Here is a 102565-nt window from a genome sequence, read left to right on the forward strand (position 1 = left end):
AACTTTGTCACGTATGCCTCTCCGGGAGGGAACAGTAGCATTTCTCGAAATCGCGTTGCTTTTATTCTGCAAAGATACCAGCGGTGAAGCTGCGAAACCTACTAGTGTTGTTTTTCGTTGTTCTGTAGATGAAAACAACGACTTTAAAAACAGCTTTTGATAAACTTAAAAACATGTTTTCATTATCGAACAATAGACCACCTGTCGGTCTTACATATTTGTTTAGCCTGCTTAATAAATGATGTTTAATTACTGCAGTGCTGTTTAGCGGTTTGAGCGCGCAATTTTGCGGAACGCTGCGAGTAAAATTGCCGAAAATATAACCGTCCAAATGAAGACATTTGACGAGTTCAAACTTTCATTTTTCAGCTGTTGTTTCCGAGAAAAATCCCCTTTGGAAATTCAAATTTAACAGCATGCGAAGAATTTATAGATATTATGCGACTATTTAATATGCGATTCGGTCGACTTGAGTAGCGCCTAATTTCAATTTCTAATTATTATGATGTTTTGCAAACGATTTTTTTTGCTGACGAAGTAACTTTGCTATTATAACGAAAATAAATGCTTTAAAAAATGTCAAATCTTATAGGAACAAAGTGAGGCACGAAAATGTTGGATTTACATGTAATTTTTGGCCGGTTCCGCAGTTCAAAAGCTTGCATTTTGTACATTTTTTTAAGGAGTGAATTTATACCAAGACAGACTTCTAAACTATCGTCCACACACAAAGGTGCAATGAGGCCTAAAAATTAACACAAACAAGTGTAAATTACCTACCTTGCTAAAAGGTTTTCTCTTTCGTTTGACCGCTAGCGGATACAGACATAGTTCACATTTGCTCATGACTGCTCTCTGTAACCAGTTCATTAAACAAGAGTGATGAACGAACTTAACCGAACCCGTGCACAAACACGGACTTATCAAAATCTCCACCTCCTCGCTGCAATGACATATGCGGCAAACGTCGCTTTCAAGGTCCGTGCTGTCGCCTTCAGAGAAATATAAAGTCGTTGTTGTATCCGAGGGCGACTTATCGCAACAGTTTTCGCTGTCATTGCGCTCTAACTCAGCCATATCGTCCATTTCGATACAAACATTTCCTGGTTGGTCGGCCATGTTTGAAGAAATAGTGGTTTTCAGTTCAAAGTCGAGTTCATCTGAAGCGGTAGCTGGAATTTCCAACGCAACACTTTCACACTCTTCGCCGTCACTTTCTATCCTCGGAGGGCTTTCCATTGCACAACCCCCCTTTCGGTCGCTCGTGGAAACCGGCTTTTGAATTATTTAACGGTTCAGCTCGATCCAAGGAAGCAGGAACAACATGCTCCGCTTCGCTTTCGTTGGTTTTTGCAGTGTCATTCTCTGTAGTACACTCATGTGTAATTGCTCGTTCTTCTACTGTTCCACTTTGATTCACATCATGTATCGCATTAGTTTCTTCGAGAACCTCATTCGGTATAAAGTCTGCGGAGTTTTTCACTTCGCTTTGTATTGTTACGATGGTTATTGCGTCTTCTCCGTCACTAGCGGGACACTTTGCCTCAGACATTTGTGCTCCCTTCGCCGATAACAGCTTCTGTGCTACCCTGTTATGAGAAAAGTAAAATAAAATAACTTGAATATTTTGTAGTAGGACAAAACACTTAATGGAATGACCACTCTTTCGCTGCCCGATGCGAGCCATAACTTTAGCCGTTAACAAGTTTGACAAACTTATCTTCAGTAAAAATGTGCCGTTTGCAGTCCACGTTGATAGCAGTAAATCTAGTAGAATCGCAAATTATTATTATTATAAAGTAAGAACAATATAAATATAATAGATGATTTTTCTATCAGGCTTTCAATGGAAAGCAGTTTAGTTTGGAAATTGTAAACAACATCACAGAGCTAGCAAAGTGCTGACTATTAAATTCCATTACATTGAAAACAGTTTATTCACGACTGAACGTCATTCGAGTTGTTGAAAAAATGTTCGTCTTCCCTCAAGTTAACGAATATTTGTACAATAATTTCACAGCGGTTTGTGGAATATGGGAAAGATCAATATTTCTATACTCCCCGTTCAATAACAGGAAATTGGCTAAGCCTTAAAATAGATCAAGCCATCATGTTAACACGGACTGCATAAATAAATGTGTCAAGACAGGTAGAGTTTACATGAAAATTTGAATACTAGGCAAACGGTCATAATTTACACTATACCCCTAGCGTCATCGGACAAATTATACTTCAGACATGCACTGAAACCATACCTTTCTTACTCTCCTTAGTTATAAAGCAAGGCATTCTCTTCTATACAACTCCTCACAAAAATAAACCGGTAGTTGCAGTACACCAGTGCGTAGAGAAGGCGACACCAATTGATGAACTAGACGCCGAACCCTCTCTTTCAAATCGCGTGTTTGCTACACAACTGAACATGAAAACGCAGGAATCATTTCCGAATGCATTGTATGGACTAATAAAGAGTCGTTAAACGCGCACAAAAGCGGAAAATATCTTAACACATAACTAATATCGATCGCGCCAAATGAGAGAAAACGTCAAGGTTCGATGGCTTGCCTTGTTCGAACTGACGTCATTTGAGTGACGTTTCGGAAAAGTGAAGTTTGTCAAGGGTTTGTTTCATAATCAGTGTTCTTATTTATAACGGTTCACTGAGTCAAATTCACACGCTTACGGTGGGAAAAACCAACACTAAAGTTTGCTTGCTTTCAAGAAATTTTCTTCACAAAACACGACATTTTAACTTTAGTTTGCAACTTCTTTGCATTTCAATGACTTCGTTTCCAAACATAACAAATACGAATTCTTCAGTGACATTCACTGCATTCAGTCCATTAAACTAAAGAATGATATATAGATATTTTTCATGAGTGACAATTCTCAGCTTTTCACTTATAGTACATAAAAAGGTTAAGAGCTATCCACGAAAGAACACGTCTAGCAGCCACTCGCATTGTTTTCAGACATAATAAAATTTGGCCACCTGCAATCATTTGCATTGTGGTGGCAGTTTCACATCGGCCAGCTTGGCGGGAAAAAAGCCCGCGTTAAAACGCTTGCTCAATCAACAGAACGAAATCTTTAAAATAATAATATAGAAAGAGTGCGAACCTTTTCCGAGTTTAATTGGACTCAAATGCTGTTTAAAGAACCAAATGCTGTTTAAATGCTGTTCAAAGTAGCAAGACAAATGAATACTTTTACTATAATAACGAAAACAGGAAAGTCAGTTGGTAACCGACTGATTTTGAGCCGAAACTATAAAGCACTTTCGCGTTACGTTTTTCGGACACTCACAACCTCAACTAAATGCATACAAAATATCATTATTCAAGGCGTATAAAGAAATCTCAAGTTAAAGACTTACTTAACACAATTTGCCTCCGTTTGATAGCCTCTGTTCTATACTTTTTCCGTGGTAAGAAAACCTAAAATCGCTTCGAACACGACAACTAAAATCGAACGCCACTTGACTTTTCTTTCCTGACAATATCGGTCGCTTGTATAGTGGGTTGCGTTTTCTTAGAAGATAACGCGCTTTCCCACGAACAATATAAGCAGTGCGTTTTGATGACCAGCAAACGGAATGTTGGCCGCTTATGAGAGAGAACACTTCCTTTTCAGTTAATCTTAATTGGCAATTGATAAATGGCAAAGAAACCGTTTATAAAGTCGTTATATCGGTAACACTTCGCGCGGGAAAACCCGTGGGAAAACCGCATGAGCACGATGTTGGCCGCAGTTGAGCCACTCTGCAGTGTTGTCTTCCACGTGTTACGTGCAGAAGCCTTTGAATCCTACTCGTTAATGAAGTCTTTTATGTTCAGCGTCAATAGAACAAGAACACAGAAAACCATTTTGGCCAAGAATAAGACCACCGGCAGAGACCTGGAAGAACAGGTCTTACAGGTCTTAATGTGGCATTTCGCTGCCAAGGCCGGGATTTGCACATGACAGCAAATTCTATAAAACCACCAGTCAGCTGAAGTTGAGCACGTTTTTTTTTTTCTTATTTCTTTTCATTTTCTTACCACGACGTTTATAAAATTAGGAGTCCTATAGAGTTGGGGCGACCAGGGAATTTATTCACTGTCAAAAGAGAAAAAAAACTGCTTTCTCATTGCATGGTCCACGTTTCTGTTTTGTTTTGTTGGTCTCCTTTTCTGGAAAATGAAAGTTGCTTCTTACAACAAACCGGATTACACACCTCTATTTCAACGGGAAAAAATACTTGTTTTGCGTCACAAAAATATATTTTTCCTATTGATTTATCCGTTGTGAATTTCAATGTGAGCCAATATTCCGATATCAAAGGCTGTATACATCACCCCACTTTCTGTGCTTGGACGTGATTGGTCGAGAAACTGCCCTTACGTGCAGAACAAGCCTAAGTATAATTTTAAATAGATTTTATTAAGGCACCCGTTTCTTTTCTCATTAAGAGAATACAGACAGCATGGAATAATTATTCGATCCTTTTTGTGTCATTTGTACTGTCAATAAATAAAATTGCCGAGGAAGCATTCTTAGACTTGACTAACGATTCAGGTTTTCGAAACGCTTTTAGCGACATTAGCATACATAGTTATAGTACTTACTTAAAAGGAGTACTGTATAGTCATCATCTAGCAAAGAGCTGGAATCCAAAATCTCTTAACTAGATAAGGACCTGTAGCAAAAAAGTTGAATTGTCTGAACGCTGAACTCAAAACGCCCTTATAAAAAATTCTTTTATTGCCAATTCGCTTGGTACATAACAATGTGTTCGTAAACCGTTACGTTGCCAACGCATGTTGTATGCCGCACAGTACAATAACTCAGATAGTATTTTGCAGGGAAAACACTGCAGAATTGACTTATTTACGTTTTCTTGTGATACCATGCGATGGTAAAGGCTTCAAGAAAGGACTGAATCATGCAGAATAAAATGGAACAAAGGAAATTTAATGGTAGAACCACGAATAGTCGAGTTCGTTAAAAAACGCGGGAAACTCTTTATCAGTGCAGTTCAGTCGATGCTAGACATGTTACCCGTTCGAACTAAGTGACATATCTCGAAACGCAGATGTGACCATGTAAGCTACGTCTAATTTTCCAAAAGACTTCAAGGTTTGTTTCACATTAAATTTCCACCTGAAGGTACAGAATTATGTGCCGAGCAACCTTGAGTTAAAATCAAGTCAGAATTCTAGCAGGTTTTGGTGCAAGCTTTGAAACTTTGAACTTGCTACGCCGTTAACAACGATTTAGTTCACTACATACAACGTATACAATGCAGGCACAAAAATACAATGTTTCACGAATTTGACAGCGAGCGCCAGCGGAAACAATGAACCGAAGCTGATACTTGAAGTAGTTTTCGATCATTATTAGGAAAACTATTCAAATCCGTCCGAATAATCGCCCAATGTCTGTTCATCAAAAAACTCGCCTTATACAACACGACATATATTTTCCAACTTGACAAAAGATTACTAGTCAATTCCATATCAAGAACGACTCAGCATATTCCTGAGTGAACATTTGTTTACACGCTCCCAGCGGCAACTTGAACATGCCTCGTTAGCAGGCATACCGCAAGAACCACAGTACAAACGATGTGACCTCACAGAACGGCGTGAATTAACACCGTAAAGTTTTCGCCACAATACTGAATCCTACCGACTGTAAAACAAGATTAAATCGTTTCTCTGGATTGATGTTTTCTCAGTAATGTAAGATTTCGAGCAGTTCAATTCCTTTTTTGTCAGAGAATTGTGATCGAAGCGAGAAAACTCGACACTAAGCCAGTTCATTCACTCCCTGTGTAAACTTTTACAAAAGCGTTTGCTTTAGAAAACAATTTCGATTTAAACTAAAGGAACATGATTTACTCATAAAATATCTGAATTTTACCTGGTATTACCGGCTTTAAACTGTTGCCAAGCTCAGTAGATTCTTAAGGTCTTGTCGCCGGATGCTACGCACAAAAACAAGCTTTTAAAGCTACAGAAATGTGTTTACATTACCTAGTTGGCGAAGTCCATTGTACATTTATGTTTCGCCGAACAACGTTTATCTAGCGCTACATAAATATTATCTTAAAGAATTTTCAAAAACAAGCAATGGGCCAATCTTTTTAGAACCTTCTACTGGTCCATATATAGCGCGAAATTTGCATTTGTTATGAAAATTTGCCCGCCCAGTTTAACCCAAAGGTCAGCTCAGTATTACATTCTCGACTGCATTTAACATCATCACAAGCTCGCAAAAAGACCACCAATAACGAAAGTACTGTAAATTGTTACTGAAGTAATAGCCGACTATACACTGCCTGTTGCCCTTAAACTTGGAATAAAACCCTTCAGCGCGCTAATAAAGATAACAACATTTGTTTTCGCTGTCGTTTGTGAATGCCGTCAGTACATATTTGTTTTAGCTAAATGGCGCCAAAAACTACCTTGACTCGCTAACGTTTGCCATTATATTGCCTGTCTACAACTACAACTGTAAATCTCTGCGACTACAGTTTAGTTTGATCAAATAAAAGTTCGCGGAAAGTTTTTCAGACTTATCAGGAAAACTGTAGTTTCGTATCTTTGACATTCACATAAAAATTCTGATAAATCGTTGGAATATATTATAACGGCCATGTTTGTGAACATAATAGGCAATGGAAAATTTCATGACGTCGGATTATGGTAGCCCCCCTCCCCCCTCCTACTAATATGGCGGAGGAAAACCGTCTATTATATATTTTAGGCTTAAATGGCGTCATGCTGATATTCTACTTGAAAATAATCCTAATCTCGTAATTTCAACTCCAGCTGCGTGCCTCTACGACCGAAATCTTATATATTCGCCTCAGTAACACGTCCTTCATACAAACTTAGACAACAACGCCAACTTGAACACCAAATTGAGACTGTTTCCGCTCGCGCCGGGCCATATTCACGTATTGTAGACTGAACTCTAGGTGAGGTCACCATTTTACTCAAGTGCCCATCAAATAAAACTGTTTTTAGAATATACAACCTTGCGTCTTCGAAGGGTGACGTCAATCTACCTCACAAAATAATATTTGTAGTTTGAATTCAAACCATCCCTCTCAAAAAATTTAACAATCCTTGTTTTATTATCACTTCTATGGCCTTGTCGTGACTTACGCAAAATATTAGAGCTGAAAGAATGTAAAATTTCCGGAATTATGTCTCAAACAAGCAGATTAAGTTATTCCTAAATTACTGTAATTTTATCTGTGTACTGCAGGTAGGAAATAAATGACATTCCCAGGCAGTGAATTTTCTGTGTTTTTGCTCATCATATAATCATTAGACGTTAATTTAAATCCGATAATGAAGAGCTATTAATTAAACTTTGACACTTCAGACCGGTGTAGTCTCTTCTCACTGACATTCTCGCACGTTGCTCAGTAATACACTGTAGTTCGCAGTAAATTGCTTCTAGCGTTTTCAGTAAGAATGAAACAAACGCAAAAGTTAACGGGCAAAAAATGAGTGCGCGAGCTTGCATGAATTCGATTCATGCGCTAAAAGAGACTGATTGACTGATTAATATAGAGAGTCTAGAGACAAACAGGGCGACATTTTGATATCCTTTCAGCACAACCACGTGGGCTTTCAGTTGGATATTTTGTCGCTCTGCTTTGCTACAATATATTTTCGTAACAACTGTCTTTAATACCAAATCAAAGCCTCAATCAATAAGGAGTACATACACGCGATCGCTGACCGCTTTGCGTATTCCGATTGTTCTGTGTAAAAAACCTGATGTCGTTTGATGCTAGTGTCCTCTGAGTATTAAAATTCCAGCGATTTTGCAAAACATCTTGTTCTCTGGTTTGCTGGGCAAAGTCTTCAAACAGCTGCGACTGAGGAAGACGCCGGAATTGAACACGACGACTAAACAAGAATTCTTTCAAGGGTACAGTGAAAGTTACTTGGAGGCGTCCTATGATGATCGCCACCTTAGCAATGGCTAGGTTCCCAGATTTGGCTGTTTCATTTACCGTCACCATACCAAGTCTATCCGGAGCCACTTCTCGTTTTCTTGAAAGCGAAAGAAAACATGTTCTACGCGCCAAATATAAAAACAAATATAAAAATCTGGATTTAGTTTTCAAATTTGCCAGCTCGAGTTTCCTCCTGATCATATGGACACCAGATTCAGTTTTCTGCGTTTCAACAGGTTTCCAGATCTATTAGCAGTAAAAATTCCTATATAACCCCACTCCTCAAAAGTAACACGATTTCTAAGTCAGTGTAAGTATGGTTTATGTCTATACAATTCCACTGTCTCTGATCTAAAGGGGAATGGAGATTCTGATAAATGTTTCCTAACCAAAAAAAAGCCAACTTGAATGAAAACTGAGTCCTGTAAAATCTGTTAGCGATATACAGGGACTATACAGGCCCGAACATGAATCTACGCATATGTTTTTTTGTGCACGAACACATTCGATGTTACTCTAAAAAAATACACAGTTAAACAGATAAAAAATTTTCAACGTCGCAAGAGGTATCGGCTAATTCTACTTTTCCACGTCCTGACGTGTCCAAAGAAATAATAACCGATAAAGAACTCCGAGGAAAACACTAACTTTTCAACTGAAACATCGGTTTATGGAACGGTTCGAAAATAGAATTCGTTTGGATAACTTCCAGCCTATTTACTATAGAAAAGTTAACTAATAACACAAGGAATACAAAAACTTGAAGAACTTCTGCTTACTTGTGCTCTCAAATAACATGCATGCAGGAAGTTTACTTTGGATATGCCATGCGCAAGGGAAAGGTTATCACGATTGAAAAAAAAAATAAACATCCTGCAACTTCTAAGGTTCGCATGCGCCATCTTGAAGAATTCACACTGCCAAAAATGTCTTTCAACAGAATCACAGCATTCGCGATAATACAAGCTGCACTTTCAAGTCACAAGTGTGCAAGAAAAAAATTCAGTTTACTTCTGCAGTATGTGATCCACATTGAATGACATGATCACCTCGCCTAAAACGCTTCAACAAAACTCCTTCAAGACAGAACAACACTTTCGTGTGCCTATACGCCCAGTTATTTACAATCATTCTTCTTTCTGGCTTTGATTCAAGTTATAAATTCAATTTAAGAAAAAAAAGTTTCATCTCATTTCTCATAACTTTTATTTTACATGTAATTCTCATGGTTCAGTGTAAAAAGCATCCATAATGTTTAGGCGGGAAATGCAGAACTTAAAAAAGTCAGTTGCCTTTCTCTATATAAAACTGAACTACCTTCGTTTACGAACATGTTAATTCACGTAATTTAACCATTTTGGAACGCAAAAAACGGACATGATTAAAGAAAACGCCACTTCGATCAAAGGTGCACTAAAATTTCAAAACATGTGCCAGTATAAAATCCAACGTACAGGGTACAAAGTCGAATACAACATTTCCTCTAAATAGGTAATCTGACGAAAAGTTTTAATTTTCATGGTTCTTCGAGCAAACCAAAATAAAGATATCAAATATATAAAACAAGTGGGCAAGCCGGAACCACACGCGTCATCAAAGTTTGCAAAAATAGATTAACCAAAATAGATCCATGCTGGCTTACTATAAACCTTTCAGTGGTATATATACTCCATTTGTAATAAAATAAATAGATTACTATGCATAGTAACAATTTATGAATGTAACGGCATGTTTCAATAACTACTTTTAATATTCGAATTTTGTCTGACCGAGAAAGGTTTCTTGCTCGAGACATCCCAGACGCGCGCCTTCATGTTTTGAATAAAGTTTAGACTGAAGTCGCGCGTTTATTTCGATATCTACATTGTATAGACCGCACAGCTAATATGAAGAACGAATTTTAAAAGCTTATATTACGACAGTCCAAAATAACTGAATACGTACACTGGTCGAAAATGAACAAGCTACTTTGCAGTTCAGTTCACGCAAATGTAACGAACAGTAATGTACTGTATACAGTTTACTGATAACATTTTCCCATTAAAAGCTATTTTACTAATTACTTTAACCATTTTCGGCTTAGGTAATTAGCCAGCTAAGCAAACCAGCGAAATCCTAAAAGATTATTTTCGTAGAGGCAGATCTTGGCATTTTAGCTCTTATCCGGTGTGTGGTCCAAACAAGATTTTCACCGAGAAGTTTTTAGAGATAACAATTTCCTTGCGTGCAACTCAAATAAAATCATTTTGGTCCAACTAAATCAACAAAGTTCCTTATACATATTACAGAAATCTCCAGACGAAAACATTTACCTATTGTGGGAAGAAGGGCTCGTTTGTAAAACAGCACTGAAAGCTTCTGCCACTCGATTCGACTTGACAGCTGAAACAGCTTATTGTGTTCGACAAACAAAATTCTCACATCTGCCGAAAATCTCTTCTCGTTTCCGAAGAATAACACTACAGATCCCACCCAAAACAAGATTGTTTTCTTACCTGTATGGTGAAGCGCTTCTAAAGTTTCCGCCAAAGTATTTTTTCCCACGGCCTTGTCGACGGTCGAAGCTAAACGCGTTTTGAATGAAGTGTTACAGATCCCGTCCTGAGTAAGCCGCGTGCTTCATGCGATAAGAGACCTGCGACTTGAACTCGCCTCGACTTGCCCTTAAAACAATTGACAGATTTGTGACAGTTCGTCAACAAACGTGCTTGAGCCAAATGTATTGTTCTTCGATTTCAACCATTGTTTTACGCGATGACCAAAAGGATGGAAATTTATTTTCGCCGTCACACGGTCAAACGAAATTTATACTTCGTTCTATCACGCACTGGAAATGCGGTATTTTTTCAGGGATTTTAGCATTTATTAAAGTGCAATTTAAAGCACGCCTTGGAGTTAATTTTAGGAACACAGGAGCCGTATGCAAATTCCACAACACGCTTTGAGACACAGCTGCTAAAGCGATCGGCACAACAAAGGCACATCTGCCACTCGCGACACCCATTGTTTTGTCGCTTCGATGCGTTGCGATCCCTAATTCAGCCGAAGCTACGCAAATGTATTGCGTACTTTTCCGGCAATTCGAACCGGGCTTTTAATTACAAACACGCAAACTGTTGGAATAGATCATCGCTTCGAACGATCCTACTGTTCAAAACCACCGCGACGCCAAGATTTTCACAGACGCGCCGCAGCAAAAACATTTTGTTGAGTGAAATGGCTGCGGGTCGCGACCCGTGTCCAAACATGCGAGAAATACAATAACACCACGTGGACTTAGCCAATCAGAGAGCCGCGTGAAAAGTAAGCCACTTAACTGGCGCATGTGGGGTTGATGTCCATTGTTTCTGTCAATACAGAAGAGTTTTATGTGAATTGAGCCTTTTAAAATCACGGAAACGTTTAAAGACGGCCACGCGGCGGTGAGGCCTATACGTTGGTAATATATTCTGTTCGGAAAATTCTACCTTGTTTTATTTTAAAAAAATGGAGGTTCACGATGTTCACCTGTCAAAGCTTATGTCTCTACTGCCTCTACAAGTTGTAAACAGGCCTGCTCAAGAGTTTGTTTTTAGTTGACGATCGGTTTATGGGCTCACGCAATCGTTTCTCATTACAATTTTTCGCCAACTGCTCACACCAATTTTTCCAGCAGTCTCTCGCGTTGGATTTAACATCGTTCCCGATTAAAGTCTTTTACTTTTTAACGAAGGAAATTTTTTGGCGGGTGCTATATACAGTCAACTCCCTCTATAACGGACACCTTCGGGACCACCATTTGGATCCTTGGTATCCGTAATACTGAGAAAGTTCGAAGTAGCGAGAGTTATTTTCAGTAATTCTTATTCGCCTGGACTTCAACTTCCATTCGCTATAACTGATAACGGGGTGTCCGTAATAGCGAGATATCCGCAAGGCGAGAGTTTACTGTATTGCCGCTGAAAAAAGTTTCAAGCCTGATCCTGACTTCTTTATATTTTTTTATTTTAGAATGACTAGGAGGAGAAATGTCGATCAGTTATGTTCAAAACTTGCATGGAATAGGCTAAGGCAAATCGCAAAGAACTTAAGACTTTGATATCTACTGCAGCCGAGGTAGAGCCGTGAAGGGAGATTCCCGGGGGCTGGGTGAGGGTGGAGCAAGAGAATGTACACGTCAAGGGGGGGGGGGGGGGGGGGCAGTGAGGTGACCATGAATCTCCACTACCTGACTAAATCCAGCCATTTCAAATCGACAAGCATGCTGAAGAATACAGTTCTTGTGGAATCCGATCCGAGGTCAGATTTCCGCTAATGTGATTTTCTGATTTAAGGTAGATAATCAAAGATTAAATTAGAAAGCTTTTACTTCTGTAGCTGTGATTAGTCTCAACACGCACGAACATTCTTCTTCTGTCTGTCTGCAATGTTTTTGCAGCGCTTGCAACATTGCAACAATGTTTTATCTTCTGCAGTTACTTTGAAAATGGCTGCGTGAGTTTTCTGTCATAAGCTTCCGAGAACGAAAGATATAGTGGATCAATTAATAAAATACTGAATAATCCGCACACAAATTCCTTAGTTAAGGCAAATTCCATGGATTTCAATCAGTTAAGGAGATGCACTGTAGAGCTCCGCCTTGACCTTATCAAAACGATCAAGTCGATCAAGACTGAAGTTAAGATTTATGGAAATTAAATCCACTTAAGGCAAACTTAGTGAATACCATTAGATCTTTCACGGTCAATGAAATATTTTCAACCAATATTCCCTACAATCAGAGTCGAGTTCTTTATGCATAAAACTTTGATGCATGACAAGAAACATTTTTACAGTTCAAGGCGATTAAAAGTAAAGTATGCACTAAAGTGTAACAGCAGAGCTCATGGGTAAGCCGGGGATATCGACCAATTTATCTCCCAGCGCGATGATCCTTTAGTAATGAGCACAATTTGAACATACAGATCTATGACTTTGCAGGAATTTTTTTTCACCAAGAACGTGGGCTAAACATAAAACAGTGATGTGCCAGATTCAGTTCATTGAAAAATTGCAGTAGCATAGCTTCCCCGGACTTTGCGGGATAATTCAGAATTGTACACAGCTAAGGGGTATGGTTTTGCCCGGAAATGGGGAAATCTTAGGAGTTAAAGCCCCTTGATTTAACAGAATCCCTTAATCCAGCTCATATACCCACGATTGTAGTTTCACGAGATACTGACAAACTTTCAATTCAAAGTACCTTTCTCCCATCGTAGAATACATCAGGCAAGGTCTAAAATTTTCAAGCGAAGACAAGTTCAAGTCTCAGTTCCCGGAGGGGAGAGGAAGGGTGCCACAGATAGACAGAAAAAAAAAACAGTAATAGCTCTGTAAATATTATCTAAAGAAAACTTCCCTGTTTTAGATTCTTAAAAAGCAACGTAGTACGTAGAGTATAAAGTTAGCATTCAATGCTGCCACTGATTTTGGCCTATAACTAAGTGAAACTGAATATAAGATGATTTTGTTTTTATAAGAAATATTTTCTGAGAATTAAACTAACATTAGTTAAACGGTTGTTTTTCTAGACATAAACAATGACGATAAAAGGGAAGCTATCAGGGTAGTGAAAACAGTCTTTTTCTCTCTCAATTGAGCGGAGATAACCCGACTTTTGATCTGAAAGACAAACTGCGATAAAAAAAAACTTTGCCGTTTCAGATTCTTATGATCTGAAGTAAAGATATTTAATACCGGAAATCTCGGTTTCGCTGGCGGTTTACGAAATACGGTTTGGTAAAGACGATGTATCAGCGAATTACACTTCATAATTTTGCTTGTGAATAAAAATTGGTCTGTTTTCATGGTAGTAAAATAAGCCAGACAGAATTAGTAGATTCTGACGCGAAGATAGTATTCTGCGACAATGAGACCTTTATAATTTTGGCTGGTGAAGACATGATGCGTCAGCGACTTCTATTGCTGCAGCTTATTTATTGTACTCCAATTTTAAAATTGGGTTCTGTTTCTTTTTGCAAGGCCCGTAGTTCATTAGCACGTTTTTGAGTCATAACAGCAAACACAAGCACGCAAAGCTAGGCCTAAACCGGCGTTGTTGTACGTTAAAGTTCACGATCTGTGTTAATACGACGCCGTTACAAAAGCCTAAGATGTTGAAAGGCCATGATTATAATGAAATGTTAGCATACAAGTTTTGAGTTCATTTCACAAGCTTCAATTCACTGTCACTTTTCACGATCTGTTATATACTGTACATGTTTGAATCATGGATATATATTACCTTAATTCATATTCAGAAATCAAACTTACTTGAACAACTGCAACGAAGCACTTTTTGTATTCTTTCAGTTTCCTTCGCTGGTCTGACGTGGTCGTGGCCAGGTTCGTACCAATTTCCCCGTTCGTTTTTAGGAAAAGGCCGCCTCAGTTCCAAAACAATCTATCCCTCACTCAGCTGCAGTCGAAATGAATCAAAATATTCCTCAAGACCATGAACTGTTAGGTTTGAAATGGGCGCGGATGCTTCGAATGAATAACTGCACTCTAGCTACAAGGGTTTGTCACATGTCACTGAATCCGGGCATTCCCCCGGTTTTGATCTAATCAGTTTTGATTTTATCGTATGTTTTATTTTTGTAACTTTTCGTGCAGCTCGATCGATTGGAAGAAGCTTAAACTTTTGCTTCATTAAAACATAGTTGCTTAACATTCCATATATCTATCAATAGCTTCTTTAAACATGGATTATGTTTTTAACAGAGCTATTGATGGTTCACGTCATGATGTATATTATTGTATGATTTTTGTAACGCGGATTTTAACTGAGTTTGAACGCGGTAGTTTTAGACATGAATCAGCGTTTCATTTGAATCATCAAAGAATAATCTTCAGTGCAACAGTAGCTAACAGTTTTTAAACATTTAGTTTCTCCTTACAATTGTCTTGCCTTAATGAATCACCAATTTCTCTGAACTAACATTAAAAGAAACATATGGCATTATGTAGGAAGAATTAATCTCTTGATCCCTATAAAGCACTGAAAGTGAAAATTTATGACTTACACCGCTTTCCTGTCTGATTTCGCTGCTTACTTTCTGGAGGAAATAAATGGCTTTGTTGAAAGATATACTATTTCAAAGCCACCGGATTCATTTAACAAATTTAAATGGATTAATCCTAAATGGTGTCAATTTTTATTGGATTAATTAAACGCACAGCAGGTAGATAACTTTGTAGGTGTTGCATGAAGGAAACATTTTCGACGGCCAAGAATCCATCTCGAGTGTTTTAGACTGTGCTAGCCGGGACACGCGTTTTCATTTTAATACGCTGTATTTTATTTCTCATGCGAGCGATAAAGGCACAGGATTGAGGGGGGAGGGAGAGGTGTCAGAGGGGTGGGGGGAGGGGTGATGGTGGGGGTGGCGCTTGTTTGAGTTGCGCAGGCTACTCGGCGTTCTTCGAATATTTGAGGAGTCCTTCACCAAATCTTTTTTTGGCTGGCTAGTCAGGCAATAAAGAAGGGTTAAAATATTTTCTAGACTCTCAGTTAACATCAAATTAAAGAAAGAGAGTTTCAGCCTTCCAGGGAAATATGCACAAGACCCGGGACAAGAGGAACGTAACGGCTAGCGCTTGCAGCAAAACGTTCACTATAAAGACAGAACGGGGCAAACATAAGGGTCACCCGTGCAGGATGGGTCAAGATATAATAAATGCAGCTGTCAGATACAATTTCAGGCCTTTTTTTATCTGTTATCAGTTACTGTGTTGGCCATCACGGCGCCAGAATAGTGCATTGCAAGTAGAAAGGCATCCTGAAAAGTTATCTGGTGTGAATAAAGGCGATGCCTCGAAATCTATGGAAGTTGGCGAGCGTTATCCCAACACCAAGGCACTTCAGAGTAAAAGTCTATCAAGTATGTCTAGTTTGTCAATCTCTTAAAACCTAAACTGGGGTCGTTCCGTCGACGAGCAGACACAGTCATCTCAAGTCACAATGATTACATTGATAACCTCGGGTCGGTGGGAAATATTCCAATCATTTTCACATTAACGTGCGATTATTAAAACAAAAATGCGAGCGAGATGAAGAGGGCATGCATGAGTGTTGACAAGAGCTCAAAATTTCCCTCAATTCAGCCTGAAGAGCTTTCGGGGACTCTCAGTGCGCTCTCATCAAGCTTGAACTTGTTAACTAGTCTTCCTTGAGATGGGTCGAGAGTTTTCTCTCGTGTTTTTCACGCTGAAGTGCGCTCTCGTGTAACACTCGTCGTAAACAATCTCGTCCCCAGAGATTCTTCTGGTCTGTGCCAGGGATCGGGACCACGCGGCTTGTCTGAGAGCCCACCAAATAGAAAGCCGAATCTGATTGGCCGTTTAAAACTTGTCCGTTTCACCTATTATCTCTGGCGCACGCGCACAATCAAACCGGAGAAGTATAATCTCGTCCCCAGAGGCCCGCGATCCTTTTGGTCTGCGCCAGGAATCGGGACCTCTGAGCTATTCTGAAAGCCCGCCACAAAGGTGTCTGAATCTGATTGGCTGTTGAAAACAAATTCGTTTCACCACAATCTCCGGTGCACGTGCACAATCACACCGGAACCAGGATTTCCTGGTAAAAAATTACTGGATTGGAATGAAATGATTGTTATCCACATATTTCTGGATCAGCTGGATTGTTAAATGAGATGATTTTTATGCACAAATTTAACTGGATTGTAATGACTGTAATGAGCTGAATGTTATCCATAAAATTACTGGATTGTAATGAAATGATTGTAATCCACAAATTACTGGATTGTAATGAGATGATTGTAATTCACAAATTACTGGATTGTAATGAAATGATTGTAATCCACAAATTACTGGATTGTAATGAAATGATTGTAATCCACAAATTACTGGATTGTAATGAGATGATTGTAATCCACAAAATTACTGGATTGTAATGAAATATTTAACAAATTCAATTTAAAGTAGATCCAAGTAGATAGTTCAAATTATGATTGTAATGAAATGATTGTAACCAAAATTATAGATTGTAATGAGATGATTGTACGTAATCCACAAATTACTGGGTTGTAATGAAATGATTGTAATCCACAAATTATTGGATTGTAATGAGATGATTGTACGTAATCCACAAATTACTGGGTTGTAATGAAATGATTGTAATCCACAAATTATTGGATTGTAATGAGATGATTGTAATCCACAAATTATTGGATTGTAATGAAATGATTGTAATCCACAAATTACTGGGTTGTAATGAAATTTTCCTATGGATGAGATATTGTTCCACAAATTACTGGATTGTAATGAGGTGATTGTAATCCACAAATTACTGGATTGTAATGAGATCAACTGGCCGCTTACTTCCAACAAGATGACGGTTTTCTCTAGGCTGCGTAGCTGGCGGTTTTGTTGAGATTTAAAGTGCGCCCAAGCAAGCAGAGAAGCCGCGACAACGGGGCTTGGGGAGGAGGGAGCCTCCTTCTTGTGCACTGTTTGTGTGCGCACTACGCAGGCTACGCAAGCGACAAGAGAAGAAGGCTAAATTCAGGTCAGCCCTGAGCGACCGAGCCGTGATAACTCCTGTAGCCAAGCATCTTGAACATAAATCCCCTTTACATCAACAATAGCATGTATGTAAGAAAACGACAGGAAGCCTAATTTTTTACAGGATCAAAATGAGCCAAAATTCGCTGACGGTTTTATGCGTGAACGTTTAATGCAATTATTTTTCAGCGCTCGCCGATCGCCGTGATAATAAATATGTGATCACCTGGTTTAAGACATTTAACCAAATCGCTTTTAAACGAGCTTAATTGCCTCAGTGTGAATCGGTTTAAACTGATTTAAACTGATAGAAACAGGTGGAAATCCTGACACCATGGGTAACCTTTTTTTCTTTTTTTGTGAGATTTCAAATTTTAAGAACAAAGACAAAAATTTTTAGCAAAAGTTGAATATTACCTTACTATCAGTTTACAAAAGAGCTAGCCGTGGGATAATCAATGTTAACACCTACTTGAAATTCTCGTGGGTTTTTTCTAATTATTTACCTAAAACAGGTGTCTAACACTGGTAGGGTTTCTGTTGTACACACGGAAAAACTAGTGGAAAATTGATTACGATATTAAAAATTTCATAGCTTAATTTATCCGAGTTCTGTGGTTTTAACAACTATAAACTAATACCACTCGTGTTTTCTGTATTTTTTTTTTAGATGGCTGCTCGGTTTTCTCCTAAACGAAGCGTAAACAGTAAGCGGCCACTGCCATTGGACCTATGCATATTTAAATAACCAAATAAACTTTTACTAACGTGTGGCGGTTGTTTTATATTCACTTGTACAAATATTGGAGTGGCGTCGTGTACTTTCGACGCGTGGTTAATTCGCGTGCGACACAAGCACTGACATCTTCGATTTTTCAAGGCGCGTTCTGTCTTAAAATTCTTTTTGTGGTCCTTTGTTATTTTAGCGCGTCGACAAGATTGTTTTGATTACCCGTTGTGGGTCGGCTAATCCTAAATACGACAATTATTGCACGACTTTTCTAGTGCTCTAGTCATTAACAGGTACGTATTTAGGTTTTTAACATTCCATATAATTTCTATGGCAGTCACGGAACATTTTTAAAAATTTATAAGGGGAATTTAACCATTACATACATTGCTGTAGAGTTTTTCACTGCCTCTAAATTGTTATTACCTCTCAACAAAAATAACTGTTTTCTTTGTTTGGTCGTAGAGTGATATGAGTTTTTAGTTTATATGTTATTGTTTAGTTAAGCTTCTTGTCACCGCAGATTAGACGTTAAAGGTTTAAAAGTTTACAAAGACTTACAAAGCTCCATTTTATGACTTTTACCTCAACTCTCTGTGGTAGTTATATTAAATAAAGCGATTAATCGAAATCGATGGATTTTACAACAATTAGTGCATAACAGGTAGAAAGGAATCATCTCCATGCATTAATACATTAAACCACAAATGATAGCTGCTCCTTCCAAAGCCAACGGTCTCATGAAAACAATATTTTAATTTGTTATCCAAAAATTGTTGTGCGCGAGTTTTTGGAATCGTGCACTTAATTTCGCGCCATTTCTACCGCGTCAATATCCCAACTTGCGCCATAAGAAAAAAAAAACTCTAATGATATTCTTTGTAAATAATAATTAACATGTTTCTCACGCGTGCATTCGTATTCACGCTGTCACTCACTTACTACGAGACCGCTAACCTTTGAATGGCTTTTGAAATTTTCGCCACGCTGATTGGCTGTTCATGCAGAACCCATTTAGCTGTGTCACCCAGAGGGCAAAACCGTGTTGAATTCATTAAATTTATTGTGCGTATCATGAATACAACGCGTTGTCTACAAACCATGAACTTATTTAAATTTTAACGGAATACCGAGCGAGTGTAATCGACTGTTGGACAAAATAATTTCTCGTGGCGGGATAATTGAACTTTTTCTTGCCCAATTTTTGAGTCACAGACTCGATTAAAGGTGGCGTGCGCGAGATACTGCGCAGGACAGGAAGGTTCGTTTACGTTCATGAAGTAGATTGAGGTAAATATTTGAAAATACGTTCATCAGCTGTTAAACAGTAAATTCGCTTTGTACTCTGTTTAGCATAGTGGAAAATTGACCTCGTCGAACAAGCAGAATGTCCGGCTCCGCGGATGAAGATTCTCGTTTAGTTTCGCCTGGAGCTATCCCAAACGGTCATTACACTGACGACTTTTCGCCGGATAAAGAAATTGCGAAACTTCAACAAGAAAACGGCAGGATAAAGGTACTGTAATAATAATAAAGTTTGACAGCTCTGGTCAGAGAACCCAAAACATTAATTGGAACTTGATAACAACAAGTCCAATCATTAATAAAACTAACGTTGAAGTTTCAGAAGCGGAATTTTCGCATGTGGGATCTAACTCATGCTTTGTTGGATGCGAAGTTGTAACCAACTTTTATTCTCGTAAATTAAAGTGTTTTATTTATTATCTCTTGAAGTATATTAGAAATTAGGCTTGCGGGTCTTAGGTCAGTTTAGTACAAGTTGAGACAGTTCTCAGAAGAGTAACCAGTCCCATGATTTCGTATCATTACAACAGGTTCCTCAATGTTTAGAGTTCTTTCATTTCATTAAATGAATATTTCTTTATACGCGGGACAATGACATTTCACATCTTCGTGGTTGATTTTCCTTTGCCCCCTAATTTGCTCACAACTACTTAATGTTTATGTAAAGTTTTCAATGTTTACTCTATAATCCAACTTGAAAGTTCATATAAATCATATGTCAACTTTGAAGGTATAATATTATATGAATTATGACTATAAGTAAGCGATAACTCTTCGTAAGGGATTAGGCCCAAAAACGGAATCTTGTTTCAATTGAATATAAAAATCCAAACGTCACTCGTTAGTGATTCGTCATTGAAGCTTTTAAGATTGCCGCTCTCTTTATTTTTCTTTTTTAAAACAAATTCAAGCTTTATGGACTCCTTTCAAGTGTAAACTCTTGTGTAATGGAAAACAAAGAAAACATAACAAAGCCTGGCTTTTAATTTGCATATCGCGCGAATAGTCATGCATGCATAACGGTTTCTGCCCTCGTGAAACGAATTGCTGAACCTTGAAATGGGTTCTTTGACGAATTTAACACTTGTGGTTAGTAATTTACAAAGTATGCAAAGAATTCGCTAACAACGTAAGGTGAGTGTAAAATCGAACTGTTCAAGAAGGGCATAAATCTTGTTAAGTTTTCAGACAGTTGGCTTGGCCCTTTTGTTTTCACCCAAGTGATTAAACTCCTGATGCGAAATTTTGAACTACGCGCGGAAAACGTTCAATGCTCTACTTTCAATAACTGACAATTCAATTTTTCCCTTGTTGGTAAAAGAAAACATTTTACCCAACACATATTTGATTACTTTGATTAAATCTTTTCTTTTTTTGCTCCAGACTTGACAGTTAGATGTCTTAATTACTATGCAAAGATATTTATTGAGCAATTCAGTTTGCACTGGTTCGCTCTATTACTGAATTCCTACCAAGCGAACGTTGAAAACGAAACGTTGCGAAGATATTCTGTTAGACGAGTCCGATGCCATTAGTATGTATAACCACAAAGCTAATGTCATCATTTTTATCCGCGACTTGCTGATATGCAAGTGAAATGATATGCACTTCAGGTTGTGTAGCTAGCACTCGTGATATTGTTGTAGTATTCAATAAGAGTGATCTCGTTCTTTTATTACACGGCGAACGGGCGTTTGAAAGCCGGACGGATCTTCCGAGTGCACTTTCTGCCACGCGAGATATCGTGGGTTTTTGAGACAGAACAAGGAATTGCGATTTGTTTGTAGGATTTTGTAATAGTCTGTTCTCAGAACGGTGAATATTTTTAATCGCCTAATCTATATTTACTTTTATGCAACTAATATCTTCCTTTTGTTATAGGAATATTCAAGACGACTCAGTGAAGAAAATATGAGGTGTGTATACTTTTTGCATGTTAAATGACGTACATAATGCGTATGAGTGCGCGCAAAATTTTCTTGTGACTTCGTTTAACAATAATGCATTGCAAGTTGAAAACCGCCAGTCCGGGTATTACCAGCTGTGTTGCATTAGTTGCAGCAACATGTTGCCCAAATTTATATTCATGCCGGCTTCGTGCAGGACGTCACCGCAGCTTGAAACTCTCGAAATAACGGGTTTAGTCCAGTCCTTGAACTCTCTCTTCCGCGCCCCATTATTATAGGCAATTGGGTTCAACCCCTATAAAGGGCGCGAGGAAGAGAGAGTTAAGGGACTGGACTATAACCTGTTTAACTTGCATTAGTTAACTAAAGGGGGACAATTTTCGCGTGCTTGCCATTCTGTTGCAATGGCGCCGTTCCTTCACTTGTTCCCCTCCTCAACACTTGTTCCCCTCCTCCTAACTCGTTTCAATACATTTACTATAGTGTCAGCTCGGAGAAAATAAATTATAGAGAATCAGTTTTTTACTGCATGACCTGGCTTTAAATCAGATGTTTTGAGAAGAAATTGTCGCTGAGCACTTTTCTGACTGCCTGACGACGTCAGGAACTCATAACGTCGTGCGTTGTGTATGCTACATATCGTTCAGTAGTAACAAAAATATGCTTTTCCTCTAATTTCAGTTCTCCAACGCATTATCAGAACGGAAACGGTGCGAAGGAACAGCTGTTAGAGGCGATAAAAAACCGTGACAATGCCGAACGAGAAATTAAAGCCCTCAAAATGCAGCTCAACATGGCGGAAGAAACGCGCGACAGCGTGCGCAGAGATCTCATGGACGCGCACCGAAAAATGCGAGAATGCGAAGAAGCCAAAGAAACGCAACGCAAAGAAAACTTAGCACTCAGAAGACAGATCAAAGACGAACAAATTGAAAAGGGTTCTCTTCAAAAAACTTGCGACGAGCTGCGAGAGAAAGTGAAACAGACAGAAGGTGAGAGAGCTGAGACGAGACGCGCTCTCGACGAGCTCGAAAACAAGTTCCGAGTGTGCGACGACAGCCGAACTAGTATCACCGGAGAGGCGAACGATCTTCGTAGCCGACTGAACGAACTTGAAGCGGAGCGCGCGGAGATCAGGCGTGAACTTCAAGAGGCACTGCGTCAGGTGAAGATACTTAGCAGCGAGTGTTTGCTTGGGAAAAGAGAAGTGTCAGATCTACAAGAAAGGTTAGCGCACGAAGAAGCTTTGCGCGAGGAGGCGAGGCACGAGGCGTACAACTTGAAACAGAGCATACTTCATGTTGTTAGCGAGAAGGAGGAAGCGAGACAAAATGGCGCCAAACTGCAACGAAGGTAAAAAATTTATCACGTGCGCACAAGTTAGTTTAATTAATACTGGTTAAAAATGGAAAATGTTTCAACCATGCACTTAAAATGTTTTTTTTTATCTACACCATTTTTAGCTTGCCAAAGTATCCAAATGACCTAGTATATATTGCGAGTACTAAATGCTTTATGTTTACATGTAATCCCATGTTTAATCCCAATGCATAATTCTTAACGCCCAAAAAACTAAAAAAGCCGCTTATAGAAATGCACATATATTAAGTTCTAAAAGCTTCAAAATTGGCAAACGCAATGTTGTTAGATAAGGACAAATATTGGGAAAAAATGGCTTGCTATGTTCCTTTTGGCTGTGATAGGCTCGCAAGAAATTGTGGTAAAATGTACAGTGGATTGTGTAGGACAGAAGTTTTTGTCAACCTGATGTCTTACAGATTCGGTGGGCATTCATTTTCGAGAGATTTACTAGTATAGGAACGTACTTTACATTTTTACATGCAGTATATATGCACAAAATTTAAGCTGCATTTTGTCTTTTAGTAAAAATGAACGTTTTTTATGGACATTCCGTACATACCAATAGAATTAAACGTTCGTTTATGATAAAATCTCCAATCCTTCCATGCCCTTATTTTTTTAAAATTTTGTGTTTTCTTTCAAAGGATCAAAGAAGCTGAAGATACCTTTGCCAGCCGAGAGAAAGATTATCAAGCTCAACTGGAGGAGTTCAAAGAATTCGAACAAAAAGCAAAAAACAAGATCAGAGAAATGGAGAATCTCCTGGAGCAAACCACATTTGATCGAGAAAATTACAAAGCTCAGTTGTCTGGAAACGATGGAAGGATCAGCGCTCTGGAATCTCAAATCGCTCGAATTGAGGCCGCGAAGAATGATTCAGAATTCAAGCTTTCAAGCCTTTACTCAATCCTTCGAAGATCGCTGGGCTTACGATCGCAGTCCCGACCTCCGTCTCCAAACGAAGGAAGCCCGAAGAAAAACCGACGGTCTTTCCGAGGGCGATCAAGATCGGGCTCAGGTAAACAAAGTTTACATTTTATGTACATGATTTTCTTGACTTTGGAGTCACCTTCACCTGTCCCCTGGCGCCAAGTTGGCGCATAGGGCCTCCACATGTGCTCTCCATCGATTCCTGTCTTGCGCTGCAGTGCGCACCTCTCTCCAGGACTGCCACCCTGCATTGGACCTCTCCTTTTCTACTGTGCGCCGCCAGGTTGTTTTTGGCCTGCCTCTCTTTCTCTTTCCCTCTGGGGTCCATGTCAGGGAGTATTTGGTACTTAACTCGATTACCTGGCAACATGTTAAAAGCAAGGGAGTTTATTGGTTTGCTTTTTGGACTTCAGACAGAGGTACAGGTTCTATCCCTTTGGGTCATTCTTATCCCCACCTTAAAACACTTGATTTGATTGGCTAGATTTTAAACTACCTATGTTAAAATCTAGCCAATCATATCTTGTCCCGCATAGCCACCTGAAACTCGTGCAAAGGCCCCGCCGGCTAAGACAGACTGGCGGCTCTGAGGACAAGCATGGTTCTGGGTAAGAAAGTTTTATGGGCGAATTTTAAGGGAAACCAACGTCCACCTCAGGGCCCGCCTTTCTTTGCTCAGCACTAGAAATGCGGACACTGGCCATGTCCGATTTTTTAAGCATGTGCAGAGAGTTCACTATTGATTGTCAGCCAATCAGTTTTGAGCGGAATGAACTCTGAGTATGCGCACAATGACCGGAAGTCTGTGAATCGAGGATTTTTAAATCGGAGTTGGTTAGTATCCGCGTTTATGGTACTGTCGAAAAGTACTAACAAATATGAATAGTAAAGCGGGATCTGAGAACGAAATTGTAGGGGTAAGCGGACTAAATAATAGGGGGAGACCTGCGATAAACTAGCATCCAGCCCCAGTGAATTAGCAAAACCTCATAACTTCGACCTGTTGAACCGATACTCTTTGGAAAATTCCGTTCACTTATAACTTTTTATATTTTTGTTGTTGTTGCAGATGACTCTTCGGACGACATAGATCCAGACACTGTAAAATCATCGTTATCTGAACTTTTGCAAAACCTGAAGGAATCTGAAAGGAAGAAGGAAGAGAGTTTAGTGAAGGTGGACAGTTTACAGAGTGCTGTGGCTCATCTGGAGGAAGAAAGAGCAGCTATGGACGGAAAACTACGAACCGTGCACCAGGAAATGAATGAGTTAAGAGATCAGAAAAGATTGCTGGAAGAAAGATTGAACAGTACGGAGACTGCGCTTACTCTACAGGTGAAAGGAGAATATTGTTACTTCTGTTTAAAGGGCGCTTTACATTTGTAAGAACTGGCCGGTCAACCGGTATATTCGAGAACAGAATTCCGTTGTTAGTCAGATTTGTTGTGTCAAATCGTCAATACATAAATATAGTAAATTGTTATGGTTGATTTGTGGAAAATTTTGTGGAAAAGGCCCATTTCACATTCAAAACCACTGAACCTGCCGACCAATTCTAACAAATGGAAAACGCCCTTAGCTGGGGAAAAAGTGCATGTATATTATGCTTACTATATTCCTCGAGATTCGTGTGTCCTCCTTTCTTCCTTTAACCCATAATTCAATGAACGCACGTTAAGAATTGGCTATTTAGTTTTACTGATGAGGCTGTTTCTCAGAACATAAATGTGCAAAGAGTGCGTTTCAAAGGTCCGATTCGATTCATAACTATTTGAATGAATTACGTTAGCCTAATGGTTATTGAGTCGGGCTTCAGAAGGCAGCGAATTCGAGTGTCCTCCTACTTGGCAAGATACTTATTCCTCACAGTGCCTCACCTTACTTAGATGCTTGTATAGATGGTGCCCAAGGCAAAACGATTTGAAAACCGGCGAAATGTCGTTTTGTAACAATATACAAAACGAAACTCAAAACCAATTTTTAATAATAACTTTGGTTGTTTATTTTCAGGAAGAGGCGATACAGAAGGTTGAACGAGAAAGAAATGGGTTGATTGAAAAATTACAAATGTTAGAGAGTACTTTGAGCCTGTCAGAGAATGAAAGAAAGCAACAACAAGAAAAGATAAAGGAACTTCAGGACACCGCAAAAAGAATGAAAGACGAAAAGTATGCATTGCGGACCCAACTGGAATCATCATCCGGGGAAATGACCAAGAATGAGCTGAGGCTTAAGTCTCTGGATGGCGAATTACAAAGGCAGAAACGTGCATTGAATGACATGGACACCGAAAATAAAGAATTGAGAGAAAGGTTGAGTGGTGCACTGAAGGCAAATCAAGAATTAGAAAACAATGTTGCTAGTTTAAACCTTGCAATGCAGAAGCTGAACGGCGCCGTGTCAAAAGGCGAGGCGGAAGAAGCAAGGTTGAAAGAAAAGCTCCAGGCTCTTTCGGTTTCTCTAAGTGAGAGCAACAGCAGCTCGCAGAATTTACAAGACCACATCAATCAACTTCAGCGGTCTCTGGAAAGCACAGAAGGCGACAAACGCTTACAACAAGAGAGAGTCGGGGCACTCCGTGAAACAGTTAAAGATTGTAAAAACGAAAATCGCGTTTTGGCTGAAAAGGTCGATTACTTAGAGAAAACCAGAGAGGACGCTGAACTTCGAATTAATGATTTTGAAAATCAAGTTAAACACGTGAAAAGTCTTCTGATTCAGCGGCAAGAACGCGAAGATGAACTTCTTAGCAAACTGCAAGATCTGGAGGACCAAAGTAACTTCCTTAAAAGCGAAAACAGTTCCTTACATAAAATCAATTCTTCATTTGAAGTTGAAAAGAGAGATTTAGAAAAGAGCAATTTGCGAATTGGCAAAGATGTCCAGGCGCTTAAAAAGACGCTGGATAGACTCCAGAGAGAACGTTTAGAGTTCGAAGAATCAGTCTTTGAGTCAACTCAAGAAAAAGAGGCTTTAAACAGAACGCTTGGCGAGGCAGCGAAGGAAAATATAGAGTTGAAGGAGAGAGTAGACTCTTTACAAAGAGCACTTCAAGAAGTCGAGGTCAAGCACACTGAAAGGTACGCTATGTGTCACTTAGTAGACTGAGTTAGTGAGCGAGTGAGTGAGTGAGTGAGTGATTCAGTCAGTCAGTCAGTCAGTCAGTCAGTCAGTCAGTCAGTCAGTCAGTCAGTCAGTCAGTCAGTCAGTCAGTCAGGCAGGCAGTCAGTCAGTCAGTCAGTCAGGCAGTCAGTCAGTCAGACTCTGAGTTAGTCAGACAGTCAGTCAGTCAGTCAGTTAGTCAACCGACAGCCAGCCAGCCAGCCAGCCAGCCAGCGAGTCAGTCAGTCAGTCAGTCAGTCAGTCATTCAGTCAGTTAGTCAACCGCCAGTCAGTCAGTCAGTCAGTCAGAACGCTAGCCAGCCAGCCAGCCAGCCAGCCAGACAGGCAGTTAGTTAGTCAGTCAGTCAGTCAGTCAGTCAGTCAATAAGTCCATCAGACAGTCAGACAGTCAGTAAGTCAAACTGTAATTTATTTGAAATATTATGCCATAAATCCAAAACTTAACTGCGCGTCACAGTGCAAATCAAGCCAACAAAGAGTGTAACACTACAAACCGATTCATATATTAGACTGTAAACTCATGAAATCACTTAAATCCAAAATATAAAACGTTTCCTTTGCCGTTACCTTCCTTTTTTTATAGTTTGCTTGAGATTACAGAAAAGCAACAGCAGGATTTGGAAAAAGAGGCGAAGAGATCACACTTGGCACTGGAAAAAACTCAAAAGACATCTGAGAAACGAGAGAGAGCTTACAAAGCAAAGCTGGAGGCTCTAGAAAAACAGGTAATCTGGTAATGACTTGGGTATATGTCGCTCAAAACAGTGATTCATGATCAGGTTTCTATTATTTCTATTTCTGGGGTTCTTGTAGCTGCAGGCATCACTTCACTGTATGAGAGGGGACAGGCTTTGAGTGAAACTTTATTCGATCAAATTCTGGAAGAATAAGCTACATGAATTGCTGCCACCACGTAACGAGTCCACTTACTGCATACAAACCCGGGGATACTTTGAGCTACCGATTTGTAAGACGCATAGGTTTAGAACACTTTCATTATGAACCATAGTTTTAATTACAAATAGCTTGTAATATTTTATCTTGTATAATATGATTATATCATTGTACAGTTGTAAAGTAGTTAGTAATTCAGCCGCTCCGGCGGCTGCAATGAGTTTACTAATAAAATCTATCTATCTATTAAGACCAATTAATTGATGTTTCAGGTTGCTGTCCTCAAAAGAGAGCTCCAGAATGAGAGAGAAGAGAAAGCAATGGAATCAAACAAAGCTGCAATCAAAAGTGACGAAATAAGAGAGGTTCGACAGTCTTTGGGAAAGTCACTTCAAGCAGTCGAGGAGGACGCGAACAACCTCCGAAGTATGCTCGGAAAGTCACTCCGAAAGATCGATCGGTATACCGAAGCTATCCGACGAAATGAGATTCCTCCTCCATCAACTGACACAGACGCATCAACAGTGGACGCGTATCCTCGCCAACAAATCGATCAGACATCGGAAGAGGCGAAGTATCTTCGGTCATCGAAGAGACGTACGCGGTCGGCTTCACACACGAACTTGAGAGAGCGGAGCAGGACTCATGGAGTGCCATCTTCGATCCGCACGCCATCGTCTGATGTTATTGGTAATAACTTGAAAGTGGATCACGAAGATTTGGCATTAGAATTAGCACCTGAACTACAATCCCCGCTCAGGAGATACAGAAGATCTAGGAAGTCGGTAAATTAATCAGGTGTTGAGATAATCTGCAATCAGGTAACATGCGATCAGGCGTTTCTTAAGTGATAAAAGGGAGGGAGGGCATGATCCCAAGTAAGCGATCAGGCGCACTTTCTCGCGCACTCACAAAAAGACCCAAAAAAAGATCACCTGATTGCAAGCTAGTGTGGAAATGGTATTACCAGTAGAATTAAAGAGTATAAGTTTCGAGCGTATTCGCTCTCAATAAATATAATGCACGAGGCAGTTTTAAAAAGCTGAAAAAGATTTTTAAAGATTCGTGGAAATCAGGTCCAAGTCAATATTCTTTAGAACTGAGAATTAGGAACGGACCATTATTTTTTTGGAGGGGGGGGGGGGGATGAAGAAATATTGAAAAAAATTGTTTATAGGGCCTGGAAAGACAAAATAAATTGTTTGCAAACACAATATGTATAACAAAAAATAGTACGAATTTCGAAAAAAATGCTTGCAGAGGTGCATAAACTAAAAAAAAAAGTTTGCAGAGGAAAATTTTTCATCCCCCCCCCCTCCAAGAAAATAATGGTCCGTCCCTTAGTGTGAGCTGCACGACGGCATGCGATGTTTTTTAGGACACTTGAGAACAGTTTATTGCAAAAATATTTTAGGGTTCTATCTTTCGCTTGAAGCTGCCAAAAGGTCGACCTAATTGCGCGCGTTAGGGATAGCAACCGCCATTTACAAAAGTAAACCTTTTTACTGCGCCTTTAAATAACATGCGAACTCTGCTCTAGTCAAGGGGCAGAATTTCACTTTAACTGTTCAATATATCGCGTCTGTCGATTGTGATTGGTAGATTTTATCATTTTGTGTTTCTGCTATTCAACGATCATTGGCTGTCGCCATATTAGGATTAACAATAGAGAAAAACACAGTCGTTAGTCTCTCTCCTCCGCAGAGGCCTCTTTTAATTTTCGAACAGATTGGGAAATGGGAGTGGGGAGAGGTGCCCCGCACTTCCCCTATTTTTTTCATGTTTTTTTTTTCGCATTTTTCCCTCCGCTGAAGGAGCCTCTGCAGAGGAGAGAGATCTTGTGCAGTAATGCGCAGTAAGTAGTTCAAGATTGATTAACGTCTAATTCTCCTTTCTATACATATCAAGTAAATTACAATCCATAGGATGAATTTACATGTTGAACTCGGCTCAACTTGACCGCAGGGCGCAAATTAAGCTATACCGTTAGACAAGTGTGTAAATACAGCCTGGTGTAAGTATTGTTCACAAACGTTGTAATATAATTAAGAGTGTCACAGTCTCAAGAACTGTTATTATATTTATGGATAAGAAAATGCAAAGTGAAATATCGACAGGTATACTTTTATGAAAATGCACGTTTTACAGAACTACGTAACGTAATTAGCGTAATTTAAGGACTCTTTTTATTACCCATATCAGATTTTCGCAGCGTCTTTTAGTTGTCTTAAGATTGTCGTTTTTAATAAGAAAAAGAAAAGCAAAATCCTAATTGACCGTATTCCATTGTTTGTGTCAACTTTAATGTTTTAAATTTCTAAATTTAATTGTACACATTTTTCCTGGCGTTTTGTTAAAGAAGTTCTAAATTTTTTTCTTTCATTTATTACTTTTCTGCTTTTTTTTTGGTGGGGGGGGGGGGGGGGGGGGGGGTTTGGTTATTATTTCAAATTTCAAATGTAATGCTTATTATAGAAGGGGCGACTCTGATCGACAATCCCGGCATTGTATAAACTGTAGTGTGCCAAAGATGTTTATAGTAAAATAAAGAGTTGAAATTCATATTTTCACGGAGCTCGTTAACCTTATTCCATACATACACTTTTTAAAACACCTACATCCTATTAGACATTTTACTGTGTAGTATCGCTGTATATTTTTACAAGTCTTGTTGTATATGAGCAAGCTCGATAGGGCAAGTCAAAATACAATAGAAGAGCAAAATGACATTCGCGTATCGCGCTTCGCGCTTTGCCTTAGCACGCTTAACCGCTACATAGCCTGTGAACAGGCTCTCCGGTCGTCTCCTAGTCCCTTTTCGGCTCGCTTCGCTCGCCGATCAGGTCGGGAACCTGCTCAGGCTAACCGCTACAGGACCCTACAAGCACAGTGGGACTACACAATAAACAGCACGCAAAGCATGCAAAAGCGCTGAAGGATAACAACCAAGTGCTCTTTTGTTTGCAGGCGACGTTCACACGTAGAACGCAAACGCAAGGAACGCAAGATACGCAGACGCAGTTGAAGTATTTTTTCAAGATGGCGGACGGGTCACTCTTTGCTTGCTTGCGTTTGCGCTAGCATTTGCTTTAGTCATGTTCACAGGCGAAGCAAGAGCAAATGCAAACGCGTGCCAGGTGCAAGGAAATGGACACATGCGTTTGTGTTCGCGTTCTGCTTGTGTTTTCCCTTGCATTTGAGTTGCACTTGTGAACCAGGCCATAGAGTTATCGTGCATCCCATCGTATTATATCTCCTTCATGGCCTGCCCATATAAGGCGAAAAATGACGTCAATGTCCTACATACTGCTAATGATAAGGGTAAAATGTTCATTTGTCACGTATGGGACAAGCGTCAGGAACTCGCGGATTTGTTTTCTTTGACTCACGCTCGTGACAAATGAACATTTTATTTTTATCATTTATTCATCAAGCTTAAAATTTGCCATCTTTCATAACCAATTTTAAGTTGTTTGGTCGAATCAGCCGTTAATCCCCTCTCCCAAATCTTATGGGGGCTCCCTAGCTTTTAAAGAAAAGAAAAGAAAAAAAAAAGAATAGTTTTTGGGGAGAGGGGAGGTCATTTCTAACAAGCTCAAGTTCTCAGAGTCCTCTATAATTCAGGTCAACAGCGGCTGTTCAGTGGGACGATATTGGCTTTTGGCAGGAGCCCATGACAAAATTGAGAAATCACGCGCGCAGTTTGCATTCGCGCGCATTCGTCACGGTAGCTTTTGTCAGAGGTTACAGAAATACGATAGATTGGTTTTCATATGTGTTTTCAGTTACCGTGGCTAGTTCTGTTTTTATTTCTATGTTTTCTTAATTTTGTTAAAACTTTAAAGCAGCTGCACTACGTAATTAGCAAACCATGTTGTCTTTTCGTTCTATTGAATTTCACTAGTTAATTATATTGACAAGCGATTTTCATAACCAAACATAACAAACATTTAATTTTCTGCGTCTTCGGTTGTCTTTGTTGTCAGCGTACAGCGTAGCTCCTAGGCAACTAGGCATCCCTGCAGGAATTTCATCAGATTACATGTACACTTTGAAGCCGCCATATTAGCGGTTGTGTTGTGAAGCAAACTTCAAGTTTAAACTGAATTTTAAAGTTGCTACACTAGCGAATTCACTTGGAACAAAAGCTGTAGTCACCAATGAATGAATTCGCGTGCTCGCCAAAACAACAGAAACAAAATGGCCGATATTGTTGTCAAAAATGGTTATAACGGCTTCGACAATAACAAGAAACACAACTTCAAGAGCCGAGGAAAACATGCTTCGTTAAACAACAGATTACCATCGTTAGGAAGCGACAAAACAGGCAAGGACAGTTTGTATTCTTACGGAGAAGGTTCACAATCTCCATTCTTTAAACAATCTTCGGTTTCGGATCACGACACAGCGGATATTGTAATCCTTCTCGATGATGAAGTGAAACGAATTCGCCAGTTGAGCATTAACCTGGGAATAAACCATCACTACGAAATAGCGCAATACAACAACCGATTTCACAGCCACAAACCGTGGCGTTTGCCCAAGATAGGAGAATTCGAGACATTGGAGACAGAGCCACAATTGGACTAAACGAATGGACGATATAGCGAGACTTGACCTTCGGAGAAATGTTACGAGTTTTGGTTTCGACGAAGCAGGAAAACTTAGTGTGGACTTGGAGAGTTTGCCGAAGGGTCGAAAGAAATTACTCGAGCCTGTTAATATACCAGCTTTAGGATGTTCATATAGATTGCCGGTGCTAAAAAAGGACAAGCACAAAACTGTCAGATGATATTGTCAGTTGGAATCACACTAATTTATGATCCATTTTGTCGCATATAAAATTATTATTCATGCTAAAATACAACATTGTATAAATAGTGTAATAGTGAAATAGTGTATTGTGTTACTTTACTTATTGAAAGACGTTGTATTGAAATGAATCAAATGATCATTGTTATTACGATAAATATGTAGTATTATATAATACATTTCGTACATGCAGCTTTGCGTCACTCCATTTATAAGCGTTATGTACGTTACTTGCATGCTGTTTTCAATAATAATATTAATTTATGCTTCAATGAAAAATGTGTTTCAATATCAATTAATTTAACATTTATTTGTGGTAAAAAAGTCTGTGACCGAGCCGAGTGGCCCATACAGCCGGAGCTTATCCCGGTTTCTGTAGCATTAAGCCACTAGGAGTATTGCTACTCCCCCCCCCCCCCCTGGATGGTACACGCAATATTTCTTTGGTTAATGTAGCTAGTGGATTTAAATGAGGTTTAAACACGAAATCAAGTTTAGCACGAGAGAGCTCGATCGTTGTGTGGATAGCTATAAAAGTCAAGTCTGGTATCGACTAGAGAAACAGCGCTACATACATACAACCATACATTCATACAACCTTTATTATGACTATGTCACGGGGATTTCACAGACTTTTTGGTATAAACTGTTCTGAATTAGTGGAGGCAACTTAACCTTAAATAAACATCTTTGAACATCTAAAGGAATATAACTATAATCTTAATTTGAAGATAGAAATCAAGCTACGGCTATAAAAATCAATATTTCGAAGGCGCATGGAAACAATTTGAAAACGTTTGCCTAACGTTTTCAAATTGCAATCCGTTTCCATCCGAGCCATTTTTTGGCAAAGATGCTCATTAACAGTTTCAGTGCACTAATATAGCAAATTTTAATAAAAAAGGACTATTATTTTTAGGTTTCCTGCGACACAAATATAAATTCTGGCGGTCCAAAAATCAGTTAAAATCGGTGACATAGTCTCTTAAAAAGCTACAAGCTTGTGGGGTGGTGTGTAAATGAAAAAAATAATAAAAAAATGTAAAAACTAAAATAAAAAGCTAAGGATCTAAGTATTGAGAATTAAAATTGATACAAATAAGGATAAAGGTTAAAAATATGTAAAAGTATTTAATCTATTGTTCATTGTTTGTGGAGCTAAAATTGAAATAAAAAGTGTAACAATCAGATACGTTGTTCAAAAAAGATTTCATGCTTTTGTTTTAAAAAAACGATCCCTGTGATCATCCTATAGTATTCCAGAGAACAGCACCTCGGAGTGGAGCTTTGCATATATTTTGTATCAAACCTCGTGCTATTAGCCTCGCACGCAGTCGTTCTAAGGGGCGATCGTGTTACACTCCTCCCCACGAAGAGGAGTGTAACACGATCGCCCCTTAGAACGACTGCATGGGAGGCTACGGTGCTATTAGCCCATGCTCTTGTCTCGAAGCAGACCTAATAACGGTGTGGTTTATCAGTTGTTCAGTTAGGGCACGTGGAAGTGAGCCACTGTATCCTCTACAAAAAAAGTTAAATTAATTAAAGCTAGTGTTGAAAATGTTTCCTTTAAAATTTCGGCGCGGAATTTAGCGGCGATTTTTGTTTTCTGTAAGGCTACGGCTACACATCTTACGTAATATCGCACTGTACGCCTGGCGAAAATCAGGCATCCTTAAAGAGTAAATCAGAAAGTTCATGGCGGAGTTTGACAAAGCCAAGGTCCTGATCCACATATGTGCAGCTCCTAGTGGCTTGACCAGAGGTTCACCAGTAGCGAACAAGGCGATCATCAGCGGAAACCAACAAGCGGTGAAGACGCCAATCACTATGGCCAGCGTACAGGCAACACGGATCTCAACGCGTGACTGATTGACATTCCTAGATGAGTTCACTCTGAGCTGGTATCTTTTTTTCTGATTTTTGACCAGAAATACCACAATTAGCGAGTAAGCCAAGATAATGATAGCGTACGTGAAGGCGAATGCCCCGACCGCCAAAAAAACTTTAGGAAAGGAGTCGGGAATGACAGCGCCTAAGATAGGAACGATGAGCGGGAATGCCCAAGAGACTATCAGCATAATTTTGAATCCACAGTTCCCCATGATGGTTTTGTAGCGTAAAGGAAACGCGACAGAGATAAAACGATCGACACTGATGGCCGCCATGTGGGCCACAGAGGCAAAACACGACACATTGGTTATTGTTCTGTAGGCTCGGTCCAGATTTGCAGCACAGTCATTGAAGAACGTCAGCTTGCTTAGGATTGCTACAACGAGAGGTTCACACACCATATTGACGATCAAATCAGCGATGGCCAAGCTGAACAGCTGGTAGTTTAATGAACGGCGAAGACGAGGATTTGTAAAAACTGCCACACAAACCAGTAAGTTGCCGAATGTTCCGAGCAGACCCACCGAAGCATTTGCTGTGATCAAAGCGACGCCATGTCCTACGGGAAGAGAACAACCTTCCTCAGAGAAGTTAGAACTGGGGTTGTTCAATGTGACATTCATGGCGGCGAGTCCACTCAAGACGCACTTGTTTAACAGTGAAGGCAAAAGCAGCAAGCGAGGAATGTCACACTCTGGGCCACTATTTCGAATTCGTGATACATGTAAGTGCTTAATTGCTGATTGAATAAAATATCATAGCAAGTGGGCAATTGATGTGTGGGCGAGTGGAACGGAAAATGCACCGTCACTCTACCAATATCCAGAGCCATTTGAACAGAAAATAAAGAAGGCAAGGCCGAGAAATGTAATCATTGTAAAAACCAAGTTTTGGTTTACTAGAAACTGATATAATAATTACAAAATTTCGGCTATCTTAACAGAGTCATAATCATTTAATGATCATTTCACAAGAGCAACTTATATTTAAATATGTAAGGCGTGTTAATATTACGTAATAGAGATAGAAAGCATTGGTAATCAGAGAAACGGGTCTTATTCTATAGAGGCTTTGAATCCTTCGTTAATGCTAGGCTTAAGATTCTTAGTTTTCAAAAAAAAAAAAAACGATAACTGAAAAATGAAGTTCACACACTTCTCTTGTATAATATTATTTCATTAAACTCATGTAATTTCAAAAATGTCTCAATATCAGAATATCAACTCATCAATTACTTGTAGTGCAATGTTTCTATATTAAGATTAAAGGAGGCTTTAATGGAGAAAATGGAAAACTGCGAATATATATATTAAAGTGCAGCGAAGAGTACAAAGTAATATCCCAGAAATTTCTTCAATCAGACACAAATGCGAATTTCATCATTTTATTACTGATACAACATTCCATATCTTTACATAGCATACGCCATTACCTACTTAATTAACAGTTTATAATTCAAGTTCATTTGCATGTGATATAATGTTTGACATCTATAGTTCATGATAACGAAGACAAAAGCGGCAACTGATCATGATCTACAAATAAATGGATCGATGTTATTAAAAAGGAACAAAATTTTTGAGTAAGTATTTACAAACTGAATAATAATTCATAAAGTTAAAACAAAGAAAATCATAACCGTGAAGGGGGGTTTTGATACCCGGTCTTTATTAGCATAGATTTGCTCGAATTATTTCTCTGTTTACTCTTTAGTTTTTGTTTCGATTGAGAAGATATATCAAACACTCGAGAAAGTGTTTTATCGGCAATCCAAATACCTCAAATTTCGTCAAAAAACACTCCGCTGCGCGTCGTTTTTTCAATTCTCTTGTCGGTGTTTGGATATCCCGATGAAACACTGCCTCTTGCGTCTGATATATCTTCTTAATCAAAACAAAAACTAAGGAGTAAACGGAGAACTAATTCGAAAAAATCTATGCTAATAAAGAGTATGATTTACATTACGTTTATGCAGTTTATGCAGTTTTGTGTCACTCTATTTACAATCGTAATGTACTTCTCTTACAGGCTTTTTCAATAATAACAATAATTTATGCTTCAGATAATGTTTCAATATATATCAATTATATTAATCATTTGTTTGCAGTATACATGTGCACAATATTTCTTTGGGTTATGTAGTGGATTTAAATGAAGAGTCACATGGTAAAATAGTAAGTCGCGATGCAAGTTTAGCGAGATGTTAAACTATCATCTCGGAACAGCAGCATTCTCAATCGCGTAGATACGAGTGCACGCGAGCGCGAGGGAGACGAGCTTACGCGCGAGTCCATTTCGCTAACCACCCGGGTTGTCTTAACTAGAGGCAAAACACGAAATCAAGTTTAGCATGAGAGCACTCAAAAGCTTGTGTGAAGCCGAAAAGTTACTGTAAAAATAGCTTTAGTGAAGCCTGGCAGCGTGAGGTTTTCTTTTTTCACTTTAAAGTGGCGTGGAATGACAATATTCAGTTTCGAGGACAAATTAGAAAACGTAAGCAAATGTTATTGGTTGCCTACTTGTTTTTGATTTCCCTCTTATTACTATAGGAATACTGCTCCTCAGTTATGGATTGAAAACGTTTCATAAAATTCTGAAAGGAATTTCCTGCTGCAAAAAAAGTAGGCGTAAAATCTCAAAGGAGTTTCACCCAAACTAGACGTCTCACTTTATAAGATGTGAATTTTTTTTTTTCCATCCTTTTTTTTTAGGTAAATATAAATAAAGAAAAAAAGAGAATTTTATCTACTTCCATCGACTATTTTATTTACAGCACCTCAAATATCAAGAGAATATGGAAAACATAGTATCATACTTCCCACCCCTTGCAACCCATTGGCTTCAGCTTCCCCCCCCCTTATCACCCCACCCTACCGAACGCACTCCCCTAATTTCCAATTATTACTAGTTTATAGCCGTCCTCATTTTCTATGTAAGGACTCTTGTCATTTTTCGAGTGCCAATTTGATCGTGCTGGAAAGCTGAATAAAAATCAGAGGAAAACAAATACGATAATAAGTGGTTCTGATTTGGCCAAGGGCAAAGGACTGAACATTGACCATTAACTAAGCTACATATATACTGAGAGTTTAACATAAACATTAAAATTTAACATAAACTTCCAGCTGGGATCGAGTTCATGACCCCTGAAACATTCCAACCTACAGTTTATTTTTTTCTTCCCTGGCAAAACCTGGAACGAGGTTCAGATTAAGCGGGGATTCTTGTTTTCTGTAAGGCTTTATTTCTGCACATCTTACGGAATATCTCACCATACGCCTGGCGAAAGTCGGGCATCCTTAACGAGTAAATCAGAAAGTTCATAGCGGAGTTTGACAAAGTCAGGGTCCTGATCCACATATGCGCCACTCCCTGCGGCTCGACCAGTGGTTCACCAGTAGCGAACAAGGCGATCATCAGCGGAAACCAACAGACGGTGAAGACGCCAATCACTATGGCCAGCGTACAGGCAACACGGATCTCAACGCTTGACTGATTGACATCCCTAGATGAGTTAACTCTGAGCTGGTTTCTTTTTTTCCGATTCTTGACTAGAAATGCCACGATTAGCCAGTAAAACACGATAATGACCACATACATTATGATGAACGAACCGACCGCCAGGAAGGCTTTAGGAAAGGAGTCAGGGATGGATTCGCTTAAAATAGGAATTGTGAGCGGGAATGCCCAAGATGCTATCAGCATAATCTTCAATCCATAGTTTTCCATGATGCTTTTGTAGCGTAGAGGGAACGCGACAGAGATAAAGCGATCAACACTGATCGCCGCCATGTGTGTCACAGAGACAGAACACGATACCCTGGATAATGTTTTATAGGCACGTTCCAGAGTTTCAGCACAGTCATTGAGGAATGCCATCTTTCCTAGGATGGCTACAACGAGAGGTTCACACACCATGGTGACGATCAAATCAGCGATGGCCAAGCTGAACAGAAGGTAGTTTAATGATCGGCGAAGACGATTATTTCTTACAACTGCTAAACAAACCAGTAGGTTGCCGAAGGTTCCTAACACACCCACTAAAGCATTTGTTGTGATAAGAGAAACGCCATGAGCTACGGGAAGAGACACATTCTTCTCCAGAGAAGGTAGAACTGGGGTTTTTCGACGTGTTATTCATGGCAGCGAGACGATTCAAAGACTGGCTTGTTCAACAGTGAAGGCAAGAAAAGCAAGACGAAATAGTCACCCTTTTGCTGGGTCACTCTCTTAATTGTCAACTGAGTAAAATATTCACAGGTGGTCAAATGGAAAAGTGTGGGCGAGTGAAAGGTAAGCTGCACAGTCATTCTGCAAATAATTGGCAATTTCGAACAGAAACGAAATTTTGTTAGAAACTTTCTTCTTTGTCCTTTTCTGTGGCTTTAGTCTAGAAAGCCGTTACAAACAACAACAACAACAACAACTGAAAAACAACTGAAGATCACGGTGTACTTCCCTTGCATGCTATTTTAAATAATAACTTCTGTTTTTTAAATGTTTCAATATCAGTTCATCCGTCATTTGTTTGTAGTGCAATATTTCTATGGTTTGAATGGCTTAGATTAAATGAGGTTGAAATGACGAAAACGCTAAGGAAAACTTGAATTAATTTTTAGATAAAAATACAAGCTAATATCCTATAAAGTTCTGCAATCCGACACCAATCTCATTGTTTTATTTCTGAACGCCAACACAATTATATGTAATTTAATTTCTACAGTGGAGTAAAATTTGCGGTTAAAAACAAACAAGCCCAACATACGTTAAATAGACCTTTTCCTTCTTTCTTTTCGCTTGGGGGGTTTGTTTTCCCATTACAGACCATGTGATGTTCTCTAGAGAATTTTCCTTTTATCCACATAAAATTTATTCATTCATATACACTCGACTATTTGGAAATTTGAAAGCAAGAATTCTCAAGAGTATCATCACATGGACTGTAATAGGGCAACAAAACGCCCAAGCGAATTCTTGACTTCTTGACCTGTTATGACGATGCCAAAACTTCGTCCAGTTTTTCCGTTATTATCTTGCTTGTTTGTACAGTAGATTCTAGCTTGTTGATCGTAAAACATACCGCAATAGAACCCGCAAAAAATTAGTATATGACACATACACATATACGAGGCTTTCACACGGCGTTCAGGGAAAAAGGGAACGTGACCAGCCATTAACTTTTTGGGATCATGGGAACGAAAGGACAATATACTAGGAACACGGAAACAAAAGCATATTTAAAGGAACAAAATCGAAGAAATACTTTTAGGGAACATGGGAACACAAGGAACATTTTGTATGGGAACAAGGAAACATTGATCCCCCTCTGGGAGGCGCCCATATACATATATCTTGTCTTAATATGGACAACGGACACTAAATCTCGAGAGAGAGGAAATTGGAAATTCATATAAACTTAACCTCTTTATAACGGACACTCCGGTGATCAGGTGAGGATATTTCATTATGTTATGAAATTTTACATTTGTGGTTACAAAAACAACAACACTTTATTCACCTTAAATAAACACTTTCAGAATTATGGTCAATTTTACTATTTCACATACAACATTGTGTTGACTTGTAGATCATTTCTTTTGAAACAGTGATTCGTACACAGTATACTTAGCTGAGATGTTCAATGTAGTACTCTACTGATAGACATTGTGTCTCGATACTGTTACTGTGGGCCACTTTAAGCTGTCAATGAAGTCATAAAAGTGACGTCATAGTGGTGACCTCTCTAACACGGACACCTTGATCTGTCCCTTCGGTGTCCGTATTAGCAAGGTTCAACTGTACTTCTTTTCCTACCCCGGCAAAACCTGAACAGGGTTGGTGCGATTCTTGTTCTCTCTACGACTGCACATGTTACGAAGTATCTCGCAATATGCCTTGCGAAAATCTGGCATCCTTAAAGTGTAAATCAGAAAGTTCATGGTGGAGTTTGAGAAGGCCAACGTTCGGATCCACATATGCGCAGCTCTTCTTCCAGTAGGGAACAAGGCGATCCATAGCGGAAACCAACAAGCGGTGAAGACGCCGATCACTATAGCCAGCGTAAAGGCTGCGCGGATTTCAACTCTTGACCGATTGACCTCCCTAGATGAGTTAACTCTGAGCTGGTTTCTTCTTTTCCGATGCTTGATCAGAAATGCCACAATTAGCAAGTAGGACACGATAATGATAGCATACATGAGGGCGAACGCAACGACCGCCAATAACGCTTTGGGCAAGCGGCCGGGAATGGCGGCGGTCAAGACAATAACCGTGACCGGGAATGCCCAAGTTGCTATCAGCATAATCTTTAATCCACCGTTCGGCATGATGCTTTTGTAGCGTAGAGGGTACACGACAGAGATAAAACGATCAACACTGATGGCCGCTATGTGTGCCACAGAAGCAAAACACGAAAACCTGGATAATGCTCGAGTGGGTCGTTCCAGATTTGCAATTGCATCACATTCATCGAGGAAAGTAATCTTGCTTAGGATGGCTACAAGAAGAGGCTCGCACACCATGGTGACAATCAAATCAGCAATCGCCAAGCTGAACAGAAGGTAGTTTAATGGTCTGCGAAGACGAGGAGTTGTAGCAACTGCTGCACAAACCATTAAGTTGCCAAATGTTCCGAGCAAACCCACCAAAGCATTTGTTGTGATTAAAGAAAGGCCATGAGCTACAGGAAGAGAGCAACCTTCTTCAGAGAAGTTAGAACTGGTGTTGTTCAATGTGTTGTTCATGGGGGCGACTCGACTGAAGACCAACTTGTTCAACAGTGAAGGAAATAACGGCAGGACGTTATAGCAACTCTCAATTGTTTGCCAAAAAGAATATTGATATGTGGCCAAATTTAGACTTTTTAAGTGTGGGCAAGTGTACCGGAATGGGCACAGTAATTAGACTCGACTAACGGCCGACACCCGTCTCATGCTTTCGGGCATGTTTTATTTTCGTACGAATGGTATTGAAGGTCACCTGTTTGGCTTACAACGGGTCACATAAAGAAGATTTATGGGATGGAGGGATTTAACTTCTTGTTTTTCTAGGAAGGGCTTTCTACTCACTCATTCTGTTTGTCTTACTTCTAGCTGAGATCCGTTGCTGGGATGAATTATATTCATGTCAAACATGTCTCAATATCAATTCATTGTACATTTGTAGTGCAATATTTCTACTGTTAACAAGTTAAATGAAATGAGGCTCAGAAAAACTGCGATACAGATAATAATTTAGCGAAAAATTCAAACTAATATTCCAGACAGTTCTACAATCAGACACTGAAGCAAATGTAAATGGCGATGAATGCGCATAACGGCGTCAAGGTTTTGAGAGTAGCGCAAAAGCAAGCCAAAAATAGCGCGTAGTACATAAGTGGATGACGCCGGTTATGTTGTCGTCAAGGGGTGTTTACCTTTTACAACAAATTACCGGAAATTCCGGTTGGGATTTAAATGGAACACGACTTTTTTGGTTCTTTCCAAGGGCTTCATCAAAGGCGAAGTACTCAGACTTCTCCGAACAAATTCCTCAAAAACAGAATTTGAAACTAAAATCTCACAATTCAAAGCAGATCTTATGGAAAGAGGATACCCAGAAACTCTGTTTTCGACAATCCTCTCAGAGATAAAGTATGAGGACAGAAAATTAAACTTGCCCTTCAAAAAAATGCAAACAAGACACGCGAATCCTGCCTTTCGTTACACAATACCGTCCAACGGTGCCTAACTTAAAACAAATACTCATGCAAAAATAGCATCTAATCCAACAACAACCACGACTAAACGAGATATCAAGGATCCTCCAATCGTTTAGTACAAAAGGAAGATTCACTCGTTCGAGCCAACCTCTAAACTGGCTGTCACACGTGGATAGAAGTTGTGTAGGCCTGTCACCCCCATTGTTACCACCCTTGTTCTTTCCATTGGAAAACTTACGAAATAAACGGAATTGCAAAAAAAAAAAAAAAGAAGTTAGTCCCGTTTACCTGGTGGAAACTTTCCTAATGGAAAATTGTATTCCTTTTACAGATTCAGTCCCAAGCCTCTCAGGGTCTTTTTCACAGCCGGGTTTCTCGGCTACTTGCTAAGCTTTAACTAACATGGCGGGTCAGTTTTATGTAAGTTCTTCACAGCCGAATTTTCAGGGTTTAAACGAGTGCTCTGTCTGTCACATACTTGCAGCAGATCTACAAAATTTACTGCATCACAATAAATGGTTGGTGGAATTTGTGCCCGAAGCCAAGCTTTCTTTGGGCAAGCATCGATCGAATATACCGCCAACAAGCGTTCAAAATAGCGCTGATTTCGGCGAAGGTCGCGTCTCACGCATGAAAGTTGTAGCCGCTGAAAGGATATTCATTTCACTATCATCCTCTAAATTTATCAGGCACTCTTTCAACGGAGAAATTAAAGATTTCATGTAGCATCGACATTTCCAACATGTTTCTCGGGAGATTCGAGCGGAGCAAGAGATACCGAATAGAGAGGAGCCTATGAACGAATGAGTTTTGTGTCTAAATGGAACTTTCTTTTCCCGAACGGAAATTTTTGTAAATGGTGAACACCCTTGATATCTGCTTTTGGAAATGTTAGTTCCGCGGATCAGAAAAAAGCAATTATCCAATCACTACGCAATCAATCACTCCAGGATTTGTTGATCGAAATCACGATCATCAGCGAATTGTACAGAACTCGGATTTGAATGAAACAATCTTCATGCGTTTTTATCTACTGACCGGAGATTCACTGCTCGCAGAAGAAAGAAGTGTCTTCGATATCAATTGATAAAGAATAAGTAAGGCGGAGACGAGCGTTTGAGCGTTTGTATTTCTTTTCTGTCGATCGCGCGCTATGCACGAAAAACTGAGCACTTGGCTAAATAAAGGGAAGTTATGAACTCCGCTTTTAAACGAATATACTCTCAGTCACAATTTAGGACCTAGGAGCATAGCATCCTGATCCTTTGTTTAGGGAAGTCTTGAAATCGAAATTAAACGCGATCTCGCAAACTGACGACTGGCAGTTTCTATTTTCCCGTTCTCTTATGAAATTGTACGATCGTAGTACTTGCTTAGATTTGGAACAAATATTACGAGCTCAGTCAAAAATGGCTTGTGGAAAAGTGCCATAGGATGATTGCTTTGAAGAAAATTCCCTCTGGCAAAAAAAAGTTGCGCCAAGTCTCAGAGAGGACTGTCACAAACTAAAAATGAGACTCGCGTGTTCCTGAAGTCTTCAATGCATGGCCACTACATCATACTCGGGGTATGTGTCTAATAGACCCGGGAATAGAAAAAAACAAAAAAACAAATCAAACTCACTCGAACACTAATCGTTCGGTGGGCTCGTTAATCAAGCAAAATCGCACATCTTTTTTGTTGTGAGTTCGATTATTAAGTTAATCAAACCAATCGAACAACATCGAACGCAATTGAACCTAATCGCACAATAGAACGTAAGTAATCGAACTAAATCGAACGTTCGATTGAGTTCGATCGTCGTCCGTTCGGTAATCGATCGTTCCATTGTGTTCGATATACCAAATTTTGTTGTGAGTTCGATTATGTTCGATTGTTGTTTGACTGGGTTCGATTGCCGAACGTTCCGGATTAAAAACCCCAGGATCATGTGAAGTACTTTAATCCTCAATTTTATCTACAGCAATCCTAATTTTCTATAAAAGAGGTCCTCTTATTTTTTGAGTGCTATTCTGATCATATTGTAAAAGTAAGTAATATAATTACAAGAGGTTCTTGTTAGGAGTTAACCATGTAACAAATGGAAAACGGCTTAAAACTAGTTTATTACTAAATTTTCCTAAATGAGCAACAATAAAATTTATTGATCATTTATGACGAAAAATACAGTGAGAAATAACAATGTTAGATAAATTTAAAAAAATCAAATGGAAGTTTTAAATATTGCATTTACTGAAATATTAAGATATTAAAATTACTTTTTACAACTTATTATATTACAAGAAAGAACACTTAGAGCCTGGGATTATAGAGATTGCCCATTAATTAGCACCTCTTGAAATAAATGACTGCTTGTGAAAGAGGCAGGTTTCGTGAACTCAGAAAAGCTAGGCTAAGAGCGCGATCTGAGATTATGAGTGTCTTCAGTTCCGCTGCCTTATTTGTGCTAAATCACCTACACGAATGTTATTCGGACTCGCTTGAACGCTTTCCTCGTCTTGTTTTTCTGCCTTTTCTCTAGTGACCCACAACAGTTCCTGTACCCAGGACTCAATATCTATCAAGTGACCTCATACATTTACACTGGTGGTTAGTAATTATATAAAATAGACTTTCCAATCCAGTCTTTTAATCATTGTTTTTGTCTTCTCCTCACTTTTCTTCTCCTCGCTGAGTCAGTTAGCGGCGATACTTCTTCCCTGCAAGATTGCACATCTTGCGGCATATCGCGCCATACGCATTGCGAAAATCTGGGATCCTCCAAGTGTAAATCAGAAAGTTCATGGCGGAATTTGACAAAGCCACGGTCCTAATCCACATGTGCGCGGTTCCTTGCGGCTCGACCAGAGGTTTACCAGTAGCAAACAGGGCGACTATCAGCGGAAACCAACAAGCGGTAAAAACGCCGATCACAATGGCTAACGTGAAGGCAACGCGCGTTTCAATGCGGGAATTGATTTGCACGGAGAACGATCGGGTTCTTTGTTTATTTCGTTTCTGTCTTTTCCTCTTTAGTTTGACCAGACATGCCACGATCAGCGAGTAAGACACGATAATGATTGCATAACTAAAAGCAAACGTTCCGAGGGCCAGGAATGCTTTGGGAAAGGAATCCGGGACAAATGCGCTCAGGATAGGAACCGTTACCGGGAAGGCCCAAGACACTATGAGCATAATCTTCAATCCGTACTTCCCCATGAAGATTTCATGGCGTAGAGGGTACACGACAGCCAGAAAGCGATCAACGCTTATGGCCGCCATGTGCACCACTGAGGCAGAACATGACAGCCTGGATAATATTTTGTATACATGTTCCAGATTTGCAGCACAGTCATTGTAGAATGTTACTTTGCCCAGGATTGCTACAACAAGGGGTTCACACACCATGGTGACGATCAAATCAGCGATGGCCAAGCTGAACAGAAGAAAGTTTGATGGTCGGCGAAGACGAGGATTTGTGGCAACGGCCACACAAACCAGTAAGTTGCCAAATGTTCCTAACACACCCACTAAAGCATTTGTTGTGATCAGAGAAATGCCGTGAGCTACTGGAAGAGAACAACCTTCTCCAGAGAGGTTCGAACTTGGGTTGCTCAATGTGTGATTCATGGCAAAGAGTTGGATCTAAGGCTTGTTCAACACTGAATGCAAGAACAGCAAGCCGGAATAGTCATTCTGTTTCGTTCTAACCAAGCACTTATGTCAGCTGAATGGAATATACACAGGTACTTAATTAAAAGTGTGGGCGAGTGGACCGGAAGATGCCCAATATTGTGAAACTCTAGGAGGTAACATTTACTCTCCGACAAACCAATAATTACCTGTTTTGAATAGGGACCTAGTTTATTCTGATTTTCAATAACTCCGATTGGAAATTTTACTTTTAAGCCCTTTTTGTACGCTTTATACTGAACGTTTTCAAACCCTGTTGGTAGATCACATCGCGTGAGCTGCCTTTGGTAATATTATTTCTTTTTAAAATCTTTGTTCTAAAATTTACTGAATCCTCAAAACTGTCCAATGAAATGTCCGTTTACATGGAGATCTTTCAATAACAACAACATTGGACCGTTGTCACGGGCAAATATGGCCTAATTTGTACTTTGTCGTTTATAAATAAATATGTTCTATTAATGTAATATTTTATTACATCTCTTCGCCGAGCCAATACGCAAGAATCGGCTCGTATTAATTTATGCTATTTAAATCGCCGACCCAATAAAAGTGAAGCTGTTTATTTTTCGTTCATGCTAGGCCTGGTTGACAACATAACGGCAAGGTCACGCAAATCCAAAAAAAGATAACGTTGATGTTTATTTCACCAGTGTGAACAACATAACATAACGACATAGTTGGAACATAATGACATAAGCATAACGACATAAGGAAAGAACTGAACTTTTCTTTTCTTTTCGCTAGTGTGAACCAGGCCTTATTTTATTATTGTTATTTTGACTTTTTTAGAAGAGTTTCCGGCAAGTATATAATAATATAAATACAGTGGAACCTCGATTTAACGAACCTCTATATAACAAGGTCCTCGATATAACGAACGATATTTTTCGCTCAAGTAATAGTTAAATATATGGAAAAGAACCTCGATATAACAAAACCTCGTTATAGCGAACACATTTTGCCAGTCTCATGGCCCTTCGTTATATCGAGGTTCCACTGTAACACTAAATAACAGCAATGTTCGTAGCTGACTTATAAACAATGAGCTGACTTCTATGTGTATATTTTAGTAATCGACTAGTTAGCTTTCTTCTGTCCCACATGTTCATCAAACATCCGGGTATTTTCTTTAAGCACCTGTTTTGGTAGCCTGAAGGGAGCCATGGCGGGAGCCTTTAGCCTTTTCACAGCACAACGCGACCACAGAATCCCTCCGTTATCAACACTTGGAAATCCGCTTTCTCTTTCTTCCTTATAATACTCCAAAACAATCGCTCTTTCGTCGCCGAAGTTGCCATGATGCGTTGAAGCTTTCGTTGGAAGCGGCAAAAGTTGAATTCTTTCTCCGGCGACAGATAAGCTATCCTTATTCTGAAACAGATTGTCTTTTTTGTAAATACAGTTTGAGGTAGCGGACTTTGCAGGACTTCTTTTTGGGGCAGTATTTGAGAAATGTTTCTTTGTTAAAGCGGCGAGCGTAATTTTCGACATAATTTTGCGACACAATATCGGCGGTGACATCCAAAACTAAAATGTTTAGTTACCGGTCAAAGTCCATAGGCCAGTTGATCCTTATACGGCCTCGCGAGCTGAAAATGATGGTTTGATAATTTAAAATTGCCTTCTCCCGATGAAGCTGGTGCCGACTAAAGCTAATCTGTATGCTAAAAACTGAGAAAAAGGTTTTTTTTTACCTAGTGTAAACTACATTTGCACTATATAAACAACGTATTTGTAATAATTATGTAGCGTAAATTGACAGTTTAATTTCATTCTGTTAACAACCTGTTTATAAGGCTCAAACGGTAGCATTTGTTGTCTTAAGAATGCCGGTCGCTAAGAATCCAACATTTCTTGGCAAGAGGATGGAACTTCGATTTCTTTCATACTTTTATGTTAGATAGGCTAGGGTATAACTTAAAACATGTATATTCTTTCGATGAATATCCTTTTATTTTAAAGAAAAATGCAAATAACAAAAATCCGTTAAAATCGTCATTTGAGGCGCTAAATTATTCATGATTTTTGCACGAGTTTGAGAGCCTCGCGTGCAAAAACAAATCACTCTACCGTCTTTTTAACACTCAAATCATAGTTAGCAATCTCTAAACATCTACTGAAATGATTTTGGAAATATTGCGTTGTTCTTTGTAGACAAAATAATTTTATTTCGAGCATACAATTCACTGCCGTAAAATACTTGGTAAATAAAATTAATTTTCACCATGTGGAAACCTTCAAATCGTTTAAGCTTCTGGTGGTTGAATGGTAGAAGAATGGTATATCCCTGTAAAAATTTCTCCGGGCAAATGATTAAAAGCGACGTAATTGAATCGGTTAAAATCAATTTTGACCTTCCGCGGTCAACTTTGAAGTTACGGGTCAGAAATAATTTTTGTTCCGTGTTCCAAGTCCTAACCCATTTAAGACCAAATTAAGCATATGAAAAAAATATTAATTTTCTAACCTTAATCTGCTGTAAAAGGTAGGTTCGAAGGCCATTTTAGCATGATTACGGCTCTTATCATTCGTCGCATCTGAGCTTCGTTTTCCTTCCGCGGTCAACTTTGAAGTTACGGGTCAGACAGAATGACATGAATATTTCAATCCGTGCACAAGTCTTAACCCATTTTGGGTCAAAATAATCACACACAAAAACATTATGAAATATTCTAACCTTAATCTGCTGTAAAAAGCAGGTCCGAAAGCCTTTTAAGCACGATTCCGGCTCTAAGCATCCGTAGTAATTTGAGCTTCGTTTGTGTAAGTATCCCGGGGGGGGGGGGTACTCGAAAAAGTTTTGTACGGGGAGGCTCCGCCCCGAGATCTAACCCCTTACCCTTTGATATACCATTTTGATAGAAAAGGTACCCCTTTTGTATACCTTTTATTGCAAAAAGACACCCCTTTCATATACCTACACGAATCACATACCTAAAACGGGATGTTTTTTTCATTTTTATGTAGCGCTTAATAAATTACGACGATACAGCCAAAAGTTGCGTCTGCTCGAAATATTTAATGTAAAGGCCTTTTAAAATATATTATGACAGATTTCCCTACCCTTTCATATACCTAAACCTGTGAAATCCCTACCCTTTTATATACCTGGAGCCTAAAAAAGGTACCCCTTTCGGGCGGAGCCTCCCCGTATAGGCCATTATAGGAGTACCCCCCGGGGTAAGTATTTAGTGGTCGAAATAATGTATATTTCGGCGCTTCTCGTCACCAGCATCTTCTTCGACGCGCGAACCGTAAATACAAAAAAAAATGTACGGATCGGCGTAAGTAGTTCAGTCCCATAATGGTGTAAATTAAATTTAGGGAGGAAAAAGTGAGAAAAGTATCGTTTTTGGGGGGGTGGGGAGTATTTTTTTTTCGTCGAATATTTTTTTCGCCTAGTAAACTGGGTGATTCGTTACGTCAACTTAAATGCGTTTATAATTGATAAATTTAAACGTCAACTGCTAAAAAGGAAAGCAAATTCTATGGCAATTCGGCGTGTGAAAAAATCGCCAAATTTAATTTAGTGGCTTCCTAAGTAAACAAAACCTTGGTCGTCTAGTTATTGCACCGTTTTTGCTTAAAGGCAGCGCGTGAACAATTTTTTCAAAGTTCATTTATTTCACTGGAAATGAAGGTTGATGTTTTTTAAGGCCCTTGTTCGTGAGTTTCGGTTTTGATTCTAAAGATCGAAAGCGTCACACTAAATCGTTCCTCTACTGTCGTGTGAGAAGGACATCAGCAGTCACAAGTCCCAGTATTATTTAGTTACTCTAACATGACTCTTTCCCGTGAAAAACCAAACTTCAGAAGCAATATTTTTTGTGTTATAAGGCAGCTCTTGAAAACAGTCTTAATATAGGAAAAATAAATGTTGAACCCAGTATCAGGTCGTGAAGTGTGATCGTCCGGGTGAGAGTTGCCGAACCTAACCGCGACAGGCCCCGCCGCGAGAAAAATACGCCTGACGCAGAAGAAAACTCCGGGATAGGGAATATTTTTTAGGTTCTCGTCCAAAGTAGTATTGAATTGTTCCGGTGATCCTTAGATAGGGTACCTAAACTATCAGCTAAAATAAACGCCCAGCTAAACGAAAAAAGGTTCTTAAAATGAACTTTTTGTTCAAGTACTAGTAAAGCGATTTTATAAAGATTTGTGTTTTGTCGTGTGCGGTTAGCCGTTATTTGTGTCGGCAAGGAACGCTTTTCCTCCCCTTGAATAGATTGTTATTTTTCGGTTTTGGGCCTTAAAAAGGGGTATCAATGTTCGCTTTCTTTACCCTTAAACCCTATTCGAAATTTATGAAAGTACCCCTCCAAATGTTTCGTGAGGGATTGCTGGGTGGGTGCGCTACTTATTTTTTTCAAAATAAGATAAGTGGAGGATGGAAGTGCGTATAAAATTTGAACCGAGACCACTGTTTCCAGTTTGCACCATAATGATTAGTTAATGTATTATATTTGAATAAAGGTATAACTGTTACTCAGAGATATCAGAATACGGGCTCCTTTTATACTTCAGTCGAAGCTCTCTTAACGGACACTCTCGTAAGCGGACAGCTCTACTTCCCGCTCTACTTACGGCCACCTTGTTAGAAACCCCGTTTTTACTCCCATACAAACTCTGTATTTTTACATTCTCGTAAGCGGACACGTAAGCGGACACGTAAGCGGCCGCGGACACTTTCCGAGATTACGACTTAGACTTTTTCTTTGTTTTTAAGCTCCCGTAAGCGGACACCGCAAAGAAAATCATATAAAAAACCTATGTATCTTGTATTAATCAATCAACTTCACATCGCCGTTCGTCACAATGATTTTTCTGTAATTACCGTACCAAATTTTAGTGTTTTTCGGTCGTCATCCACGTCCGGTTACATTTCGAAACACCACCAACATGCATATTACCATTATGTTAGCTGGGCAAGCTCCCGTAAGCGGCCATCTATCCCCTACACCTCTAGTGGCCGCTCACAAGAACCATTCTCGTAAGCGGCCAGCTCCAGTTGCGGACACTTTTTTCGCGTCCCGAGGGTGTCCGCTTATGAGAGCTTCGACTGTAATCTCCTCCGACGCGCTTCCCCCACCTCACTCCCCCTCTCCAACCAAAAAAGTAAAAATTACCAGTACTAAGTGTTGCCCATCACTTTAAATACAGTGCATTTTTTAACATTTCCGACTGTATTTACCAGTTAAGGTGAGTTGATCTTGCTCATCCCTTTAGCCACAAAGAGCACCGTATTCTGTTGGGCGCAGCACCTACCCGTAGAGAACTGAACTCCTACCAGCAGCAATTAGCACATAAGCCATGGTCAGCCATGCCTAGTCGATTAACCAATTATTGGCATGCTGTTATAACCTTGAACAAGCTTTTCAACTGTGGTGTTTGTTCTACGATTTTGGTAAGGCCCCGAAAAGCTCTTGTAACTAAGAATATTAAAAGCGTTAGCATGTAACCAGTGATAAATTCGCGGTTCAGGGTAAAGAATAGATAACGCAAGCAAAGAAAACCAAAACTATTCTAATACAGGTTTTCTTTTTCTAAATCAGTCCTGTATGTGTATTCCAAGGCTAGATTATGAACAGTTGAACCTTGATATAAGGGTTAAGGTTGTATATCGAATGTTAATTAAGAGACACGCAAAAATGTGTTCACTGTTACGAATCGAAGTTTTGTTATACCGAATTTCTTTTTTACGTATTTTATTATAACTGTAGCAAAGAGTATCGTTCATTTGACCTAGGAATTCGGTAATTCTAGTTTATAATAAAGGATCGTTCAGTCGAGCTTTTCACGACAAATGACGCCCTAATCCACCCTCCCTCCCCCCGCCACCTGCTAAATCCCCATGACTTGCGTGACGAACAAACAGATACGTGACTTCGTGCACTGCAAAGATAAGCGTCAACATTATTGTATCATTTTAGCAGCGATCAGATGTATTATATTTGTGGACTATAAACCAAACAATACTTAACAAATGACAAAGCCGTCGAAGAAGATGCACTAGTGACGATATGCGCCGAAAGTTGATGAGAGATTTTTGGTTTTAGACCACTGAGTATGTTGCGCGTTGACAGTTGGCTCGGTGCAGACTTAAAACGAAGCTCAAATTACTACGGATGCTTAGAGCCGGAATCGTGCTTAAAAGGCTTTCAGACCTGCTTTTTACAGCAGATTAAGGTTAGAATATTTCATAATGTTTTTGTGTGTGATTATTTTGACCCAAAATGGGTTAAGACTTGTGCACGGATTGAAATATTCATGTCATTCATGTCTGACCCGTAACTTCAAAGTTGACCGCGGAAGGAAAACGAAGCTCAGATGCGACGAATGATAAGAGCCGTAATCATGCTAAAATGGCCTTCGAACCTACCTTTTACAGCAGATTAAGGTTAGAAAATTACATATTTTTTTCATATGCTTAATTTGGTCTTAAATGGGTTAGGACTTGGAACACGGAACAAAAATTATTTCTGACCCGTAACTTCAAAGTTGACCGCGGAAGGTCAAATATTTGCATATTTAACCGAATTCGAAAAGATCTCACGTCGCTTTTAATCATTTGCCCGGAGAAATTTTTACAGGGATTTATACACCATTCTTCTACCATTCAACCACCAGAAGCTTAAACGATTTGAAGGTTTCCCACATGGTGAAAATTAATTTTATTTACCAAGTACTTTTACGGCAGTGAATTGTATGCCTTCGAAATAAAATTATTTTGTCTACAAAGAACAACGCAATATTTCCCAAAATCATTTCAGTAGATGTTTAGAGATTGCTAACTATGATTTGAGTGTTAAAAAGACGGTAGAGTGATTTGTTTTTGCACGCGAGGCTCTCAAACTCGTGCAAAAATCATGAATAATTTAGCGCCTCAAATGACGATTTTAACGGATTTTTGTTATTTGCATTTTTCTTTAAAATAAAAGGATATTCAATCGAAAGAACTATACAGTGTTTTAAGTTATACCCTAGCCTATCTAACATAAAAGTATGAAAGAAATCGAAGTTCCATCCTCTTGCCGAAAAATCGAGAAATTGTCTGATTCTTAGAGACCGGCATTCTTAAGTGACAAAAGTCTTGTTGCAAAGGTTCCTTGTAACAGGCAATCATTCAAAAGCTCTGTTGATGATTTAACTGCCCTTTTAATGGATCAAAAATTAGCACCTCAACGTAGATCTTTGATTGTATCAATATAAGCTGCGTTTTGTCAACAAAAAACTGTATCTTAATTTATTTGGAAGCTGGGGTGGGATTGAAACCATAAAGTGTACAGTTACCAGACAGATCGTATCTGAGCCGGCTCCGGTACTTTTATACCTATTATACTGCTGAAAAATCCGACTGACAGCTGACATCCAAGACCGTTGATTCCGCTTTGACTTCCGCTTTACAATATTGCCTTGTAGACAATTCGTTACACCTGTTGACATCGACATCGATGCAGACACTTGGGAACGAGGTTGTTAATCTATATGACGTCATCAACTAGCCTGAATATTTACAAGAAATTCGCGAGTGGACTTGATCAAAAGATCATCATCGAACGTTGCTTGTGGTATAAACGTTTTTTTTTCTCCTGACGGTACAGCGATCGCTAGTGCGATAATAGTACCGGAGCCGGCTCAGATACGATCTGTTAAAAAAATTGTCAGCTTGTCAGTATTGTGTATTCCGCACGTCTCGAAAAGTCACACAATGCACGTTAAAATTATTAGCATGACAGCTTAATAGCTACATCACCTGACTGGGTAAGAATAATCTGGATCATTCAAAACATTGATGAACAAATGACAAGCCCTTTTATATGCATCTCAAAAATAACTTAACATCATTCCGGTGGGAATCTGCTAATAAAAGCACTAGCGATCGCTGTACCGTCAGGAGAAAAAGAAACGTTTATACCACAAGCAACGTTCGATGATGATCTTTTGATCAAGTCCACTCGCGAATTTCTTGTAAATATTCAGGCTAGTTGATGACGTCATATAGATTAACAACCTCGTTCCCAAGTGTCTGCATCGATGAGTTCAAAAAGTTCCATGAGTAATATTATCTAGTCTTTTATGTAATGTTTAATAAATGAGCAGCAGTGTTTTATCAAGTTTAAGACACGAGGCGCAGCCGAGTGTTTTAGACTTGATAAAACACGAACTGCGAATTTATTGAACGGCTTAAAAAATCTTCTGATGTAGATCAACTCATTCTTGCACTAATATTTAGATTTGGGGTTATTTTGGCCGTAAAGTTTAGCCGTGTCTTTATCAGATATAAAGACACTCATTAAACATTAATTTCTTTTGTATTTTTTATGAATTATTAATGAGTTTTTTAAATATCAACAACATTAGTTTTCACTAGATTGCCATTAAAAAGTGTCAATTCGGCGATGGAAGCAAGGAAACAAGACGTATTCAGGCCACAAGAAACACAAGACAATTTTTTTCGACGTTACCTTGGTGGTTGAAGATGGCACAGAATTCAAAGCTCACAGAAAAGTTCTTTCAGAGGCAAATCCTGTTCATTGAGAGGTTATCGTATGTGGAAACAGGTCATCATGTGAGAAAATATCCTGGCGGATTTTAACAGATTTTTAACAGAACAGGCAAACGTTTATATTTGTGTCGTAGGAAACTTTAAAAAATGGTCCATTTTTATTAACAATTGCTATTTTAGAGAACTAAAACTGTTTTAAAGCGCGTTTGGCCGCGGATTGCACGGATGGAAATGGATTGCAATTTGAAAACGTTAGCCAGCGTTTTCAAGTTGTTTCCGCGCGCCTTCAAAAAAATTGATATTTGTAGCCGAAGTTTGATTTTTATCCCCAAATAAAGGTTATATCTTCAGTTAAATGTTCAAAGATAGTGCATTTCATGGGTAAAGTTGCTTCTACCTTCTTCAGAACAGTTTCGACCAAAAATTTGCGAAATCCCCGTGACATAGCCCCTTTAACATGAACACCACGTGTGAGGGTATGACGCAACTAAGTCACGTGACTTGTATCGGTTTTTGTTGGTGAAAAACAAAATTGTTATATAAATCCACACTATGGCAAACAAGAGTTAAGTTAACAACCAAGATTTCATTTGACTGAAAAAATCAAGAAAGCTCGGGAACAGATCAAAACTACACAAATTGTTCTGTAACTGTTTTATGATATGTTAAGGACGGTGCCTCCTAAAAACCAATTTTTTTTTTTTGCGCGGTTCATGACTATGCGGAAAAATAAGATCTTAGCAAGAGCTATACTGGAATCCAAAAAGAAAATCGGGGTAACCACGCATTTTTGGAGATAATTAACCTTGAATCTGGAACAAAACTGCCGACTCAGCAATGTTACTAAGAAACGAAAAAAACATATATTTTTTCACAGATTTCCTTAGGATTCGTCTTTACATACACAAAAGTTACACGTATTGGAAAATTTTTTTTAAATACAACAAAAAAGTAACTATGATTTTAATTTCAAAATTATCGCATCGGCGTCATTATCTCACTGACAGCTCCACACTTTGATGTCAAAAATTCATGATCAGTCTTGATAACGTTTGCACAATTAAAGGGACATGGTTAGCGTTCATGTTTTGAAAAAAGTCCACCTCAACCCTAAATCAAAAATACACGTAGAGAACCTTCAGAAATCTGCTTCAACCTTCTCGGTGTATTTTTTTCTCTAAATTTTCTTATTTAGTGAAACACTGAGAAGATTGCAGCAGATTTCTGAAGGTTCGTTTTAAAAAAAATTCCATCATGGACTATTTTCAAAACGTGAAAACTAACTATAGTGTCCAGGTCAGCGCGGTAAGAACGCTGACCATGTCCCTTTAATCCTTCTGGTCTGCGCCAGGGATCTGGCGCAGTCCAGAAGGATCGAGGGCTCTGGGGACGAGAATGGCTGTCAATCAGGATAATGAGCACCCTACGCATGCTGGTGGGTGGGGAGTGATTGATTAGAAGAATGTATACTGTATTGCAGCGGCAAGAACTGCAATGAATACTCCCTTGCACATTGGCTTAAAAAATGATCAGAAAAAAGATAGTCTATGTTGCTTCCAAGTCATTCTTCTATCATCTTCCCACCGATCGCTCATTGTTTCTTCTTTTGTTTTCTGTCGCCAGCCAGTTCTATTACTCCCATATCAAGACCTCTGGCCGGTGGAAGGTGCATTCTTGTGACTTTGCTTGCTTTTGTTGTAGTGCGGGTAAATAATTATATTTATTATATAAACATCAGTAAAATACCAGGAAATCTTTCGCGCGAAAAAATCATATCTTAACACGTGAAAATAACATGTTATTTTCACATGTGAAGATATCGATTTCGAAACATTTTCTAACAAGTTTGCCCTGTTTCAATGCTTACGACCTTCGGACAACATTTTGCAAATTTTCGGAAATCTTCGGAAAATGGTCAGCAATCTTCGGAAAATCGTCAAAAGCATCGTAATTAGTAGGTTTATATAATAAACAGAATATTACATGGTTGCTTGGAGATATGAAAGCTATCTTCTCGTGTTCGAAGATAAATTTCATATCTCCGCGCAACCATGTAATATCCTCTAACCTGCTAACAATGCCATTCTCGACTAGGCTCTTACCGATAGTGCTAGCACTTTTTTTTGGCATTATTTGGTTTCGCGTGTATTTTTTTTTACATTTTATCCCAAAAAGCACTGCTAGCATTATTTTGCATTTTCGACTGACTATTTGTATAATTTTGTGTAATAAAGCTCAATCTGACTTTATTTATGGCGTCCAAAGATGCATTATGCCCTCATTTTAGCGGAGCTCCACAGCGGCCCGCAAGGCCGCAGAGCGGAGCCCCATACCCATAGAAAATTCACAGAAATAGGAAAACCATGAACTTGAGTTTTCATGGTCATCATGGCTAGCGGCATGGCTCGCGGGCGCGTACGGCGTACGTACGGTGTTGCGCACTTCAGAAATAGATAAACACTCATCTATTTGTTACTGGGCATCCAAGTTATGGTCAATTGACAGCTGTCAATACAAGGTATCCGCTGACCAGTATCACGTGATCATATCGCGGGCTCAGGTGTATAACTCATCGAGGTAACGTGTTTTTATAAAGTTGACCGCTGACCGAAAAATGGTTTTCTATTGGATTGCGGGCTCATTAACTATTGTTTTATGCCTACGGTCAGTGAATTCAGATATTTTAATAAAGGGCAAAGTAAATTACCGGGGAGCTCCGCTTTTAGGCTTGGCTAAATCTATTTTAGTCAAAGTAGCCGAGGAGACCTGGGGAATAGGTTTGATACGTCAGTGGTTGCCTTCTAGAAACCCAGTCCATCACACTCGTTCCAAGATGACGTCATCCACGTTGTCATCGAGGAACAATGGAAGTCAGCCAGCCAAGGCAGAGATAGCTCGAGAGCGTACTCTGACATCAAACATTGATCGTTACATTTTATTGTTGAAAAATGTAACTGAAAATCTGAAAAATGTAATATTCTATGTTTAAAAAAATTGGAAAAAAGTGGGCATTTTTATGTAACCCACGAGCACTTTTTAAAAAAATTAGCATTATTTTAGCACTTTTTGGCAAAAAACGAGCACTTCTTTTAGCATTTAATGCTTTTTTTACGAGCACTTTCGGTAAGAGCCTATTCTCGACCTGTGCGCTCAACACAATTGAAAGAAAAATACTCTGCGGTTGGTAATATTCAGTTTTTCCGGGTTGTGATACTCTTTCGTTTCTATCACAAGCAAGGTATACAGAGAGCCGGTGGGAGGGGCTTCCTCGCTTTATATTTTTAAAAATGGCACAAGAAAACATTCCGCTCCATATTAAGCAATGTTTCCTGAACGTGTAATTATTAAAACTGAAACTTCGGTTTCTTAGTAGAGCTTAGTATAGACGCATCATATCGCCTCGGCGCCTAACATGTGAAGTGTTTGTAACAAACAGCCTGATATTGAAACGAATCACGACTCGTGCGAAGGAGCAACGTGACCAAAATATTAATTAAATAGAAATAAGTTTACGGTAGTGATATGAGCAGATCTAAATTAGTACAACTGAAAGGCTTTAGCACACAAGGGAGAATGACAGGGAAATTGGAATTCGAAGTTGTGCGGTTACACGTACGTGATTTTTTGTCACCCAGCCATATGATATAAAAATTTACAGTAAAAGTTAAAATCACATTTGGCTGTGAAACTGAAAATTGCTTCTGAAATTCCGGAAAACGAAATTTGAATAAAATTAAAAATAGTCTCCGCCTCGGAAATTTCTAAAACCACATTCACACGAGAAACTGACAAGAATAAAAATATTAGCACACAAAAGGCCCTTGAACCCATTTATTCTCGTTAAAGGTTTATTTGTTAACCAGTTTAGATCTTGCGAAGGAAAATCGACCTCGTGGAATGTAAACATTTATAGCTTTTTTAATGTTGAAAAAAAAAAAGCCACCAAACGTTCCTGGCCTGATTTTATCGAAAACACAAAGAAAATAATTAAGTATGACGTCATTGTTCACTAGTGGACTTTATGCATCCGTCGCATCAACATATTTTAACCTTCAGGGAACTTCTGGTAAATTTATGGTAAATTCTGAATTTTTTTATGTCTTTTTGGCAATATTTACTTTGATATTTATTAATATTAACATTTATTATATAAATATGTATTTTCCAGAAACTTTTAAACTCTTAGATCGCCCCAGTATCAGTATTAAGTAAAGGGCATTTTGCAAGGTTGTTTCGAGGACTCGTTAAAACGTCCATGTACGATTATTTGGAGGTTTCCACTAGTCCACATAGCTACTGGTATTGCATTCACCAGTGCGACCAACAAGTGTCTTCTCCATCGCCTTCGCCAAACAGCCATGACAGGCATATTTTGATAACGAGTCTCGATCGCAAGAGAGACGCTTGTGAAAAACCACTCAATCACCAGCGGAATTGAAGTGTGGATAGCAAAAGACTGTAGCAACTTTTGAAAAGAATCGTTTTGCAAGTAAATAAACTGATACAGGTATAAAAAGCCGTTGACAGACACTATAGCAGTTGATTCAAATAACATACTCATAATGGCGATATCAGCCATTAGTCTCTCACGGCGAGGAGTGCGAAAACTTCCCCAAGGAGCTGATTTTCGTTTCCAAACCTGATGACAAATGTGATCGATTACTACCATGGTACTGCGTTCTACAACTTCCGCCAAGCCGTGAAGTATTCCAAGAGTAGCAATAGATTCCAAACTGTCAAGATCGGCTTGTAACACTCGACACAAAACCGCTGAAGCAAAATACAGCGGCACCAGTAAGACGTATGAATATCCCGGATGAGTAATATTCCATAAACGCTGAACGCAAATCCGCGAGATCGCTTTGGCAATTAATGCAATGAGAGGAGCGAAGACTGCGATTAACAGTTTCCCTTGTTTGTTTTGTTTATTATACTTTGGGTATAAGAAAAACACTATAGCAAATGCGACAATGAACGTCAAACAGGATGGTATAGTCAGTTTACAGACCAAACTTGCCACTTTTCGTCTTGATCGCAGGCTAAAATTTTTTACAAGGTGGTAAAACTGCAGACACAGGCTGCTCGCAAAAAAGATATAAAGTGGAACTCTACATAATACAGGGCCCTTATAAAAGGGTTTTCCCACAACTTGAAGAACTACGCGATAAGATGCGTCCAAGCAATACAAAGCGCAGCAAATTAGAAACAGTTTTCGTTTCAAACCACGTAACTGATGCCGGCGAAAAAGAAGCAACATAGTACAGAAAGAGAAAACATAAAAGAAGCCGCAGGCAATCAAATCGGAAATTGTTATAGTCCACTGAACACGTAGTGGAATTAATTTCTGTGGGACATACGCACAGTTTCGGATAGTTTTATAACAAAGATAGGAGAACAACATGTATACTGCACCTATGAGGGCAGCGCTAAGAAGCGAAATCAAAGCTCCAATGTACATTGAGCTACAAACGGTCTGTATAAAGGGCGGTCTTAGTCGCTTCCAGGCCAGTGCTTGATCTTGTTCTTGCTGTTTGTCCTGTATGTCTTCCTGCTCCTCTGTAGAGCAGGCGTTTATAACTCTCACATTGAAACCTCTAGCCGCCAGATAACTCGAACTTGAGACCTCCGTGTCACCGTATTCCTGGTAAATAAGTTCATCAACTGGGTAATAATACCATTCTCGGCCTGTGCTTTCTACGGGGATGAAGCCAAAAGTCTCTGCCGTGATTTCAGGTTCTTCCGGGTTGTAATGTTCTGTCACATTGCGCGTGAAAGAGAACACTAATTGCCCGAAAATCTCTATCAGAGTACTGCCTGCCATGGAGAAAATAATTCCTTAAGACCTTGCGATAACTCGAATAGATGCCTCAAGGTTGTCCTAGTAAATCACACAACCTGTTTCACAAGTTAGTCGGCTCGTCACTTCAGTGGTTAAAATGGAAATGTGTGCCTACCAAACAAGAAGTATAGTAAAGCCTCGCTCGCATGATCTACGCTACGTCAGTAAGCTCAGAATAGTGCATTGAAGTAATCACCTCATAAATTAAATATTTTCAAAGTCCAAATAAGTGCAATCAGAAATCTTTATATCAGTTAGCAATCGTTTCCAAATACAAATAACCTGCTACTTCCTGATGGAGATGAATATGGTATATTTTAAGCCTGGTGATCAATATAAAGTGAAATATGATGTTTTTCAGTAAATGGCACATGCATACTCGGTGAAAGAAATTCTGAGTGCTTCCAAAAAGGGTACAACCTTGGACTCTCCGAGTAGCACTTCGGACGCTTTACTACTGAGCCATTCCTTTTCTCCTCCCTCAAACATTCTGCATACTGCTAGGATTTGAATGTCGATGGTCGTCGATGTGATGCTTTTGCGATGTGATGGGATGCAAATAAGGCTGGTGATTAAAGTGAAAGACGATGTTTTTAAATAAATGACACAAGCATTCTCGGAAAAGGAAATTCCGAGTGTTTCCAACAGGAGTCGAACCGATTAGTACTTCGGATGCTCTACCACATGCTGGGCTATAAGAGACTCGTGGTTGCTAGGCCACTTAACTACAACCCTCGTCAAAATGTTGGCACGATTTCCAAACTCATTCCTTTTGTCGCTTTTCAAACATCCTGCATACTGCTAGGATTTGAATGTCGATGTAATGCTTTTGCGAGGTGATGGAATGCAAATGAAGATGGTATATTTTAAGGCTGGTGATTAAAGTGAAAGACGATGTTGTTGATGATGTGGCTAGGCCACTTAACTACATGCACAACCCTTGTCAAATTGTTGGCACGATATCCAAATTCATTCCTTTTCTTCCGCCTCAAACATTCTGTAAACTGCTAGGATATAATTATCGATGTGATTCTTTTGCGTGGTGATGGAATGCTAATGAAGATGTTTACATTTTAAGGCTGGTGATTAAAGTGAAAGACGACAATTTAAGTAAATGGCACAAGCTTACTCGGAAAAAGAAATTCCGAGTGCTACCAACATTGAAGAGTCCAATCTATGACCTTCCGATTAGTACTTCGAATGTTCTACCATACGCTTGGCTCAGTGTAGGAGACTCGTGATGGCTTGGCCATTAAACTAAGTTCGAGAGTGATAAATGATCGTCGCAGTGAATTTCCAATTTAAACAATTGGAATAAAGAAGCCTGAAAAAAAATTCAGGGCTTCAACGGGATTCGAACCCGTGACCTCCGCGATGCCGGTGCGATGCTCTACCAACTGAGCTATTGAAGCCACACATTGGGAGCGAGGTCAATTGTGAGTTCATATTTTCCCGTGAGAGGAGTGAAATGATGTAATGTATATGAAATATTATATATGAACTGCGGATGTATATGAGAGTGATAAATGATCGTCGCAGTGAATTTCCAATTTAAACAATTGGAATAAAGAAGCCTGAAAAAAATTCAGGGCTTCAACGGGATTCGAACCCGTGACCTCCGCGATGCCGGTGCGATGCTCTACCAACTGAGCTATTGAAGCCACACATTGGGAGCGAGGTCAATTGTGAGTTCATATTTTCCCGTGAGAGGAGTGAAATGATGTAATGTATATGAAATGATTCATATATGAACTGCGGATGTATATGAGAGTGATAAATGATCGTCGCAGTGAATTTCCAATTTAAACAATTTGAATAAAGAAGCCTGAAAAAAATTCAGGGCTTCAACGGGATTCGAACCCGTGACCTCCGCGATGCCGGTGCGATGCTCTACCAACTGAGCTATTGAAGCCACACATTGGGAGCGAGGTCAATTGTGAGTTCATATTTTCCCGTGAGAGGAGTGAAATGATGTAATGTATATGAAATGATTCATATATGAACTGCGGATGTATATGAGAGTGATAAATGATCGTCGCAGTGAATTTCCAATTTAAACAATTGGAATAAAGAAGCCTGAAAAAAATTCAGGGCTTCAACGGGATTCGAACCCGTGACCTCCGCGATGCCGGTGCGATGCTCTACCAACTGAGCTATTGAAGCCACACATTGGGAGCGAGGTCAATTGTGAGTTCATATTTTCCCGTGAGAGGAGTGAAATGATGTAATGTATATGAAATGATTCATATATGAACTGCGGATGTATATGAGAGTGATAAATGATCGTCGCAGTGAATTTCCAATTTAAACAATTTGAATAAAGAAGCCTGAAAAAAATTCAGGGCTTCAACGGGATTCGAACCCGTGACCTCCGCGATGCCGGTGCGATGCTCTACCAACTGAGCTATTGAAGCCACACATTGGGAGCGAGGTCAATTGTGAGTTCATATTTTCCCGTGAGAGGAGTGAAATGATGTAATGTATATGAAATGATTCATATATGAACTGCGGATGTATATGAGAGTGATAAATGATCGTCGCAGTGAATTTCCAATTTAAACAATTTGAATAAAGAAGCCTGAAAAAAATTCAGGGCTTCAACGGGATTCGAACCCGTGACCTCCGCGATGCCGGTGCGATGCTCTACCAACTGAGCTATTGAAGCCACACATTGGGAGCGAGGTCAATTGTGAGTTAATATTTTCCCGTGAGAGGAGTGAAATGATGTAATGTATATGAAATGATTCATATATGAACTGCGGATGTATATGAGAGTAATAAATGATCGTCGCAGTAAATTTCCAATTTAAACAATTGGAATAAAGAAGCCTGAAAAAAATTCAGGGCTTCAACGGGATTCGAACCCGTGACCTCCGCGATGCCGGTGCGATGCTCTACCAACTGAGCTATTGAAGCCACACATTGGGAGCGAGGTCAATTGTGAGTTCATATTTTCCCGTGAGAGGAGTGAAATGATGTAATGTATATGAAATGATTCATATATGAACTGCGGATGTATATGAGAGTGATAAATGATCGTCGCAGTAAATTTCCAATTTAAACAATTGGAATAAAGAAGCCTGAAAAAAATTCAGGGCTTCAACGGGATTCGAACCCGTGACCTCCGCGATGCCGGTGCGATGCTCTACCAACTGAGCTATTGAAGCCACACATTGGGAGCGAGGTCAATTGTGAGTTCATATTTTCCCGTGAGAGGAGTGAAATGATGTAATGTATATGAAATGATTCATATATGAACTGCGGATGTATATGAGAGTGATAAATGATCGTCGCAGTGAATTTCCAATTTAAACAATTTGAATAAAGAAGCCTGAAAAAAATTCAGGGCTTCAACGGGATTCGAACCCGTGACCTCCGCGATGCCGGTGCGATGCTCTACCAACTGAGCTATTGAAGCCACACATTGGGAGCGAGGTCAATTGTGAGTTAATATTTTCCCGTGAGAGGAGTGAAATGATGTAATGTATATGAAATGATTCATATATGAACTGCGGATGTATATGAGAGTAATAAATGATCGTCGCAGTAAATTTCCAATTTAAACAATTGGAATAAAGAAGCCTGAAAAAAATTCAGGGCTTCAACGGGATTCGAACCCGTGACCTCCGCGATGCCGGTGCGATGCTCTACCAACTGAGCTATTGAAGCCACACATTGGGAGCGAGGTCAATTGTGAGTTCATATTTTCCCGTGAGAGGAGTGAAATGATGTAATGTATATGAAATGATTCATATATGAACTGCGGATGTATATGAGAGTGATAAATGATCGTCGCAGTAAATTTCCAATTTAAACAATTGGAATAAAGAAGCCTGAAAAAAATTCAGGGCTTCAACGGGATTCGAACCCGTGACCTCCGCGATGCCGGTGCGATGCTCTACCAACTGAGCTATTGAAGCCACACATTGGGAGCGAGGTCAATTGTGAGTTCATATTTTCCCGTGAGAGGAGTGAAATGATGTAATGTATATGAAATGATTCATATATGAACTGCGGATGTATATGAGAGTGATAAATGATCGTCGCAGTGAATTTCCAATTTAAACAATTTGAATAAAGAAGCCTGAAAAAATTCAGGGCTTCAACGGGATTCGAACCCGTGACCTCCGCGATGCCGGTGCGATGCTCTACCAACTGAGCTATTGAAGCCACACATTGGGAGCGAGGTCAATTGTGAGTTCATATTTTCCCGTGAGAGGAGTGAAATGATGTAATGTATATGAAATGATTCATATATGAACTGCGGATGTATATGAGAGTGATAAATGATCGTCGCAGTGAATTTCCAATTTAAACAATTTGAATAAAGAAGCCTGAAAAAAATTCAGGGCTTCAACGGGATTCGAACCCGTGACCTCCGCGATGCCGGTGCGATGCTCTACCAACTGAGCTATTGAAGCCACACATTGGGAGCGAGGTCAATTGTGAGTTCATATTTTCCCGTGAGAGGAGTGAAATGATGTAATGTATATGAAATGATTCATATATGAACTGCGGATGTATATGACACATGACTGACATATCAAAATTTCCGCAAGAGATGAATGAACAGCTACTGAAAGTTTCAGCATTGATTAAGAGTAAATCCTCTTTTCAAAGTTTTGAAAAAAACCTTATGGGGGGTTGGCATCCTCCCCCTCCCCCCCCCCTTTGTAAGTCCGAGGGTTAAAGTGAAAGATGATGTTTTTCAGTGACACAAGCATACTCGTGGAAAAAAAAATTCCGAGTGCTCCAAACAGGATTCGAACTTATGACCTCAAAACTATATATATCCAATAGCATCCGGTTAGCGCTGGTATGAACCTTTTTATTATGTACGTTGCTTCCGTGGAGCGATATCGCTTCAGTTCTAGTTTATATTTAGAAAGCTTAAACTGCACAAGCTTTAGCTTTCAGTACGAAACTGTCCCCTTATGATTTTCTGATGTGAATTTTACACTTTTTTTTGTGATTTGTCAGTTCTAATGTGGCCTGACTAAATGATATCACCATTATTTTAATTCTGGTAACAGTTTCTTCCTTTCGTTGTGGCCCTGAATTTGTCAACATTGACAAAGTTACAATACTGTAATTGTTACACCGGCCTGATTAACCTCGTTGTTTGTAAAGCCTCTAGAATCCTTTCCAATCTTAAACATCTCAGTCTGTCTTCTTAGTTTATCGTCTTTAGACTCAATAGCAACCAGTCCAGTCCGATATTTGCAGCTTTAATATTTCTAAATTTCAGATAAAGTTTATATAATGTCTCAACTCTGAATTTTCCTAATGGGCCAAGACCATTTTTTGTGAAACATCTCAGTCTATCCTCAAGTAAAGGGCATTTTGCAAGGTTGATTCGAGGACTCGTCAAAACGTCCATGTACCATTATTAGAAGGTTTCCACTAGTCCACATAGCTACTGGTATCGCATTCACCAGTGCCACTAATACTGAAGTGTCGTCTCCATCGCCTTCGTCAAACAGCCATGACAGGCATATTTTGATAACGAGTCTCGATCGCAAGAGAGACGCTTGTGAAAAACCACTCAATCACCAGCGGAATTGAAGTGTGGATGGCAAAAGACTGTAGCAACCTTAGAAAAGAATCGTTTTGCAAGTAAATAAACTGATACAGGTATAAAAAGCCGTTGACAGACACTATAGCGGTTGATTCAAATAACATACTCATAATGGCGATATCAGCCATAAGTCTCTCACGGCGAGGAGTGCGTAAACTTCTCCAAGGAGCTGATTTTCGTTTCCAAACCTGATGACAAATGTGATCGATTACTACCATGGTACTGCGTTCCACAACTTCCGCCAAACCGTGAAGTATTCCAAGAATTGCAATAGATTCCAAACTGTCAAGATCGGCTTGTAACACTCGACAAAAAACCGCTAAACTACAATACAAAGGCACCAGTAAGACATATGAATATCCCGGATGAGTAATAACGCAAATCCGCGAGATCGCTTTGGCAATTACTGCAACGACAGGAGTGAAGACTGCGATGAGAAGTTTCCCTTCTTTGTTTTGTCTATTGTACTTTGGGTAAATAAAAAAGATCATAGCAAAGCATCCAATGAACATTAAAAGGGATGGTATGGTCAGTTTACAGACTAGACTTGCCACTTTTTTTCTTGATTGCAGTCTAAAATTTCTTGCGAGATGATGAAACTGCAGGCACAGACTGCTCGCAAAAAAGATGTAAAGTGGAACTCTATATAATGCAGGCCCCTTATACAAGGGTTTTCCCACAGCTTGAAGAACTACGCGATAAGATGCGTCCAAGCAATACAAAGCGCAGCAAATTAGAAACAGTTTTCTTTTCAAACCTCGTAATTGATGCCGGCGAAAAAGAAGCAACATAGTACAGAATGAGAAAACATAAAAGAAGCCGCAGACAATCAAATCGGAAATTGTCATAGTCCACTGCACACGTAGTGGAATTATTTGTTTCGGGACATACGTACAGTTTCGGATAGTTTTATAACAAAAATAGCAGAACAACATGTATACTGCACCTATGAGGGCAGCGCTAAGAAGCGAAATCAAAGCCCCGATGTACATTGAGCTACAAACGGTTTGTAGAAAGAATGGTCTGAGTCGCTTCCAAGCTCTTGCGTTATCTTGTTCTTGCTGATTGTCCAGTATGTCTTCAGGTACCTCTGTAGCGCAGGCGTTTATAACTCTCACATTAAAACCTCTAGCTGCTAGATAACTCGAGCTTGAGACCGCTCTGTCACCGTATTCCTGGTAAATAAATTCATCGATTGGGTAATAATACCATTCTCGGCCTGTGCTTTTTACGGGGATGAGGCCAAAAGACTCTGCCGTGAATTCAGGTTCTTCCGGGTTGTAGTGCTCTGTCACATTGCGCGTGAAAGAGAACACTAATTGCCCGAAAATCTCTATCAGAGTACTGCCTGCCATGGAGAAAATAATTCCTTAAGACCTTGCGATAACTCGAATAGATGCCTCAAGGTTGTCCTAGTAAATCACACAACCTGTTTCACAAGTTAGTCGAATCGTCACTTCAGTGGTTAAAATGAAAATGTGCGTCTACCAAACAAGAAGTATACCAAAGCCTCGCTCGCGTGATCGACGCTACGTCAGTAAGCTCAGAATAATGCAGTGAAGTAATCACCCCATAAATTAAATATTTCCAAAAATAAGATAGACAGTTCCATATAAGTACAATCAGAAAGCTTTATATCAGTAAGTAATCGTTTCCAAAAGAAATAACATTGTACTTCCTGATTGAAATGAAGATGATATATTTTAAGCCTGGTGATTAATACAAAGTGAAATATGATGATTTTCAGTAAATGGCACATGCATACTCGATAAAAGAAATTCCGAGTGCTTCCGAAAAGAGAACAACCTATGACTTTCCGAGTAGCACTTTGGACGCTCTACCACTGAGCTGTACTATAGTCTACAACCCTCGACAAAATGTTCGCACGATTTCCAGATTCATTCCTTTTCTCCTCCCTCGAACATCCTGCATCCTGCTAGCATTTGAATGTCGATGGTCGTCGATGTGATGCTTTTGCGATGTGATGGAATGCAAATAAGGCTGGTGATTAAAGTGAAAGACGATTTTTTAAGTAAATGAAAGAAGCATTCTCGGAAAATGAAATTCCGAGTTTTCCAACAGAAGTCGAACCAATGACATCCGATTAGTACTTCGAATGCTCTACCACATGCTGAGCTATAAGAGACTCGTGGTTTCCAGGCCACTTAACTACAACCCTCGTCAAAATGTTGGCACGATTTCCAAACTCATTCCTTTTGTCGCTTTTCAAACATCCTGCATACTGCTAGGATTTGAATGTCGATGTAATGCTTTTGCGAGGTGATGGAATGCAAATGAAGATGGTATATTTTAAGGCTGGTGATTAAAGTGAAAGACGGTGTTGTTGATGATGTGGCTAGGCCACTTAACTACATGCACAACCCCCGTTAAAATGTTGGCATGATTTCCAAGTTCAGTCCTTTTCTCCTTCCTCAAACATCCTGTAAATTGCTAGGATTTGAATGTCGATGTAATGCCTTTCGCGAAGTGATGACATGCAAATGAAGATGGACTATATTTTAAGGCTGGTGATTAAAGTGAAAGATAATGTTTTCAAATAAATGGCATAAGCTTACTCAGTAAGAGAAATTCCGAGTGTTTCCAACTTTGAATTCCGATTAGTGCTTCGAGTACTCCACCCCATGCTGTGCTATAGGAATGGTGTACTGGCTTAAGTCTTAAACTAGGTTTGTGTGACAAACATCCTGCATGCTGCCAGGATTTGAATGTCGATGTGATGCTTTTGCTTGGTAGTGAAATGCAAATGAAGATGGTATATATTAAGCCTGCTGATTAAAGTGAAAGTTGATGTTTTTAAGTAAATGGCACAAGCAAACTCGGTAAAAGAATTTCCTAGTGCTTCCCATCCAACATTGAAGAGTCCAACCTATGACCTTCTGAGTAGCACTTTGGATGCTCTACTACTGAGCTGTAGTAGATTCGTGGTGCCAATGCAACTTAACTTCAACTCTCGTCAAAATGTTGGCATGATTTCCAAATTCAGTCCTTTTCTTCCCCTCAAACATTCTGTAAACTGCTAGGATTAAAATGTCGATGTGATGCGTTTTGCGAAGTGATGGAATGCAAATGAAGATGGTATATTTAAAGGCTGGTGATTAAAGTGAAAGATTGATGTTTTTAAGTAAATGGCACAAGCTTACTCAGTAAAAGAAATTCCGAGTGCTTCCAACATTGACGAGTCCAACTTATGATCTTCCGAATAGCACTTCGGATGCTTTACCACTGAGCTGTAGGAGACTCGTGGTGGCTAGGCCACTTAACTACATGTACAACCTTTGTCAAATAAAGATGGTTTATATTAAGCCTGTTGATTAAAGTAAAATTAAGATTGATGTTTTTAAGTAATTGGCACAAGCATACTCGGTAAAAAAAATTTCCGAGTGCTTCCCATCCAACATTGAATGGTCCAACCTATGACTTTCTGAGTAGCACTTTGGATGCTCTACTACTGAGCCTGGGAGACTCGTGGTGGCTAGGCCACTTAACTACAACCCCCGTCAAAATGTTGGCATGATTTCCAAATTCAGTCCTTTTCTCCTTCCTCAAACATCCTGTAAATTGCTAGGATTTGAATGTCGATGTAATGCTTTTGCGAGGTGATGGGATGGAAATGAAGATGGTATATATTAAGCCTGCGCCAGCAGGCAGTGCCTGCGGCATTAGTATTGTAATATGCGCGCGCATGTTTTCGCGCCACATGTTCTGTATGTGTTATATGTCAGCCATCTTGGTTGCATTAAAAACTGCTGTTGAAGTTCTTTCGTTGTGACGTGCGTTCTTGTCTCTTAAACATTGGCGTGGTGGCAGCGACGATTAATCCACGTCCTCAAGAGCCTGAGTGTCGTCTCGCTGGTCCAAGCAACAACGAGTCTACCTATTCTATGGTCGATTGAACTCTGAACAGCCGTCTCATCGTAAGGAAAGTATAACCTCACTGTTCCTTACTGTTACTGTGTTAAACATGCATTCAAATAGAGCCCCGAAACAGTGGTCCCTAACAAAGAATGAAAGTATCACATCATTTGAAGCCTGGCGCCAGAATCTTCAGTCTTCCCTGTCTTTAGACGCTAATTTCGCCCCGTTTTTAGCAGACAATTTTACATGGCAGAAAAAGTCGTCCACTGCCCCCAATAGAGGGCTCACTACCGATGGGGAAGACGTCCCATCAACTCGCCGACGTACCGCCGCACAGAAGAACGTACACCTTGAACTCATGTTAGGTCAGATAGCAAATTTTTGCCCCGTTATTTCACGCAATACCATTGTGAAGAATACCACTTCAGTCAAGTCCATTTGGCAAGCAATAAGGTCCCACTTTGGCTTTCAGTCCACGGGTGCTCATTTTCTAGATTTCTCTAACATTAAACTCGAAGTTGATGAACGCCCTGAAGACTTGTTTCAACGGTTAATGTCCTTCACTGAAGATAATTTGCTTGTTGCAAATGGCAACATAACCCACCATGGGGAAGTCATTACTGTTGATGAGGAACTGTCACCCACACTTGAGAATTTCGTGGTTTTAACCTGGCTAAGACTCATTCATAACGATCTACCTGCCCTTGTCAAGCAGCGCTACGGAACTGAGTTAAGATCAAGAACACTTGCTTCCTTAAAACCTGAAATCTCGCAGGCGCTAGACTCTCTTCTCGATGAGATTCGCTCCAACGCCGACACCAAAGTTCTCCGAACCACTGCTTCACGGTTCAGGCAGCCACCTCCTCGCCCCTCCGTTAAGTCTTCTGCACAACCATGGCCTCCGAGGCGACCGAGGTCCTGTCCTTTATGTAAACAAGCTGGTCGCAACGACCAGCACTTCTTAAGTGCATGCTCATATTTACCTCCGGAGGACCGTACTTACCTTTCTCGTTCTCGCCTTACCTCTACCCTTGACGACGAGGAACCTGACTACTCAGACTATGTGCCCTCAGCCTTCCCCGACGAGGACGACCCCCCTCCACACACTACAGCTCGTACAGTTTCACGCCGTGTCAGCACTAAACAGTCACCCCACTTTAAGGCTTTTTACAAACAGCATCCACTCCGACTGACCCTAGACACAGGTGCAGAGACTAGTATGATCAAGTCATCCGTGGCCCGTTCAATTGGTGCAACCATTGTAAAGTCTTCCCAGCAAGCTTTACAAGCCGACGGCATGACTCCCTTAGCTGTAGCCGGGGAAACTCACCTCATCTTATCCCGAGCAGACAAACAACTCGGTCTTGACGCCCTCGTTGTTGACGACTTAGACGTAGACGTCCTGGCTGGCACACCCTTCCTTATTGCTAACGACATCACCGTCCGTCCCGCTTTGTGCCAAGTACGTATTCAGGACTCTGAGGTCATACATTATGACCCCGATAGTGATTCAACTGGCTCTCATGCTGTGCGACGTGCACAAAGTTACGTCCTACGCGCTTCCTCCTCCGCAACCGTTGTTTGGCCTGGTGAATACTTGGAACTGGACGTCCCTTCCGACCTAGGTGTCGATTGCGTACTAGCACTTCAACCGCGCACAGACACCCCAATATCGAAACACACCAAACCCACCTGCATTTGGCCTGAACCTCAAGTTGTAGAAGCTGTCGGATCCAAAATCCGCTTAACCAACACTTCCAACGAGCCGAAAGCCATAGGTCGCCACGAGCACCTCAGCGAGATTCTACCCACAGCAGAAACACCGTCACCGACCCCCAACCCAGCATCCACCACTAAGTCAATTCCAGTGAAGCCACACAGTCTACCTCCCTTCTCGTCTTCCGTGTCCTTAGACCCCGACAAATTGCTGCCAGATGAAACCCGTCTCAAGTTTCAACAGCTGCTGCAGTCATACGACAGAGTCTTCAACCCCGACATAGCCGGTTACAATGGTGCTGCTGGTCCCATCCAAGCAACTGTGAATATAGGCCCCGTACAGCCTCCACAACGGAAAGGCCGCGTACCTCAGTACTCTCGCAACCAACTGGTAGAACTCCAAGCTAAGTTTGACGAGCTGGAACAGGCCCAGGTCTTCCGTCGCCCCGAGGATCTGGGCATAACCGTTGAGTATCTTAATCCTTCATTTCTTGTAAAAAAGCCTTCAGGTGGTCACCGACTCGTGACCGCATTTGCCGACGTAGCACGCTACAGTAAACCGCAGCCATCTCTAATGCCAGACGTCGACACAACCCTGCGCACTATCACACCATGGCGCTACATGATCCAAACTGATCTCACCCGAGCATTCTACCAGATACCTCTCTCCCAGTCTTCTCTAAAGTACTGTGGTGTAGCCACCCCCTTCCGTGGAATCCGTGTATACACAAGATCAGCAATGGGGATGCCTGGCTCCGAGACCGCACTCGAGGAAATGATGTGTCGTGTTCTGGGTGACTTAATTCAAGAAGGCTGCGTGGCTAAACTCGCAGACGACCTGTACTGTGGCGGCGATACACCCGAAACCCTCTTGACCAACTGGAGACGGGTACTGGAGGCGCTTGATCGTTGTAACCTCCGTTTGTCCCCTACGAAGACTGTCATCTGTCCAAAGTCTACCACCATCCTTGGCTGGATCTGGTCTCAAGGCCGTCTATCAGCCAGCCCTCATCGTATTGCCGTCTTGCAATCATGCCCTCCTCCCCAAAGTGTGAAAGGCCTACGTTCCTTCATTGGAGCCTATAAAGTCCTCAGTCGCGTACTCCCAAACTGCTCGGACATAGTGGACCCCCTCGAGAGCACCCTCACGGGCCTCCAGTCTAACGACAAGCTGCTTTGGGATGAGAACCTCACCTTCAGGTTCAAGCGTGCCCAGGAGTATCTGTCCAAACACAAATCCATAGTCCTACCACGTCCTTCTGACACTCTTTGGATAGTCACCGATGGCTCAGTCACCAAGAGAGGCCTTGGTGCTACATTGTATGTTACCCGTGAAAGTCATCTTTCCCTTGCTGGCTTCTACAGCGCCAAGTTGCGGAAACACCAAGTCACCTGGCTCCCCTGCGAGGTCGAAGCATTATCTATTGCTGCTGCTGTCAAACACTTCGCTCCATTCATCATTCAGTCGCAACAGCCTACAACTGTATTAACTGACAGCAAACCGTGCGTTCAAGCAATTGAAAAGTTATGTCGCGGTGAATTCTCGGCCAGCCCCCGAGTAACTTCCTTCCTCACGACTGTAAGCCGTTACCAAGTCAGTCTTCAACATTTGGCTGGTAAGGCCAACCTTCCGTCTGACTTCACCAGTCGCAATGCCCCCGACTGCAGTGAGCCTAAATGCCAAATTTGCACCTTCGTCCACGAAATGGAAGACTCAGTCGTGCGTAGCGTTTCGATTCAGGACATTCTCGACAAGAAGTCCAACCTCCCGTTCACCACAAGGTCAGCATGGCTACAGATCCAGAACGACTGCCCCGACCTCCGAAGGGTGCATGCCCACCTCAAACAAGGCACTCGCCCGTCAAAGAAGATCACCAATATTCGCGACGTTAAGCGGTATCTCAGCTGCACCTCCATTGCTCGTGACGGAGTCCTCGTAGTCAAACACTCCAAGCCATTCGTTCCTGTTTCCGAAGCAATTGTTGTGCCCCGTTCTGTACTGGATGGTCTTCTAACTGCCCTCCACATCAAACTAAACCATCCTTCCCGCCATCAGCTCCAAATGGTGTTCCAACGACAGTTCTTTGCCCTCGATATGAGCGACGCCATTTCCTGCGTTACATCTGCCTGCCACACGTGCGCTTCACTCCAGTCGTTTCCGAGCACCTTGGTATCCCAATCCTCTGATGACCCTCCCGAAGTGATAGGAATCTCCTTTGCCGCTGACGTAATCAAGCGCCACCGTCAGTTCATCCTTGTTCTTAGAGAATGCTCCACGTCACTTACTGCATCTTGCTTGATACCTGACGAAAAGCATGACACTCTACGCGATGCCCTCACAAAACTAATCGTCGGTTTACACCCTCTTGATGGTCCTAGAGCTGTTATACGTGTTGATCCTGCTCCCGGTTTTTCATCCCTGAGCAACAACGACTCGCTCGAACATTTAAACGTCTCAATCGATGTCGGCCGTATTAAGAATAAGAACCACAACCCTGTCGCCGAGAAGGCAGTCCGCGAACTTGAAGAAGAGCTCCTCCGACAAGAACCAGGTGGAGGACCAGTAGGCGAAGTTGGCCTCGCTCTGGCTACCGCACGTCTTAACTCCCGCCTTCGTTTCTCGGGTCTTTCTTCTCTCGAGTTGTGGACCCAACGCAACCAATTCACCCATGAGCAGTTGCCGTTGTCTGATTACCAACTCATACTCGATAGGCACAAACATCGCTCTACTAACCACGCCTATAGCGAGAAGTCCAAGAACCCCCGCGGTCTTGTCGCAAACACGCCACCTCTACAAGTTGGAGATATTGTCTACCTCTTCTCTGATAAGGACAAGTCACGCGCTCGTGATCGCTATGTCGTTGTCTCCATCGACACCCCTTGGTGTTTTGTAAAGAAGTTTCGTGGCTCACAACTCAGAGCCACTTCTTACAAAGTCAAGCTGTCCGAGTGCTATTCCGTTCCCTCTTCCATTATTGTGCCCAGCCTCCCAGGTCCTTCAGCCCCTCCAGACATGGACGTCGAGCCTCCAGTAACTCCTGCGGTGTCCCCAGCCCCGGTACATCCTGTGTTACCTCCCCCTGCACCTCCAGAACTCATCACCATTCCGTCTGACGAGGAACAAGTCCCGTCCTTCACCAGCGATGACACACCACTTGATACCATCAGTCGCTCACCTTCCCCAGTCGCTGTTCAAGACGAGTCAAGCACAAGTGTTGCAGTCACAGATCAACCATTGTTGTCTCCTCCCAACTTTCCTGATCACCCAGCTTCAAGACCTCAAAGGCAGCGCAGACCTCCTTCACACTTGCAGGACTATGTTAGATTTTAACCTGCGTGTGGTACCTTTAGATCCACAGTTTAGTTTTAGGTTTACACTTTCACAAGGTACTACTAGAGACTGAGACATTTGGTTAGTCTGTCTTAATTGACATGCAGTTTTCTTCGTTTAAGTTCATATTTTTATTGCCCATGTATTTCACGCCTGTGTACAACTACAGTTTGTCAGTTCGCTACCATTTAAAGGTGAGAAGAGGTTGCGCCAGCAGGCAGTGCCTGCGGCATTAGTATTGTAATATGCGCGCGCATGTTTTCGCGCCACATGTTCTGTATGTGTTATATGTCAGCCATCTTGGTTGCATTAAAAACTGCTGTTGAAGTTCTTTCGTTGTGACGTGCGTTCTTGTCTCTTAAACATTGGCGCTGCTGATTAAAGTGAAAGATGATGTTTTCAAGTAAATGGCACAAGCTTACTCAGTAAAAGAAATTCCGAGTGTTTCCAACTTTGAATTCCGATTAGTACTTCGGGTACTCCACCCAATGCTGAGCTATAGGAGTGGTGTACTGACTTAAATCTTTAACTAGAGTCATGTGCCAAACATACTGTAAACTGCTAGGATTTGAATGTCGATGTGATGCTTGTGCTTGGTAATGAAATGCAAATGAAGATGGTATATATTAAGCCTGCTGATTAAAGTGAAAGATTGATGTTTTTAAGTAGATGGTACAAGCTTACTCGGTAAAAGAAATTCCGAGTGCTTCCAACATTGAAGAGTCCAAGCTATGACCTTCCAGTAGCACTTCGGATGCTTTAACACTGTGCTGTAGGAGACTCGCGGTGGCTAGGCCACTTAACTACATGTACAACCCTCGTCAAAATGTTGACACGATATATAAATTCATCCCTTTTCTCCCCCTCAAACATACTGTAAACTGCTAGGATTTGAATGTCAATGTGATGCTTTTGCAAGGTGATGAGATGGAAATTAAATGAAGATGGTATATATTAAGCCTGCTGATTAAAGTGAAAGATGACGTTTTTAAGAAAATGGCACAAGCTTACTCGAAAAAAGAAATTCCGAGTGTTTTCAACAGGAGTCAAACCTATGACATCCATTAGTACTTCGAATGCTCTACCATATGCTGAGCTCATTGCAGGAGACTCGTGATGGCTAGGCCATTAAACTAAGTTCATGTGACAAACATCATGCATACTGCTAGGATTTAAATGTCGATGTGACGCTTTTGTGCGATGATGGAAATGGAGATGGTATAGTTTAAGGCTGGTGATTAAAGTGAAAGATGATGTTTTTCAGTAAATGACACAAACATTCTCGCGGAAAAGGGAATTCCGAGTGCTCCGAACAGGATTCGAACCTGCGACCTCCCGTTGTTTAAAACTATAGTACCGTATTTTCTCGATTAAACGCCGGACCCCGATTAAACGCCGGCCTCGTATAAACGCCGGGTCAAAATTGCTAGTTTTTAAATAAACGCCGGGGGCGTTTGTTCGAGGTCCCGGCGTTTATTTGAGGTCAAGCTAACAAGTAAATATATTCTGTTTGTCACAAATCTCGATTGCAACATAAACTATCCAATTCGTAATAGTGCACCTTTGGAAAACGATCACCTTTGGATACCCAGGGACACTTTTTCGGGGCAGAACGAAGAGAAAAATCGTCCCGCCTTGACAAACTGCCCCTTGGTCTTGAAGATCGGTAACAATAAATCAATCTGAAAAATTGGCAGAAAATTGCAGTCCGTTAATAAACGCCGGGCCCCGATTAAACGCCGGCTTCAAATAAACGCCGGGTTCACGAAGCCAAGTTTGAAATAAACGCCGGGGGCGTTTATTTGAGAAAATACGGTATATCCAGTAGCATCCGGTTAGCGCTGGTATGAACCTTTTTATTATGTATGTTGCTTCCGTGGAGCGATATCGCTTCAGTTCTAGTGTATATTTAGAAAGCTTAAACTGCACCAGCTTAAGCTTTCAGTACGAAAAACGCCCCCTTTGACTTCTTGATATGATTTTCTGATGTGAATTTTACACTATTTTTGTGATTTTTCAGTTCTAATGAGGCCTGACTAAATGATATCACCATAATTTTAATTCTGGTAACAGTTTCTTTCTTTTTTTGTGGCCCTGAATTTGTCAACATTGACAAAGTAACAATACTGTAATTGTTACACCGGCCTGATTAACCTCGTCGTTTGTAAAGCCTCTAGAATCCTTTCCAATCTTAAACATCTCTGTCTTCTTAGTTTATCGTTTTTAGACTCTATAGCTACCAGTCTAGTCCGATATCTGCAGCTTTAATATTTCTATATTTCAGATAAAAGTCTATATATTGTCTCATCTCTGAATTTCCCTAATGAGCAAAGACTATTTTTTCGTGAAACATCTCAGTCTGATCCTCAAGTAAAGGGCATTTTGCAAGGTTGATTCGAGGACTCGTCAAAACGTCCATGTACAATTACTAGAAGGTTTCCACTAGTCCACATAGCTAGTGGTATCGCATTCACCAGTGCCACTAATAAGTGCCTTTTCCATCGTCTTCGCCAAACAGCCATGAAAGGCATATTTTGATAACGAGTCTCGATCGCAAGAGAGACGCTTGTGAAGAACCACTCAATCACCAGCGGAATTGAAGTGTGGATGGCAAAAGACTGTAGCAACTTTAGAAAAGAATCATTTTGCAAGTAAATAAACTGATACAGGTATAAAAAGCCGTTGACAGACACTATAGCAGTTGATTCAAATAACATACTCATAATGGCGATATCAGCCATTAGTCTCTCACGACGAGGAGTGTGAAAACTGCCCCAAGGAGCTGATTTTCGTTTCCAAACCTGATGACAAATGTGATCGATTACTACCATGGTACTGCGTTCCACAACTTCGGCCAAACCGTGAAGTATTCCAAGAGTAGCAATAGATTCTAAACTGTCAAGTTCGGCTTGTAACACTCTACACAAAACCGCCGAACCGAAATACAGCGGCACCAGTAAGACATATGAATATCCTGGATGAGTAATATTCCATAAACGCTGCACGCAAATCCGCGAGATCGCTTTCGCAATCAATGCAATGAGAGGAGCGAAGACCGCGATTAACAGTTTCCCTTCTTTGTTTTGTTTATTATACTTTGGGTATAATAAAGATATCATAGCAAATGCGACGAAGAACGTCAAACAGGATGGTATAGTCAGTTTACAGACCAGACCTACAACTTTTCGTCTTGATTGCAGTGTAAAGTTTCTCGTGAGATGATAAAACTGAAGACACAGACTGCTCGAAAAGAAGACGTAAAGTGGAACTCTGTATTCAGCAGGTCCCTTGTAAAAGGGTTTTCCCACAACTTGAAGAATTACGCGATACATTGCGTCCAAGCAATACAAAACGAGGCAAATTAAAAATTAAAATCAGTTTACTTTTTAACCCTTGTAATTGATGCTGGCGAAAAAGTAGCAACATAGCAGTAAAGGAGTAAACATAAAAGAAGCCGCAAGCAATCAAATCAGAAATTGTTATAGTCCACTGCACACGTAGTGGAATTAATTTCTTTGGGACATACGCACAGTTTCGGATGGTTTTATAACAAAGATACGAGAACAACATGTATACTGCACCCATGAGGGCAGCGCTAACAAGCGAAATCAAAGCTCCAGTGTACATTGAGCTACAAACGGTCTGTAGAAAGGATGGTCTAAGTCGCTTCCAGGCCATTGCTGTATCTTGTTCTTGCTGATTGTCAAGCGTATCTTCCTGCTCGTCTGTAGAGCACGCGTTCATAACTCTCACATTGAAACCTCTAGCCGCCAGATAGCTCGAGCTTGAGACCTCTGTGTCACCGTATTCCTGGGAAATAAGTTCATCGACTGGGTAATAATACCATTCTCGGCCTGTGCTTTCGACGGGGATGAAGCCAAAAGACTCTGCCGTGAAATCGGGTTCTTCCGGGTTGTAATGCTCGGTCACATTGCGCGTGAAAGAGAACACTTATTGCCCGAAAATCTCTATCAGAGAACTGCCAGCCATGGAGAAAATAATTCCTTAAGACCTTTCGATAACTCGAATTAATCCCTCAAAGGTGTCCAAGTAAACCATTCAACTTGTTTGACGTTCAAGTCCACTTGTTACTTTATTGTTTGAAATAGCAACGTCTATCCAATGTATTATAAAGCCTCGCTCGTTCACGTGATCGTTGGTACGTTAGATCATTTCAGCAAGCTCAATACCTAATAATAGAAATTCAAACTGAGATACTTTCCAAAAATAAAAAAGACAGGTGGAAATGAAAGCTTTAGCGCATCAGCTGTTGGACTTTGAGGACGGAAGTTTATATCAGTTTTAAACCACAGAAACATTGTTTCCCAAAATAAATAACATGCTACTTCCTCATGGAAATGAAAATGGTATCTCGTGAATTAAGTGAAAGATGACGTTTTTCAGTAAGTGACATAAGCATACTCGGAAAAAGAAATTCCTAGTGCTCTCAAGAGAAGTCGAACCTTTGACTTCCGATTAGTGCTTCGGTAGAAAATTCTGAGTGCTGAACAGGAATCGAACCTATGACTTCCGATTAGTACTTTGCACGCTTTACCCCATGCTGAGCTATAGGAGAATCGTGTTGGCTTGGCCAACAGTTCTAAAAAAATGCATCTCTGGGATAGGGTAGGGATTTTCGGTGTATTGTCTAGTATAGGGTTGCAAAATCAGCTAAACATGGTCTGGTATAGGGTAAGGGTTTCAAATTCTCAGCCGCACGCCCCCACCCAAAAATATATAGGGTGCCCCCCCCCGGGTGACAAACACCCTGCGCATGCATACTGCTACGATTTGAATGTCGATTTGATGCTTCCAATCGATATGCTTCTAATCGATGATTGAAATAAAAATGGCATATTTTAAGCGTGGTTATTAAAGTAAAAGATGACGTTTTTGCAGTAAATGACACAAGCATACTCAGAAAACGAAATTCTGAGTGCTGTCAACTGGATACAAACCCGTTTTGACCTTCCGTTGTTCAACACTACATATATTTAGTAGTATCCGGTTAGCGCTGATATGAACTTGTTTACTATGTTCAACTCTGTACGTCGCTTCCGTGGAGCGATATCGCTTCAGTTCTTGTCAATATTTAGATATCTAAATTAAGCTTTCAGTACGAAACTATTCCCTTTGACTTTTTGATATGGTTTTCTGATGTGTATTTTACAGTTTTGTGCGTTTCTTTTTTTAGTTCTACGAAGGGCTAATTGATATCACTATGACTTTAATTATGGTAGCTTGCGAGCAGGCTCACCTTCGGGTCACGCGCGAAAGCAACGCGAGAGCGGCGATGCCGCGACAGCGAGCGGCGTCTCCTCTCCGCCCTATCGCTTCGCTCGCGAGTCGCGCGTGCCCCATTAAATTCGCGCGGTGCCCCAAGGTGAGCCTGCTAACAGTCCTTTTAGTGCTATGGTAACAGTCCTTTTTTTTTTTCGTTTACACCCGCTTTCAGTGTTACGTGCATCATCTTTCGACATCGTCTTTCGACATGCTGTTCGAAACGAGCCAATCAAAACCGATGTATACTGTTGTTCGTTAAATTCATGCAAATGACCCACAAGGTCAGAAGGTCATGCTAGTGGGCTGTGATTGGCGGATTTCGATCCGTGTTGTTTGTTAAGCACGTCGAAAGATGGATGTCGACAAAAAGCCGCTATGCACGTAACACTGAGAGCGGGTGTTAATTCTCGCCCTGTATTTGTCAACGTTGATATCAGTTTAAACTACAATAATGTAACTGTTACACCCGCCTGATTAACTTCGTCGTTTGAAATGCGTCCTCTCAATCATACCTAAACTTCAACATCTTTGTTTTGCTTTAGTTTATTTGTCTTGTTGCCGAAACGTGTCTGTCTTTGTACCTCAACCTGTTGAATTCTTTATACATGCTATGCCATTAAAGATGAATCATTATGTCATCCTATTCTACATGTCATACACTGGACTACACACTACTACTGGAGCGGTTTTAATTGAGTATCGAAAGTAATTTGCGTTTGCTTTAGTTTTTCATTGCAACGCTATGTGATTGGTTTAGGAAAACTCGCGTCATCATCTCAACCAATCAGAAGGAAACCAAAAACAATCGTGACTCGTTTACACCCGCGGTTCGCGCCGGCTACATGCGTTTACTTCAAGTTTTAATAAGTTTCGGCTGGGTTGTTTTTGTCTTTTGAGATTGGCCAGAGTAATCACTTTGGTTTTGGTCTCACGTAATCAAAAATTGCTCTTAAGTCCTTGATTACAACACTGAGAGTAGCTGGCCAATAATATAAAGCTTTTAGTTCAGTTTAATGACTGTTGACGCTGAATCACAGGCAAGTCTCGTAGTTTTTTCCAGGAGCGTAGTAGTTTTTCTCTTCTTGTCGCGGACGTACGCGCCGTACGCTCATCTCTTGGCCACTTTTAATCCCCGCGTAATTGAAGATCTTTCGGAAAATCTCGACGTACGCCTCGCCAAATTTGCGTATTCCTAAGCCATAGATAAGAAAGTTCATGGCAGAGTTCGACAGAGCCAGGGTTCTGATCCACATGTGTGCGGATCCATACAACTTGACCAGCGGTTCGTATGCACTAGCGGCGAAAACGATGAACAGCGGAAACCAAGAGGCAGTGAAAATAATGATCACAATCGCCAGAGTGAAGGTAACTCGCATCTCGAGACGCAAGTTAACAGTAGAAGAGCTTGTACTCATTTGCTTTCTCGTTTTGCTTTTGTTTACTAGATATATCACAATTGCCAAGTATGACACAAAAACAACAACATAGGAAAGCGTAAACACTGTCAGATTGAAGAGTAGTTTCATCGCTTGGGGAACGCGAAGGAATTTTCCCAAAATAAACACTGTTATGGTCAATATCCAGCTCACAGAAAGCATAATCTTCAATCTGAAACTTTCCATAATGCATTTGTGGCTTAGAGGGTATACAACGGCGAGAAGACGATCGATGCTGATTGCTGCCAAGTGCACCACGGACACAGTTGACGAAATACTGGAAATGAAGACAAAGACAAGCTCCAAGCTTGTTGCACAGTCATTTCGGAATATTCGCTTTCCGAGAAGGGTCACAAACACAGGCTCACACACCATGGTGACCATCAAATCAGCGATAGCCAAGCTGAACAGAAGGAATTTTGGTGATAGGCGAAGACGAGGATATTGTAACAACTGCTACACAAACCAGTAAGTTGCCTAATGTTCCAAACACACCCACCAAAGCATTCGTTGTGATTAGAGCAATGCCATGAGCTACTGGAAGAGAACAATCTTCAGCTGAGAGATTAGAAGTTGGATTATTTATGTTCTCCAGTGAGTAATTCATGGCAAAACATAGATGACCAAAAATGCACTAGCAAACAGCAAATCTTCCTCGTGCAATTCACGAACAACCTAAAGGAAACTGTTGCAATGTTTTGGAAACGTGTTGCATCTACATAGCCACACACAATCGGATGTTGTCCAATATACATGGGAACTCTCGCTATATAGGCACACCGACATGATCCACTTGAAAACTATATTCAAAGAGAATCGGGTGTTTTTTTCTGAGTTAACCTTAAAAATCAAACGAAAGCTGAGAAAGGTATCATGTTTTATAAAGTGTTGACAACGGTGTATCAAAGTTTGCAATAAAGCTTTAAATTGTACCTATAACAATTTCTGACTAGTCAGTCTTTAAACTGCCACTAATATATAATTATAAGTCGATAACATTATTCTAAAAATTAATTGTTTGTTTGAGTTTCTTTGCTGTTGAATTTTCAGTCGGAACGTAACAGTTTTTTCTTTAAGTGATTCATATATTATTTTTATCCCATTATGTAAATTCATTTGAATCATACAATATTTGACAGGGCGTGCCAGAAAAGTGGTTTGGCACTGCACCAGACAGTACAATGATGTTCAGTTTCTTGCGGCAAAGAGCCGTCGTATAAAGTGGCATATTTGGATCTATTTTGAGCACTGGGTACGCAGAAGAACAGTCCGTGACGTCATCATTTCCGAGTGATGTCAGTTCTTTCTCGTGTCACTATCCACCCTTTGAACAACTGGGCCCTGACTGCGCCAAGTGTCGATCGCGGCAAGTATGCTCTACTTTGAAACTCCACAAAAATTCAACAAGCTTTGTCGGAGTCCGGCGGAGTAAATTAAACCTGCTGAATTTTTGTTTTGCAATATCGTAAGGTAAAGCAAATTTACATACACAATTTAATTTACCTAGCTAAGTGTGGTTTAACTTTATTGTGCCATTTATCAATGCCAGTGGTAATAAACAAACAGTAAAAAAATACACCGCCGATCAATCAACTGAAAATGTTTCTTCTTTTTCGGTTTTTAAACACGCGCCAATATTTCGGTTATACGGTACAGTAAACACCCGCATATAAGAACAAATGGATTAAGAACACAGGCTGAAATTTGGCCAATAAAGCCCCATTTTTATAAGAACAAGATCAGCCTGAAAAATTCAGCATGTTCTTATAAAGTGGAAAAGGTGTCATAATTACATAAAAAACAAGTGATTTTATATGTCAGTCATGACTCTATCAGCTGTCAAGTGGTCGTATTTTTGTACTGAGTACTGTACTGATGTTTCTACAATGATGCAGTATTGATTGTGATCATTAAGATCAAAGAATGTTTATTAATTTATGCTAATTTTAGATCTTGGGGCGTTTTTGGGTAGTAACACTAATATAGAAATTTAAAAACATTTTAAGAACACTTTGAGGCTGATTTGTCACTAAGCACCAATTTAAATAAGAACCCGATCAGCCTGACCTCCGAAAACATGTTTTCTTATATGCGGGTGTTTACTGTATACAAAACTAAATGACAGACTGCACACAAACGAAAGTAAGTAACGGACCTGCAGCTGTTACTGTGAATATAGGCGCTATTGTTTTTTTTTTTTTAAAAAAATAAAAAAAAAAAAAAAAAAAAAAAAAAAAAAAATAATAAAATATGCGAAAGATTAAGTTCCATGGCGTTAAGTCACAACATACGGTCCAAGCATACGTCTCAAAAACAATATCCTTCTCTCGGCTAGCATTTCGGATGCTGTCTTTGTTTGAACTAGGGCGATGATTTTGTGCTCTCATTTTGAGTCAACGCCGGCATGCAGAGAGGTGGTCAGAAACAACAGTTGGTTTGTCGAGGGGTCCTATTTTTGTTTAGGGTGTTTCTAAATTGTACGGCTGTGTTTGCATAGACTAATACATCAGTATTGCTATAACCATATAGTTAAAATGTGGATGATCTGTTACATGCAAGTAGACATCTGACGTGTCGAGTGTTACCCTTCCACGGAGCACGTCGTCAGTTAGTCAAGCCTTGCGATGCACGACAGCCAGTTAGCGTTTTAGCTACTTCTGATCCTCGCAAGCCTGAGAATCTTTCGGAAAATCTCAACGTACGTCTCACTAAAATTACGGATTCTTGAACCATAGATCAAGAAGTTCATGGCAGAGTTTGACAAAGCCACGGTCCTGATCCACATGTGCGCAGTTCCTTGCAGCTTGACCAGCGGTTTGCCGGCTGCCGAGAAGACGACAAACAGCGGAAACCAACAAGCGGTGAAAACGACAATCACAATCGCCAGGGTAAAGGCAACGCGGATTTCACGGCGTGAATTGACATCAGGAGAGGAAGCATTCATCTGGCCAATCCTTTTCCTTTGCTTGATCAGAGATATTACAATCAGTGCGTATGACCCGAAAACAATGCCATAACATAAGACGAACACTGCTAGATTGATAAAAGCTTTTATTGAAATAGGCGCCTGAAGGAACCTGTCCACAATAAAGAAACTAACCGGTAATGTCCAACACACAACAAGCATAGCTTTCCATCCAGTGTTCGCCATGATGCTTTTGTGGCGTAGAGGGCACACAACAGCGAGAAGACGATCGATACTGATGGCTGACAAATGCGCAACAGAGGAAGATGCTGAGAAATTGGAGATGTAGTAATAGACACGCTCCACGCTTCGAGCACAAGCGTTTTGGAAAGTCCTCTTAGCAAGGATTGTGACAACAAGAGGTTCACACACCATGGTTATCATAAGATCAGCGATCGCCAAGCTGAACAGAAGGTAATTTGGGAATCGGCGAAGACGAGGATTTGTAACAACTGCCACGCAAACCAGTAAGTTGCCAAGTGTTCCTAAAACACCCACGAGAGCATTCGTTGTGATCAGAGCAATACCATGAGCTACGGGAAGAGAACAATCTTTTGTTGACAGGTTAGAAGAAGGGCTACTTAACGTGAAATTCATGGCACAAAAGTAACTCTCCAAAACAACTAACTTGATCCCTGTATCAATCTAACGTTCACCAACCTCTGTTCAGTTTGTCAAGACTCCTTTTAAACTATACTATCACTCCCCTTATATTAATGTAAATACTTTAGTAGTCTATCTTTAGACGGGCATTGCAAACAATTTAAAGGTATTGGATATGCCGGAAAGTAACCCGTATTAAAGACATCATGAGTCACGGAAGCCTACAGTTTTCTTTACAGTAAGAATATTGGGCTTTAACAAGGAAGTTCGTAGCAGCCACATCTGAACAAATAAGGACATTTAGTCGTCACATCAGAGGAAATCAAGGAAGTCAGCCGTATCATAATTCCTGCGGATACTGTGTTTAAATCAGAGGCTAATTTTAATCGAACAAGTTTATGTCCAAAACTGCCGTTAATCTAATTTTAGCCTTGCCAGTCTGGCTTTATAGTTCTAAATATTATTTTGCTTACATATATAGTGCGGTTTACATTCCAAATGTCAGACTCGAGAATTTTTTTGGTACAACATCACAATATACCTTATGCTAGTTGTCTGCTTCATAATAAACATCTATGTGACAGTAGGAAATATATGTTTTAAGGGATTCTCATTTTAACCAGGCGCGAGAAATCGCATGAAACATTGAAGTCAAGAGTGGTTTCTAAATCATCGTTTTATATTTTTATAATTAAATACCAATCGTGTTATTGATATATACACTTAATTTTAATTATAGATTGCAGATTTTAAAAATAACTCATTCGCGAGTAATGATAGCTTAGATCAGGCGGAGTGACGTCATAAAGCATGCGGTATTTATAGACCCATATATGGCCAATACTTCAAAACAATATCCGCGCCCTGTCCTTTGCCGGATAAGTTTATTATTTTTGCTTTATTTTCCTCGGCTTACCATGCTTAACAATCAGAAGATATTGTTAGAAAGATTAGATAATTATTAAGCACTCTTAATATTTTTAAAGGGTTTAAACAGATTAGAGATGTAAACTCTTTTTTATATATAAGAACGTCTAATTTTTTGGCTGAGGCCGAACGTTTTTAATTTTTTTCGAAGATTTGAGCCTGAAATGTTCTTAGAATGTTCTTATTTTTAAAACAATTAAAAAAGTGGTATTGCAGTAAATTCATTCCTAACCGATATCTACATTCTACATGTTCACGTCACCAATAAGTGATGACATGCAATATTGGTTACAAGACAGGATATGAATAAAGATTTATTCGTTTAGTACATAATTATATTTGTCTCTCGCAACAAACAGGAAAAAAAAAATTCGTACTTAACCAAATTTCAGCCTTGGGCACGTTCTTACGATGATCTTAAAATTTGGCTCCTTTTTTCAGCCTCGACGTTCTTGTAAAAAAGGTTCTTATATAAAAAGAGTTTAACTCTCTTTATTTATCAAGCAGTAGCTTGTGATAGCGCTCACTTCAGACACGAAATCTCGGTTTAAATGCAAGAAATGAAACGTAATTCGTCGATAATACAAGCTGCAAAGAAAGATTCTTCCTTGCTAAAACTAAGATGGTGGATCTCAGAGGTGAAAAACGTGCCTATCACAACATCTTCAGTGCATCGCCTCAAGGCATTAAGCAAAAAAGCAATTCTCCTTGATGCAAGCTGCAAAGAATGATTCTTCCTCCCTAAAACTAAGATGGCGGATCTCAGAGGGAAAAAATTGTGCCAATTTAGTTCCCAGTGCTCTTCGCTGGATTCAAGGGGATAACTAAGTGTGCAATCGATCGCATGATCGATCGAAACATCACTGCTCCATCGCCTCAAGGCATTAAGCGATGCCCATGACGTCATCGCTTAAAACGACAGCTGTTTTGGCTAAATAACTTTTCTGCTTATTTTAATAATCAGTGTTGCTAAATATGGACAACACGATCAACTGCTAACGAAGACGAAAATATATCATCTTTCAGGTAAAACTAAATAATTTTGTTTCCTTTCTTTCAACTACCGGTATTTAGTCATCATCGGCAGGCACTCACAAAACTACGCCTGGAAAAGCGAAAGAACCTTTGCGTAATCTTCATTTGAACTTTCTGTCTAAAGGCTTTATGTTAAAATGTTGCTACGTAAATGTAGGCAGGATAAGTGCAATGGCCTGGTGGAAAAAATGATCGTAGAAATCGTAGATAGGTTCGTTTGCTGAGCTGGAATCGTGAGAGCCAGAGAAATATTCTGTATTTGAAATTAAATTCAGTGAATAGCTTGACCTGCTGAGTAAATTGCTTGTGAACTAGTGTAAATAAAAATATCTAAAGCTCTGATCTTTTCATTTCAACTAACATTATTCAAATAAGCCTCACAAGGCTGACACCTTTTACCTTTAACAGTAATCCAAATGTTACTACAGAATCAACTTCACAGATCACGAAAAAAAAAAGTAAATGACAACCATGCCGGAAAAATTTGGACTTAACATTATGATAGTTTCCTGCATCGGGAGTACTGGAGTACTGTTCATGTATTTTCTATACAATACCGCATGATACTATTTAACCGTGTGCATAAATAGAGCCTCGTGCATGCTTCTCACTATCATTACGAATTAGCAAGAAAATTTGGTATTTATCGAAGTAGTGAAACGAAGAATAGTCTTTACCAGGATTTGCTCTTTGTTTCTTACACACACCCCTTTTTAAATGTTTTCTGTGAACAACTTATCACGTTTCGAGCTTCAGCTCTGCGATGGAACAAATTAAGAAGTTTGAGTTTAGGATTTGGACCAGGATTTACCTTTGGAAACTAGACAGACTAACAGTAGGGTTTGACTTAGTCAGTTTTTTAACGAATCATTTGTGTAGGTTAAATTGGCATAAGTTACTATGATTTTTATCTTTTATCTTTTTTATCTTATAATATATCATGTTTTATATTTTCATATTGTTATTTTTCTTTACACATGACCCCTTTGATAGCAGTACCCACGTACTGAAGAGTCATCGTGTATTGAATAGTTATTTTGAATTGAACTTTAACCGCTACACCACATGTCGTATCCGTAATAGAAATTCATTTACAGTTGTCATGCTCCTTTTCTAAGTTTATTGAAAAACGACAGCCTAAAAATGTATTTTTAAATACGTTTAAAAACGTTCTCTGGCTAAAAATTATTGCCCCCGCAGGGTTCCGGCCCAGAGGCCGGAACCCGAGGAGGCACCTTAGAAGTCCCCGCGTAGGTAGGTAAAATGTGTGCATTTAGTGAACGGTACTGGAAAAAATCTCGATTTTGGTCAAAGCGGCTCGCAAAGGATTGCCGGAACGCTTGCAAAGGAACAACGGAAGTCAGTGCCGCAAAGGATAAAAATAGCCGTCGCACTGTGATCACAAGAAACAACAGTTGCTTGAAAAAATAGCTGACAATGTGTACCTGAAATTGAAATGATACCGAAAATGACATGGAAGGCATAACAGGCGTATCATCCGGGGACAAAGAGTTTGTTATTTTAGTCAGCGACTGAACGTCGTGAAAACAAGTGGAACCGTATACATCTTACGACGAGTAATAAACAAAAGCGTGAACTTTGCCATGGCACGGTAATTCGTTTCGGTAACAAACTGTCAGTTTTTTTGATCCAAAGAGTGGTTGAATAAGGATCAAAAATTGTTTTTTCGAATCGTTGAATGTGCCATATTTTGTTACTCGTGGAATTGTTGGGCTTTTTTGCCTGAAAATTATTGCGGTAAGTTCGTTTTGAATAAGCTTGCGTGTTGTCACCACGAATAATGTGTTACCATGTGTTATTTCCGCTAGGTAATATATTCGACTTAATCTTGTGAATATATTAATTAGGACGCAACGGTGTCACACAACAAGAAATTCCGCAGCAAACAATAACGTGACGTAGATGGCACAGAAAAAAAAGAAGCCTAATTTATTGTGCAGTCCATCGGCATCAATAAATAAAGGCGACAAAAAGACTCCACAAATCTTATATTAGATTATTGCTGTAAAACAAATTATAAAAAGGCGGGGGCAGCTAGTGAGAACTATTACTAGTTATAAAAGAACTCGAGCTTTCGGCTGTACACGTCGGGCTAGTTGATGAATAAAATGGAATAAAAATGAATCTAAAATATATATAAAATGAGGTGAGACATCACAACAGAAACAATAAATGTAAAAAAAGTGTTAATTAAAGAAACTAATTAAGTTGACTATTTTTTTCAAAAAAAAAGAATAGCGCACTGATTAGGGAGCAGCTTAGAATCATTGTCCGCATGCTGGAAAGCAGAAATTTCCCATAATTCTAATTCAAATTGACAGCTGTTTGGTGCTTAATGTAGATGTTTCGCATAAGGCCACTCCATAATGCTAATGATCCACTATTTTGTGGATTTAGCAGAAATAATAAGACTAAATAGCTTTGTTTTCTCAGTTTCTTTAGCCGGTAACTACCGGTATTAAGTCATCATCGGCATTTGCAAAACTTCGCTTGGGAGAGCGAAAAGAACCTTGGCATAGTCTTCTTTTCAACATTCTGTTTAAGGTGTTTGTTAAAATGTTGCTACACTGTAGGCAGGATGAGTGAAGTGGTGAAAAAAATGAACGTACGACATTGATCTCTATAAAAAAGGGTAAAAAGGTTCGATTGCCAAACTGGAATCGTGAGATCTTATTTAACAACACATTCATGATTCAGTTAGCTTAGCTTGGCCTACTAAATAAATTGCTTGTGAACTAGTGTAACGAAAAATATCTAAAGCTCTTTGCATTTCAACTTACATTATTCAAATAAGCCTCACAAGGTTGACACCTTTTACCTTTAAAAGTGATCAACACCTATTTCCTCCAAATTTTAATGCAAAATCAACTTCACAGATCATGAAATAATGTGAATGACTGCCATGAGAATACTAACTTCACATTATAACCGGTTTCCTGCATTGGAAACCCATTTGGCAAATATTTACATCAGTTTATTGAGAATTTTTGATGTATTTTCTACACAATTAATACCGCATTATGTTATTTAACCGTGTGTATAGATAAAGCCTCGAGATTTAGAAATAGCGTGCTTCTGTCTTATCATTAAGATTAAGCAAGAGTATGTTTGAAAGAATCCGCATCAAAGGTCATCAAAGTAGTAAACTGAAACATGGTTTTCCCTTAAACAACGAACGAAAATAATAACGAAAATAGAGATTTTCAAATTGAACAGCTTGTTGCAAAATTGGATTTTTGACGCAAAAAGTGGGCGGAAGTTTGCTCGTATGTATGCTTACAGAGTCAAATTAGCTGTTATTAGTTTTTGCTTAAGTTGCAACTGCCAACAAACAGTAGATGTTGATATTGCTTAGGTTCGAGAAAACGGAAAATTTTAGGAGGAGTTAACAAATCTACAAACAAATAAATTAAGGGCAACAACTTTTCAAGTACTAAATGCTTATATCATATTTACAACAGGCTCGCAGGTAGCAGTGGCTTATCAAGGCGGACCAATCTTTCGTTAGATTTTGTAAAAAAAGAAAAAGGAAATAACTACTAATAATTGTAATACAGAAGAAGAAAATTTTAAGAGAAAAGTAAAAAACCAGAAAAAAGGAGTTCGTTAGTTGCAGTTAGTAATTTTAAATTTACTACGAGTTGGTTTGACTAATTATTTCAATTATCAATGGCGTTTCAATACAGTTTTTTTCGTTTAAAGTCAGACTTTTAACATAATAAACATATCCTAGGCTTTACGTGATATTCATTGACAAGCAAAGTAATTATATCATGTATATACTGCGAAAGCACATGCTAATTATGCAGACTCATAGCTTACAGTGGGGGGTGAATAAATATAAGCAAGCCCGCCGATCCACTCTATTCTTTTGGCAAAATGTAACAACAAATTCATTTTCCTGAAATGAAATCGAGTGATCAACATATAGCGGTTCCTATATCAATATCAATATATTTTAAAGCAAATTAAACAGGTGACGAGAATAAGGAAAATGATTACTACACAAAGGAGACAATGTCTTGATGAAGAACTTAATTCTCAGGGCTAATACTCAGCTGAAAAATGAATGCTTATCCATCAAACATTTAAGATATTTCAAACTTGGACCAAAAATAATATTTTTTTTTAAGTTAGTATGTAAAGAAACGAGATTCTTTATTCAAAAGCCAAGTTAAAGCTGCATTCTTTTAGACTTCCTCAGAAAGAAATATATATTCTTTTTACTGATTCAGTTTCGGTAAAACAAGCCGGTTTATTTTAGGTCGTTAATGAAAAATCTTTCTACATACATCTAACTTTACTGTCAAGTTAAGTAAACACCACATGTCACATACGTGATAGGAATTCATTTGGTTTTCGTGCTCCTTCTCTAAGTTTATTAGAACGCGACAGCTGTTTGGGGCTCAATAACTTTTCGGCGTTAATTCAGTACTAGTGTTGCCAGTTGGAAAACGCGATTAACTGCTTACGAAGACAAAAAGTTGTCATCTTTCAGGTAAAACTAGTTAGTTTTGTTTTCTTCCTTTTAACTACACGTATTTAGTTGTCATCGGTATTCACAAAACTACGCTTGGGAAAGCGTAAAGAGCTGTAGGCAGGGTGAGTGCAATGGTGAATTAAAATGAACGTAGAAACATTAATCTCTGAAAAAAGTTTAGAAAGGTTCGATGGCCGAACTGGAATCCTGAGAGGACGAGAAAGCTTCTGTTTTTGAAATGTGATATTATTTAACACTAACACAAACACAAAATACAAATACAGTACAAAAAATAAAGGACATTTATGGTTCAGTGAATAAACTGGCCCGCTGAATAAATTGCTCGTGAACTACAATAAATGAAATTCTCTAATGCTGTTTACATTTCAAGTTATATATTGTCTCATTTTAGCCTCACAAGGTTGACACCTTTCAACTTTAACATTTTTTTTTGCTCCTCCAAATATAACACTACGAAAAAAACTGCACAGATCTCAAGAATAGCGTAATTGATGACTATTGTCTTCATATAATAAAGAAATTCTTCCAACTGGTTCACTAAAGATGTGCAGAGACCTGTAAGGAGAAACTGTATTTTGAAAGCATGGTGTAAAAAGTATCGAACATTGAGACGGAAAAACCTTCCTGCGATTTATATTGACAAAGAATATAAAGATATCTTGTTGTCGCTTTCTAAGTATTCAAACAAAGACTAGGTGAACATTCAAATAGTAAGCTGTTTTATGACCTTCGCGACGGAGACCGCACTACTTTGAATCTTTCTTTGGTATAGTTTTCACAGCAATGCGCTGTATCAGTTTTCATTTTTTGACGCCGATTTTCGAGACGTTTCCAATCTTTGCTTGCTTCTACGAAAATTCAAATGTAACAAGGTCGACGGTTGTTCGAAATTACCTCCGAAAATCAAAAAACAGACGAAAGGTTACAAAACGCCGGCATACCGACATCTGTGATCCGAACTTCAAGGTATGCAGAGTCTAAAATCTGGGCAAAAGTTCTCAGTTAAGTGATCCTCAATCTAGCTTCAAAGGATACTTCCAAAAGTCGGAATAGATCTTTGGTTTTGAACTGGTCCGGGACGGATCCAAAAGGATCCAAAACTTGACCTGCTGTTTTGCAGGTCCACTTTTAAAGAGACACTGTCACGGGGATTTTAATGCTTTTTGGTAAAAAGTACTAAAATCGGCGAATAGGTCTTCCCGTACATGAAATGCATCTAGTACATCAAGATGGAGATATAAAGTAAACTGAAGAAGGGGGCCATAATAATTTCAGGTGTTTCCAGTCCACAAGGACAAAACTTGAAAAAATCAGGCCGGCGAACGGCAAAGAGAGGGAACCACGGAGCCGCGGAGCAAGCAAGCACTCGCACTCGACTCCCGCCAGCTACGCAGGCTATGTTTATCGCTTCAGTAGACTTGCATGGGGATTTTTAACAAAATTGGACCACTATTCGTAGCTTCCATATGTCTTTAGGCTCTTCAGTTTTTGAAGAGAAACTGGTGACAGTGTCCCTTTAATTTGGATCCGTACCGGAATGGTTACTTCCAAAAAAAAAAAAACAGTTAAGTACCAGGTGTTTACAAGGAACAGTTTACAAGGTTCAATTAACGAGACCTTATCTCCCGTAGTCTGCACAGAGCAGGCGTTTACCAGGCATTTAAATGTATTTTTTTATAATGTCCGGCGACCAATTCAAAACGACGTGACTAATTAAGGTACACAGAGCAGGAGTTTCTTGGTCACTTTAATTAATTTCGCAGTTAATAGAGCAGTTTTCAATTGAGTGTCGTAAAACCAAAACCAAACTAATCACTCTAGCCAATCACAAAGAACACAGTCAGTGCAGTCAACCAATCAAAACTCGAATCAAATACATGTAGCCGGCACGAAGCGCGGGAAAACGTGCGCGAGCGAGTCACGATTGGTTTTGGTTTTAGTTCTGATTGGCTGAAAAAGTGGCGCGAGAGTTTTAAACCAATCACTAAGCGTAGTAATGCAAAACCAAAGCAAACGCGAATTACTTTCGACACTCAAGCGAAAACCGCTATAATTGCGACTGAGAAACTACTGGCAGAATCCTTCTTGTTATATTGTAGCCTGCGTTGCAGACGAACGGGCTTTTAGCTCATCTGCATCGCTGGCTAGTTATATCCTTTTGAGAGGTGTTTCGTGCAGCCGTAATCTGAATCATGAACTAAATCGCTTGCCACGGGTGGCTGGATTTATCACACCAATGAAAATTGTTCCAACGGTTGCCGAAACAAAATAATTTTACCGCATTCAAACTTGAACACTAATTAATTATCTGCTCTGACCGAGAGACGTCGTAGTCTTGTTGGAAAATGAGAACTTAAAGCTGTCTGTGTACTCGCAGTAAACTTCATCAGTTTTCAAAATAAATAAGCGAGCGTCTTTGAAAAAGTTCCTTTCAAGATCGTCAAAAACGACAGCCGGTAAGCTTTCGTTTCTTTTCGTTTTGAATGTTTTATTCTTCTACCCTTTGCAAAACTCTTTAATCAGTATTTTTTTTATTCAGAATTCGGCTTCACTGCTAGTATTTGTAGACTTTTTAGCAGAGTGAAAATTATCAAGTTCCTAACTTGAGCAGTGATCGCAGGGTTGCTCTACATATGCTAGAAATTATGATTCAACAATTATACATTATAATGCAGAAATGATTGGAAATCGTTCAACTGGACGTACTTTAGTAAGACTAAATTGTGTAACCTAATTGTTTAGTAAAACAATTAGGTTGTTCGCTCTCAATTTCTATGAGGTGTTAATTAATGAGGTCGTCAATCTCTATAAGGTGATTTGCGGCCTCTTCTGACTATCACCTCGTATAAATTAAGAGCGAATAGTTTAATTGTTAATTAGTAATTTAAAACGTTACATGGCCTTCCCAATAAAATGTTTCGTTTCCCATCTTCTCGTCTCTTGTGATGGTGGGTCGGTCGGTCGGGAAAAAAAGAAATAAAACTTTAAGGGGTCTGGGTTCATTTAAGAAGCAAGAAGATGCAGAAACGAAAGATTTTGTTTCAGTCGATCTCGCTGAGAATGTTGGAACAATCGTTAATGCCCTTGGCACGAAACAGCCTTTGAAAAACTTAGTATCGATGTTAATTAAAGTTAAGGACATCACATCATACCAAGTGTTGTTAATAAAACAAGATCGTGTGCTTGCAAAGTAAAGTACTTGCCCCTTTGACTAGTGAATCTGGAATTGTTTTTTACATAACGAAAAAAATGGGTCGGTCGGGCGATGGGAAACGAAACATTTTATTGGGATGGGCCATGCTTGATTTTGGTGCGTTTATATGATGATGATGTTTGCTGCGAAAGCGGCAATTTTTTTTCTTTAAATTGGGGGTATGTAAGCCATTTTTATGGCACTATTCTGATCTCCCAGAGGAGAGCTAGGATAAAGAAGATGAAACCATTTTTATTTTTTTTCCTACATAATATTATTACGAGCATATTAGTTTGTTTTCTGGGTTACGCTATGGAACGTAATACTAACACAGATGACGTTTTTTCCCGATTTTTCAGTAGAAATTTGGGTCGCATCGGCATGGTTTATGCTTTTCATGGGTGAACGATTCTTCAATCAGTTGTATACAAAACACGTAAAAGTGAAATACAAGAATTAAAGCGCAATTAGTTTGATTTCTAAGATACATTTTTAAACTAGTAGAAGTAAAACACTTTTAAATTAAAAATATTCAAAAGCAGCCAAACAGGAAACTATAGCGAATAAGGCTCAAATTGTTTTTAAAGCAATTAAAAATATAACAGTTTGTTTTTTTCTCAAGCCTCTATTCAGCGGTCCTGAAGCCTAAAGCCTTGAATTTGATTGGCTAATTGCACGCGCTCCAGCGGTTCGGATTTTCCCATCTGTACCCGGCATACAGACCGCTCACCGTGCGAAATCATTTTGTTGAAGGAATCCCTTAACGTTTTGCTCATAAAAATCGAAATAGTTGCTCGCTAACCCTAACCCTTGTAAGTGTGAAAGGACACTGAAAAAAGTAGTGCAGGGGTTAAAGGCCTTGAAGTTCTCCAAAAGGCGAGTATTCATTCCTGTTTATCGACAAAATTAAGTTGTAATTTACTGTACGTAGTTTCTCGTTGTTTGTGCATTTTGGAATGGTAGACCTAATGGTTTTCACGCCATTTTGGTGAACTGCAGGTCGCCGGTTTTCAGATTCAGATTTGAGTTAAAATGCCACGCTTCAGTCTACCATTTTTTACCAAAACCAAACGCTATTTGCAATCATTCAACAAATGAGATTTTTTGATTAAAAACAGTCAAATGTTTAGACGTACGTTAACTCCGACACAACTAAAGTTACACAATTCATTAGCTTTACTTTCTCAAACTGTTTGTCAAAATAATTTTTATTTCTTCTGGGAATCAACATAGAGATCTTTAGTTCGTTGCATCCAAGTGTGTGTAGCTAGAGAAACTGGTTTTAAGTTAGAGAATGCTTTTCATTCGATAAAAAGGCTTAAAAGAGAAGCCTTCTCGGGATTATTTGAGCTCGCAAGCCGAAACAGCTGTCGAAATCGATTTAAAATTGTTTTGACTGATTTTAATGCTTGTTCCGTTGCTACATTTATTACTCAAGTTGCCTTTCTTGAAGTCTTCTTTGAATAGATTTAGTATGACGAACCTTTACAGTACAGTTTATTCGGCGAAGCCATTTTATTCAGATTTATATAGCCACAAGGCATTCTTCAATAATTATTGCCGAAGTTCACCCGCCGATCAAAATCCCGATGGGCTCAACATTGAATGCGCGCTTATACAAAAAATTTCAATTTTGCAACACAATCTTTCTACACTTCTTTACCTAACAAGTCAAAGTAGAAAAAATAAAAGGCGTTGTCTGTGCCTAAGCGTGTCCGAGGGCAAAGTTTATCCGGCCTATACGGACCTCCCAGCCGGCAAAAAACATTTATGGCGAGTTATGATTGCTACGAGTACGGCTATACACAAGAATGCAATAATCTCATTTTCACAAGCCTAACTGAGTGACAGTTTTATTCGTAAAGTAAAGCTACGCTGAAAACAGATAAACATAAAAGTGCGTGAACAACAGACAACAGACATAATAAAGTACACATTTAAATCTTAAAGTGCCGACAAATCCCGAAAAATCCGGGTTTAGCAGTAAGGGTTAACGCTACTAATCGATTAAATTTAATTTTGCATTTTAATTTACTGTCGCTCTCTTGATATTCAAAGGGTAAGAAGGGAATCATACTGAATTGCTCTACAATATCTCGGTAAAAACACGCAGTACTTGCAGATGCATGCTTTTACGGGTCAGTCCCAGGGTTTTACAACTTGTCGATTGGAGATTAACTTCGGTAGACGATTCGATGTCATGCAATAATTTAGACACGATTTAACTACCTAAAGGATTTCGGTTTATTCCATTCAGTTTTGATCTCCGAAACGGTGCAAAACTAATGTCCATTTGTACTTCTAGCTACCTAAAGTCATATGTTTATAAACTAGATATTACAGTAAACACCCGCATTTAAGAACCTGCATTTCTCCAAGTTTTCCTAACAGGTTCTTATATAGATTGAGTTTACTTGGATTTTAGGGGATTAAAGTTCTTAAATAAGGGTTTTTATTTTAAAAGCCATGAATTAAAACAGCCTGTTATATAAAGGGGGTATAAATAAAAAATTTAGTCTAACAGGTTCTTAAATTTTAGGCTCTTAAATGCGGCTTTAATGTATTTGTTTTGTATGTTTGTCAGGTCAAGAAACGACATCTTCAATCATGTCAGAGTCAGCTGACGTTGCCGTGACAACAATACTCACCACGCTCATCATTGCGGACATCATTGGTAACTGCCTAGTTATCATTGTCATAAAGAGAAGTCGAGATATGAGGTATGCTGAGTATGTTAAACGTTAAGAATAAAAAGCTCTTAAAAGTAAGGCACAATCACAACGTTCTTTAACATAATCGCCGGAAGTCGTAAACAGTTTTCAAAATAAACAGTCACAAAGTTTTTAATTCGAAAAGGTCACGTGCGACTTTACCGTGCGGTCACCCCTCGTAACATGGACGCAACATGTCGGTGAAACTAGAGGATTTAAAAATAGCTGTGTTATCCCTGGTAACCCTATATACAAAAGGGGAATGACTTCGAAAGATGGGGGAAGGCACTTTAGTGTCATTGTATTGGTAGACTTGATCATGATTGCTACTGACATAAAGTTAAAATTAATTTTACAGGACTCCAATCGATTATCTACTTGTAAACCTAGCCATATCAGACATCACGTTTGCGGTGTTTGTAACACCGAATCACATTTTCAATAAAACCTTCACCCACCCAGAAGGTGCCATTGGTTCAAAGCTATGCACATTGGTGACGGCTGGAAACGTTGCATGGCTGGGAGCGGCTTCCTCGTCTGTCACTCTGGTTGCTATCGCCGTTGAACGATACTTTACAGTCATGTGCCCCCTTGGTAGTAAGGGGAAACTTACCAAGCGAAAAGTAAAGGTAAGTGGGCGAGAAGGTATCAGCAAGAACGTTGCTTGCATTTATGTTAACTTCAAGTAATGAAGTGATGCAGTTTGCTATATCATAAAAATAATTGGACCTTCAAAACTCCTACCTCCTACTTCCACTTCTACTAGCCGTTTACTTCTCAACTGCCACTCCCGTTCCTATTTCCAGTATCCTTTTTTCTGCTTCTTATATTGCATTAGTCACTGCTTGTCCTTCTGCCCATCAATGCTGCGGCTCTAGGTCCTCCTTCCTACTTCCTTGCTACTTCTAGTCCCGGTCCATCTCAGCTAGTGCCCTGGCCCTTCTTTGCTGCTACCACAACCACCACTACCACTGCCATTATCACTATGTCTGCGACCGGTACTAGTAGTGCTACTCCTCTTCGTGCTGCTGCTGTTGCTGCTGCTGCTGTTGCTGCTGCTGCTGCTGCTGTTACAACTTCAACTAGTACAAATAGCTAGTAATAAATAGCTAGTTTTTTAAAACTCTTATATTCTTAGTATTTTTATTATTTTATTTTATTTTTTTCTATATATTTGTAAGGCGCATTTGGTCACATTTACATGTTAATTTGCGCCATAGAAATCTAAATATTATTATTATTATTATTATTATTATTATTATTATTATTATTATTATTATTGTTATTATTAACTGCTACTGTTACTGCTGCCGCTTCTCGAGAAAAAGTTGTTATGTTTATTTTTAGATTTTCGACACAATAAATTGACGTCAAATTATATTCTAACACAAAATACACCCATTTTAGGTAATTCTTTCTTGCTGTTGGATCTTTTCAGTGGCTTTAAACATGCCACTGTTCCTGGTTTCAACATTTGATGAATCAATTGGCGACTGCAAATGGGACTGGCCTGAAAGTTGGATGGGCGGAGCGTACGACACTGCTTGGCTTGTACTGTTGGCTATTATTCCTTTGATAGTGATGACTGGCTTATACTCCAGAGTCGTGTATATGTTGTGGTTTAAGCGTAATGACGGCCATGAACTGGCCTTTCCACAAAAGGTAGGATAAACTAAGAATGTGGTAGGTAATAACGTCTTAGGCTTGATGGTTGTACTGCTTGCGAGACAGTGAGGTCGGCAAGTTTATAGTTCTTACTGGCTAGTTTGGAGGGGCTATGTGACGCAATTTTAGACAATTTCGGCACAAACCAACTGTTAATAAAACTAACTGAAATAGCCTAACCATTTTAAACAGTAGAAGAACTTAAAAGAAACACAGAAAAGCCAAAAAGGGGTATGGATGGGCAAGATTCGAGGAGATTAAAACGGATTGCGTTCGGGTAAGCTTGAAAAACGTCGGCCCGACATTATTCAAGTTTATTTCAATTTGCATAAAGGCCATTTGCAATGCTCTAAAATCATCCTTGTTTGTTATGTGGCTGTGATTTTGCCAACAAAAGACTTTTGCTCTGCCAATTTAAAGTTAAGAACTCTTAATTTAACGAAAATAAAAAGAATTATCTAAAATACCGTGACCCGTATTCCCTTTACGTTTTATTCACTGGTGTACACAAATTGCACAAATTGGTAACGTCCGAGATTGAAGTTCTCATGGAAACTATTCCCCTCACGTGTTTTGCGCCAAGCGTGTCTCAGTGTACGGCTCTAATAGGCTATGAAGGCGATGTTTTTCCGTGGACATGAAAAATGTGATCCTAGATTTTCTTCATGGATAAATGTCTGTCTTCATTTAAAGGCTGGATCTTAGTACGTATACTCGTTCGATCAAGTGGGTATATCCAAATACCTTAACTGACCAATCCTGAACTTACTCTTTGTTCCTTATATTTTCAGGGAGTTGTAAAAGTGCGGAAACGAGTCACATTGAGTGTTATCACTGTCAGTGCCATATTTGGAGTCTGTTGGATTGTTGGCTTATTAACCTACATCTTAAGCTACCATGACATCTACATGTTTGGGTCCGCCTCGTACGCTATTTCCGACACCCTGTTTATGTTTAATTCCGCTGTAAATCCTTTTGTATATTGTCTGATGAACGAACGGTTCCGAGAGAAGATCAAGAGAATGTTATGTAACTCGTGTGCATCCAGAGTTGATCCCTCATGCGAACCTTACAACATCGAGCTACCCAACAACACGTCTCACGTGACCCACACTGCAGGAGCTTCTATGGAGTAGTACCTTTTACACTGACACCGAAAACTTTTTGAAAATCGCGAAAATTACAGCAAGGCGCCCAAAAGTGTGACCACTTTTAATTTATTCACATTCTTTCGTGCAGATTTAAGCCAATCAAAAGCCGTGGATAGCTTGCAGTTGACTTCTGATTGGATTAAATCTGCACGAAAGAATGTGAATAAATTAAAAGTGGTCACACTTTTGGGCGCCTTGCTGTAAGACCCGCAAAAATAAGTAACAATGAGGTAGTAACGAACGATTCAGTCGAGGCGTAGGTTCCGTTTCGAGCAAATAATCGGAATATTTACTATCTAAACAAAAAATAATGCAAGCACTCGAAAGTCCTCATGGCACAAATAGTTGCTTACTCATTCAATAGCAAAATCGCCACGAACACTGTGGATTTAGTCGGATCCGAGACATCGGAACTGGGTCATCAACAGGTAGCTGGTTTCTCGATTGGATAAGAGAATTTTACACTGTCGTTCGAAACATTCAGGCCAGGGGTGTTGAAACCCTTAAGTACATGGCTGGATCGTTAATTTAGATGTGTTTGCGGGAAGCATGGGTGAGTTTGTTAGGAACGTTAACGTGTACTGCCTGTTGGTTTCGGTTGCCGCCAGGATTGTAACCAGAATGCCGATGGTCAAGTTACGAGGAGATGCAACTGCGTACATGTGGATGAGGACCCTGGCTCTGTCAAACTCCTCCATGAACTTCCTTATCTATGGCTCAAGGATAAAGAACTTTCGTGAGGCGTTTGCTGTGCTGGCGGAGAGATTCTTGATGTTTTGACTCCGAAATGTTCGCGGACCTGTGTTTATAGGGACCCTGCGAAAAACACGTTGAACATTTCAAGGTTTTTAGCAAGCACCCTTTACAAATTTGAAAATATTAAAAGCAAAATGAAATAACAGTTATGGTAGCTAGAGGATAGAAATCTATACTCTTCCTTTCGGAAACAATTTCAACGTTTTAAAAATGTAAATGTACTTCATGTTGAATTTTTTTTTTGTTTTTCAATTTTTTCGGGTGTAACCCTCTACTCGAATTTTTTTGACATTTTTTAGACAGATAGTCTTTATTGTTATTATAACACCCCCTATGTGCAGATTAAAACTACATGGCCCACCCTCTTTCTACTCCAGCCTACCCCCGCCCCGGCCTCCCTACTTATTGACCAGTCTCTTCAAGGCCATTTTTGATAAAATCAAATACCATGTACTGTTATTTTATACCATGTTTTACAGATTATTTTCTTTACCCTATACGCTTGTCAACAGTAATTTAGGCGTGTATCTTACAAATGTTGGTGTTAAAATTATTAATAGCCAGAAGGCAAGACTTGAAAGTAAATTTTCTATAGCCTTCGGCCGTATGAGGAGAAAAAGTTTTGCTTCAAAGGCTAGTCTGTAAGGCGGTCTCGTCGTATGCTCCTCCAGAAAATTTAGAAATTTCCCGGCTCGGAAATGCTAGTTTTAGCATTCTCCCTGATATATTTCGTTAGAAAAGCTGTTCTCAACAAGTGTAAAATGACAGGTGTTTATTGTGCTTAAATTTCTTCTGCATGATTTTTTTTTTGCCTTCCATTTTGCACGATTATTTTTTACTTGGCATTTTCCTTTGCACGATTTTTTCCCACCCTCCCCATCAATCTTCTAATGGGCCGTCCCTTACTAGACAAAAAAGACTCAGCACATATCTAAACTATGATAAGTTTAAAATTTGAACACACAAAATATTAGCATTTTAGAAATTGCTCGTGAGAACATTGTTTTATTTGGGTTGAACAGGCTTGACAGTTATCGGTTTAGTATAATTTTAAAAAAAATACTTATAACCATCTGACGTTTGCATTTAAATAAAGTTCTTACCTTATCTATCTTTTCTTATTTATAACAATACAGCGAGGAAATAAAGAGAAGCGTCAGGTTCTTGCACAAGCTGTAAAACACCTGAAGTTTATTCACTGGTCCTTCAACTGCATTTAAGGGCATAAACAACAGTTTTAACGGAGAGGATCTACATATACAACTCTACTAGTTAAAAAGGATCACTCTTGCAATTGTTTATGTCGGTGGTCTTTGTTTTTAGGTCAAGTTTTAACAAGGAAAATGGTGTCATTAATTATTGATCAGGTGGTTCGGTGTTATTATTCAAATCTTCGGTCTTCAGAAAAAAAGTCGCTTTTTTCGACTTCGCATTTTGAGACTGAAGTGTTCTATTCCAAGAAACTATAACATAACAGGTAAATTGGGCTAAAATTACTAAAGATTCAGCTTTTACCGTCAGAAGAGCACTGTGGATTTTCAAATATATAGTAAGTCTAAGCTATAGTCCTCCGTTTTGTAATGTTTTCCACAACGGGAGTCCTAGTTCGCGCATAAGAAACAAAAACTCTGGCACTTAC

The 102565-nt window shown here is 39.7% G+C and overlaps 8 protein-coding genes and 4 pseudogenes across 11 annotated transcripts in view; 3 read left to right on the forward strand and 9 right to left on the reverse strand.

The window, feature by feature from the left end:
• LOC144656273 (uncharacterized) overlaps positions 1-3228 on the reverse strand; it is a 5526-nt pseudogene extending 2298 nt beyond the window's left edge. Inside the window, exons 1-2 of the transcript XR_013571288.1 lie at positions 2256-3228; positions 781-1589 (exon numbers count right to left, since the gene is read on the reverse strand). The product of XR_013571288.1 is annotated as an uncharacterized LOC144656273 (transcript). The remainder of the gene's footprint in view (positions 1-780; positions 1590-2255) is intronic.
• Positions 3229-19369: 16141 nt separating this feature from the next.
• Positions 19370-28859, forward strand: LOC144656395 (uncharacterized). 2 transcript variants are annotated; one of them, XM_078516616.1, is made up of 9 exons: positions 19370-19494; positions 19587-19749; positions 21420-21454; positions 22127-22798; positions 23452-23825; positions 24807-25072; positions 25748-26817; positions 27444-27585; positions 28027-28859. In XM_078516616.1, exons 2-9 carry the CDS (start codon positions 19621-19623, stop codon positions 28546-28548), a joined length of 3210 nt encoding a protein of 1069 aa, XP_078372742.1. In that variant the 5' UTR covers positions 19370-19494; positions 19587-19620; the 3' UTR covers positions 28549-28859. The 2 variants fall into 2 exon arrangements, with proteins under 2 accessions (XP_078372742.1, XP_078372743.1); XM_078516617.1 differs by lacking the exons at positions 19370-19494; positions 19587-19749 and adding an exon at positions 20575-20672.
• Positions 28860-34122: 5263 nt separating this feature from the next.
• Positions 34123-35082, reverse strand: LOC144656404 (adenosine receptor A2b-like). Its single transcript, XM_078516627.1, has one exon. The coding sequence runs from the start codon at positions 35080-35082 to the stop codon at positions 34156-34158; it is 927 nt and encodes a 308-aa protein (XP_078372753.1). The 3' UTR covers positions 34123-34155.
• Positions 35083-37669: 2587 nt separating this feature from the next.
• Positions 37670-38600, reverse strand: LOC144658035 (adenosine receptor A2b-like; annotated as a pseudogene).
• A 1368-nt stretch (positions 38601-39968) lies between these two features.
• Positions 39969-41385, reverse strand: LOC144657084 (melanocyte-stimulating hormone receptor-like). Its single transcript, XM_078517378.1, has one exon. The coding sequence runs from the start codon at positions 41200-41202 to the stop codon at positions 40270-40272; it is 933 nt and encodes a 310-aa protein (XP_078373504.1). The 5' UTR covers positions 41203-41385; the 3' UTR covers positions 39969-40269.
• A 2967-nt stretch (positions 41386-44352) lies between these two features.
• Positions 44353-45835, reverse strand: LOC144657265 (histamine H2 receptor-like). The gene has a single exon (XM_078517582.1). It carries the CDS (start codon positions 45765-45767, stop codon positions 44838-44840), a length of 930 nt encoding a protein of 309 aa, XP_078373708.1. The 5' UTR covers positions 45768-45835; the 3' UTR covers positions 44353-44837.
• Positions 45836-58747: 12912 nt separating this feature from the next.
• On the reverse strand, positions 58748-60311 carry LOC144657805 (uncharacterized). The gene is made up of 2 exons (XM_078518170.1): positions 58897-60311; positions 58748-58804 (listed from the first exon to the last, which is right to left on the reverse strand). Exons 1-2 carry the CDS (start codon positions 60158-60160, stop codon positions 58758-58760), a joined length of 1311 nt encoding a protein of 436 aa, XP_078374296.1. The 5' UTR covers positions 60161-60311; the 3' UTR covers positions 58748-58757.
• Positions 60312-69738: 9427 nt separating this feature from the next.
• LOC144658036 (uncharacterized) lies at positions 69739-74679 on the forward strand. The gene has a single exon (XM_078518363.1). It carries the CDS (start codon positions 69739-69741, stop codon positions 74677-74679), a length of 4941 nt encoding a protein of 1646 aa, XP_078374489.1.
• Positions 74680-76695: 2016 nt separating this feature from the next.
• On the reverse strand, positions 76696-78806 carry LOC144658858 (uncharacterized; annotated as a pseudogene).
• A 1948-nt stretch (positions 78807-80754) lies between these two features.
• Positions 80755-82451, reverse strand: LOC144656730 (histamine H2 receptor-like; annotated as a pseudogene).
• A 1184-nt stretch (positions 82452-83635) lies between these two features.
• Positions 83636-85110, reverse strand: LOC144656449 (adenosine receptor A2a-like). The gene has a single exon (XM_078516671.1). The coding sequence runs from the start codon at positions 84958-84960 to the stop codon at positions 84046-84048; it is 915 nt and encodes a 304-aa protein (XP_078372797.1). The 5' UTR covers positions 84961-85110; the 3' UTR covers positions 83636-84045.
• A 6242-nt stretch (positions 85111-91352) lies between these two features.
• Positions 91353-100380, forward strand: LOC144656619 (QRFP-like peptide receptor). 2 transcript variants are annotated; one of them, XM_078516863.1, is made up of 5 exons: positions 91353-91447; positions 97228-97363; positions 97713-97983; positions 98762-99016; positions 99811-100380. In XM_078516863.1, the coding sequence occupies exons 2-5, from the start codon at positions 97251-97253 to the stop codon at positions 100153-100155; spliced, it is 984 nt and encodes a 327-aa protein (XP_078372989.1). In that variant the 5' UTR covers positions 91353-91447; positions 97228-97250; the 3' UTR covers positions 100156-100380. The 2 variants fall into 2 exon arrangements, with proteins under 2 accessions (XP_078372989.1, XP_078372990.1); XM_078516864.1 differs by lacking the exon at positions 91353-91447 and having other exon boundaries at positions 97212-97363.
• Positions 100381-102565: the final 2185 nt, after the last annotated feature.

Source organism: Oculina patagonica, chromosome 6, assembly GCF_052425735.1.
Source record: "Oculina patagonica isolate OP01 chromosome 6, crgOcupat, whole genome shotgun sequence".
Taxonomy (NCBI): domain Eukaryota; kingdom Metazoa; phylum Cnidaria; class Anthozoa; order Scleractinia; family Oculinidae; genus Oculina; species Oculina patagonica.

Excerpts from the sequence above, each read along its gene's own strand:
- LOC144658036 (XM_078518363.1), top strand. The coding sequence starts at position 69,739 with ATGCATTCAAATAGAGCCCCGAAACAGTGGTCCCTAACAAAGAATGAA.
- LOC144656449 (XM_078516671.1), bottom strand. The coding sequence starts at position 84,960 with ATGAATTTCACGTTAAGTAGCCCTTCTTCTAACCTGTCAACAAAAGAT.
- LOC144656404 (XM_078516627.1), bottom strand. The coding sequence starts at position 35,082 with ATGAATGTCACATTGAACAACCCCAGTTCTAACTTCTCTGAGGAAGGT.
- LOC144656395 (XM_078516616.1), top strand. The coding sequence starts at position 19,621 with ATGTCCGGCTCCGCGGATGAAGATTCTCGTTTAGTTTCGCCTGGAGCT. Across the intron at positions 19,750-21,419 it reads AAGAAAACGGCAGGATAAAG|GAATATTCAAGACGACTCAG; the intron begins GTACTGTAATAA and ends CTTTTGTTATAG. Across the intron at positions 22,799-23,451 it reads GGCGCCAAACTGCAACGAAG|GATCAAAGAAGCTGAAGATA; the intron begins GTAAAAAATTTA and ends TTTCTTTCAAAG.
- LOC144656619 (XM_078516863.1), top strand. The coding sequence starts at position 97,251 with ATGTCAGAGTCAGCTGACGTTGCCGTGACAACAATACTCACCACGCTC. Across the intron at positions 97,364-97,712 it reads AAGAGAAGTCGAGATATGAG|GACTCCAATCGATTATCTAC; the intron begins GTATGCTGAGTA and ends TTAATTTTACAG. Across the intron at positions 99,017-99,810 it reads AACTGGCCTTTCCACAAAAG|GGAGTTGTAAAAGTGCGGAA; the intron begins GTAGGATAAACT and ends TTATATTTTCAG.
- LOC144657265 (XM_078517582.1), bottom strand. The coding sequence starts at position 45,767 with ATGAATCACACATTGAGCAACCCAAGTTCGAACCTCTCTGGAGAAGGT.
- LOC144657805 (XM_078518170.1), bottom strand. The coding sequence starts at position 60,160 with ATGGCAGGCAGTACTCTGATAGAGATTTTCGGGCAATTAGTGTTCTCT. Across the intron at positions 58,805-58,896 it reads GGCTGATATCGCCATTATGA|TTGCTACAGTCTTTTGCTAT; the intron begins GTATGTTATTTG and ends TCTTTTCAAAAG.
- LOC144657084 (XM_078517378.1), bottom strand. The coding sequence starts at position 41,202 with ATGAACAACACATTGAACAACACCAGTTCTAACTTCTCTGAAGAAGGT.